Source organism: Myiozetetes cayanensis, unplaced genomic scaffold (genome assembly GCF_022539395.1).
Source record: "Myiozetetes cayanensis isolate MyiCay16 unplaced genomic scaffold, myiCay2020 scf12, whole genome shotgun sequence".
Classification (NCBI taxonomy): Eukaryota; Metazoa; Chordata; class Aves; order Passeriformes; family Tyrannidae; genus Myiozetetes; species Myiozetetes cayanensis.
The window spans coordinates 29,831,274-29,975,105 of NW_026086826.1; the positions used below are offsets into that span (position 1 = coordinate 29,831,274).

A 143,832-nucleotide genomic window follows, 5' to 3' on the forward strand; every position below is an offset into this window, starting at 1 on the left:
CTGACTCCAGGTGGAGGTGGAACCATGGAGAAGCCCCAAGCATCGCAGAACGGTCCCACACTGTGCAGACATCAGACACCCCTCCCACCAGGGGCCTCATCACAGTGGGGTTCCCCTAGAGCTCCTCATTTGCCCCCACCCATTCTGGGAGCCAGCTGTGTTTGTGTCATCCCTGAGATCCAGGTCTATCCTCTCCCACCAGGATCCCCCCAGCTCGTGGCTGCCTCCTTTGGCACTTCTATTCCCAACATTTCCCGACAAAACCTGGAGACCAGGAGTCTTCCAGCTCGGCCTCTGCCGCCAAATTTCTGCTTGAGCCGAGTCTGTGGGGCTTCAATGGCCACATAAGGAATTCCTGTTCCTGCTGCATCCCATCTTGTGGGTTGTGGTTTGTCCAAAGGTTACGGGCTCCCCTTCCTTTCCCTGTGCCAGGGCCTGCCCTTGGCACGCGAGGCAGTGTGGTGTTTGTGTTGCCATGGGGAATTCCTGACAGCCTCTCCTCTTCACCTCTCGTGAGAAGGGCTGGTGGATGCAACTTAATGGGATGAGTCACATCCCTACCCAAACCTGTCCCAGAGAGTGATGGGGAGGGATTTACAGCTTCAGGAAACATCGACACGGCTTTGAGAGAGCAGAGCAAACACAAGTCACGTAAATAAAAGTGCTTCTTTCACTTGGCAGTTCATGAATTGCAGGAGTCTCTGTAACACAGAGAAAGGAAAAGTTTTCACTTTTTAAATTCTATTTTCAGGGGTAAATATAAAACCCAACAGTCATAACCCAGTTTACAGTCCAAGTGTCCAAGAAGACACCTGGGAGATGCTGTGCAACTATTATCTTTCCACCCCAAATGGGACCCAAACAAAAGGAGGGGGTGGGGGAGGATTATCCTTTTTTGGTTGCTAAACAAGGAGAATGAACAGGAAGCTGTGGAAAAACTGAGTTTTACGGCACATTGTATCTAAGTTCTTCGTGCTTACCTTTTGAGACTAAGTAAGAAAGTTCTGGAGACATTATTAAATTCACAATCCTCCTGGGACAGGAACTGTTCCTGATCAATGACAACTGACAAATTCAGTAACTGAGCAAGAAAAATGACAAACATTGCAAGCCCTTCCACAAACTGCTCTCTCCTATTGCCTTGGAATGGTATCACCCTCTGAAATCCCAGCAACAAAATAAATCAGCATCCACAGAGAAGCAGGAACTGACTGGTTAAGTTTCATCCCACAGATAAAACATGCCCAGGGGAATGAGGAAGAGCACTGGCTGTGGAACCATTCCCTGCCAGTCTCCAAACCCACCTTTTACTGCCTCCTAGGGAACCTACCCCTTGGCTGGAAAAAAATACTGCAAGAACAGGCCAGATGAACCAGGGACTGGAGGGAGGGAAATGAGAAATGAGGGACTAACTTTCTAGGCCAAGGGAAAACTCTGTGTGTTTGGTTTCACACCATGTGTCAGAAGAGGTTTTTTCCTGCATTATTCCTCTCCTTTCACATTATTTTTAATATAAAGTATGGCAAAGGCTGTAAGCCTCAGTATTCTGCTCTGCTGAAGAACAAAATAAGAACACTTTTCTAAGTTTCTGCCCATGCAGAGATGCCTTTTTCCATTTGAAATTTATGGATGCAGATTTAACAGAGGCTTTTTTTTTTTTTGCAGACTGCAGCGCAATCACAGCTATGAATTCACAAATGAGCTTCTGGGGAGCCCAAACCACTTCTAATGCCTGAAGAATCACAGGATCCCAGAGTGGTTTGGGTTGGAAGGTGCCTTAAAGCCCACCCAGTGCCACCCCTGCCCTGGGCAGGGACACCTCCCACCAGCCCAGGCTGCTCCAAGCCCTGTCCAACCTGGCCTGGGACACTCCCAGGGATCCAGGGGCAGCCCCAGCTTCTCTGGGCAAACCTCAGAAGCAGGGATTGTAACGATTCCAGCAGGGAAGGGGGGCTCTGGCAGACGGACAAAGGGGGAACCCCCACACCAGCAGCCCAGGAGGTCCCAGCAGTGGCAGGTCAGGAGCTCAGTGCACACAGGGACACCCTCACCCCTCCCCAGCCATCCCAGACCAGCAGTTTGGATGCACCTGCAAACCACAGCAGTACCTGCTCCTGCTCTTCAGAGTCCGGGATCAGCCGCTGGCTCCAAAGGGGCCTGGAGGAACTTCCCTTCTTCCCCTGCCTTTGAAGAAATCCAAGATTAGAGACAGCAAAGACCCACCAGCCTCCACCCCCAGTGTCAGTCTGCCCCCACCACCCAGCTGTCCCACGCCTCTTCACAGTAACAGAGCAAATACAGCAGAAATCACCCGAATAAACTGGCTGAAAACAGCAGGTGGCAAATACAGTTTTATTTGTTGTCGTCAGATAACAGCGTGATAATACAAACTGTATAAAGCATGATAAAACCCCTCCATGAAATAGAGCAGGTAGGTATTATAAAATAAAAAATACAAATATTACATTACCAAAGGGAAATATAACATTAAAAAGAAAATATTACAATAATGTAATGGTACCAGTTCCTTCCTGCGTTCCAAAATTCATGGAAAAATGTTTAAATTACGCAGCACTAGGATAAATTACTTTCATTTTCTCGCTTGATTTTAAATCTGCACCAAGTCAAACAGAAATAAAACCTACTGATCAATGCAGAAAATGTTATTTAATCACAGGACATTGCACGTAGACTTGGAGCAACCTGGCACAGTGGAGGTGGCCCTGCCCACAGCAAGGGGTGGAACAGAATGAGCTTTAAGGTCACCCAACCCAAATCATTGCGGGATTCTGTGATGCAGTGGCTGTTAAAATAAATGCATTTTAATTAAATCCCTTCCCATGGACTCACAGATTTTAGCAACTGAAGTCTTTGGAGATGCCACTGCATTTCCTGTGCGTTTGCAGAGTTACCTCAGTACTTGCTGAGATGGGAGTGAAATAATCTGTGGCTCTGCACCATCTTTCCTTATTTAAAGGACTCAAAAATACTATTTCAAATAACCCTTAAGACATGAACTACTTCACATTCTTACCTGGGCACATTTTATCCATCCCCAGTAAACATTCCCACTGTCCCTGTGCAGAAATGTGATGGTTCAACCATGGCCAAATGCAAAAAAAAAATCGCTGTCAAAAAGCACTGTCAAGTTCTGTATAAACATTTTGGTCAGAAATACACAAAGTAACAATAATTTAACACACAGGTGCCAGTAGCTCAAGGATTCAAGAAATGTAATTTGGAGGATCAAAAGAGAACAAGAAAATGTAGGAGGTCTGGGGTTTTGCTGAGTGGTACAGACATTCTTACAACATGCAAAAGTGGATTTCAATCTTATTTTTTTCTGATCCCATCTTACCTTTCAAGCTATGCTCAGTTTACATCAACCAAGAATCAATTACCCCCCAAAAGAAACCAGTGTTTACGGTTTTATGGGAAAAAAGAAAAGCCACTGAACGCGATGATGTCCAAAAAAACCCCTCACTGCAGAGTTCTTAAAATCAGGATCTCAGCACACTGAAATGTTTTTAGTTTAAAAAAAAAAAAAAAAGGCAGTACAAAACAACACTGAAACTCGGGAAGTTCCCAAGGAAGATGGTCGGGAGTGGGTGATGCCCCGCTGGAGTGGCTGGGGCTGCAGCCTCAGACAGGGGAGCAGGAGCCAGGGCGGGCTCTACGCGTGGTTGTTGTTGAGGTGGCTCTTGTTGAAGAACCTGCGGGCCTCCACACTGCTGAGGGACACGGAGCAGCGCGACGGGTTCTCCTTCCTGTACGCGATGCTGTCCACCACGGCCTCCCTGATCACCTGCACACAGGGACACACCAGTCACCACTGCCCCCAGAAACGGCCCCAAGAAACAGCCCCCAAAAACCGAGCCCCCAAAACGGCCAAAAACTGCACCCCCAAAACGGCCCCCAAAAACGGCCCCCAAAAAACGCCCAAAGCTCCCAAAACGGCTCCCAAAAACGGCCCCCAAAAACGGCCCCCAAAAACGGCCCCCAAAAACGGCCCCAAAAATGGCCCCAACGTCTAAAACGGCCCCTCCAAAAACGGCCCCCAAACGGCCTCCAAACAATGCCCCAAAAAGGCTCCAAAAACAGCCCCCAAAAAGACGACCCCCAAAAACCTGCTCCCAAGAAACTGGCCCCAAGAAACCGCCCCCAAAAATACGCCCCAAAAACGCCCCCAAAAACGGCCCCAAAATGCATCCCCAAAAACAGCATGCCCCCCAAAAAACCGCCCCAAAAAATGCCCTCCAAAAAAACCACCCCCCAAAAAAACTGCCCCTTCTGCTGCTCCCCACTCAGCAAAGGGATGGATGAGTTCAATTAAAAATATTGTTACCTGACTGGATTAAACAATCATTTTAATGTGGTTCATAAAGGTATAGGTCAAGTCACCCAACAGATATTTATTAATAACTGACAGAAAAAGCCCCTTCTGATGGGAACAACTCCTGCTTCCATTTTTAACTCTGCTCCACCATGGAAAATGATGAGTTTTATCAAAAATACTATTACTTGACTGTATAGAACACTGATTTTAATGTGGTTAATAAAGGTATGAGGGAGGCCACCAATGTCAATCACACAACAAATATTTTTTAACTGATAGAAAAAGCCCCTTCTGATGGGAACAACTCCTGCTTCCATTTCTAACTCTGCTCCATCATTGAACAAAGTATTTTTAATAAAACTCATCAATCCCTACTACTTGACAGTATAAAACACTGATTTTAATGTGGTTAATATAGGTCTGAGGGAAGCCACCAATGTCAAAGAAGTCACACAAAAATGTGTGTAAAAAAAAAATCAGTGTAAATACAGCATTTACACTGAGTCCCAGTGAACTTCAGAAGGGTAATCAAAGTATTGAGAAAATCCATACTCAAAGGATATAAAAACAATTATAGAATTATTATTATTAAAGGATAAAGAAAATAATATACAATATTATTACAGAAAATAATACTGAGAATGATTAAATCTTTACTTCTGCTTCCTTTGTCCTGATGTAACAATTTTCTTTACCATATGGATAACCCCCTCCCCATGTCTTTATCTGGGGTGATCATTTACACTTGTCACTCTGCAGATGTTGGGATCACTATGTTGTGTTGCACCTACTACCACTTACAAATAATTATTACTCAGTTAGAAGTATAACTGATGAAGAAACCAGTAATAAATCTTTATCAGCAACTGATAAAGACATTTCCAATGTCCTCTTTTTCCAGTCAGAAAAATCAACATGCTTCAAAACCTGAGTATAAAATCCTAAACATATCCTCTCCACCCTCCCAAAGTCCCTTTTGCTCAGTTACTCTGAATGGCTTGGGATGGTGAAATGGCAAAAACAAGACAAGAACCAAATGAGAAAGTCAGGCAAACACTGAAGCAAAGGCCTGTATGGAACATTTAGGGTTTTGCTCCCATCACCCACTCCCCCACTGAACAACCCTTAAACCCTCCCAACGTACATCGATGTTGTTGAGGGTGTTGAACTCCATCAGGTCGTGGAGCCTCTTGAAAGCCTCGTTGGGATATTGGAAGTTGAAGGTAGAGAAAGGTGTATTTGGATCATCAAAAATGTCAAAGTCTGCAAAGTCCTTCTCTTCCTGTGTTTCCCTGGGAATACCTGCACAGAACAAACACAAAAGCACCACCCAAATGTTAGGTCTGATCATTTACCACCTTCCTGAGGGAATTCAGAAGAGCCATTCCCAAGGACTGCAGACACACTTGGGAGTTATTTGAGAGCCAAAGTGCACAACCACATTCCAAAGGAACAGGGATTCACCTGGAGCTTTGTACTTCCTGAAGTTGATGTTGGCCAAGACAAAGTGGATTATGGTGGGACAGTCCTTCTCTGAAGAGGTGTCCTTGGGTTTGAACACGTAGCACTCCTTCAGGCCCTCTCTGTCGAACACATTGGGGTCTATTTTGGGGAAGGGCAGCTTGTTCATTCGAGCCCATTTCTCAGCCAGCAGAATCTCCTGAAAAGACACAAAGGTTGAGGTGCATGAAAGCATCCACTGAAAAGTGAGGAGGTTTGGAGAAGAGACACGGAGCAAACTGGTTGGCAGAAGCAATTAATTAACTATTCAGGGCCCAGGAAGGACGTGGAGCTGTTGGGGCAAATCCAGAGGAGGCACCAAGATCATTAGAGGGATGAAGCATCTCTGCAGTGAGGAAAGGCTGAGAGAATTGGAATTGTTCAGCCTGGAGAAAAGAAGGTTTAGGGTGACCTAACTGTGGTCCTGCAGTGCCTGAAGGGGCTACCAAAAAAATGACTGTTTACAAGGGATGGAGGGACAGGACAAGGGGGAAAGGCTTCAAGCTGCCAGAGGGTAGGGATAGGTGGGATCTTAGGAAGGAATTGTTGGCTGTCAGGGTGGGCAGGCCCTGGCACAGGGTGCCCAGAGAAGCTGTGGCTGCCCCTGGATCCCTGGAAGTGTCCCAGGCCCGGTTGGACGGGGCTTGGAGCAACCTGGGCTGGTGGAAGGTGAGAAAGTGAGATGATCTTTAAGATCCCTTCCAACCCCAACCATTCCATGATTCTGTGACATGAAGGACTAATCAAACCAATCTCTGATTGATGACCCAGAGTGGCAAACTGAGCACCTCCTTCAGCCTCTCAGCTCCCGCCACCAGCGCTGATTTATGGCAGGGAAAGAGCTGGTCTGTCCCACAAATCTTGCAGTGACTTTACAGAGGAAAGACCATCCCTAAGTTGACCTGCAAACAGAGTGTCAGCACTATGGAAACCAAGGAGAGGTCACAAACACCAGGCCAGGCACTGCTGTGCTCAGAGTCACATCCCAGCCCAGAGCGGTGTTTGAAAGCACCCCGAGTGAAGGGAGCTGGAAAACAGGCTTTTTGCTTCCTCATGACAACTCAGTAAACAAAATAATTTGTAAATAATGACTCAAAAGCATGCAATGAGGGCGTGTGAGAGGGAGGAGAGGGAAGGTCAACAACTTTAATCTTGGTTCTCAATGGAACAGGACCCTTCTGCAGGCGACTGCTGTAGATACGCAGGAGATGAAAAGATAGTGGGTGTAAAAGGATAAACCAAGAGTGGAGTCACCGAGCTCAGCTGGCTGATTTCCCCAGCAAAGTACAATGTTAGTGCTACCATGGAGACAGGCCCACTGCTGGAGTGCCATTTACCCTGTGCAGTGCAAGCAGAGCCAGTGGGACACACATGAACCATGAACACAAAGCCTCTGCCTCTGGACTGCACCTCTTCCTCTGTGCCTCAGGAGCAACACACCTTCCCTTCAACAGCGGCTTCAGGAAAACAAAGGCACCATTTATTTTTCCCCACCGTTTTTTTTCTCTTGTGTCACGGGATTTTTTTTGCCTTTTTAAAACTACAGTTTAGAGAAAACCCCTCAGGATGCCGCTTGACTTCCAACCAATCTCTCTCCACGTTCCCCAAAGCGACACAAGAAATTGCAGCTGATGAAGACAGTGCTCAGTGTGGAGGGTAAGAGGAACAGGGCTGACCATACACAGCCTTTTGCACTGGGCCCACACGTGGAATGTTAAAAAAGGGAGGAAAAAAGATACTTCAGAGAGGATGGCAGTGCTGTGTCAGCAAGTTTAGCTGATGGGGAAAACATTCATGACAAAAAAGGAAATATATTCTTATGCAAATAGAGTATTAAAGGAAGAAACACTCTGGGATTCAGTGAATTAAGGAAGAAAACAAAGGATCTCAGCACTAGGAAGAGTCTTCTCAGTGCTCTGTTTTTCCCAGTAGCCCCAAGAGACCCAGAGATTACAGAAATCACCCCTTTTTATTCTCCTGAAACTGGTTTGTCTTTGCATTTAACAACACTGATCTCGAGCTCATTTTGCTACCACTGTTATTTTCTAACATCCTCAGTGTTAAGACGCAGGAACAAAATAATCTGTTCTCATTGAAATTTGTCTGTAAAACAAAAGGACATCAGTTGTTTTTCAAACAGAAATGTTTTCCTGGTTTCCTTAAAAATTCTTTTTAAAATCCTCTTGGAAATAAATATTGCCTCTTTTTTGAGAATCACAGAATCGCTGAGCTTGGAAAAGACCTCCAAAATCATTAATCCAACCTTCAACCGAATCCCACTGAGCCCACTAAACCCTATCTCGAAGCGAGCACCTCACTGCAGTCTCTGAAGTGCTGTTTTTTGTGTTATCAGTTGCCAAAGTGATCCCATGGTAAGCCTTTGGGACGAGATGGAGCTCTGGGGATGCACAGGTTGCACAGACACAGCTGTGCTTTCCACACCTCCTACATAAAACAACCGTGCCATTTAATCCCTGTTTCTCTGTTGCTGTTTTCCTCTGGCCTGAATGGATTTAGGAATCCTACTTAAACCAGTGCTGGGACGATCCCAGGGAGATGTAAATGGACAGCCAGCCCTGCTTCCAAAAGGTTATTTATTTAGCAACCCCAGAGTGAGTAGGATGATGCATTTCTGCAGGATGATGACACGAGACCATTCATTTACATCACAGCACCCAGAGAGCAGCTGGACAGAGTTAGAGCACCAGTGCCCTGCTAATTGACTTCATTGTTTAATACTGACAGAAAATAAAAACCCTGCAATCAGTAGGAAAGCAAAATTTCCATAAAAACAACTCCTTCAGCTGAATTTCCTTCCTTTGAAATAGCCTTCCTCGTGTTAGTTGTGCCCTGTTAAGTCATGTAAACAGGAACTGAGGTAAGGCCAATATTCTGCTGGACGTGGAAAGGATTATTCCAGTGTTGTAGATACAGCAGCCCCTTCTGGGACCACGAAATGTGGGAACAACGTGACTGGAAAACTACAACAGCCAGCTTGAGCTCCTGGCCCCAGAGGAGGGGATGGCCTGTCTTACTCACCTTGAAAGGAGGGCTGGAATCGCTTGGCCTTGCCGAGAAATCAAAAGAGATGATGAGATCGACGCCTCTCTGAGGCCTCAGGATGAGGGGGTATGGCAGGTTAAACGTCAGCCCACTGTCCACAATGTGAATCTTCTTGCTCTTCACATCCAGGGGCTCGTAGATCCTCTCAAACTCATCAGGATCTGCACAGGAAAACAACAACAACAAAAAAAACCCAAACAGGACATATGAGTTAAGAACTCAGGTTCTGATGGGCTTTCCAGTGTCTCCCCAAGGACTGGGGATTGCAAAGGATTTAAAGTGCACAGGACATCCCAGCTGAACACACCATGAAGTCAAGTGTAACTTCAGCTCTTAAGAAGAGGAGAAGGAGGTGGGAGAGAAGGGGCTGGAAGGGCCCTGTCCCAGTGCACACAGAAGGGGCTCGAGGCAACACTGAAGGGGACAAGTGGCCAGGTTTGAGCCCAGCCTTCCCACCTTCACCCCATCAGCTCAAACACAAAGGAAAGGGTTCATGGGATGTTAACAGACAAATTCCAAATGCCCATCTGCCCAAGAGGATGGTCCCAGACTCTTTTCGGTGGTGAGAGATAGGATGAGCAACAATGGCCAGAAACTAAAACACAGCAAGGAAGAACTTCTTTCCACAGAGGGTGGCAGAGCGTGGAACAACTGCCCAGGGAGGGCCTGGAGTCCTCCTGCCTGGAGACATCCCAAACCCACCTGGATGCATTGTGTCACCTGCTCCAGGTGACCCTGCCTTGGAGGGGAGGAGGGCTGGGTGGGTGATCCCTTCCAACCCTAATAATTCTGTGATCCCCTCAGTGTCCTATAACCCCTGCCCAAACTCTGCCCCCAGGTTTCCTCTCCCAGTCCCTCATCCTCCCCAGCTCTTCCCCTGAGAAGCCTTGATGTGGACCTGCCTGGGTGTGATGCCCGTCCACAACCTGCTCCTGTCCATTCAACTGGGACTATCCAGCCTTGCTTTCCAACTGCACCCAACATGATGACCTCACAACTCACTACTCCACCAGGAACAAAAACAAACAGTGACCCATGTCCAGAATTGCCTGTGAGCCATCCCTGCCAGTGCTGTCCCAGTGAGGGACAAACCAGACTCCTCTCTGAGCCCAGCCGAGGGCTGAAGGAGATGATGTTCCCCCTGTAACCCCAACATTCCCTGGATGCAGCCCAGGAAAAAACAATCAATTTTTCTGCATGTCTCTTTGCACTTATCCAAGCCTCTGGATGCCACTAAACAATCCCTGCTGGAATTAAAACTATTCCCATGAGGGTCTTTTCTTGCTCTGAGTCTTCAACAGATTTCCAGTGGGTGGTTTTGCTTTTTAGACTGAAAACTAATGCTTATTTCTGTAGAGGGCAGTGTGATCTAAGGAATACTGGATAGGGGAATATAATTATTTCTGGTGTAATTAAAGTTCCCAACACCTGCTTATTTGCAGTAGAAGTAATCTGAAAAAAAAAAGAAGACATTTTAAAGTGAAGAAAATCATCCAAAATAATTCAAACTCTTATTCCTATTATTCGAGGATCCATGAGAAAAATTTACTGCTATGAGCAGCAAAAAAAAAAATCTCAGAATAAATGCTTTCACTTTCTTTTTCCTGTTGTTATTTAGTAGAGGACACTTTTCTAAGAAATGAAGTCCCATTTTCCTGCTATTTGCCTTGATTTCTAAGGGAGAGAACACTTTAAAATCATTGCCTATTGCAAAAGGGCTGTGTTTATAGCCCTATTTTAAAACCAGATATATTTCATAATCATAATTTAGCATAAATCTATGAAAATAAATTAGTATTTATCAAATTCATCATAATTTTAAAAAAATGGTAAAAGTACTCTTAATACATTTCCTTTCAGCACAAGTAGAAGTTCTGATTTCCTCTTCTTGTTTAAAGACAACATTTCAGAAGTAACTAAATCCTTGTTCTCTACAGAATTTCTAAAAATGGTGGAAACATTTTTGCTCATATTTTGCCTTTTTTTACCTTACAAAAATTGGATTTGAAAGTCAACAGTGATCCTTTAAATAAGTAGTGTCATCTGTAACAACGTTTGTGACAGGAGTGCTTCTGCAGACACACCTCCCACCAACAAGACACCGAAGAACAAGGTGGTTCCCTTTGCTTCCAAACTTCATGATTAAAACCAAACTCAACATAATAATTCTGTGTGTGGATGTGGCAGTGGCAGACACGGTTTAGTGGTGAACAGGGGTTTGATGGTTGCACTCCCGTGATCTTAAAGGTCTTTTCCAGCCTTGCCAATCCTGGGATTCTGTGATTTCCCAGCCCAGCATCATCCCTGTCTGCTTCCCAGGCATCAGATACACAAACAGATATTAAGAATTGTTTGGAAACAGAGAGAGAGACCCTGTTCTAGAGACCAAATTTGTCCCAAACAGCAGCTCCAGTGGAAATATGGGAGATGAAAAGGGCATTTGCTTCTGACGTGCATCTGCCATAACAGTTCCCACAAATACTGCAATAAAGAGATCATGGGTTATTTTCCCCCCTGTTGTTATTCACATGGTGTTTTCTCAAGTATTTTGGTGTGTTGTAACATCAAGTAAAGAGAGAATAAACTCTGAGCTCACAATGAAATCATTGGAGGGGTGTAAAGCTTCAAAGTGCATTTGAGATGAAATAAGGAAATGTTCAGATTCTATAAATAGAACCTATGGAAAAGCAAATCCCAGTGTTTTACTTGCAGACAAGCAGCTGGGATTTCTGCTGCAGGCACTGCAGCCCCTAAATTCAATCTCAGGAATTCTGTAACATCAGCTTAGGCCAGCCACAGTTCATCCTCTGGGAAGGTCTGGGACAAGTGGAGACGTAAAGTATTATTTATATCCTTTTTGAGTCACTCATTTCTCCCTTAGAGTGTCTGGTAATAAAAGAAAGTCAGTCCTAAAGCATTACAGACTCCTCTCTGTACTCAAGCTGACAGGTAAACTGCCAGTGGTAGAATAAATATGCAAAGCTTAAATGCATCCAGTGCCTTGGCAATATAAGTATTTTAAATTTACACCAAAGTTTCCTTTCTATCTATTTCTATCCATTTCCTTTCTATCTGCTCCTCTGGGCTCCTCAGCATTTGCAAGGAAAATTCACAGCATTGAAGCGTGGATATACACTTATCACACCACTGAATGATTAAATTTTATATTAACTACTGAAGCTTCAGGGGGGTTTAAACTATTCTTGACTATAATATTGCAACTGCTCGTAGCTGTCAAATTAGTTTATGATTAGGTTTATGAGCGTGGGCTCCAGCTGACACTAAAACAACTGCTGTCATGTGAAACATTTCCCAGACAATTTAACCCAAAGAAGTTTCAGGCACTCCAAAATTAATTGTCTCAGAGGTGTGGGCTCATTTTGTCAAGCCAGAATTTTATTTCCATTGAAATTAAACCCCAGGAAGTTGACAGTTGATTCCGAACATTGTCCACATGTCTTAATTATGCAAAATTCTCATCAACTGTCATTTTTTCCAACCATAAATTTCCTACCCGCTTTCCTGCCTCTTTTACAACTACTATAAATATTAAGACTACGCAGTTGTAAACATCTCTGAGATGATAAAAATATTTAGAGAGTGGAGTCCAGATGGAAATTACTGTGCAGCCACTGGGAGGGATTTGTTACATGAACAAACACACATCAGAGCGCCGCTGCTACTCGAGCTTGTAAATGACAGCTGGTGTTTGCTGCTGCAGAGGGGGCAGTGGGGCAATCTCTGAGCAGAAAAGAAGGGCTGAAGTGATGGCTGCTGTTACCAGGGATGGGTGGGAGAGCTGTGGTGCTGCAGCATGGAAGGAACACCACTGTCAGAGAGCTGTAGCTCCTCGGTTTGATGGAACACAATCATGGAATGGCTTGGGTCAGAAGGGACCTTAAAGATCATCTCATTCCACCCCTTGCTGTGGGTAGGGACACCTCCCACTATCCCAACCTGGCCCTGAACACTTCCAGTGATCACAACAGCATCAGAAGAATACTAGGAAATGAATTGATTCTCACTGAGAAGGTTGCAATGAATACTGTACAGCAAAGCTTCAAAATCCTAATCAAACAGGATTCCTAATTCCTCACAGCTACTGTCCCAAACACCACATAACCCATGGAGTGGGGGAAGACTTCCGACTTCTATGGTAAATTAATATTGTTCTGAAATTCTTCTCTTCCATCTGCGTTCCTGGTTACGCCAACGTGAAACGTGGATGCATCTGCACATCAGTCACACTGAAACGTGAGTGGCTGGTCAGGTGCATCCACACTGGGAAGAACGTGGTGTCAGCAAAGAAGGGACCTACAGGCTGTGCCAGGGCAGGCTCAGGGTGGATCTCAGGGAAAGGTCCTTCCCCCAGAGGGTGGTTGGCACTGCCCAGGCTCCCCAGGGCAGTGGGCACAGCCCCAAGGCTGCCAGAGCTCCAGGAGGGTTTGGACAACGCTCTGAGGGACAGGGGGGTTGTTGGGGTGTCTGTGCAGGGCCAGGGGTTGCACTGGATGGTCCTTGTGGGTCCCTTCCAGCTCAGGGGATTTTATGATTCTACAAGTCCATCAGGAACAAGGAAAGGTTTTACTCTCATCAGTAAGAGACACGGAACAACACAGGACACCCTTTGGGAAAGGTCAAGAGAGTGAGAAAGTGGATGTAATGAAGGGCACCCTACACAGCAGCAGTTTGGTCACCTCTGCCAGCAACTCCTTCCAAACAGAGAGCCACTGTCCCTGGGGACAGGGGAGGGAAGCAGCACACACAAGTCTGGTGTCCTTTGAGCCCCCCAGTCACCTCAGAACTCCTGCTGTTGGTCAGTCCTCACAGGAACGTTCCCCTGCTCCCAGGTACAGGCTTCTATCAACCTCCTGGTGTGCTGGTGCCACCCTGGGCAGTCACCCAGTCTGGCTTTACTCACAACACCCAGCACTGTCCGAGGACTGACCTGCGACAGCCGTGTCGAGCTCGTCCTCCTCCACCGACTCCTGGGTGAGCAGCTCCGCCAGGGGGGACAGGGGGTAGCAGCTGTTGAGGTTCAGCCCCAGCATGAAGTTGTGCACCTTGCCGGCACGGCCCTCCCTGGTGTTGAAGAGGGCACTGTCCCCCACCAGGGCCATCAGCATGCGCTGCACCCAGCTCTCCTGCCCGCTCTCCTGGCCGCTCTCCCGCTGCTCCTGCCTGGCCTCGGCGCTCCCACTGCCTGCAGGGGGCAAGGACAACACCACAGGGGGGTAAACACAACATTTCTGGGGCTGTCAAAGCCAAGGACCCACAGAAACCACGTCACAGCATCATCTCCAAAAGCTGTAGGCTCGGTGAGGGAGCTTCGCTGCAGCAATCCCAGAGGAACCGGGAGAATCCGCCCTCGGCTTTCCATCTGCACTGCAACAGTGGGGATGTGACCCTAAGGAGAACGGACTGGGAATGTCTTGGATGGCCTGTCTGGATGAGGGCAGTGAGGCTTGCTCTGTGCTAGCACTCAGAATGCAACTCTCCCGGGCTCAGGGACAGACAGACAGACTGAGCTGCCAAAATCTATGCTCTGTGTAAACCTGAATTCTGCTGGATGTGCACTGCCAGCCTTCTCCATCCTTTGCTGATAGCTAGAAACCCATTTTTCCTTCAGAAGGCATAAAAGAATGCATGGAAATCCCAAAATAACTAAAATTAAAAATAATTAGCATGGGAATTCTAAAATATCTGAAAATACACTTACAGTAAACTGTAGGCTGCAATTAATATCTGGTTTTAATTAACTGAGGAGCACAATGAAGCAATCAGATGATGTCTGCAGCCAGAGCTCAATGGAGCTGATTTTTTATATTGGCAGGGAGAAAACAAGCATCACAAAGTGCAGAGGTTCAGCATCTGTACAACATTCTATGGAAGTGAGGGGGACTGCCAAGTGTTTGCAATCACAGATTTTTAGGTTGTTCACTATGGCTACAAAACTGTGAGAGAAACGGAGTGCTTGGTGCTGGTTGTAATGATTAAACAGGAAACCCTCAAATAAACACGAAATGTGGTACCACCTACTATTTTACACATGGAACTGAGGTGGTGACATAATTCACTGCCTCATCTTTTCTTCCTGTAGACCCTGAAATCCCAAACAGCTGCATTTCCATCTTTGTATTGCCTGTTAAAATCATAACCAGGGTCTTTTCAGGTGAAAATCACTGTTGGCCCCAAAAACATCATCAGAAAGCACTGTCAGGCTGAGACTGAGCCTCTGACTCAAACCACAGAAATCCCCAGGTGGTTTAGATACTTGAAGATGATTTTCAATAGGATCTTTCCTTCCTACTGCCCAACACTCCCTTTGTGGTCACACCTTTCCTGGGAAGCTGGATTTGGGCACTGTTACAAACCCTGAGCCAAAGCTCCAGGAATTTCCTGTATCAGATGTCATTTCTACAGGTGCCAGAAGACACCTGTGAATGCTGGAACCACAAACTGAACCAACCTCAGGTGAATATTTGATCAAGAAACCCTTGAAAACAATGGGAAGTTTTAGTTTGCTGGGCTGGTGACAATTCCAACACGGCTCTGAGCTCAGCTGCCTGCTGGGAACAGCCCTCCCTGGCTCAGCAAACCACAGTTTGGGGGGTGTGGAATTCCAGAGCTCTGGGAAGCCCCACTGGGGTTCAGGACTGAGGATGCTGAGAGAATCACCTGATGATGAGCTCGAGCAGGAGGCAGGAAGTCAAGCCAAGGACCTCCTGGTCTCCTGTTCCTCATCTCTCTGCTTTGCTGAGCTACACAAAAGCTGCAGGAAAAAAAGGAAATTAGGAATGAAAACCCATCATTTCCTTACCTTTTGGATGCTGTGATTCATCTTCACTGTCTGAGCTGTCATTGCTTACAAGGTGCTTTAGCCTGATATTTTCTGTGAAAAGAAACACAAAATTCCTTTAAACTGCTGGGCTTTAACTCTCAAAGCAGCTCAGAATTTCACAGCAATCTGAGTCACAAAACCAGCCCAGTATTTGTGATAGAAAATACAGCTGAAGAGACTGGATCTGCTGTGGACATTAGAGCAGCAGATTTTGGCTTTAGCCTCCAATTTTGGGGCTGAGAAAACAAAACCTAATCCTAAAGCAGAACCTCTCACCCCCTCTGCACCCCATCTGACACACTTCATCCCAAAAACAAAAATCCCTGACCAGAAATGGAAGCTAACAGAGCCAACAAATGCGCTTTTTGGATATCAAATCATCTCTTTACAGAAACCCTCCAGGAAGATTTGTTGTTTACTCCCCCAGGTGTGATTTACACATCATCCCGTGGGCAGCACCAGCTCTTCTGATGTCCCCTGGAATTCTGGCCTTTGCTTTGGGGGTCCCAAGGTGTCACTGGGACATCTTCAGCTCTGCTCAGACCGAGGTGGAAGCCACATTAATATTTTCACAGCTGATCCCACTTCACAGGATATTTTTAAACTGAGGTGTGAAATGAGTCAGAGATGACAGATAATATTCTCAATACCTTTATATAATATAGACATATATCTTTATATAATATGGACATATCCCTTCATATGTCTCTCAGTATCTTTAAAAAGCAGGAACACACTTTTCCATGACCACATTTATGGCCAGGGATCCTCCACGAGTGGGTGTTAACACCGATAAAGTGCATCACAAATAGGAACCTGGAGGTCTCATTTTCATCCATAAATAAGGATGTTATCAAACAGCTGAATTCCGTCAGTTAGGAGACAGAGACACCCAAGGGACACGTGTGGGCTCTTTGTTGGGTTGGTTTTTTTGTTGTTTGGGGTTTTTTTTAAATCATCTCAATGTCCATTTTCTGTTCTTGCTCTTCAGAAAAATCTGCCTGTGGAGTACAATTTATTTATTGGCCAGGTAATGCTGCCCTCTGGATGGGAAACAAAAGTGTAGAAACCTCTCACCACCAACTACATTCTTGAATAAAACACAAAAAAAGTCCATCTAAACCACGCTAAAATTCTTTCCTTACAGTCATCAGACCATTGGTGTGTTAGGAATGAAACCAAACTCATTAAATCAGATACCAGAAGGTTGTGGGTAGAATGGAACATTAACAATCCAGAGATGATCAAATTTAGGACTATTTTACCAATCCCTTCAACAAGCAGTGCAGTGTCAGGAGACTACATAAGTGACTATCAAGTCCTTGTCAGCTTCTGATCTCCAAAAATCAGCAAAACAACATAAAAAGAGGAGCTGGATTCTGTGAACTTCCTGGGAAGAGCTGGATGTGTAATGCAGGATCACTGAGCAGAAACAAAAGTGAAAGGGAGAAAAGAACCCTCCTTCTCTCCCTCTGCAGCATCTTGCAGGGTCAGCAATTACAGTTAATTAATTAAAGGACTCCCAGCAGTGCCATCCTCCCACAGAGGGAGAGGGCACTGAATCCTGGCAGTAATTGCTTTGCACAGCAGAATTATTTTACTAATCTTACCTAATTCTTCTTCCATGGTGGGACCTTTATTCTGAGAGTTGGAGACACCAAGCACTCTGTTAAATAATATGGAAAATGCACTGCCCCAAACACCTGGAAGAGGGAAATAAATAATGAATGGAGGTCGGTAGAAGGAAAAAACCCACATATTTTAATGATCTATTTAAGCAGCTCTGAACACACCTCTGGTTTTGGAACATGCTCAGATGTCCAAACCAGGAACAAAACAAGAAATGAAGAAACAAGAAATGCCAATCCACGTCTGTGAAATCTTCCCAATTCATCTCTTCCAGCTCACTGAGAACTCTACTTCTTGTCTCACACTTGGTGTGACTGCATTTAAGAGCCCTTGTCCACAAAATTATTTTTATTTTGAAGCCTCTTTCTGTCCCATACTCACCCATGAGGAAATGCAAGGGGTTTTCGTTGTGCTTCTTCACCACTGTGCCCATGAAGAACTTGCTGCCAAACAGATCAGGAGACATGAAGGTGCCATATTTGGCCATTCCAATCTCATAGGGACTGAATTCCACCCAGTCTGCAAAAATCAGAAACAAAACTGGCCTTAGTCAGCAATCTCCACCTGAACAGAAATGAGGAGGAAAACACAGAAATGAATGAAAATTCTGTGCCAGAAAAGAAACTGCAGAGAAATGAGAAGCTGGAAAACCAAGAGGAAGGCTCTGAAGAAGCCAAAATGCTGATTTCAAATGAAGGGCAGTGATGTCCCACCACGGAAGGAATTCTCAGTCCCATTTTCTGCTATCACAAGAAACCTGGTGAAAAAAAAAAAAGAGGCGGTAAAGCCAGAAGCATTAAAAGGAGTGATCATGACTGAGAGAAACACGAGGGCAGCTGGTTTCCATCTCGTGCTTCACCATCATTCCCTGCCACACCGACTGGAACATGGGGCTGAGGTCCAAGCTCCTTTTCCTTCAGTGTGATTCTACCAAAAATGTGAAAGGCAGGGGTAACAGTGGCAGAAAAACGATTATCACAAAGGTTGTGCAATATTCTAGCAGAGGTATTTGGATTCCACCCAAGCCAAAAGCTGATGGTGAAATCTAATATGCAAAGGCAAAGCTGAGAGGCAGCTGGTAAACTTATGAGTTCTAACACTGCCAAAAATATTTTTTAAATCCTTTTTTTTTTTTTTATTGAACAGAGCTCAAAAAAAAAAGTATGGAATAAAATGTTCAAATTCATTTTCTGATCTTGGCAGAAAATTTCAGAAGTGATTTATGTTCTACTGACAATAGGCCATCTTTGAAAATGGATTTTAGCTGACTTGGAAATACTTCCTTTGATACCAGTAGAGTCACTTACATCAGATAATTCATTTAAAAAAGCAAATAACCAACCAAATTTATCCTACATTTTTAGTATTTCACCCATTCACCTGTTTTCCCTTCCCTATTTTTAGCAGTGATTGCCTTGACTGCTCGTGCAAACAACTCAGAAATAATTCTGCAAGAGAAAGGCAAAAGAGACAGCTTTGAAAAGTCCCCCCCACATCATGGAATGCCACCCATCCCTCAGGATATTCCCACTGAGCAGAAGGTGCACACTTGTCCTGAGAAGGAAAGATCTAACACAACTGCAGAGAGTTTTGTTTCACAGGGCAATGCTTATCAATGCTGAGTCAAAACAACATCCTATTTTCCGAATAAACCACCCACAGATCTTCACACAAAGCTGAATGGAGAATTAGAATTCATTTAATCTTTGAGAGCCCACCTTCAGCTTGAAGAGAATTTCTCAAATCCCACATCCTGCTTAGGGAAATAAAGTCCCTGCCTTAAAATTAAAGGGCTTCAGCATCACTTTCTGCCATTCCAGAAGCTCCTTGAGGCAGTGGCCACTAACAGAGACTGGAAGGTCCCTCTGAAACCTGGAATTTATCCCTCCAGGCTTCCCAAATTAATTCTGTAGCCCTTACAGAGCAACACACTCACTCTCAGAGGGTGTAATGACTGTCAGAACAACCCCCCCAAATCCAAGCCAAACATTAAATTCCACTCCCCCTTTAACCCTGGATAGCAGCATCTTCAGGTAACTTTTTAATCATTAAAGAAGCTGTCACAATTAAAATGAAGAGCTGTCTCCAACTAAATTACTCTAATTATGCTCAGTGAAAATGATCAGTGCAGTTCTGGGTAGGCCACACCACGTGGTGTCACAGATGCTCTTGGGGAGGGAAACAGCAGATCTTGGTATCTGATAAAATTAACGCATTTCAACGTGGAAGGTCTTGCCTCCAACACAATCCAGTCAATAAGGAAGTGTAAAATAAATACTTCTGTTCAAAACACCATGAGAACCTGTTCAGTCCTACAAGGAGGAAAAAAGCCTAAAATAGAAACGATAAAATCCAGCACCCTACGGAATGATATAGATGACAGCCCAAAAAAAGCAAACCCCAGACCCACTGCCAGAGGCAACAGCTTTTCTAGACCAAAGTGAGGCCTTCAGGTGCTTCTGGTCTTGCTTAGACAAAGTCATTATTAACTAAAGGTGTTTTTTAAAGCATTGAATAAGCAACGCAGAAAATCAGCAGCTCATCTAAACCTCAAAGGGCTTCTATTTTCCAGCAAAAAGTGGAACAGTTTCTTAAGTAGGAAAGTTAAAGACATTTCCCCACGAAAAATTTAGCCTAATTTACACCTCATTTCCCATTACAACCCAAGTTCTGAGAACAGCTGTTCCAAATAGCTATTTTAGGAAACACAATGACTTTTAAACCTTGGGTAAACCACCTGGTATTTCCCTTCTCAGTCCCATGTAGAACTGTAAATAGACAGACACATCCTGGGTACCATCTTGCACAACTGGAACCCCCCCTCAACTGATGTTTTTAGATGGGATTAAAACCTATGGATCAAACAAGAGCAAAAGCCCCTTTTGCATCACCAACAGCACTTCACACTGGGCAAGGGGTAAAAAAGAGGCAATCTATCTAAATTATTTGTTCCAGTTTAATCACAGAATCATTCAGGTTGGGAAAGACCTCCAGGATCACCAAGTCTAAGTGTTACTTTCACCCTTCCTAGAAAGGGGAATAATCCTGCATGACTGAACACATTTCCCTTTAGGTGTTTGATACTCTAATGGTGAGCAGTTTTCCCTGTTGGAGACATCAGATTCCTTTTCATCCTGTGCTCAGCTCCTTCATGGGCAAGGAATATTTTTTGCAATTGCTAGGAAATCAGTTTTTGAACACAACAAAACCTGGCCACCACTTCCCATTTCTCAGGGCTGTTATGGTGCCAGACTTATTTTCAGGTTGAAAAAAAAAAAAATGGTTACAAAAGGGTCTAAGAATAAAAGTCTCCAAATCCAAGAATGATAGAGAAATGAAAGGTTGTGGACCCAAAATACAGGTTGATTTCTCTCCATCTACAGGAAAAGATGCATCTTAAAAGCAAGAAAAGGCTCAATTCCATGGTGTGCTACCTCATGGGACCTGCTGCTCCCACTGCTTTGGATGCACCTACCACATATAGATGTATATATTTATATACACACACACACATATTTACACATAAACACAGAGATACTCATATATACACACATATATACACACAAATACACGTGTACATATATGTATGTGTGTGTGTGTATATATATATATATATATTTGTATTTTCACCTTATCACTTATCCCTGAGCCACCCTCAGACTCTGCTGCCAGATTCCCAGAAGCCACACACAGTCAGACTCAGAAGTATTTTTTTAAAAAGTGGTGTGTTTTTTTCTGTCATCCACACACTTCTCTCTTCTTGCCACAAGTGACTCAACCCCCAGCTTGGAGCCATACCTGCAAACATCAGCTCTGACACGTCTGGTTTCACGTGGAGACACGTGAAGAGGGGCAGGGCACACTGGGCATTGTTGGTTTTCTCTTTCATGTCGCTCAAAGTGGTGTCCATCCTCTGCAGGAAAGAAAGGGATCAGTTCCAAACAGCTCCTGTAAAGGCCTGCTGATGTTTACATGGGGATATATCAGTATATACATGTAATACATCTAAAAATAGAGCCTATTTATAAATATAATATGATTGCATCCTTTCTCTGAGATTTGAGAAGGAAAATGGACAAACTCGGTTACTTCTAAGAAAACCAGAAGAAGTGGTAAAAGGAAATAACTGGCCTCAATACCTTTGAGCTGCACAATTCAGGAAGGAAGGAGTGGGAGAGGACACAAGAGGAAGATGAAAGGAGGACACGTTACAGAAGCCAAAACAACCTGGCCAAAAAGCAAACAGAAGTGCTGCACAAAGCAAGGTCCTTCCCTCGGCTGTGTTGCCTGTTTTTCAGTATTTTAAGTGTTTAAAGCCTAATAACAATTTATGTCATGAAAGACAAGTGTATAAAACACATCTGTGACTATTTATGCATTTCAGTCTTGCCATCAGATCAAACCCAACTGCTGCTCACCTGACACATCTGAACTTGAAGTTTGTTGTGTCTGATTTAGCCAGGACTGTCCAACCCTAACGGATCCATTCAGGGTTGTTGAATAATAAAAATACAACAGCTTTCCTGTTGTCTCTTTTCTCAGAAAACCACATAAAAATAGATAGAGGTGTGGATCCTTCACCTTGAAATCAGCACTCTGTTAAGCAAATGCTGCTTTTTTTATAGCAAACTGTCCATGAAGAGGTCACACCACAGCACAAATTTTGTTGAAATGGTCTGAGCAGGAATTTTAATGTTGATACACAATGTCAAGAGCTTGCTGTAAGCACCCAGAGGTCGAGTTCATCCCCCAGAGCAAGGAAGGCCTTTTACAAGTGTCTTATCCAGTATCTGCCCAGCTGTAACTTTAACTATTTCTACTGTTCAACACGTTTTGGCAAATGTTACCAAGGTCATTTTAAAAAAGCAGTAACGGTGGTTGCCATGCAATAATTTCCCAGCTCCAACAGCGACAAGAAAAGCCTGGAACTCACATCATGGATAAGTGTTTCCCCTATCAGCATTCCAAAGATGTCCGTGAAGGTGACGGGCTGCCCCGAGCTCTTCTTATTCCACAGGGCCTCGATGTAGCGCTTGACTTTCTGAGGAGTGAGCAGCAGGAGGGGGTTGTGACTCACACAGTGCATCAGCTCCTCATTGATCTCCTTCGGGCCCTTGGCTGGAAAGTCTGGGTGTGAGTACAGAGTTGACATGTACCTGCAATGGAAAATGGGCCCTGGATCAAACCTGCCCCAGGGGCAGCTGCCTGAGAGCCACAGCCAACTCATAAATAACCTGACACAATTCCTGATCAAACCAGGTTAATCTACTCACCATTTACACACTAAATTGTCCTTTCTTTTTTTCCTCCAGGCACAGAAAGCTAAACTGTTTGTTCTACGTGGAAGCAAACAATCCAACATTGGGCAAACATTTCCATACCTGTAGGACGGAAATGCCTAAAGTGTCCCCATTTATCTGTTTGAGGGATAGCAGAAAGCATCACCTTAAGCTGAAGGAGGAGGATCTGGATGCTCCCAGAACAAGCTGAAGCACAGCAAGTACAACCTGTGCACAGAGTTAATTGCCTGGGAGGGTTCAGAAGGGACCTATCTTGATTTTTGTTACTGAGAGACAAGTTTAGTTTACACAAAAACAAACTTTAGCCACACATGCAGGAAACCATGGCTTTCACTTGGCTGGATTAAGCAACACCAAGACTCAAGATAGGCTGTCCTAATCTCCCAGAGGCTGATTTACTATTATTTACCCAGTGACCTGGCTCAGGTACACATCCCACACCGCAGGCACAGCTCAGACACACACACACAGCCTGGCCCTGAGGTCACTGCCCAGCAGTTTATCTGTTCCACAGGTGATGCAAGAACTTGACTCAGGATTCTGGCCCAGGCTCCAGAGCTGAGCATGCACGTCAGCTCCTGGGTGCAGCAGCAGCAGCAGCTTCCATGGGAGCAGGGAAAGGGAATTGCAGGCTGGAGAATCAGCACAAGCTTGAAGAGGGATGGCAGAAACACTCAGGGAGGTCAATGCATTGCTCCAAGGGTAGGCATGCAGCTGAGGGGACAAGCAGAAACCTGCCTCTCCTGCCAGGAAAGGAACTCTCCACCCTTCAGGAAAGAAAAGGAAAGAGCATTAGTCCCAAGTAAGAGGCTGCATGGGAAAAAAAAAAAAAAAAAAGGGAGTGTCAAAGTGTCCATTTATTTATTCATCAAGCAAGGAAAGGCTGAAGAGGTGACATCAGACAGCAAAAGCAAATTTGTTCAAACACAACAGTTTCCAATATCTGTTTCTGAGTGCAGCAGTTCAGATAATCTCTCCTCACACAGATTTGATAGGCTGACATTACATCAGCTTTTCCCAAAGGAGCCCTCAGAGCCAGCAGGCTGAGGTCTGTTCAGGGCATGGAACACAAACCCTTCCCTCCAAACACAGCCCGTGTTCCTCACACTCCACTGCTCTTCATCCAGCCAAATGATGTCTGCTGCTTTCCACAGCTCTGAACATCCAGGCCTCTCAATGGACAGGGATAAACCTGCCCCCAGCACTAGTGATGGCAATCCCAGATTCAGGGATGCCAACCTTTTATGGTCCAATCTGAATGAGAGACTTACTCTAGTTCACAGACACTCCTGGCATTTCAAGACCTCCTGGCATTCTGAGAGCTTCCATCTAGTCTGGAATTGGGGAAGCAAGCTCCAAACAATGGAAAATAACTGACAAAAAAAACCCTCACAAGGAATAGGACTGGTCACTATCTGTTTCAAAGAAGTTAGTTAAGTCTTGAGGTTAGAATGTGTGGAACCAAAATTCAGGTGCTTCCTTAGAGTTAAACCAGGGGATAAACTCATCCCAGGCAGATTCCCTGCTCGCTTATATTTAGCTATTCCAACAAAAGTCTTTTCCTGGAAAAGAGACATTCACATAATCTTACAATTTAGACTGGCAGGACCCTCTAGGTCTCTGCTCCAACCTCCTGCTCAATGCAGAGCCAACTTCAGTCAGCTCAGGTTGCTCAGCCAAGTTCTGCTTTTGGATGAGCATCCCCTGAGTCAGACAGAGAGAGGACGACACCAAACCCAGCCTAGTCAAGCCAGGATGGGTCAACATATTCCAGAGCTTGGACACTCACTGCAAAATGGATTTCCTGATGTTAATCCAATTACTTCTTGTCCTTTCTCTGTGTGTCTCCAGAAAGAGTTTGTCTTCTTTACAGCTCCTCAGGAAGCTGAAGGTAACAGTGAGATCTCTCCCCACACTTCAATGCAGCTGCCCCCCTTCCTCACGAGCTCTAATCCCCCAATTGCCTCCAGTGGTACTCTCATGGAATTAATCCAGGTTTTCAATACCTTTCTTGTACTGGGTGGCCCCAAACTGGATTGAGATGCAGCTCCAGTTTTCAAACTGGCACAGTTAGGATAAAATCCTGTTTTGTGGCATTTGGGACACATCTGACACATATTTTTGCCTTAAAGAAGTTCAAAATTGTCTTAGGATGCAAAATCCTCTACTGCAAACTGGTCCAGTGACATTAAAACCAAATTTTACAGTCAGACAAGAAGAAATCTGCCATTTTTCACTGAATGAAAAAGGTGTGATGTTAAGGAGTTGAAACTGAATTTGTCAGATGGCTTTGGCTGATGAAAAGTGACACACCTTTTAAATATGTTACATCATTTCAGCTCAGAAACGTCCAAACAAATAGTTTCAATGTTTGTAATAGGATGCTTGTAAGAAGTGTAATTTGGGATCTTTTTTTGCAAGAGCCAAGAAGGTAAAAGGTTCACAGCACTGGGCAGGCAGAAGAGAAACCTTCTCACTCCCAGGTGGTTAAGGCAGACAGAATTCTGGGGTTCAAAGCATTCTGCTGCCTGCAGGCCCCTTTCACCCACACTGACATCACTCTGATCTCCTCCTGGGGATGTTATTGCTGTTACTGGGCTGCAGCACTCCCTGAGTCAGACACAAGGACATCATACCTGCCTCATCAGGGCAGCCTGACTGAGGCACCTGGGAAGATCTTCACTCCCATCTGACTAAAAGCCAGTGTAATTTCTAAATTAAACAGCAACAGTAGGAGTGAGACAAAGGCAATCCACAGTGGGATGCTCTGAAGCATGGCAGTCAGGTCCCAGACATTCCCAGTAAACCCACGAGGAAGGGGACTACTGGGTCTGAAATGGAGCAAAAGATCTTTCAGAGAGGCTCTGAAAAGCCCTCCCCATGTTGGATTGATTGAGTCATCAGCTTCAAATCATAAGGGATTTTTTTTTCCCCCACATTTCATCAGGAAAATAAAACAACACACAAAATATACTTTGGGTTTGTTCCAACAGCCTGAATTCCTAATCTTTTGATTATGGAGATGAATGAATCATTTACACAGTCCTACCACATGCAGTACTGAGGGCTGATATAGAAATGGGGGGGTGTATGTGTGGCACCTCTCTCCATCCATTCCTGCTCTCAAAGCTCTTAGGAAGATCCCCTGGATCCTGAGATGTCCTCACCCTCCAAGGCATTCTGGAACACCTCCACACGTCAGAGACTCCCAGAATGGTTTGGGCTGGAAAGGACTTTAAAGACCATCTCATTCCCTCCCCTGCCCTGGGCAGGGACACCTCCCACCAGCCCAGATTGCTCCAACCTGGCCTGGGACACTTCCAGGGATCCAGGGGCAGCCACAGCTTCTCTGGGCACCCTGTGCCTCCTCATCCTCCCAGGGAAGGATTCCTTCCCAACATCCAACCCAAACCTGCTCTCTGTCACTGACTTGCCTCACTCTGCTGCAAGAGAGCTGTGTCTGGATCTCTTTTCCACGCTGACAGTGCATGTTTAAGATTTGCTGTGGATTTTAACACAGAAATAAGTCAACCCTCATGAAAATTCATCCTTGAGCCTCCTGAAGAAACCTTGAAGCAAACCCAAAGACAAAGCCCTTACCAGGTGGATCCAGAGAGCCCAGCAATGTAAGTGGCACAGTCCAAAACTCCTGACTCATAAAGTGCTTTCATGACTCCAGCAAAGCCCACCATGGCACGAAATCCACCTCCTGAGCCCAGGACCGCAATGACCGGGACCTGCAGAGAGGAGAGCACAGAGAATCACCACAGCAGCTCCCACCAACACTGACCAGTGGTAAATAAACATCAGATGCCACCGAATCTCAGAATGTCCTGAGCTGGAAGGGACCCACAAGGATCATCCAGTCCAACCCCTGGCCCTGCACAGACACCCCAACAATTCCCACCTGTCCCTCAGAAGAATTAGAATTTATTTGAAGAAGTCACCACTTGTAGCAAGATTTCTAAGCCAAAACATAGTCAGAATTTCTTTAGAATGTCTGTTCTTCTTATCCATAATCCAAAACACACAAAATATTAAATTTAGTTATTAAATAAACTATCTGGTTTCAAGACCACAGAGATTTTTAAAGCAATTCTAACACCAGCTTTAACCCAGTTCATATCTTTGTGACAGAGCCAAAAGCAGTAGAAGCCACTAATCAGAAACAGAAGAGACAAATATTATTTTGGCTAGGAGGTTAAAAAGACATTTTATAATAAAAACATCAGATATTACTACATAGCATGAAGACAGTCTCAAATTTACCACTACCTTGCAAAAACTACCAGAGAGGTAACAGGAATTTATGTGGATCCTGTACAACTCCTCATCTACCCAAAGAGAGACAAGCAGACATGCTGACAATGTATCTATAGGGGTTTCATTTTCTATATTTCTTTCCTTCTTATTTCCCAGCCCGACTCCAAGGCTGTTCCCTTCCACTGTGCAGTTTCCCCAAGTATCTAAAAAGAAGCAAAATCAAACCAAAATTCACTTGCTACCACTATCACGTGTTTTGGCTTAAGCAAAGGGCCCATCTGGTTCCCAGCTTCCAAAACCCAGAAGAATTTTCCACCCTTCAGTGGTAATAAAGTCAAAACCTCTCGGTGGTTACTAAGCATTAAAGGAATTGCACAGCTGGGCACAAAGGCCCTATCTGATCAAACTGGTAATCTGTCAAAAATCCTCCCTGAAAGGCAATTTAAGGTGCCAATGGATGGGATTAGTTACGAGAAAAGATCCACGTGGTTCCCGAGCCCTGGTCCTTCCTGCAGGCCACGACACTCCCTGGAGACTGACAGCACACTGTCACAAGGATGGGACCGTGAACAACAGCTAAGGAAGCTGAGAGGCTCCCATTCCCCCAGAACTGCTTATTCTTGATGCAGTAACATTACTTGATCACCCTCCCGAGTGTTAGTAAGAGAAACCACAGGTATTCCCTGGCACCAGCACTCATCACGAAGCTCCAGAGATAAATATCTACCCAAAAAATGACAAAGCACAGGTAAGGGGTTTAGGATGTGCCTGTTTTGTTAAGCCAACACCCCGACAGTGGAGCAGCTGCTTTGAACAGAGGAGCAGAGTCAGTAATCACACCTTTAATCATGCACCCCAGGCCCTGAAAGCTCCTCACCACCGCTGCCCACTCGACCTGAGCAGGCACATCCCAGCAGGATGGAGACGGTGGTTTGCAGGTGCAAGCCTGGAAAGGGCATGTGGGAGCACTCCCAGAGCACCCTGCTCAGCCACTCTGCTCGAGGGGGAAGCAGCACAGGGAAAGCCTGAGTGTTCTTCAGGGTGCAGAGGAGCCCGTTATAGAGATGAGAGCGACCCACGGTGAGCGGAGTCACCGACATCCAACTGCAAACACTCCCTGTCAGCAGCATCCACAGGAGATCTGGGCACCACACAGCCCTGCACTGGGGAGGGGGGATGTATCAGGGGGGATGTGGATCAGAGAACCATCACAGAGTTGTTAGGGTAGGAAAAGACCTCAGAGATGATCACGCCCAACTGCCAGCCCAGCTCCACCACCACGGTCACCACTGAACCACGTCCCCAAGTGCCACATCCACACGGGGTTTGGACACCTCCAGGGCTGGGGACTCCATCACCTCCCTGGACAGCCCCTTCCAATGCCTGAACACCCTTTCCAGGGAGCAATTTTCCCTAATATCCAACCTGTCCCTCCCCTGGCACAGCTGGAGGCCGTTCCCTCTCCTCCTGTCCCTGTTCCCTGGGAGCAGAGCCCGACCCCCCGGCTCCCCCCTCCTGTCAGGGATTGCAGAGCCAGAAGGTCCCCCCTGAGCCTCCTTTTCTCCAGGCTGAGCCCCTCCACTACCCCTGGGCTCTGCACAGTAAATAAAACTTTTAAGTGAGGAAAACAAAGAACTGAAGAGAAGCATCTACTGCACACTTAATTGATTTATTTCAGCCCCCTGAATAAAGATGACTTACAGCCTAACTCAAGTGATGAAGGTTCAGAGTCCTTTCCTGCTTTGCAGAGGAAACAGGCAGGTTTGTTAAGGCAGGTTTTTAGCTCCAATCCAGGGCAAGAAATGGTACAATTTGAAATCAAATACACCAATCCTACACGTTGCCCTCAAGGACAAAGGGCAGAGGCAGGGGGACGTAGCTGCAGCCAGAGCACACAGGGCAAAGGACCAAGAAGCCACCTCACAACTGAAGAAGGGAGAAAAGAGAGGATACCAAGGCACCCATACTCCTCCACAGACATGCCCTGAACCCCAAGTCCTCTGCAGAGAACCCATGAAACTGGGGCAGAGGTACTAAATCCATTCCAGCACATCCGTAAATTCAAACCAGAAGGGTTCGTGACTCACATGAAAGTGATGCCATGAGTCAACAGCAGAAAAGGGAATTGAATTCCCAAGTCTTGGAGACAAAAGCCCAGTGCTCTGAGCCCTGGCCACACCACCAGCCTCCATTCTCCATGGCTGTGCCCATTTGTGAACCACCACTAAACACTAAATGTTTGTCAATACACCTGTACTGGTTTGGGATCCAGGGGACGATGTACTGTGTGGACTGGCTGAGCATCAAATCCCAGAATGGTTTGGGTTGGGAGGGACTCTAAAGCCCACCCAGTGCCACCCCTGCCCTGGGCAGGGACACCTCCCACCAGCCCAGGATGCTCCAAACCCCGTCCAACCTGGCCTGGGACACTTCCAGGGATCCAGGGGCAGCCACAGCTTCTCTGGGCACCCTGTGCCAGGGCCTGCCCACCCTCACAGGGCACAATCCCTTCCCAATATCCCATCTGATCCTGCCCTCCCTCAGCTTTATCACTCCAGAGCCTTGCACAGCTCCCCTTCAATCGACAGGCACCTCATCCCAGGTGCCGACTGCTCCATCACCAAACTGGGCAGCAAAATGGCAAAGGATTGGCAAACAACTTATGCTTCGAGAAAAGCAAGCCCTGAAAAAGGCATCTCAATCTTATCTTCCAGTAATGGAGGAGAAAAGCTAAACCATATTAAATCTGGTTTTGGGAATGAGTGATGCAGATGTTTTTATCCAAATGCCCTGGAAACACAGTGCACAAAGTCTGAATGCCTGTGGTGGGAAAAAACTGCCACAGGGCACACAAATGATTATTAAAAAATTGTTCTGCAAATCCAGTGACAGGGAACTGTATGATTTCCTCCAGTGATTCCAGTATTTTTAGAAAACTGCTCAAAGCAAGAAGAATTGTAAAAATAAACTGAGCAACAGCACAGGTACGAGGAATCTCCTCCCTCCCTGTGTCTGCAGAATGTGCCTCAGGATTAAGTCAGGAAATTTGGAACTAATCACTTGCCTATCTAGGGATGTCTAATTAATTCAGAGGTATTAAAGTCGCTCAGCATCCCTGCAAGGCTCACATGGAGCCACTCACTGACGAAGCAACTCGGGTGAACTTTGAATAAGTGGCTTGTTTAAGATTCATCAAGACTCACAGACAGCCAAGACTACTCAATACGTCTCCTGACTTCATGTTAAGGCTCCAAACATCCCACAAATCCTACTGCTATCTCCCATCTGGAGCAATAAAAGTAAAACTACAGTTCAATTCGAACAAAAAGAGGTTTTTTTCATTGCTAGAAGCAGTTAAAAATCCTGACAAGCCAGCTCAGAAATACGGGCTTGGCATTTGACAAACGGGAGGATCCCATCGCCTCAGTCCTTCCTGGGGTTGACAAACCTACAATTACTGCCTGGGAAGATGCAATTTAACCCATAAAACTGCAGGATTTGGGGCAGTGAGGGACACCAAGGGAAGATGAGGACAAAAAGAACACAAAGTCTTGCTTGGCCTTTGCAATAATTCCCGCACATCCCCCTGAGCATCACTCCAGCTCTAACTGGATCCTGGCAGAACATCCACATCCTTTCTGAGAAGGGGACTCTTCTGCTACAGAACAGACCAGTGTCACACTGACAGATAGCTACTCTGGTAAGATCTGGATGTGTTAAGATAAAAATAACTGAAGTGAAAATTAAGAAACCTTGAAAATGTTCTTTCACAGTGCAATTTATCTCGCTACAAATAAAGTATGTCCAATACTTGTTCAATCCTTTCATCTTCCTCAGAAAGCTCACACAAGCACATTTTACAAAGCAAGACAGAGCTGGCAGTTCAAAAGTATAGGACAATAAAACATTTACCACCTGCTCAAAACTTCACAGAAATTTAAATGGAATTCTTCAGTGTTGGTTGCAAGAGACTGTCACATTGTGCTTATATTAAAATGCACAAAAGGAATCAGTGGCAGTGAATTAATCAACCCAAATTAATTCATGGACTCTGTTCATTGCTTGACATGCCCCACATACACACAGTGTTCCCACCACAATTCTGGGAGCAGAGCAAGGAAGAAAGAGGAGAGTGGAGAAGCTGCTACAAAATCAGTGGATCTGTGCCAGGTGTCTCCTCAATTAACTCATGTTATCAATGAAATAAACTTCATAATCCTAATCCAACAAAACAGGCTAAAGGGAAAGAAGAAACAAAGAGAATAAAATAATTTCTAAGCTGATTCTAAAATTAAAACAGCTCATTTCCTGCCTAATCTTTTAACACGAAGGTCATAGAGCACAGGTTGTGTACTGAGCATGCAGGGGCAGAGTCTGCCTTGGGTGGGTGCCCACAGCCATCCCGGGCTCCTGGAGCAGCAGGTATTTCACACACCCTCGAGGCATTCTGCAGATGGCAATCTCCTCTCAGAGCCAACACCTTCCCAAAGCACGGAATTCAAACGGGAAGAGTTAGAGCAGTTTGTTTAAGGTGCCAGTGCAAATGAATCACAGAACCCCAGGATGGTTTGGGTGGGAAGGGACCTTAAAGCTCATCCAGTCCCACCCCCTGACCCTGGGCAGGGACACCTTCCACTAGTCCAGGCTGCTCCAAGCCCCGTCCAACCTGGCCTGGGACACTCCCAGGGATCCAGGGGCAGCCACAGCTTCTCTGGGCACCCTGAGCCAGGGCCTGCCCACCCTCCCAGAGGAACAATTCCTTCCCAATATCCCATCTAAATCTCTTTTTTTTAGTTTAAAACTATTCCCCCTTGTCCTTAAACATTAACTTATAAATTCAGAGCTAAGAAAAAGAAATTACTGTCCAGCCCAAATACTGTATGTTCATGGAAGAAAAAGAGGTTTTCTCACTTCTATGACTTGTCTTCACATCAAACTCTTCCACCTCACACACCTCAGTCACCCCTCTGAAAGGCAAGGACACCATTCCAAAGGTGATGCTCAGCTTGGTGTGAACTCTCCAGACTTACATCACGGGAAGTGGTCAAGTTCTTGCTGTTTTCCTCTCCCAGGAATGATCTGATGCTGTGCATGATGTTCTCTCTCCTCTGCTGCCGGAATTTCTTCTCCTCATCGCACAGGGCCATGCTGAACCGGAGATCTGTGGAAGAGCTGGTTTGCACAGGAGACAGGCTTTAACAAAAGGTGTGATTCCAAAAAGGAATTCCAGGCATCACCCTGGGAAACGGGTGGAAGTAGGCAGAAATTCCTTATTAGATTTAGTAAGATGAACTAAATTATATTATTCATGCAACACGATTGCTCAGCTGTATCCATGGAGCGATGGGTGCAAAGCACAATGGAATACCGTGTCTTTAAAATATGAATTTTACATAGAACCAACTAAAAAACAAATAAATACAGCAAGTGAATTCACCACTCACATACAATTCTAAATCTACAGCACAGATTGTACTGGCAGGCCACAGGAAAAACTCTGCCCTTTTGCCCAGCTTTTCCCCCACACTCTGGTCTCAAACCCTGGTACACAGGGCTGGGTAAGGACCTCAATGCTGCACTTAAATAAAGCTGCAGCTTCAGCTCCCACTTCCCATTTGAGGTATCAAGGCAGGATGAACAGTTTGTCACCCTGTTTGGAGCAGGTAAGTCCTCACTGAGCCTGTGTCACTCCAAGGGTGTGAACCCAGTCACCTCCCAGCAGAGGAGAGAGGATAAACCCCTCCTGGTACCCACCCCACTGAACTTCCCAGCCTCGGAATCGTAAAATCCCAGAACGTCCTGAGCTGGAAGGGACCCACAGGGACCATCCAGTCCAGCCCCTGGCCCTGCACAGACACCCCAACAATCCCACCCTGTGCCCCAGAGGATCATCCCAACCCTCCTGGAGCTCTGGCAGCCTTGGGGCTGTGCCCACTGCCCTGGGGAGCCTGTTCAGTGCCAACCACCCTCTGGGGGAAGAACCTTTCCCTGAGATCCACCCTGAGCCTGCCCTGGCACAGCTCCAGCCATTCCCTGGGGGCTGTCCCTGCTCCCCCCAGAGCAGAGATTGGAGCTGCCCCTCGGGAGGAGCTGCAGACCCTGATTTACCCCTACTTACTGAGCTAATTATTAGTCCTATCAGCTTTACTATTTAAAGCTTAAAATGCTTGCTGTGCCTCCTTTGACACATCAGGTGCCACACAGCATTTGTGCAGTGCTTTATGAAAAACATAAAAACAGTGAAATGGACCCATTTAGGCTCAGATTCGTCCGACTTCTAACAAACATAGGTAAAAAAAAGTCATGGGATTAAGAAAAAGAGGGGAAAAGGCTGCCTAGAAGCAACATTCCATGAAGATACATCTGATCCTCTGACTCCACAGCCTCCATGTGTATCACAACTTGGCCAGACCCTTTAGTTTAACATATTCCAAAGAGTAAATGGAACCAAGCCTCTTCTGCCTATTTAATGCCAGAGATAAGAAACACTCGTAATGTTCAAAGGCTGGGTGGGTTAGGGGTGGTCTCGAGGCCCACCCACATCTGCATCTTTCCCAGTGCAAAACAGTGAGCAGAAATTATCCCTGGGGGATGTTTGTGTTTCTCCAGAGTCATTAGGGAAGAGGTCAGTGCTTACAAGTGCTCGGTGCTGCTATTTATAGTTACTTATAAAAAGTGATTCTTTAAATGCCTTGCTCTCAGAAATTAATGTTTAGGTTTAAAATATATTTTTCTGATTATGCCTCAATGTGATTTTTGATCTTTCACCCGGACAGGTGAAGAAAGAGGGGGGAACACAGCTGGAGAGGGGGAAAAAAAAGGGAAAAATAAAGGTAGGCATCTGCTGAGCCTCATATGTGGTGAAATCCTGGCCCTAAATCTTCACCTTTGCCTTCAGCACCATGTGGTATTAACATTAAAATAATTTTAAAACCAGGTTAGGGGCAGGTGTGGAAGGAGCAGCCATAGATGCTGAAAGTTCATGTGGGATGCAAAGTTCCCACAGAGGGTAAAACAGTGAGGATAAAGCTGAACCTGAGGGCTGTGGGTTTATGAGACAAAAAGCCCTTGAGAAGGAGGGCATTTAACAGAAACCAGGGTGAGAGATTCCCATGGGATGGCCTTGGGCCTGCAAACATTTGGAAGGGTCACACTTATTGGTCCAAATAATGGAGTTTAGCCAGTGACAGAATCACAGTGTGAAAATAAACCTGGTTTAAAATCTCCTCACTTTTACTTAGTATTTCTGTGTTAAAACAAGGAGGTTTTGCCCTCTATCTAACATGTTTTTAAGAAAATCACAGCAGGTACATGTGGGATTCTCAGGGACTTTGATGATCATGGGGTCCCCTCCAACTCTGGATACTCCAGGATTCTCTGAAAAGTCTAATGAACAGATTAAAATGAAAAATACCTTTGCTGCTGATACATTTTCCACTTCTTTTTTTAAACAGGAGATACTCACCATACTTCAAGAGACAATTCCAGAGTCATTTCTGTGACCTAAACAAAAGAGATTTAAATACGGTTACACCACTTGGAGTTAAAAACCACAAACACACCTGGAGCACAATCTATTGCCACCAGACTATTCCTTTAAATCACTTCTTCAAAAGGGAGGATATTTCTGATACACACGAATGAGTTTCTTCCCTATGGATTTCTTTGTTTTAAAGCACAGAATGCAGATTCCCAAACACAGCACTAGCACTGAATACAGTGGAAAATGTTGCTCAGGAGCTGACTTCCATTCATCAGATCCCATTGCCTTGGCTTTCTTCCACTGATAATCCCTGACAGAGCTCTTCATCTTTGGCCTGAAGGGATCTAACCCTCTTCACCCACTTGTGATCCTTTGTTTTGTTCCTGCCACTTGTTTCCCATTCACCGAGCAAACTCCACACTCAGCCTTGCAGTGACACACATTTAGTGTCTAATTCCACTCTCCTCCAGCTCTACATGGATTATCCCCCTTGTTTGGGGCAGGTGATCACCAGGAACAGAGCTACAACCCCCCAGAATGAACATCTGCAGGACACTCCGAGAGCTGCAGGGTCTGGAAGGGCAAAGCTCCCACATCCCAAGGACCTGCCCAAGGGCCAGGAACAACCTCAGATGGGAACTGCAGATCAGCAGGGAGGTGGGAGAATGAAGAGGCAAAGGGATAACAAAGGGAGGACATGAAGGAACAGAGTGAAGAGTCATTCAGGAATCACTTCAAAGGCAGGGTAACAATTACATTATTCCCCCACCTGACATTACTAAGTAAGAAAGCACTTCAGGAACCACACAATGATCCAATGCTTAAAAAATATGTATGAAATAAACCCTTGGAGGGGAACATTCCAGTGGAGAATATCATGCCATTTTCTACACCTTATACAGACTGGTACAGAAACCTCAGGAATACATGTTATGTGTTCATTGTCTCCATCAGGCTCAGCCTGACTTCATGTTCCCTTACTGTTTGCTTATAAATTTCAGAGTGTATTTGGCTTTTTTTTACACTGATGTTTCGCCCTAAAACTCTCTACCAAGCTTTGCTGGACGCTGATGAGAAGTTAAAGCCTGGGTGTAATGTGGGAAGTCCTTGTATTACTGGAATGAGCTTTGTAAATTGTGTTCTCAAAATGTATTCATCAGCTCTCTCTCACCACCTCACCTCATGCCTGCAGAACCAGGGCCTGCACTCAGCCCACACTTTGCAAGTCCAAGAGTTACTGAAGCACTTAGTTAAATAAATGCACAGACACTTCCAAAAATGCAGCAATTTTAAAAAGAAAAAAAAAAAGAAATTCCAACCACCCTAAGGCTAAGCCAAATTAAATGCTAAATCTTCTACATGAAACTCTATGGTTTCCAATAAATGGGCCTTAAACCAGTTATTTGCTGCAAGCACACTTTTAAAGTTATGTCACACAGGAAAAAGCAGAGCAGTCACAAATCAAGACCTCTGATCATGTAATAAACCTCAGCCAAAGAGAAATGCTGACAGCATTTGAAAGGTGTCCCTGCCCACGGCAGTGGGTTGGATTTAAGGTTCCTTCCATCCCAAGCCATTCCATGATTGTAACACAAGCAGAACAAGCTCAATTCCACACAGATTTAACAACCATTTCCAGGAGTTACTGTGCAGGCAGACAATCCCTGTTCAAAGTGATTCCATCTGCTTTGCAGACGTGTTTGAAGGGAACAATCCAGTGACTGCCCCGCTGCGTGTTCACCAGGGCTGTGTTACAACAAGCCACTCACAGAAAGTGAAACATGTAATAATAAAAGAATTCCTGACAGCTTGGTGGAAGCCACAGGCATCAGCAGGAGGGGCAGTGCACTGGCCAGCAAACCCTGAGTAACCTCTTACACCAAGGCCACAAAACTAAACTGCATCAAGTGGGGAAGAAACTGGTTCAGCAAGAGAAAGTTTCAAACCAGGCTTTTAAAGACACACAAAACTGTGGTGGTGTTTTGCTCAATTCTGCTCTCAGCAGGGCTGCAAGAAGATAAATACAGTGCCTTCAGGGTACCAGTGAATGCTTAGAAAGCTTCAGACCTTTCAGCTTCAGAGCAGGGTATGCAGAGAACAACCCTCACCTGAGGCACCTCTGTGTGCCCCCAGATATTCAGCTATTCCCTGACTGAAAGGCTGCCACCCTCACCCCATGATATACCCTAATCCCTTCTGGAATTCACAAAACAGCTGCATGTTAAGAAAAAACATACATGCACAGTACCGAGGGAGACTGATGGGATCAGAAACAGCCCTTGATCTCCCTCCATCCAGGAATGAACATCGGGAGCAGGCCAAGCGTTTTCCTTACACTCCAACAAAAACGCTGTACATCCTGCTCTGCACCACAGTTGAGGTGTTGGAAGAACCTCCCACCCTGTTCAGAGCTGCCCCAACAAAGGGCAAAGACACAAATGTTCTGACTTACATCATTGAAAGTCAACTGGACCTCCTTCTTTTCTCCCAGCTTCAGAGAGGAGATGGGAAACGTGGACGTGCCCAGAGTCTCGTCCATAACGTAGTTGGCATCCATGAGAGTAACCTAGAAAAGACAGCTGGGTATTCAACTGTACCTCAATCAACCCCTTTTTAATTCTGTAAGAGTAAAAAAAAAAAAAGATATGGAAAAGGAATGGGTTTTACCCGCCCCAGTCAATGCCCAGTGCCAACAGACAAGTTCCTTACAACAGGATAAATTCACAGCCAGTGCAGGTGGCACCTCCAGGGTATGCAACTGCAGGAGTACACCAGCATTGTCTACAAAGGGTCTTTTCATCCAAGCATCTTTCTGTCAATACATCTCACCATCTTTCTAAGCAGGCACAATAACTTCACACTCTACACATAAAACACACGATTACTTCAAGTGTGACAGGCCAAAAACCAAGCTTTTCACTGAAGACAGAATCCACACATCCCAGCCTTGGATGCACAGACCAAGATTTTTTAGATAGAATCCATACAGAATATGCCAAGTTGGAAGGGACCCACAAGGATCATTGAATCCAACTCCTACATCCCAGCCTGGTGTGTACAGACCAAGACTTTTATAGCACTGATTTGGCAAAGTGTGCAGCATTCCAAAAAAACACAAAGCTTTTCTCTGTATCCAGCCAGACCTTCAAGTCTCTTCTCCTACTCTCCATGTCAGAGCACATACCCTCCAAAATGTGATAATCTCCAAAGATGTCTGTGGATACCACAGCACACCATGCCATGCTTTTGCTCTAATCCACGTGGATCCAGGTCTAGCAGTCTGGTTTTCTTCCCCAGGGCTGCTTTCCAAGTCCTCAAGTAAGATATTCAGCAAGAATTTCAAATTATCATTTCCACAGTCTCTATTAAATGAGTTTTTCAGACTCACTTGACTTATGTTTTTTTCCACTTTGTGGACTTATATCTTCTAAAATATCATCTCTTTGTGGCTTGGACCGTCTCTTCTGCATTAAACAAACGGAATCAAGATACAATCACTTGGTGCTGCTACATCTGGGTTCAGCCTCCTCTCAGCTAAAAAGAATCTTCTTCATCCTGTGCCACAAGCAACCCTTTGAAACGATGAACTGTATTTTAGGGCAGAACTTTTATTATTTTAATGGCTTTTATCTGCTTCCTGCAGAGCTGTGGTGGAGCCACCGTGCATTCCCTCACATCACCTGTCCCCAGAGCGGTGTGCACGTGTCAGGGCCATTCCCTACGAAGAACAGAGCTAACAAAGGACCAGAGACAACCTGAAATGCTGGCCATGCCCACTTGTAAAATCCTCAGATGTAACACTCATCTCCTGCACACAACCTGCAAAGGTTTGACACACCAAGATTAAGCAGTGGCTTAACCAACAAGCCTGCACATGGAGTGGTCCCCACAACAGCCCTGGGTGGGCTCCAGGCATGGAGGAGACAGCACAGCCACACTTTTGCTTTGTCTCCTCAGGGGGAAGCAAAGAATGGGCAGAGACTTGACTTTAGCCCCACCTATTCCCTGTCTGTAGCAGCTGGATCAGTGTAGGAAGCAGGCAGTAAGTGATGGCTGAGGTGAGGAACAGTAAGCACCATCCCTCAGGAGCAGTCCAAGAGGTGACTCACAGGCATGTCTTAGGATGGCTCTCAAGGCTGCTCCTTGAATAATTCAGCTTACACAACACCATGGCTGAAACAAAAAAAGGTGGAACCTCGAGACAAGAGACGCCACACACGCACAAGCTGCTGTGTTCCACCTTTCCAGGCACTGCTAACCGGGATTTACCTCCAGGACGTTCTCCAGGTTGGGGTCCAGGATGAACTCAAAGGTCTCGTCCCACACGGGGTTGACGTCGTTGTTGAAGTGTTTGGTTCTCTTCCTGCAGTCGGGGGCGGTGGGGATGAACAGCTCCACGTAGGGATCTGGAGTGTCAACTGCAGGGCAGAACACACGCTCAGGGCAGGGCAAACTCCACTTGGGGCTCTAACAGCTGCTGGTACAACCACGTGAAACCACAGATCACCCCCTGCTCCGGGACAGGAAAGTGTGCAGCTCTATAAGTTACATAAATGTAACAGCAGGAATGGCACAAGGGTGTTAATCTCCCAAAAAGAAACAGGAATCTAGGGTTGAGTCAAGTTTATTGGGAATATACAAACATCTGCCAGGCAAGCTTTTAAAAGTTTTTATCTCTTCCTCTCTTTCCAGCCTTTTATTTCTTTGGCTTGTGCCACAGAAGTAAGCGTTCCACAGAGCAATGAAAACAAGCAGTTTGATGCACAGTTTGGGATCCCCTTTCCCCTCTGCTGGTTTGGGAATGATGAGGGCATACAGTCAGTCCCCTGTGCTGCCACACACGGAGAGCTGTGCAGATGGGAAACCACTGCAAGCACCACAGAACCAAGACCTTATTTACACAGGCTATTGGAATAACACTGACTGGAAACAGAGATATGGCAACACAGCTGAGCAGAGTTATTGGGGGAGAGGAGCACACACTGACAGAGCCCATCGGATGTGTCTATTAACAGTCACTCCTGAGAGCAAGGAATGCGCTCCTGGCAGCCCCAAAAATCCACTTCCCAACGAGTTAAAGCTTGTACTTTTTTTCTCTTCAATGAGGGGTTTTTTCCTGTCAAATTAGGCCAAGGCCCACGATGTCCTTCACGGTAGATTTTTCTAAAACACTGCTCAGATTTCAAATCAAATCAACTGTCTTTGGGGGGAAACCCACAACCACACAACCAAAAAAAGGGCTTTTTGAAATCACTCAGGAGGTCTGGAATATGCACCCAGGCAAATTCTATTCAATTTTATTCTAATTAAATTTCTCAAGGAGTTTAATTAGCCAATTGCTGCTGGTCGCACAGACTTGTTCTGCCAAGAGATTGAACTGCCCTACAAAAACTTGGTTTTTTACCAAAATCACAGTGTTGAACAGAGTTCTGGGCAAAACATCCCTCTCCCTTCAGTTTTTCATGTCATTATAGGATCAGCCTTATGTTATAAAAATCCTTTTCTTGTAAATACAATCACCAAATGGTTTCCTCTCCATATTCAAAACCCCCAAACACATGGAAACCTCAAACCTCTGGCACAGAGATGCCATTACTGACTTCCTACCAGGCTAAACCTGAGGCAGAGAACAACTAAACTTAGGAAAGTCAGCCGGGGTAGCTCAGCACTGACAAGCCACCCCCTCACCTCCATGCCTTTATTAGCTTTTAACCCAAGGCAAAGATTTAATCATCTGCCCTTTCATGTTTCAAAGTTCATTTTGAGCTATTTTCAGTAGAGAAAATTAAAATCTATTCTTTTGTAACTTCCTTCTTCAGATGAAGAGAAAATACAATGGAACGCTGCATGCTGTGATTAAGATATTGCTAAAAGCTATATTAATCAAAATCTTAATCCTTATTATTGGATGGGGACCAAAAAGTAGTTCCCAGCAACCTGGCAAGTAACAGAAAAGTTCACTTCATGTATTTCAAAACATTAAAGTTATCAAAGGCAGATTGAACAGTCAGTGTGTGCCCTTTTCCATGGATGCTTTTATTCCTGCTTGGGCATTTGCCAATTGATTTGCCATGGAATGTTAAGAAAACCTTATCTGAAAATGTGAGTAAAAACAGCTTGGTTACTGATGTTATCACAGAATCCCAGGATGGTTTGGGTGGGAAGGGACCATAAAGCTCATCCATTCCCACCCCCTGCCCTGGGCAGGGACACCTCCCACCAGCCCAGGATGCTCCAAGCCCCGTCCAACCTGGCCTGGGACACTCCCAGGGATCCAGGGGCAGCCACAGCTTCTCTGGGCACCCTGTGCCAGGGCCTGCCCACCCTCACAGTCAACAATTCCTTCCCACTATCCCATCTCTCCCTGCCCTCTGGCAGTGGGAAGCCATTCCCCTTGTCCTGTCACTTCAGGTCTTGTCCCAAGTCCCTCTCCAGCCCTCCTGGAGCCTCTTTAGATTCTAGAACACTGTTACCCATAAATTGATTTTAAAAGGAAGCATCTTTATGGTTAATGGGTCAAAAGCTGATGCTTTGTGAGTTTAATCAAGACAAGAGAATTATCTATACCTGAGAATTATCTATATCTGGACTTGATGATCTTAAAGGTCTTTTCCCACCTTAACAATTCTATGTAGAGACAACTCTGTCAGGGAACTGCTTTTTTTTTTTAACAGCTCCAGTACCTGAAATAGAACCCCAGGTTTAAAATCAACAACATGTAAGGATCTGTCTTTGTTCCTCAGGGCACTTCTGAGGAAAATGAGGGGTTTGTACACTCAGCTTTGCTCCAGGTTGATCCTGACACAAGTGCTCTCCCTGTGACTCCTCTGCCACAGCATCCCAATGTTAGATTGAAGGATTTCCAGTGGCCACAAGAGGAGATAATTCCATATCCCTCCTTTCCTGGCACTTTCTGGCTATTTACAGTAATTGCACCTGAATGTCACAGTGCCCCTGGAGAGCTTCAGAGGGAACAGCACAGGGAAGACTGGGACAGGGGAAACCAGAGGGATTTCCCAGGAATAAATCCATCTGAACTGACAATTCGGTATCTAAAACCCCACCTGCACACCCAAAAATGGACCTAAGAGTTCCAGCACTGCTGCCAACCGAGGGTCCTGCAATCAGCAGCTGATTGCTGTACATACCCTAAAGCTCATCAGCAAAACATCCATAATAATGTCAATTTACAGCATCCTCCAGGGGCTGAATGGAGGTTTCCAACAACAAAAGCAGAGTCAGAATGCAAACTGCTATTTCAAACAGCTTAGGAAACGGCTGAGAGGCAGAAAGCAAGGATTCCATGACTTTGCCTTGCTTGATTTATCTCCTGGTTAAGTAATTGCTGTAGGATTCTCCCTTTAAGTTCCACTCTGAATCACCAGGTGAAACACACAGTGGACAGTAATTAGGGTCAAACACTCTCACATTAAAACATGACTAATGGTTTAACAGTCTGTCTATTAAAGAAACCTGTAAAATTTCCTACACTGACTGGAAAGCATTTGATCTTATGCTAATAATTTGATGAGATGACTGTCAGCAGGCCCCTATATTAATATAATTAATATTTCGGATATATAATTTATGTTTCAGTCATTTCAATTATTTCAACAGCATAACAAACATAAAGAAACTGTAGAAAGCCTGTTCAAATATAAAATACCAAAGATGAAGCCAATACCGTCACACATTAAAATTTGTCTCATTTGTCCATCAAAAGCCAAAAGAAAAGCAAAGTTCAAGTACCTCAAAGTCTGTTTTGCTGTAAAAGATTCCACGCCATAAGGACTTGACCCTTTTTCCACATCAGCACACCATAAACACTTGTGATCCCAATGGATATCCAGTAAAACTGCACTAACTAACTTCACTTCATATATGCACCACCACTACAGAAACTTCATCTGGAGCCAGGTTTTCTGGTCCCATGATCTCCAGATACCATTTTAAAGCAATTATGGGAATATTCCAGCAAGCCTATGGCAGAACTTCCTTAAAGAAGTGTGTTTGTTTGGTTGATTGGAGAATTTTGCTTTCTGGTTAACCGTTATTATAATTAATATATGAAAATATGTTTTATATTGGTATGGGTTATTACATATATACCAGTTACCATATACATTATACAACACTAATACAATATACCAATTATGTATAATATTGGGATGTGTATATATATATATATATATACAAAAAATGGTAATAACCTTTAAGTGCAATCCCATTCATAAAACCTCACTAGGTCCCAAATGACTATCTTTGTCTATTTTCCACCTTTTTTTTTGGCTTCCTGCATTACAGTTCCACTTGTTTAGCACAAAAATCACATTGCAGCTGAGCAGCCTGACTGAGGCCAGGCTAATATTGGGAATTGCTGGACGACCTCTCCCTCTTCCAAGGGGGAGGAAGCCGAATAACAACTGAATTGCTATTCAAATAGGGAATTTTGCAGGGCTCACTGGACAAGATGCTTCACAGGGGCTTGAAAATGCGAGTTGGTCTCTCTGCCACGGTCAGGTGAAAACGGAATGAATTTTAAAATCATGTTTCAGCTTCATGTTTCCAGTTTTAAAAAAGGAATTCTTAAAAATGGTACTTATCAGTAACTGTCAATACCAATAATTAGCATTTCCCAAAAACCACATGAACAAATAAATGAGTTATCAGATTTGGCTTAGCCTTGCTCTGTTCCACTCCACAGAAAGGAGAGGCCAACAAAGATCTGAAAAAGATGTCTCCAGTGTTCAGGAGAACACAGGCACCAGTAATTGATAATTAATTCATTTATCAAATGGGAAAGAAGGAGTGGGAAGCCCCAAGATCCCACCCAGGGTCCAGCAGCAGGCCCCCCATTCTCAAGGAGCAGACAGCTGAGAGGCTCCAGAGGAGGTGATGGGTTATTTACTGCCTGTGTCTCAGGTATGACAGGGAATGCCAAGCCTTTGGCTTTGGGGATTTTGCAAAGGGGATGATGCAGGGGGAGATTTCGTGAGCGGAAGGTGACTCCAAGTGAAGCAGCTCTGCCATGAGAAATCCTGGGATTAGGTAACACATCCATTAAAAATTAGTAGTGCCTTTTATTACAGTGCTTTTCAGCTCTGGTATTACTTCAGTGAAGGGCAGAACTGAACTCCCAGCACAGAAAACCCCAAACAAGTCAGCTGAATGCTGCATAGGGTCAAACCACATTTGTACAAGTGCCAAGAGCAGTATTATATTCCTTTCTCTACATTATTTTTATTCTCTTTGCAGACAGATAGCGAGAAGTGACTGAAACACTAATCTTGCAACAGGCCAGAGAAAAATAGCATTTTTCTAGAAGTGTGCCAGAAACTAAGGGGTTTGGGGGTTTTTAATTAATTTAAGTGCCTAGTTCTCAGTGAAACACCTCACTCTATACCACCAGAGACACGTGGGGAGAAGGTGGCCTGGCTCAGCTCCAGCTGTGGGTCCACAGCAATGCCAGACCTGCACAGGGATCATCAGAGGGTTTAGGCATATCATCACATTCCTGCTAAATTACTCCCAAGCCACAAAAAGACTTTTGGTCCAGATTTATGTTAGCTGATGGAGTATAGATTATTCCTAGTCTGGCATGAAGTCTGCTAACACAAATTTACACTGGCAACGTTCTCTGAATCCACACAACAAGTTTACACTGGGTCTGTGTTTGGTATCAGGAGGTTTTAGAGGTTTTGGGTCTCTACCAGCAGCCCTAGAGCTTGACTCACTGTATTGATGAAGTGCAGCCTCAGGGCCTTTGACAGAGAAGAGCTTCTTCCCTTGACTTTTTAATTCAGACAATTACAAGGAACATTTTTGAAACCTGGAGCTGTCCTGACTGGAGCAGAACCCGAGCTAAGAACAGGCTCACTGGGGAACACACAGACCTGTTCCCAGCATGACTGTCCTCCTGCAGCACTGGCTAACCCTACTCAGGGAAAGAATGCTGGGAAGGAAACAAAGCTGGCACTCCGTTGTCTCAGTGATCCCCCTGAGATCTGCAGTGGACACCTCTTGTCAGCGGCATCATTCAGTTTTTACGACCCACATCTTCCATGGATACACATTCCAGTACCAGCCCTGGCTCCCGATCCAGAGGCACCTGCTGTGGTCAGTGGTGGAGCTCAGAGCACCCCAGGACGTGGCAAACAGCAGGGCCAGCACAGGGGCTGTCAGAAGGCTCAAACCTCATGGCTCCTGGCCACCAAACCTGCACGTGCAGCTTGTGGGATGTGCAGGATTGGCCAACTCTGACCTACTTTTCCCAGGCTGTTGGGCTGGAAAAGGGAAGGAGTCTGACTTGTTTTCCTCTTGCAAATCCCTTGCAAAAATCAGAACCCACCCCAGGGCCTTGCAGGAAGAGCCTTATCTGATGACACTTCCCCAGGAATCCTATCTAAGCCAGGGGGCAGGACCAGCCAGCTGTGATCCTGGGAACAGCTGGATGAGTCCTGGATGAGCTGCTGTAACACCAGCTCTAATGCAAGCAGGCAAACCTCCAATGCCTCCCACTGCAGGCCAGGTTTAAAACCCTGCACAACCCACCCAGGCTGCTCTAGACTGCTGTGACTCCAGATTTAACGAGGCCAGGTCCAACCTCCGGAGTGCTGGCTGATGTGGCTGATGGTGAACAGCCACACCAGTGGCTGACACCACACCACTTCAGCCTAGCTGCAATGGAAATGCATCTTTTATTCCAACAGGGAAGACAGCAACTGGGAGAGAAGCTAAACCAGTGTCCCAAGCTATCAGACTTTAAACTTTCTTGAGAAAAGATTTTTCCCCCTCTTTAAAATGGCCCAGAATTACAACTGTTCATTATCAAAGCATCAGAAGTAGTTGAAGCACAGTAAAAGCTGCAAAACCAAAACAGGATTAAGCAAGATTAGCAATCATTAAGAGCAGAGTCATAAAACTGGTTCCCTCTGTAGATGCTTCCATCTGTTTTGAAAGCCATTATCCTGAAATGGATCGTTAAAGATACAAGACAAATTTTACAGTGCTTCCTTTGACCAAATTTTCCACAAGCTCCCTGAAAATCCAGAAGGGGCGAGATGCTGTGGAAAGAAGAACCAGTTTGCAAGCATTTCTCTTCCACAGTATTGCAGTTTGGGATTCTGGCCATTTTTCTGCAAGTCCTTGTGCTGTCCTGGAGGAAAGGAAAGGCTCTGCAGTTTGGGTGGCATCTGAGCAGACTCAAAACTAAACATCTACTATATAGGAACACACTAGAGCAGAGGCCAGATGTTTTCCAACATCTGCTGCAGTTACTCAGCTCCTAAATCTTCCAGCCTGTAAAAGAGGCAGCCAAAGAGCTGAGCACAGTGAACAGAGCAGTCACTACACCAGAATCTAAATCTGTGTAAAGCTGCATCACCTGGATGTTGATGGGATGATATTCTGGACTGAGATAATCCCCTTGACCAGAGACACCAAAAATCAAAGCAGGTTAAATGAGTAAAGAAAATACTTCTACATTAAGGCAACAGTAAATGGGCAGATACCTGAAATAAGAAAGAATTTGAATGAGCTGCTGGAAGGAGGGTCTGCTCTCTGACTTCTTTTGCCCCCTCCCAACCATGCTGGGTGATGAGTTCTTACAGTAAAGCTCATCTATCATCCCCACACGTTCTGCATTCCCAGAATGACAAACTGGTCAAAGCACACTAACTTCCTTCACGTAGGAAAAGCAGCTGGATGGAAAATTTCTGTTATGCAATTATTGCCATTTTGGTTTATTTTGATGTGCTCTGTCAGTGAGTAACAACAGCAGCTACTGCAGCTCAGCTACTCAGATCCTGGGATGACCAAGATGCAGATCTGGTTGCTTGTCTCTGTCAGATCACCTCACAAAAATGTTAACTCCCAGACACAGTGGGAAATCACAGCCAAACAGAGAGGGCTGGAGGCTATCCCAGCTCCAGCTTTCTCTGCTGCTCCACCACCCAGATCAGCCAAGGCACTAAAAATAAGTCTTGAATCAGCAGAGCTGCCTGTGTGACCTGTTCACTCATGGAAACACACTGCCTGTGGAAGCTACAGTGTAGTGGGCACCTGTGACCTGGGTTTAAGGAGGACACAACCATTTACACTCCCCATTAACAAAGAGCTCAATAAATCTTGAATAACACGCTTAAAATATTGCCAGGGCTCAAAGAGATAGAACTCAGGGCTCCATGCCCATCTACACCAGCTAAAACTCCTTAAGCAGGGGCAGAGTTCAGAGCCTTAAAATGAAAATATCACACAAGGTCCTTCAGCATATTTAATAAACTTAGACTGACCCAGATTTTTCAGAGCAAGTCCTGTAAAAACTGATATGGCAAAAAAAACAGCAAAACATTACACAAAATCTCTCATGTTCCCCCAGGCCTCCATCACCACCACAATGTAAAATTAACTCTCTTGACCCCAGAACAACAACAGCAGGAAAAATCAGGGGCAATCCACCAGAAGAGCCAACAGCTTAGTAGGGTCCATAATGGGACAGTGTCCATGAAGGGTATTCAGGTATCCACCCCAACCACGTCACAGCCACCCTTCCTGGTAGTGATTCCTGTCCTTGAGACAAGTTCAGAAATTCCTTCCACAAGTTCAAGGTTTGGCAAATCAAATTAAAATATATATAGATATAGATATATTCACAGCTTCAAGCATCTCTCCTCAGTAATTATCACGATCACTGATCTGATCAAAGAGCTCCCAGGTTCCAACACACCAAGCTTTGTATACACACAGGAAACAAAAGCACTGTTCGCTTTCCCAAAATAAAAACAGACACAGTGATCTGTTTCTCACACTCTGGGGGATTTGCCAGGACTCCAAGAACCAGCCCCAGGAACTTGGAAGCTCCCTCAGAGATGCCCCAGGCTACAGAGCTCTGGGAGCTGCCTCAGACAGGAAACCAAGCAGGTTTCTGTGGCCCTTAGTTCTGACAAGTTTTGTCAAAATAAAATGTTCTTCCTGAGCAGCTTTTTGGTTTGGGTGATTTGCAAAGATAAGAGGGTGAGTTTTTGGAAAAAAAAAAAGTTACATTGATGGATTGCACTTGGAATTTATTCTACAGGAATATGGTGGACAAAAATGCCATGGTATTCTGGCTTTCTTCACCCTTTCTCCACTCCCTTTAATATCATATCATATCATATCATATCATGGGGTCCCCTCTTCAACCTCCTTTATTCCCTTCCCATGTTCCCCACACTGTCTCACAAAAGAGACTGAGAACTTGTGTTTTCCATCTTCTCACACACACAAACCTGCAGGCTCCTTGTTCCACCCTTCCAGCACTTCTCCTGAGCTTTTTTGTATAAAGATTATATAAATATAAATATACACATCCCACTGCATCTTCTCTGCGTGTTCTATCCTTTGCCCCACAGGAGATGTTTAATAGATGCCCAGTTCCCTCTTTTTCCCTTCACCAGGGCTCCCCTCTCTCCCCTCATACTCAGAGCTCTTGGACATTCCCTTTCCAAGTGTCCTCCCCCCAGTTTTACTGTCAACAGTAAACTTTCATCCTGCAAACTCACTGTTAACCCACTGAAGCAAAGCTGAGTGTCAGAGCAGGAATTGGAAAGCCCAACCCCAGCCCTGGGCTATGCCAGGCTCTGCCCAGGGAAAGGCAGGGATGACCTGGCAGCAGGGCAGTTGGACCTGAGGAAGTGGGAATATTCTTTCTGCAGATTCAGCCAATATTCTCTCCCTCTTCCCCCCCTTTAGAGCAGAGCAGAGTTTTCATGGGCCGTTCTTCCTGGTGGTTTCCTGTTCAGCTGCACAGCCCAGCAGCCTCACAGAAAGAGGAAGAAGTGCTGGTGTCATGTATCTCCCCACCACAAGATCTGCTGACCCATTCTGGGTTGGTTTTTATTTTTTTCTCCTTACTGCACTGACTCAGCAGAGCTCTGGGGCTCCTCTCCTTTGACGTGTTCCCACCGGCAAACCACAGCCTTCTGAGGCAGCAGCAACTGCCAGCTCCACTGGACTCACACAGCCAGCCAAAAAGCTAATTGTAGGTGTTGCTTGTTGTAGGCAAATGGTTTACAAGTCACTCAGCTCTCCTGGATCAGTGGAAAGAAGGAGCGGCAACTCTGCTGTCTGAGTGAGAGTGAGCGATGACACGGGGACACTGCCCTGGCTCTTTAACCAGACAGACAAAAAACCACCCCCAGCCCAGGAACAACCACTTAACACTCGGCAAGCTGGATGTGTCATCACCTCCCCCTGCCTACGGCAACGGGCTGGGGGGAGAAAGGGAAAATAGAAAGAGAAATACTCACGCATGTCACCAATGGCTCCCTTGGTGACATTTGTGGCTTTCCTTACTGTCACAGTGAATATGTGTGAGTACTGGTGCTCCACCTGCAAGTCAGAGAGTTAAGAGGTGATTAAGCTCCAGAACAACAACAAACAACAAAAAAAAAACCATCTATGAAACAGGTCTCATTTTGTCCAAGAACAGAGAGAGGGGAATCACCCAGGCAAAACGTAAGGGAAGCTCATACTGGATAGAGCATCTCAAAGCTGAGCTGCGCCCTGCAGCTTTCCTGGGAGGTCAGACCTTGCACTGGGGCTGCTGGATTTTCCTGCAGCCACACCTACTCATCTCAATGAACAACACTCCTCCTCTCCACACAACCCGCTCCGAGGCATTTAGTCAGTCGGGGGCAGCTGGATACGGCAAGGAAAAAATAAAAAGGGGTTATTTTACAGATCGTCTGTGTAATTACCTTCCCCTGGTACGAAGAACAGGAGGCACTGCTTCCAGTGTGTGTTGTGGAGCAGATAAAAGCATACTGCCCGTGCAGGGGACAGAGTGAGCCATGCCTGGAGTGTACCTTTTAGCACACATCAGTATTCGGTGTGAAAGCATCCCCAGGACAATGTAAGGAAGGTGAAAACCCAGCTGCTAAAACATTCCCCAGCAAGTTTCATGCGGTTTCTGGGGGTTCCTGTTTCCTGCAAAGCCCGAGCACACAGCAGGAGCAGGTCCCTCCTGAACAAACCAGGGAAGTAGGAAAAGATGTGAAGTTAAGAAACAAAAAGTAAAAAAATTTAATTAAAAAAAAAAGGTCACCAACTCACATCTGCTGTTGCTTTATCTACATAGCAGTAAGTTTGAGCAGCTCTGAGAATGAGCAGTGCACACTGCAGGGCAGACAAGAACAACAGCACCTTTCCAGGGCCAGAGCACAGAGATGGTGGGTCTGTCTGATGTGCTGAAGGCAGGAGCAGGTCTCCCACAGTTCCCTCTCAGCCCTTACACCCACACTGCTGTCCTAAAAGCCCGTCTTTGGGACACTCAGGCTGTCTGGCTGCCCACAGTGCCCAGACACTGACTCACACCCTGCTACAACACCCCTCAGGTTTGCACTTCCAGCACTGAAACAGGGATATTTTCCACCTTTCCCTCACCCCCTATTAACTTTGTGATGTACATGGCACATCAGTCACTGGGACCAAAACAACTAGCCAAGTATCAAAGGTCTTACAACATGTTCCAACCAGAGGGAAAAGGGAGAAAGACCAGAATCAGGAAATTCACTGGAATTTATTTAAAACCATAAACAATCCCCCTGGTATGGGACATGCTTTTCAGGCTGTGCCCGGTGCTTTCTTGCTATGTTTTCATCCGGACACTTTGTTTTTTTCAAAACTGGTTGTTCCAGCCCAGCCTCCTTATTTCTCATCTACAACTCACCCACAGAGTCTAGAACCAAACTGGACCCCTCTAACACAAATTAAAAAAATAGTATCTTATAGGTATCTTACATATCATTTCCTCAAAATAAACTGAAAAAGCCAAAGCCAACCAGAGATGCCAAAAGTGGCTTGTGAGTGTTTAATAGTGGAGTCAGGATACATTAAAAAGCAACTGAATCGATACCAACACCAATCCCTCCACAGTCCTGAGGTCTGTGAAAGCACAGCCACATTCCCAGGGCAAAGCATCCAGGAAAGACTGCCCACAGTGATGCCAAGGGATGGGTCCACTGCATCACTGCCTGACCCAGACACTGCAGGTTGCAGCTTCCTCTGGCTGCAATCACCCCGTGTTGTGACAGCTGGAGGCTCCATCCATGACTGCGTGCCCAGCACAGCTCAGCTCCAGGATTCCTCCCCTGCCAGCTGCAGGGCTTGTCTGGATCAAGGAACAAGGCAGCAGGCAGGGGGAACCGTGGCAGTGCCAGCTATTACCCTACAAGTGGTGCACTGAAACCGTCATTGGTTCAGTGGTTCACCCACCACAGGAAAAGTGGAATTCAGCTGTGCCTGATCCTCCCAGTGGAATCTTTGCTCACCTCGGAAGCACCAAACCCAAAAGAAAGGGTTTAGGTGTGGGAACCCACAGCTGGAGGAACCAACAGCTACTGAACAGCCTGGGCTGTGCTGGCACGAAGACGTGCCCAGGATTCCACAGCATCCATCACCTTCTGCAGCTTCCCAGAGTGCATGGATGAACGGGAAGGAGGATGTGAATTCTCTGTGAATAAATGTCTGCCTCTGCCACAGGGCAAAAAAAAATCCCAGAGTTTTCCATGCCAGCAGGGTAAATGGGGATTTCAGTGGCTATCTGGGGAGAGCTGGTTCTGTGTGAACACAGTTATGTGAAGTTCTGTCATTCATCCTGCTCCAAGAATTTTTACAAGCTGTGAATCTCCCAAAGCTAACAGCTCTCGCTGTCCCCTGTTTTCAGTTTGCTGCTTAAAAACACCCAGAGCTGCTTTATCAGCGTGGGCCACCTTCACACACACGTCAGGTTGATGGAGGGTTGGTTTCACAACCCGGCACTGGCCTCGGTTTGTTCACAGACTGATGTATTTCCTTTGCCACATACAACCCTGTAATTAAAAGAAAACAGCCCAAAGTACAAACACACCACCCTTCTCCTTTCTCCCCAGCTCTTAAGAAAGGGCTTGTCCTCACTGGAGACCACAAATCAGAGATCACCAAGCATTTAGCAACGAGGAGGAGGAGGAGGAGGATGGAGTTCTAATTAAGTGGCAGGATGGGACATGGGTGTGCTGCATTCAGCCCTCAGCTGATACATGAAATCCAGGTGCAATTCTGGTCCTCGGTGGAAAATGAGGAGCCTACACGACACTCCCTGACAAAAGGCACTCTGAAAAGTCATTTTCTTGCATCTCCCAGTCCTACTCATGAAATTTATATGCCTAAGTAAAATGCCAACCAGCAAGCCACCACTTACCAATGCATTCTCATTCCAGCAGGACAGAGATCGTCACTATTTCTATTACACATCAATAACTGTTTTGCTAAACAGTTATACTGCTTTTTTATTGACTGAAACAGCAACCCCCACCATTCCAGCTGTTGTACCGCCAGGAAAGCTGAGCCCCGTTAAAGATCTGGGATCCTCTGAAAGGAATGCAAGTACACAGAGGCCTGGCAAAACTGGAAAACATTCTCTCCTTTCCCCATTCCTCACACTGAGGATTATAAAGAGTTATTAATATTTGGCCATAACCACACACTTGGAAGAAATTTGTAGCTCCTAAAATAAACCATCTCCCTCTTTTTAAAAAGAAAACAACACAGGAAGCTCCAAAGTCCAGATCTCTTCTTACACCAAAATAAACGTTTTTCACGCAACTTAAGTGCAATGGGAAATAAAGACAATTTTCCACTTAGGATCCAGTTTCTAAGGGGATTAAAAGGACTAAATGTCCACGTTTCAGAAGCATTTTTTGCTTAGGTTTTGGAGTGAGTTCTGAAGACGTCAGATGCCCCCCTGGAAACATCACAAGAAATGTATTGACTCTGAATACCCCTACAAATCCAGCCCTTGCTGCTTTAGATGACTAAGCTGCATTTTCTCAAGTGACTTATGTTCACCTTAAATCTTGATAAAAATCTGTACATTGCCAACTCCTCAAGTACTTCTGAAAAACAGAGGATGGTAAATAAATCACTTAAACGTTGCAACACTGAGTGGAGCAACATCTGCATTCCTTTAAAAATCGACAACAGGTTACAAATTTCAAAAGCTCACACTTAATTCTAGTGGAAGGTGTCCCTGCCCGTGGCAGGGGTTGGAATGAGATGGGCTTTAAGGTCCCTTCCAACCCAAACCATCCTGGGATTCGATGAATTTAAAAATCTCAAAGCTATCAGCCACAGTGGCCTCGCCTTACAGGTGCCTGTCATCTCACTTCCTCTTTGCCCACGAATTTAGAGAAGAAAGGAGAGAAAAGTTTTCAACCTGCCCTCCCTGAGCACGGGGTTTGTAAATTATGGGACTCCTGTGGACAGTATTATTCACTCTACTGGTTCAGTACTGGTTTTCGCCCAGCTGGGCACTGACCAGGCTCCCCAGGGCAGTGGGCACGGCCCCAAGGCTGCCAGAGCTGCAGGGGGGTTGGGATGATCCTCTCAAGGCACATGGTGTGACTCTTGGGGATGAGCCTGAGCAGGGCCAGGAGTTGGACCTGGTGATCCCTGTGGGTCCCTTCCAACTGAGCACGTTCTGGGATTCCAAGTATCCTGCCCAGTCACGATTCAGCATCTCCTGCTCTCACCCACCTTTCCATCCCTCCTAACTCCTCCCCCTGCCTCCTCTGTTCCTCCCTCACCTTTGCTTGCTTTCCTCCCAGTAAAATTTCCCTAATTATCTGCTCTCCTCCCTTTAACATATTTCACATCTTTCACATATTTGTGAGCACACAAACACCATCCCCTTCCCAACAACCTCACACCAAAGTCTCCCGTAACACGGGCGGGTTTGTACCTACAAACTTTCCGGACTTGCCACCGAGGAGGAATTTACACGGATCCAGTATCACATCTGTGTATTCCAGAATGCTGAGTCACAGAACACAGCTCCATCAGGACACACTGCCTTGCACACCAAGCCCAATCAGGAAGCTCTGGCACGGGCAGATTGCATAAGTATTTAACAGTTTTACTTCCTCAATGTTAAAGGACACTTGAGCTCACAGCTGGGCTGGACAAATGAAAATATTTGCCTGGTTACTTAAGGAATAGATTTGCAGAGTCCGTGCTCTCCTTTCACGGGGTATTTCAATCCAGGCAAACATTTGTGCACACACAGACACGATTTTACCTCGAAGCCATTTTCCCCATTGTTATGATATTTATCATTGCAACCAGAGATGTATTACGTATCCTAGGGCTCTAAACCTAAAGCATTTTTGGCACAGTCGGTTCTGTCTGCACCTGCAGCGGTGTTTTATTCCTCAGAGTCTTTCACAAAATGTGGAAAGAGAGATAAATAAAAAGATCAGAAAACACACAGGTCAGCAAAAGGACTTTTAGGAAAAATACTTTTGAGTCTTTAAATGCCAAATGTCCTTAAAATCCGAGATTTTTGCATTGATATGAGCCTGCTGCCTTCCAAATTCCAGTAAAAACCTCCATGGAATTTCAATTTTCGAATTAAGAAACCTCAAAAGATTTCCATTCACTTTTCAAGCAATTTACCAGACCAGCTCTTGCATTAGCAGCGTTTACTACAATACATGCTGGTATCAAAAGATCTTTTACGGGAATGATTCAATGAACTCTAAACCGAGCGCCTCGGAGACCTCTCCCATGAAGGGACAGCTCATTCCAGGCATTCCATCCAGGAGAGGGCACTGATGGCGAGAGGAGAGAAGTCAGAGAATTGTTATAACGCAGTTAAACACAGACACCAGCTCGCAGTCGGCCCTTCAGCTGAGTGTGGAGGAGCGAAGGCGAGGAGGATGTGAGTGCGTGGGGCACAAACCACAGCGCTGATAAGAGAGCGCTTCGAGGAAGCACGGGGTGTATTTTTAGCCCTGTTTCAGCAGCACAGCCCTCTGACAAGCGTGGCTATCTGTGGGTTACACCCCACGGTTCCCGGGGGGGATCCCGTTCCCAGAAGCCGGTGATGGGAACACGCCCCGGAGCTCAGCCTGGCCAGGAATTGCCCTTTCGGTGTTTACTTTGGGAAGGCACTTCCAGCAGAGCTACCTGTGGACATCCCAGTGCTCAGGGAGCCACTGCCTCGCCCACAGAGGGCAGTTCTGCTCCCATTTCCCTTCCCCTTCTCTTGTCCCTACCTCTCCACTGCACAGGTTGTGTTTCCTTGGCTCCACCTTCCCCCCCAGGCCAGCTCTGACAGCACAGAACAGATTTTCCAATCATTCCATGAAATCCCAGAATGGGCTGGGTTGGAAGGGACCTTAAAGTTCATCCATTCCCACCCTCTGCCCTGGGCAGGGACACCTTCCACCAGCCCAGGTTGCTCCAAGCCCCGTCCAGCCTGGCCTGGGACACTTCCAGGGATGCAGGGGCAGCCACAGCTTCTCTGGGCACTCTGTGCCAGGGCCTGCCCACCCTCCCAGCCAGGAATCCCTTACTAGTAGGGTTTTTTTGACCTTTTTTTTTTGTATTGAACTGTTTTTTCTGCCAATTCCTCAAGGTCAGTTGTCTCCCCAGTGACATGGGTTTGATAGCTGGGACAAGGGATGCAGCAGGAGCACTGGGATAAAGCAGGAAGGAGGGAGCAGGAGCTTTCAGCAGCAGTTGCTGTTGATAGCACAGACCATTTCACTCACACCTGGATGTATTCTGAAGATTGTCTTTGAACCAACACCATTGACATACACTAGTTTAAGATCTAAATACCCAAAATAGTCACTTATCCCTCTATCCATACTAATGAAAAGGGAAAGAGTCAGTCAGTAAATAAAATTGTACCAAAAAAAAATTGTACCGTGAGGGATAAAGTTACACACCATTTCTTTAAGGAATTAGTGACAATTGCAATGCCATGTGCTTATTTAGAGTAACCTCCAGTAGGACACATTATACAAGACAGGATATAAAACAGAAGGCAGTATACACAGAAGATTCAGAGCTACTTACCACAATGTGCTGGTAAGGATCTATGACAGACATTTCTGCTGAATTTTTACTCAAGACAACTGTCAAATATCTGTTTCAATTCCACACAGGAGAGGCTTTCCCGTTTTTCAGAGCAAAGTTCAGTGCGAAAGATCCTTTCACTATTAAATAAAAAAAAAAAAATTAAAATTCATCTGTTCCTTTTAAACTGTATTTTGTAACAGAGGAGATCAGTTCCTCTGCTTTAGGAAAGTTCCCAGTAGTCATTTGTTTACCAAGCAATTAATTTCAATAAACTGTGGAGATACAGATATTTACTTGCCTGAGCTGAAGAAGTTTCTCGTGCTTATTTCCTCTGCCTCAGGGTAAGAGTGGCAATCAAATATCTTGAATTCCAGTCATCCCAGTATTCTACAGATAAACAAAAGAAAAGAGGAATTACATTTATCCCTTAAATACATTCTAATAGATGTGCTTCCATGCATCACCATCCCAGTTAAAACCAGGACGGAGAACTCTAACGGAGCAGCAACAGTGCCCTCTGTAAACCCAGAGAGGGAATTCCAGCTGGAGCTCTGTGTCACCTCCAGGCCACCCCAGATCTCTGGAGATGCTCAAGGGGCTGTGACAGGCAAACTGTGAATCAGCTGGAAGGATTTAAACAGACTCTTCACAGGCCACTGCCTTCTGAACACTTAGTGAAGGCCAGGGGCCACCAGAGACCTTCAACTTCAGAACTGTTTCCAGCCATCAAAGGGAAATGCAGAAAGCAGTAACCTCCCTTAGTGTATCTCTAAAATCCATGGGAATGCTGGACAGGATCAGTTCTCAGATCCAGCAGGACCACCATCAGACCTGAACCACCACAGAAACTTCAGGGGGAAAAGAAGCGAAGCACCATGTGGGGCTTGGGCTTAAGGAAATGATTCCCAATCCTCAGTTCTGAAACGGCAGGATAAGCCCTAAAGAATGATGATTGATATCACTCCCAAACCCCTGGCTCTTGAGCAATTATGTGCAGGCATTACAATAACAATCTAGTTCTGTTATGAGCACCAGAACATTACAATATCCCTTCATTAATCACGGAATTATCAAGGTTGGGAAAGCCCTCCGAGATCATCGAGTCCAACCATGGATCCAGCACAGCCAGGTCCACCACTAACCCACCACACCTACACGTTTTTTGAACACTTCCAAGGACAATGACTCCACCACTTTCCTGGGAAGCCTGGGCCAGTGCCTGACCACCCTTTCCTGGCAGCCCTAACAATAGTCTGAGGCCAGAAATCACCCTGGGCTTATTTATTTGTTTTTACCTAAGGAAGTCTGAATAAGAAAGACTTCAGCACTGGAGTAAATGTGCCCAGCCATATCAGTTTTGGAGGAACTGCTGCAAACTTCAGAGGCAATCCAGAAAAGGGAACAGCAAGTGCTGTCCAATCACTGTCATGAACAGGAATTTTTAAAGTCATAAACCAGAAAATAGACACAGAAAAAACCCACAACTACCAACAAGCACCACAATCAATTTGAGAGGATACACAAAACCAAGCCGAGGATACTGCTCTGTCCATGGGATTAAGAAAACAGGTTAAGCCCGGATGGAGTTGTTTGCCTTGCATCCTAAAGGCAGAGTTGCAGCTCCCCAGATGATCACTGAACTGGCTTAGGCATGAGATCATCCTCCCCGCTCCTACAACCCCCTGCCTCATTCATTTCAACATCTGCAGGAAGCACGTCTGGGATGCTGCAAACAACAGCCTCTTTGACTGCAGGGCCGTGCCGAATCCCCGAGCGCCATCTGCCCCCGTGCTGGATGAGACAAGGATGCTGCAGACAGACAAAAATGCGGTGGCGTCACCACCAACGGCATCCCGAGCGCTTCAGCACACGCTGCGAGGGAAGGACGCACCAACAGAGCTCTGAGCAGGGACAGGAGGGCCAGGGAGCCTTGATGTGATGGACAAACCCAGTATCCTGGTTTTCCACACGGCACATCCCACCCCAGCTCCTGCCGGTGCTACTCCAAGCGGGAGCTCTTGCTTTGCTGCCCTCAGTCCTCCAGGATGCACCAAACGCAGGCAGGTACCCAAAACCAGGCACCCAGGGCCACTTCAGACATGGGAGTGCACCTGGCACAGGGACACGGATCCAGGCCCTTCCAGGAGCCAACATCTGAGGAAGCAGCAGATATTTATGTTGAAGTGACTCAAATACTTACTTAAGTACTTTCCATTGGACTTCATTCCTATCAGAGTTACCTGACCCTGACATAATTACACCACACCCTCTGCAAGCTCACACTACATTAGCCATGGAGTTCAGCTTAATAGATTCTACATCTAAAAATCTTACTGTGGCAGAGGAGCCAAATACAGCACTATCAGAAAGTCCCTGTTACACCCACCAAGAGCCATGAATAAAGTCATGAAGAATGGTTACTTCAAACACCTGCAGTAAATAGAGCTGTGATCCCAAAACTGTCTCAACACTGCCCATATACACTGTCCATCCCACAAAGCCTAATGGAAGAGTCTTCATACCATCAAAAAATATCCTGAGTTGGGAGGAACCCACAGGGACCATCCAGTGCAACCCCTGGCCCTGCACAGACACCCCAACAATCCCACCCTGTGCCCCAGAGGATCATCCCAACCCTCCTGGAGCTCTGGCAGCCTTGGGGCTGTGCCCACTGCCCTGGGGAGCCTGGGCAGTGCCAACCACCCTCTGGGGGAAGAACCTTTCCCTGAGATCCAACCTGAGCCTGCCCTGGCACAGCTCCAGCCATTCCCTGGGTGCTGTCCCTGGTCCCCACAGGGCAGGGATTGGAGCTGCAGATCCCAGTGAGCTCTGCCCTCAGCCTGCTCTGCTCCTGCAGATCTTCTGCTGATTTTAAGGGCTGCACCACAAGCACACACAAAGACCTGCACTCGAGCTGGAGCTGGTGAGTCCAGCCCTTGACAGATGCAGGGGAAGCCTCTGAGCACATGTGCAAGGACACTGGTATTACCAACACACTGTTTTGTTTCTCTGCTATCTGGTGGTATCACGTTATCTGTGACTGTGCTGCTCCCAGGGCTGACAGCATTCCTTCCTAAAGGAAAAGCACCTCACAGGCTGTGCTGGGCAGCAACACCAACACCACCACAAATCCTCTGTGGGCAGGGCTTGGAGCAACCTGGGCTGCTGGAAGGTGTCCCTGCCCACAGCAGGGGTAGAACTGGATGAGCTTTAGGGCTCCTTCCCACTCAAACCATTCTGGGATTCCTGTTGTTTTATTGACAAGGGTCCAAGTTTACAAATTACCACAGCAAACAGCCTCTTGAACAGGCCACAGTTTAGCCTGGTCATGCAATACAGAGACAGCTCCCCCTAAGTGCTTGAATCTCACTCTCATCCAAAAGTGAACTCTACTTTCATCAGCCCAAGAGTGTTTAATTCTTCGGCACAGTTTCAGACACCACAAGTACCAAGCCATCAGTGGATTACTAGTTAAATCTTTTGGAGTCTTTTGGGATCTCAGCTCACTTTCACTTGTGGTGACAGACTGAAAAGGAGAAGGGATTATTGTCTGAGGAGACCGACAACAGCAGAGCAACTGCACAGAAAGAAGTTGCACACACACACACACACAAAGATCATTGAAGGAACATTTTCGTTCTCAGTGCTGACCCAATGAATTCCCACAGACAGTTCAGTTTTACAGGATATGTCAAGGCAAAGGACAGGAAGAACCATGAGGTTTTCCCAATTCATGCTGAGCATGAGCCTGCTCCAGAGTCAGTGTGACCGAGCAGGAAAGCTCTGAAAGTGAGTAAAGCACGGCTCAGTATAAATCTCATCACCACAATACGTCCTCACAACTGTAAGAAAAATCATTAAAAGGAGGTTGTTTATATCAACCTGGCCAATTCCTCTTAAAAAAAAATCAAATACATGGACAATTTGAAAAATAGTAAGTGAATAAGTATGACTCACCAGCACAGTCACTAACGTCCAATCTATTATGATAAGAGTAAGGGGTACAGAATAAGCTAAGTAATGACTCAGGCTTTTTGTATGAATGTCAGCAGCCATTTATATCAAATCAGATTGCAGCATTTTATTTGGTTAGATTGATCCTGTGATTGTATAGCAGAAACAACAAATAATCTGTTTCCACATGACTTTTCCCTCGCATCCTGGAAAATCACTGTAATGCTATTTCTTCATTCAGGGCTTCCCACACGAGAAGGAAGGATTACCTCTGACTCCCTGCAGGCACCCATCACCTCATTTTCACCACAGAGGGGAAAGGATGTGCTTTGCTCATGGGCCATGTGGATCCATGGGTTGAGGCCAGTGGTGTGAGGGACAAGGCCAAGGGGTGCCCTTGGGTCACAACAACCCATGGAACTCCCCAGGATGGGGCAGAGGGGCTGGGAATGCCCAGTGGGAAGTGCTCTGGGCTGGGGGACAAGGGGGGGCTCCATCTCAGAGCTCTTGTCCAACCCCAGTGACTCTATGGGTGCTCTCCCCATGCCTTGCTAAGAACCACGGGTGGAAGGAAGGATTCTGAGAAGAGCAAGAGAGCTCAACAACCTTTGTGCCCCATTTTTGGAGGGTGCCGTGGGGTGAAGCTCAGCAAGGAAGTTGAAATGAGCATAAATAGCCAGACAGGAGATTTTAAGATTGGGAAACCACATCTGACTTCCTGCCACGGAGGATGTGATAGACGAAAAGATAGTGAAACTTTTTTTGAAGATGACCTGTCAGCCTGTAGGCAATTACTGACAGTACAGGTGACCCAGCACCCACGGAAGGGGAGCCCTAGAAATAACCCAGCTGAAACGCTGGAAAACTTGCAGCAGTCACCACCAAGGTGAAATTAAATCTTATCTAGTGCTCCAGGCAACTTTAGAGGCCAAAAGTGAGGAAGACACAAGTGGCAAGGCAATGGGGCCAGTTCTCTGTTGCAGTCCATGTTACAGAAAGCTCCTGGAATGGGAGGCAAGGATCGGTGAGCCAGGGGCATCACTGCCGCAGTCAACTTTGCTAGGCTGGATTCAGCCCAAGCAGAAAAAAACCCCAACCCTTATCTTCCTTCCTGCAAGGAATGGCCTCACCCTGAGGGGTGTTCAAGAGGCTGGGAGCGTTTCAGCCTGAACACCGACACCTGGGCCACGCTGGCCATGGAAGTTCCCATTTCCCCGAGGATCACCAACCACAGGTCTGGGGAAGAGGCAACTGATTCAGGGCACGATGGTTTATGTGACAATTATCCTGCTTACGCAAAGGACACTTCACCAGAAACACTCACTGCAACAGCCTACCAGAGATTACAAGAAAAACCTATGTCATCATGTGTGAATCCACCACATGGCAAACTCACAAAAGCGTTGGAAAGTGGAACTGAGCAAACTCAAAGCAAGGAATTCATTTATTCCAAGAATTAAAGAGTTCCTTGACTTAATAAGGCTAAATAACTGGTCTCCAACATCATATTTGACTTCAATTGATGTTGCTTTAGAAATAAAAAACAGTCCTGAATGGGAAAAAAAAAAAAAAGTTCAGCTAAGAGATGCCAAGAATATTCTTGAAAATTGGCAATGATGACTGTCTTCTTCTCTGGAAATCAGAGGCAAAAGGTAGAGTTTAGATGGCAGAGTCTCAAAATCAGTCACAAAACCTCAAGCAGCTGATGAGTGGGCCAGGCTCTCCACAGCTAATATGGGAATCAGCCAGCTTGCTTGCCCAGCAAGAAGGCCAAAAAACAAAGGACAACATGAAAAATCTGATAAAATTTCCATGAAAAAGAAGAGTTATTGGGATACAGATCCTGTAAAAACAATTATAGTGTACTACTCAAGTCCACATATTCTTTATGTCATTCCAAGAGCCTCTCTGCAGGTGATTTGTTATATGCACAGTGCCACCAGGGAAAGCAGATGGGAAAATGCCCAGTATTTCTGTACATTAGGATTCTGGAATTTAGTTATGCCACAAATAAACTTTTAATCACAGAATCCCAGAATGGTTTGGGTTGGAAGGGACCTTAAAGCCCATCCAGTGTCACCCCCTGCCCTGGGCAGGGACACCTTCCACCAGCCCAGGTTGCTCCAAACCCCGTCCAGCCTGGCCTGGGACACTCCCAGGGTTGTTTGAGAGTTATTTAAGGGCAGTCTTACTTTTGGAGGCCCAGCTTAAGACAGCAGAGAACAAAACCTCACCCTTCAAGATCCTGGGTGCCCCAGGCTCTCCAAAATGGAAAAACTCCAAGAATGCAAACACTTAGGCAATAATTTCTAAAATAAAACGATACACATCTCAGCTACAACACCTGACTGCACAGAGCTGTTTGTTGAATATATTCCTTTAAAACACAGGTGAAGGGAAGGAAAACACCTCCCCCCCACCTTGTTTTACATTCTCTCCTGGACCTTTGGTAAAACTTTCCACTCTGGGGTGTGCTGGTCAGGAACTGCTGCCTGCCAGAACCTCAGGAATCCCCCTCAAAAAGCCTCCTTGGTACTGTGGAAAGAACTGTTGGCTGAATGTTTTAGAGCACCAGATTGAGCCTCCAAAAGCCTCCCTCACTTGGCCTTAGTTGCAGCAAGGAGCTCAGCCAAATACTAAATAATTCTAGGCCAACGCCTTTTAAAGATTTTATTACAATCAGGAGAGTTCTGTTCTTACATATCTTTAACTTTTCCACACCTTCATTCCTTCTTCTGCTTCTCTGCTGTAAAACAGGGATGGGTTTAAAGGAGCAACTTCAGAGGAAATATTAGAATAAGCTTTTATTTAAGTATTATGGCACCAAGGTTGTGGGTTTGATCCCCATATGGGCCATTCACTTAAAGGATCATCACTCAGTGACCCTTGTGGGTCCCTTCCAACTCAGGCTATTCTGTGATTCTGTGTATTTATGTTTTTGGGGGGAAGAAACAATCATACAAAGCTGCCTGATGTGCTCGGGCTTCAACAGCAGGTGACAATTCCTCTGCATTACAGTGATGCAGTGGTTTCACACAGGAACCAGCCACAAAAACAGCTAAAAACACAAAGAGCTGCTAAAATTAACAGCTGGCTTCTAGTCAGGTGGGGCACGTCCACAAGGAAATTGAGCTGAAAGTGAGGCAAATGTTTCCTTTCAGTATCTTCTTTGATTCCTTTTTCAATTGGTCTCACATTTTTCAGGCTCTGCTGCCGCTCCAGCCCTAACACCAGGGCACTGTGGGGCTGCAGGAAGGGCTGCACACACGAGGAGTTTCATCATCTCCCACTCATCGTGACTCAACAAACACTACAAACTTTCACGTCCTCAGCTCCAAATACGAGCTCTGCTCGCCGTCTGCAGCGAAGGGACAACTGTGCAGCACTTCCTCTGCTCCCCACGGCCAGGACACCGAGCTGTGACTCAAGGAAATTAAGCCTGGACCTTCGAGTAAAAGCAGTCGTGAGCAAACCCCTGGCACTGACATTTTGCAGTTTCTTTGAACGCCGTCAGTAAAATTTATACGGAAATATTTTATGGCTACTGCCAAGCTGGAGTCTAAGTAACAGAAATATACGTTTTACCCACAAGGACACAGACAGAGGCAAATACAGACATGCCTGAGACATATTTTTGAGGGGAGAGATTAACTGACACACACTGTGAACGATTTTGCATACACGAATAACTTTATAACCAACTGATTTAATAATCCACTGCCCAACACATGTCCTTGAGAAGTTGGACACGTTTGTAGCAGAAAGTACATCCATGCCAGTGGCCTTTGTGCTGTACCCAAGCCCCAGGCAGAGCAGACAGGCTGCAGCAAAGCCCAGCTGGCCCCACACGGGCTCCCTTCCTCTTTCTGTGCCAGGGCTCTCACAACTTCCCTGCAGCTCTGCCATCCCTGCCCAGACAACAAGTTCCTCCTCCTGTTCTTTCCTTGGGGCTTGACTTCTCTGTCCCAGCACTTCAGCTGAGGTCAGAGGAACACCTGCAGTAACTCCAAGCTGTGGCACCGGCTCTGGTCATCAGCTCTGCTCATCTACCAAGAAACCTTTGAATTGGGTGGCACTTCATTTTTAAACAGCTGCCTTAAGTGCTACCAACCCAGCCACTATGAACTGATCCACAGCATTGCCAACTGGAAACAGGTTAAAACTGACAATAACATTTTCATACAGTTATTGGAAAATTTTCCATTTATCATAAGAAATAAAAAATAATCTTTTCTCCCCTGCTATCTGATTGTACCAGTACCAAGAGATTAATTACATCCATGGTCACAGAGCTGACAAAAAAGCAGCAGCCTCTGGGTACCCAAACCTTCAGGAATGTGATACAATCTCAGTCATTAAGGAGCTTCAAGAGATGATCTCAGAAGTAAAAGGACAGCAATCAAAGTCATGAAGAAACTCCAGATTTACACAGTCCCCTGTTAAAAGAGCTTTGCAAAATAAGAGATAAAAAGGGGACTTTCTTGAAGATCAGTTGAGAAAACTTAGGTGACCTATGACCACTGTAACCATGACCTGACCTCTGACCAAACTGTCAGAGTTTGGTAAGTTCTTCTAATTCAACTCTTTCTTAAGACACCAAGGGTTTGCTGTCTCTCCTGTCAACTCAAACTCTCTCTCAGCCTATTAAAACACCCGCTGATGTGCCAGCTCTGTGGTGAAAGGGAAATGACTGACACATTACAGGGCAGAGATTACACAGGGGAGGTGCTCAAGCACTTTTTAACAACAAATGTCAACTTATCACAAAACACAGAGTTGTCATAAGGGAATTACACCGGTTTTAACAAAGGGGAAATTAAATCAAAGCAACCACTATGTGACCAGCATAGGCCCTCTCATTTAATATCATAAAACCCTGGAATGGGTTGGGTTGGAAGGGATCTTAAAGCTCATCCATTCCCACCCCTGCCCTGGGCAGAGACACCTCCCACCAGCCCAGGCTGCTCCAAGCCCCGTCCAACCTGGCCTGGGACACTCCCAGGGATCCAGGGGCAGCCACAGCTTCCCTGGGCACCCTGTGCCAGGGCCTGCCCACCCTCACAGGGAACAATTCCTTCCCAATATCCCATCTAATTCTCTCTGTATCAAAAACACCCTTATAAAAAATTAGTTGGATTAAGGAGGAAAAGGACTCAAACAACAGCACCAGAAGAACAGTTGGGTTTGTATTTTGTCAAAAATGCCTAGGTCAAGAGATGACCATTGTTGCAGATGTACATTTAAGCACACATCCATATCTATGAAATTAAAGAACAGAAGTGTCTCAAGAGTGCATTTTCTTTTACAAATCCCCATTCTAGTCCATTTTTAAAAGGCAGAAGACAAGAGGAACAAGCAGAAAGTTTCTCATCACTTACATCCCCCAGGTCTACAATCACCTTCTCCCCAAAATGTAGTTTTATGTTTTTCCTACAAGGCCAGGCAGCAGCTGCTGATTTTGCATGGAGCTCTGGTTTTGCATGGGGAGTCCAAAGGCCCAGTTTTGGGGATGGAACATGCAAAGTGATGTCCAGGCCACAGCCAGAGCTGCTCCACGTTCAGCACAATGATCCACAGGTCCTGTTTGTTTTCCTGCTGAAAATCCTGAGATCATAAACAGGTTTTGGGATGGGCCAGAATGAAATCTCTATTTGGGGGCATTCATTTTTAGCATCCATTTGACAATGCAGCAAGTTAAATGCAGTTCTAGGAGTTAAACCCTATTTATAATCTCTACCCTTGAGACACAGGGGTGGTAACAGGGAGAAGGGGGAAATAAACAAACAAAAAAATAATTCCATGCTTCAATAGAAAGATCTGGCCTTGTGGTTTAATAGTCTGGCCAATGCCATGGAGCAGACAGGATGAGACAGCCTGTACACGTGCACCCAGTTATTATTCCAGATCTCCATCTACCACAACATCCCACCTGTCAGTCTTGTCTCTTGTGCATGTTTTATAAAATGCATTTCCTGGGGGGCTGGGACTACCCAGTTATCACAAGAAATACACACTTCTACAGATCTTAAAGTGTGATCTCTGTGTGTGCAGAAATAAATATACAGCCTTCTAATCCTGGTGAATATAAAAGGATAATTCATTGTAGACATGTACATTCCAACAGATCTTAGCTAAGGATATGAGCACTGATAACACCAGTAGGAAAAGTTTTACTGATTTACGTTGACATCATTCTAAGGAAAATATCAGATGAATATCAAAGGTGAGTCAGTTCAATGGCTTTACTATCAGATAATCACAAAAAAAACCCCACAGATGTGACTGAGACTAATCACATGTAAGTTCTAAACTTGTGTATGTGGAAGCTTTTGACCCTGTACTTTCTGTCTCCTCCCTAAATATCCATATTTAAGGAAGCTGAGAGGATGAGAAGACACGGATTTTTGTTTGCAGGCTACTTTATATGTTGAAAAATATGCTTGAAAAATAAGACACAAATAGTGCTGGATCCTTCTCTCCAGGCTCTAGGATGCACTGTTATCAGAGCTACCACTCATGTGGAGGGAGATTAAACATCACAATTCACGAATTTAAACTAATTTAATTGTAAACAGAGCTGTGCAGCCTGGCCAGCAGCACAGAGTGTGCTCAGAGACACACCACAGGCAGGATCCACCTCACTAACTCTGACACCACCCTCACAAGAGTCTGCACCTTGCACACAGCAAGGGGCACTCCCAGCGTGCTGTTTCTGGGGTCTGGTGGGTTATCTGTGTAAAATCACGTTGATTTTATCATGGAGGCACCTGTCTTCCCTCCAGGGAACGCTCACTCACACACTGACTCCTGCTCTGGGTGTGCTGCCCGCCCAGATGCCCAAATCATCCATCACCACACGGAACTCCCAGCACGCAGCAAATGTGTGAGCTGAGGTGGAAAGTGTCCTGTCAGCAACCTGCCTTCTGGGAAAGGGAAACACACCGGGAGTAAAGCTGCAGTGCCCGTGCTGCCTGGCACAGCTGCCAGCTGAGACAGCACCAACACAGCTTTAGGGTGAACACAGCCTATAATGGGCATTAGAGGAAGTGAATAAAACCTGTACATCTGTCAATACAGGTCTGAGATGTCCCCATGCCAACGCTGAGGGCTTATTTTATACAGACACTGTGTCATTCTACAGTGTCACAGAATTCCAGAGTGGGTTGGGTTGGAAGGGACCTCAAAGCCCATCTCAGCCCCTGCCACGGGCAGGGACACCTTCCACTAGCCCAGGTTGCTCCAAGCCCTGTCCAACCTGGCCTGGGACACTTCCACAATATGCTCACACTGGAGAACTAACTGATACTTCCAAGCCCACAAAATCTCACTTTCAGTATTGCCACAGTGTTTTTCATTTTTAAAAATCAGGCTTAAGTGTTCACTAGTTCCCTTTACCTTCCCCACAGTCTGTTTAAAAAATAAAAGATAAAAAAAAAAACCTGGGGGCTTCTTGGTGCTTTGTTTGCTCCTTTTTTGGGGATCACTTTCCCCTGTCCCAGAGACCACCTCCTGTCCCTGCCCAGGGGCTGAGTAACTCTGCTCCAGACGTTGACACACAGGCTACTGGAAATTGGTACAGGCAGGAAATTTGGATCATCTGAGGTAAACAGTAAATGAAAACCCTCAGGAAAGTCTGAATACCAGGCTGGTGAGGGGCTGCCTTTTTTTTTTTAAAGAAAGAATTCTTTTGAAAGTATTCTGTTACTACATCACGTTATTATAACCTAGGGCAGTGATGAGATAATTTCCATTACCAAGGCAGGTTCTGGGATTTGTTTTCCAGACTACTGAGAAAGACAGTTATATCACTGAGGCACAGCAAACACAGACATGAGAGTTCATCACCTCACAGGAAGATCCTGCTGCCCCCATCCATGAAATCAAAAAGAAATCCTTCCACAAATTAGGCAGAGTTTCTGTTTAGAAAGAGATATATGAAACAAAAACAGACCGGCTGTAACCTCAAAAGTGTGCCATGAGTGCCTTTAACTTTAGGAAAGGACTTGGTTTTGTTGCTTAAATCTTCTCCAGACTGTAAGGCATCGATGTTTTTGACATGTACTTGCCCATTAATGTCAAACAATTAGTCAAGAATTCAGTTTTGCTCCACAGAGGTCACTCCCCTTCCGTGGATACTGCCCTGAAGGGTACAGGGGCTTTGATCCACAGCAGTAGCTTGTATCAGGTGAAGAGTAAAATGTTTTGGTTTGAAATTTGAATTTCATCTCCCATCTCTCAACTCCATGCATTAACCATAGGCCATACCATACTCTGACAGGCTTTTATCTCTTGAGCCAGAAAGTTTCCATGGAAAACCCAGCATTTTCTCACATTCTGTAGTTCTTTTTCATACATGGAACCTGTAGGTACAAGCAGGAGACCCCTCCTTCTCTGGCTGCTATGTGAGCCTGTCCCCAGTATTTTCCAGTCCAAGCCATTGAATCAACTTAATTCCATTTGAATTCACAGTCACCAAGTCTCCAGAGGAGCACCAGTTCCACTGCCAGTGCTGTCCCCTTCCAACTCCTGCTCCAGTTCCACTGCCAGTGCTGTCCTCTTCCAACCTACGTGGAAGTCAGTGAAGTTGCCACATCCCTGAACGTTGCACATCAATTAAGGCACTCAAACAGAGCCATTCCTGTTACTCCTGAAGCAATGTGCACCTGGCAGTGCATTCAGTCCCTTGCCATTGCCAGGAACACATGGCAAGGGAGAGCAGAGTTTATCCAAAACACCACTGAGGTTGCTCAATGGCTCTGCAAGAACACCTCCGAGGGAAACACTCAAGGCTCACCCCATTCTCGTTATTTTTTACCCTTTGTATGATGAAAAGCCATGAACTGAAGGGAAAAGCTAAGGCAAAACCAGGTTGGCTGAAATATTTCCCATTCTAGCTGCTTCAGGCCAGCTGGCAAAAGTAACCTATGCAAAGTGGCATGAAAATCATGCTCCTGATAACTACATTCAGTGAAACACACTCAAGTTATAATGAAACCTTAGTGACGCAGTAGCATTAGATAAGTTTCCTTTTTTACTTTTTTTTTTTTTTTTTTTGGCTTTTTGTCTAATTCTTCTAAGAAAAACAAGTCATAAACAGCACTCAGTGTCAAGAGTCAAACTGGTGTTTTTCCAGTGCAGACGGGCTGGCCATGCAGGAGGAGATTAAATTATGTGATCCAAGCATAAATCACTATTTGCATTTTCCTTTTGTTATGGGTGCCTGCCATAACAGAACAAGAGAGTCAGAGAGGTGGGCAGGGATAACGTGGAGATTTGAAGAGACAAGAGTGGCAGAGTGACAGAAAGAAAATAAAATACACACATTAGTTTTAAGTTCATGGTTTCTCTCTGGAATTCTTAGCAGGCTGAACAACCCTTAGTAACCACAAAGCAGCTGATCCCATGCATCAATGGTTTCATGCATATCTGACCCTACTGAGATGCACAGGAGCGTCTTTCTGCAGGAACGCCCACTGCAGACACGAGTCCTACCCACACCATCGCTCCTCCCTCGGGATGGGAGCTGTAACCAGGAGTCTGCCAGGAGCCTCCACCTGGGCAGGTTCACACTCAGCAGTTCAGGTGGCCCAAGGGATTCTTTCCAAAGGAAAGCAAAGCCCTGCACAGCTCCACAGGGGTCTCCCAGCCCCAGCAGCTCCAGCAGCTCCACTCACACCAGCTCAACCCAGTGTCAGCCCCAGGGAAGGGACAAAACCAGTGCCAACCCCCGAGCTACCGGGGGAGCACCAGCACAGGACCTGGCCCTACCACGGAGGCAGCAGCTCCTCCAGGTGACACAGCAGGACTGGGGAGAGGTCGGACAGGACTCTACCTGTGATGGCCCGTTTGGTGCCAAACACACACGGGTAACCCCATGAAAGCCAGTGTCCCAGGCCAGGCTGGACGGGGCTTGGAGCAACCCTGGCTAGTGGAAGGTGTCCCTGCCCGTGGCAGGGGGTGGAACGAGGTGGACCATTACGGTCCCTCCCAAACCAAACCACTCTGGGACTCCGGTCCGCGACCAGACACCGGTAACTACAGACACGCACCGAACTCACAGCCAGGGGCTCTTACAGGCGCTCTCCTGCCACCAGACCCAAAGCAAAGCCACCGCCGCAGACGCTTTGCGAAACTCTGCCTGCCCAGCCCCGCTTCCCCCCGGGCTGTCCCCGCGGCTGCCTCTCCCCAGCGCCGGCCGGGGGAGCGCGCTGTGCCCGCACCGGGACCGGCTGGGGCACAGGAGCACTGGGACCGGCCGGGACATGCACGGGAGCGCTGTGCCCGCACCGAGCCCGGCCGGGGCACAGGAGCGCTGTGACCCCCGCACCGGGACCGGCCGGGGCACAGGAGCACCGAGCCGGACGGGGCACAGGAGCGCCGTGCCCGCACCGAGCCCCCCGGGGCACAGGAGCGCTATGACCCCCGCACCGCGCCCACCTCCGCCGGGCACCTCGCCCCGGCACGCACCGAGCACCGCACCCCGCGGGGCTCCGCTCCGCTCCCCCGGCCCCGCTCCCCGCCCGGCCCCGCTGCCGCCCCGCGCTTACGGCTGCCGGTCGGGCGGGCTCGGTGCGGGCTCCGCGCTGGGCTCGTCCCGCTGCCCGTGCCGCTCCCGGTCCCGCTCCCGGTCCCGCTGCCCGCGGGGGCTCCGCGCTCCGGTCGGGACGTGCCGCGCAGCCACCGCCTCTTAAGGAGGCTCGAGGTGCCGGCAGCGCCGGAGGGGACAGCGGCCAGGGGTGACAGCCGTGGGGCGGCAGCGCTGGGGCTGAGCGGGGCAGCTGCGGCGCTGCCGGGACAGCGGCCGAGCGGCGGCCAGGCCGGTCCCCAGCGGAGCGGGGGCAGCCCGGGGGGGCGGGCGGCCTTAAGGGCGCTGCCGTGAGGTGATGGGGCGGGCGGCAGAAAGTAATAATAAAGTAAATGGAGCTCGTGTTAAAATCGCGCTCGTTTAAAACATCCGCGCCGCGGCGGATCCCCGGTGGGATTTTGCCCGCCGCGAGGTGTTGGGTTCGGCAGGTGCGACCGCAAAACACGCGTGGGCTGTAAATACCTAATTAACAACATCTGCGTGTCATCCACGGCACTGTCACTCACAAATTCTTCCTTTTGACAGGATGAATGTTAAAACAGTGGCATCTGTTTCAGTAGAAGACAGTAAAATAAATAATAAATGTGTGGTCACATTCAGATCTCTAAAAAGCACCCACAAAACTTAGCAGGGCAAATAAGTGCAGGGACAGTGCCTCGACCACATTTTGGCTGGTCTCTCCAGAGGAGGAAGGAGAATGGGGGATTAAGGGCTGGTCTGGATTGGCTTTGATTGCAACGCTGTCATTTTTATTAATTCTATCACTTTTGCCCTTTGAGATGCTCTAAGATGACCTTAAACTTCCCTTCCACTTCTGTTCTGCTTTGAAGGAATTAACATTCCAGTATTTTGAAATATACATAAGAATATTTATAAATATAAAAAGTATATAAACACACCGAAGAGCATTTATAAATATTATTTGCTGCATTGTTTGCTGCTCAAGGGGCAGTGGCCCTAAGCTGAAGGAGGGCAGAGTCAGATGGGGCATTGGGAAGAGAACCTTCCCTGTGAGGGTGGGCAGGCCCTGGCACAGGGTGCCCAGAGAAGCTGTGGCTGCCCCTGGATCCCTGGAAGTGTCCCAGGCCAGGTTGGACAGGGCTTTTAGTGCCTAAACTGGAGCTCACTTCTTCGACAGCTGTGGTCATAAAAAAGCAAAGATGAAGGGGGGAGAGGGAAAGGCTTCAGTGACGCGACTGGAACCTCCTCAAAGTGCAGAAAACCAAAGGATTCTCCTCCACAAGTGAAGGGCACGTAAGGACTGCTCATATTCTTAATGTCTGGTAAAGCGGCAGCCACAATTAGAGGACAGCAAGCCAGAAGCCTCATTTTCTCCATCATCCTGCCGCTCCCCTGCTGTGCTGCACTGCAGGAGCTGAGCCACTCTGGCCACCCCTTTTGCCCTCGTGGTCTGTCTCATCTCGCAAGGGAAAAAAAGGCAGGGTAGGAAAGTGTGTGCCCCAAGTGCTGTCACAGAGAAGGGCGAGTTTGTGTTTAGAGAGCAAACCAAGGGCTGCCAGCTCAGAAGGCACTTGTTTGATGTGGACACCCACATCCTCGCCGTGCCTATTTGGGGGAACATGACCCAGGAGAGTGCAGCAAGCCCATGACAGTGCCGTTGTTCGGGGCCTTTTGTCTTCCACGTCAACCGCCGTCTGAAGATCACCTCATCTCTGGGTAGGAGAGGACTCTAAAATGTGTCAGAAGAGCTCACTGTTGGTCTTGAGACCTGTAGAAATGGCAAAAGGCGTGAATAAAATTGCTCTTACCGAGTTAGTTCCCTTCTCCCCTTTGACTGGCAAGGCTGAGGGTCTGACCACCTTGTCTGTGCTCTAAATCCCCCCAGTACACTTATTTTTAAGTGCCCAGGACACTGGCTGAGCACAGGCAGAGTTTCCAGAGCTGCCTGTGTCTCAGATGTGACTGTAAGCACCCACAGCTCCATTGCAGGTGTGATCCATATTCCTGGAGCTCTTGTTGCTCCACTGTCTCCCTGGCACGGCCCTGCTCCAGCCACAAACTCCTGTGGAGCCACGTGCTGCTCACAGCCCTGATCAGCTGCCCCTGAACTCTGCCAAGGAAGGGTCATCTGCAAGCCCAGGGTTTATCTCCAGCTCTCTTTCTTGGCATTTTAAAGTTATCCAAAGCACGATTCCCAGTGTTGTATTTCCTGTGGTTTTACAGATAGCAAATGCTGGCACAAACACAGCCCCCAGCAAACAGGGGAACTCCAGTATTTCCAGCAAAACTCCCAGAGTTACTTCTGATAAGCAAAACTCTGATTTTTCGCTCTGTCCAAGGAAACAACTCAGACAATTTTACGTTATGACTGTTCCTGTTATTTCATATCATTGGTTTTGGTCTTAGTCCTACTTCTTCATGAAAATTACGGGTGGTGTTTCACGATTTATTTATTTTTTCCCATGACAAAGGAAGTTTAGCAGCTGCCTCCCCCCACCTCTCATTCTTCCCCACGCACTCTGCAGGTCCTTACTCACCCTGCTGTGCCTGTGGAAGGTTTTGTGGGGTCCTCATCAACTAATCTTGGAATGGGTAAAGAAATCTTTCCACTGTCTTTTATGTGAAGTTTGTTTTTCTAATTTCAGACGATTTCGACCCACTAACAACTATCTTGTGCAAGCTCACAAAGACCTCCTCTGAAGCAGAATTGTAAGGGAAGCCACGACAAATTCCAGAGGCCCTTTTGATGTGCCCTCGAGGGCATCAGAGCTCAGGCTCAACTTTAGGCAAACCAGGGAAAAGTGAGAGTGGGAATATCAGCACAAACAAGCCACTGAGTCAACCCAAAGGGGTGTTTCGTCAGATGCTCAACACAAACCCACTATTTTCTTCCAGACACTTCATGATGTATCAGAAGAGGACCACTCTTTGATCAGGCTTACAAACCCAAGGTGTTCCACGGAGGGCTCCACATTCCTGAGGCATTGCTCAGATATTTGCTCTTGTCAAGGTAAAATAGCTCTCTTTCTGTGGTGAAAATCATTCAATCTGTTACCTGTAACACCACGGGGGAGAGGACAGTGTAAATCTTACTATTAAGATTTCTCCTAGTGAAAAATAGCCATTTGCATATCCATTGCCTCACCTGAAATGGTGTAGCTGGGGCCCTGCCTGAAGCTGCCTCTTCAGGCTGCTGCCTCCTGCCATTGACACCTGGCACAATAAATGCACCCCCAATTTCCAGTCTATTCCTCTAAGACAATTTAACAGACATATATGTCACAGAAAAGTGACATTTCCTCTAAGCCCACTTTGCCTCTGCCCTTCCTCCCCCACACCCACATGCAAACATTTCCCCTACCACTTAAAAAATAATTAATAACTCTGGAGGACTTTCCACTGGGAAGGAGAAAAATTTGCAGTCAAAGGGACTTCTGAAGGGAGTTCTCTATCAGATGTCTGATTCCTTGGTATCCCTTCCCTTTTTTCCCCCCCTCCTGCCACCCACAGGGTGGTTGTCTGGGGTTGTGGCCGAGTCACCCATGGAAATTATGGAAACAAACACGCAGGGCTAAAATAACAGCAGGTTTCAGACACAGTCCTGCCATCCTGAAATATCTCCTGAGAGCCTGAAGTGCAGCACGTTGGGGAAACCTTCACATCAAGGAAGAAGTCAGTGTCTGTAATTGCCTGCTATTGTATCTCCAGTGTCTGGCCCCATAAAATGACAGGATGACAGGATATCTGCCTGCAAGGGACTTCAGGACGTTCCTCCCCAACCTCCAGCTCAAAGCAGAGGCAGCTCTGGGGTCAGACCGTGCTGCCCAGGGCTTGATCCAGTGGGAACTTGGAAAGCTCCGAGGACAGAGGTGCCCCTGGAACAGGTGCAGTCCAGACTCATGGAAATGCTGCCTGCTTCAAAAACAACACTCAGCTGTTTCTTTAGAAACAAGTTCCTGCCCTGGACAGGACAGAGCAAATTGACCACTTGCTGTGTGTCCTCTGTAGAGATCTCACCCACAGGTTCCTCACAAGGAAGCAGAAAGGAACCCACAGGTTGTACGAAAGCCACTTTTCGGGAGGTAAAATATTTTGGTTAAACAGCTGAGGGTGGTGTTTGGACAACCTTGTTTGCCCTTTTGAGAATAATGGCACCATAACCATTCCCACACTGTTATTACCGTTACGGGTCACAGGTTTTATGCAGAGTTCATGCAGGTTCTTCAAAGGCAACGCTGCACCTAAAGGGTAACCTGCACATTTCCTCTCCTAAATGAGGCCATTGCTCTACTAATGCCTTCTTTTTTTTCCACAATAACCATTATTCCTCTGCTTCTCTCTCTCTTAACTAAAATCAGTCCGATTTGGCTTTGCTTTGCTTTGCTGTGACCACAAGAAGAGACTCAACACCCACATCAGAAATTAAAATGGGAACCCAGGAGTGTGAAAAAAAAATCCAGGTGTGACAGACCAGAGTGAGGAAGCTCTTGAGAAATGTGTTTCCTGAGGGTTGCATCTTCTGCTTTCAAATCTTTGGGTTATTTTGTCTGTGTTTTTCCCATGTCCATAAACACAGTTAGACATAAAACCCCTGCACCAGTGACATGAGACACTGCACTGGGCAGAGAGTGTGGGTTCATTTTTAGTATGTCCTCATATTCAGTAAAGTTCCCAGATATTATCAAAGAGTCCTTGACTACCAGGAAACCTTCTTCCCTAATGCCCTAAATCCACTATATTATTATGACAATACCAAAGCTCATAAAAACATTCCCTAACCACAGAGAAACACTCTGAAAAACAATCAACTCTAATAGGACATTTTATTAAACAAAGATAGTTATGGACCCTCAGTCTTTTTCCATCACAGGCAAATAAAGGTATTTTTGTGTGCTGAGGCTGAATCTGAATTTTGAAAATACTTGTAGAAGAGCAGAACTACAAGGTACAAATGCAATCTGGTACCAAGCAAAAAGAGCTCTTATACAGAACCATCTCTCAGCCTGCAGTTTTTAAACTTGGGAAGAATTGAGCCCAGATTTGCAGAACTGAATAATTCTTTTACATTTGCAGAATGAGGAAATTATATCTTTTTCTGGCTTTGTTTTTGTTTGGCACTGTGAGGAGTAGCTCAGCTGGAAGTTCAACATGTCTGAAATGTTTGCCTTAATGTACAAATAAAAACAAGACAATCAGGAGCCAGCTCTTTCTCAGGGATTGTCCAGACCTACACAGCTCTCCCAAGGAGCTATGAAATTCTTTCTTTACCTTACAAACAGTCAAAGGTGAGAGCAAACCTGGAGGTTTCTCACTGAAAGCTGAATTTTTGAATTGCTGCTCCTTATCAGACCGATCCTGGCAGTTAATTAGATGCAGTTATGAATCCTTCCATGATTTATTTCTCAAGTGGAGGATTCTAATGATTAAGGACATCTGCTCCCAGAAATGGCTGGAACACATGAAGAGGAAGCAAAAATCACCCACATCACCCCACCCAGCAGCAAAACCATCCCCACTCTCCCCAACGTAACAAGCTGACAGACAACTCTGCACGTAGAAATTCAGAAACAGAAGTAAAACCTGGAGATAACCAAAACCACCTACATGGAGATCATCAACGGCTGATGAATACATGATGCATTCAAAAGTAGGTTTTTACAGTTCTGCTGGCAAACCTGGGCAGCCCAGCAAGAAAAAAATGTGCACTTGGTGCCTCAGAACATGACTGTCTCAATTAGCCTTTTTGCATCCTGCTGAGTGGCAGAAATACTCTGGGTAGTTTTCCTGTACCTCCCTCACTCTGTTCTGCAGCTCCACAACAGCTTCCTTGCCTGGAAAAGAACAGGCTGCAACCCCCAATTTCAGTACATACAGCCCAAACATACCAGAAAATAGTGTTGCAACTTCTGAAACACCCTGGAGCTTCGTGAAGCTCTGTCAGAGGAGGTTTGGGATGGATCTCAGGGAAAGGTTCTTCCCCCAGAGGGTGGTTGGCACTGCCCAGGCTGCCCAGGGCAGTGGGCACAGCCCCAAGGCTGCCAGAGCTCCAGGAGGGTTTGGACAACGCTCTGAGGGACGGGGGGGATTGTTGGGGTGTCTGTGCAGGGCCAGGAGTTGCACTGGATGGTCCTTGTGGGTCCCTTCCAGCTCAGGACATTCTATGACCACATGATTCATGTTTAATCTACTCACCCTTTGCAAGTATCACTATCTACTGGAAAAGAATACACAGTAATTTTCCAAATAAAACAAATCTTATACAGGAATTAGTAGAGGATGTTATTATTTGATAGAGCATAATCCCTTTTATTAATGACTAAATGGGTGCAACAGCTTAGTCCTCAATGATTATGCTTCTTTACATTCCTGGATATTCCCAAAATAAATTCCCTGAAGGGACTTCACTCCATATTTACCACGAGTACAAAAGGGCTAACTCCACTGAAGTTGCCAAGTAAAACAGCTGAAGAAAGAATACAGATTAAGCTATAAACTGTATTTCTGTTGGTCCATGCCATTGGAATGTTCCAGTATGACACACGAGCCCATTCCTGGAGACAGTCCCGTGCCAGGACACTTCCAGGAGCAGGCAAGGGAATGAAACCCAGGAGAAAAGCAGCACCCAAATGATTTTGGTAATTCCATAAAGACTCTGGTGAAGAATGACCGTGCTAACAGGGAACTCAAGCAAGTGGATTGTTGGAAATGGATAGAGAAAATAAGGAGAACCAAGTTCTTGTGCTGGAGACACTTCAGGAGTTTATCTTTGTTCCACCTTTTCTTTGGGACAATTCTGCCCTGTGAAACAGCCCTGACTGCTGCAGGGGCCTCACCTACAGCTGCATCTGCACTTCTGGGTTTGCACACCCCACCCCTTCTCCCTTTGTTGTCCTTACCTTTTTTCCCAAACTCCAGCAGCAACACAAACCATCCCAGCCCTCAGCAGGGGCTGCCAATCCCCAGAGCTCAGCAGGCAGCAGCAGCAAACCAGCCCTGACACAAGTTCAGCACAGTTTACATCAGCATTCCCTCTAATTTGATGCCAAGCACCCAGAGCTTCTTCCAGCACTGTGCTTATCAGAATAAACCCTTGTTTCCTTGCTGGCTGCCTCTTCCCTTTCCACGTGGCAGGGTGGCATCTACTCCAATGAATGTAAAAATCTTCCCTGCTGCATCTTCCCTGATCAAACATCTCTCCCTATGCCCCCAGATGAAGCTTCCTGGGGGGAAAAATTGTGCAAAAGCTCTATAAAATTTTGCCACAAATAACCCCATACACTTCTGTATAGACTTGTCACTGCATTTTTATTCTGTTGTGCTGGTGGAATTGAACACCACATAAAAATACAGACAGGATTAGGAACTTCTATCTCAGTCCAGTTTTAAATCAGCAGAACTAGGAGGTGGTGGAAGCTTCTCTAATCAGGACATCACTGCTGAAGTCCCACTGATGTCAAGGAAATGCAAGTGTATGCTTTATTTTAACTGTATGTTTGAAGACTACTCTGGAATGGGTCATAGATGGTCACCTTCTCTATTTGTTCAGGATCCTAAGGGATCATTTCCATCAGGGAAATTAACTCCCGTGTTCACACATTCATTTTTCCAAGACAAAATCCTTTCTGCATTCTGGATACGTAAACCATTCTAAGCCCAACCAGGAGAAAAGTCTAAAGCACGAGTACATGACAACAACAAACTGCTTTTTGTATAATAAACTGTTGAAAACAAACCATTACTGTGCTTAATGATTAATTTGCTACGTCTTAGGTTTTCAGCTTTGCCCAAGGCTGCAGGCTGCTCTTCCAGGCCATTACTTGTTACAAACATCCAATTTCCTTTGAATTTATCATAACACTGCAGAAGGGTAAAGGTCACCAAACGAATCCTGCTGCCAGAAGCCTTTTCCACCCATGCTCCACCTTTCCAGTTTGCTTCTCAAGCCTTCTGATTCCTGTTGGCCCATTAGGGATATAACACATCACTGAGGGATCGATGTGGAATGTTATCATTTATGAAATAATACAATCATAGAATCCCAGGATGCTTTGGAGTTGGAAGGGACCTTAAAGCCCATCCAGTGCCACCCCTGCCCTGGGCAGGGACACCTCCCACCAGCCCAGGTTGCTCCAAGCCCCGTCCAGCCTGGCCTTGGACACTCCCAGGGATCCAGGGGCAGCCACAGCTTCCCTGGGCACCCTGTGCCAGGGCCTGCCCACCCTCACAGGGCAGGATTTCTTCCCCATATCCCAACTAAATTTATCCTATTTTAGCTTAAAGCCATTTCCCCCTTGTCCTGTCCCTCCATTTCCTCATCCCCAGTCCCTCTCCAGCTCTCCTGGAGCCCCTTTGGGCACTGGAAGGGGCTCTCAGGTCTCCCTGGAGCCTCCTCTTCTCCAGGCTGGACAGGCAGTGACTGCCCAGTCCGTTGGTGTCACTGCAGGTGATGGGCATTTCTTGCTCTGACTGCCCAGGGTGGGCATGTGCCCCCTCCCCTGCCCCCAGGCCACCCCAGAGCTCAGGCTCTGCACCCCAGAGCTCTCTGCTCCAGCCCCTGGACAGAGGGCAATTGCAGTGTGTGCTGCTCACCTAAATCCCGCTGTCATTGGGATGGAATGCATGTCCTAAGCAGCACTGACTGAATTCCCAGTGGCTGAGACAAAACATCCAAATCAGCTGCACTTGGAGAGGCTCTACCAGAGGAAACCTGCACTGCTCAGCAGGATGGTTGCCTTCCAGCAGTCATTCCCAGTGCAGTAATGGGAGGACTGGCCAAGTATTGCTGGGAAGAGGAGAGAACAGGACAGTTCTTTTTTCCCCTCCCTGCTGCCTCTTGTTTGTGCCTGCTTTGTTTCTTTCTCCCAGGCTTCTTGCCACCTCCCCTTCTTCATGTGCTGCTCAGCACCCTCTGATGTTTCCACCGCTTCCCAGGGAGAGAATGGGATGATCTACAAGACATTCTTGTCCAAGGATCCCTCCCTTGCATCCAGAGGAATATTTCCTCCATTAGCTTGCCTGCTATTTTTAAAGACACCTGAAACTCTTCTGCTGTGTGGCCATAGATGGTGAGCTGTCACTCAGCCAAGTTAGGCTGTGTATTTACCTGCTTTCTACCCTCTCATTACCTCAGCCTTCCAGGCACTTACCTCTTCTATTTCTGGGTCTGAACTCCTTCCAGCTCTTCTCTGCTCAGGAGGGAATGCCAGATGTAGGTGGAATTGCACTAAAACCCACCATATCCCTCTCTGGTGTGGGATGGGACCAACCTCCAAGTCTTACTGGGTTAATTTACTAATAAGTGGGTGGTTCCCTCAGTGAGGAAAGCATTAGCACTGAGTATCCCTTGTTTAATGTTCACCAGCCCATTATCAGTCTGCTGGAAATTTCAAGGAGTTTGGCACTTGAGATGGCAGAATTTTTATTCCTTTTCACAATGTTGCAGTCACACTTTGTTTTATAAGAACCTGTCATCCCTTCAGTCAGCAGTTCTGTAAAACTCCCTTGAGAAGGGATGGTTGAATTTTGGAGGGGCAGATTCCTACTCCTGGGAATAAAGTGGCACTTTTACTCCAAGCTTGAACAAAACAGCACCTGAAGTTTTGGAAGTTTCATTCACTTTTGAAGTCTTGAAAACAAATCTTGTATCAAGACCCTTTCTTTCTAAGGTTTTTTTATTCTTCAGTGTAAAAGGTCCAGATATTTTACTGTTTTCCTGGACCAGGAATTCCACCTGCCATTGTTAATTTTACCTTTTTTTGAGCAGAACAAGCCCCTGGTGCAAATGGGATCCACGGAGGGTGTTAAATCAGAGCTTTCACCCTGATTCTCTGGGCTGTCAAACAGGCAGAAGAACAACAGCAGGTCAAAAGCCATCGACTAGGCATGCCCAGCATTTACTGAGCGCAGTGTCTGAGCTGCAGGCACTGTCCCAGGGGCACGGGAGTCACCTGGTGTCTCACCCTAAGCCCAGCTCTCAGGAGGTGAGGTTTGTGACACCCTCAGCGAGCAGAGCAGTTCTTGGACCTGGAGAAGGCAAACAACCCTGTGACACAGCTCCCACCCCACCTCACGTCGTATGGACAGAAGGAGGAGGAGTGTGTGGTGTGTCCTCAGGCAGGGAGAGTTGTGGCACAGAATGTGTGGGGATTGTTTCAGGATGCTCGTCAATTCAAATCTGTGATAATCCAATTTGCCTAATGGCCCTTTATTGAGTAACTAAACAAACCATTTGTTTCTGTTAGTTTGGTTACCTGCTTGTTAATTATTACCTTTTATTCCTGAAGGCCTGGCCGTGGCACTCGGTGCTCTGGGCTGGGTGACAAGGCGGGGATGGGGCACAGGGTGGGCTTGGAGGTCTTTCCCAACCTAAATGATTTGGAATTCTAAAACCTCTCTAGGAAGCCACACTTGTAATCTATCACAGATGCATAGAAGGGGCAGGGGGTGAGTCCCTACACCGGGCTGGACTGAAATAATTTCAGCTCTTGTCCAAACAAAGCCCTTTGTGTATACTCAGGAAAAACCACTGTGATGGGTTTTAAACAAAAATGATGCAAATGTAGAATACATTGTTTGCCACAAGCTTCAAATATACCCTTCCAGACCTGGATATGAACATGGATAAATATTCTTAAAGACACGTTCTCTAGCAGTGCTCCTGTCTGACCTCAGCTGGGATTAGAGCACTCCATCCCAAAACCAGGACTGATTCCACATACTGGTAATTTCAAAAGATGTTAAACGTGGCTATGTGAAAGTCAAAGCAAGAGAAAAAGGTTCACCTTAAGACAAGGACAGGGTTATGCCAGGTGGAAAAGCCAGTCTTAATCCACAGGAGGTGAAAACTTCATTAATATTTTGGTTAAGCATCAGAGGAAAAAAGAACAGCTTAGAAAGAGGAAAATTAAAATTACCCTCCTAATGAAGTTGGAATCAGAACACCTGGGAAGGGGAAGTTTTGAAATGTTCACCTGGATGAAATGCAAACAGCCTTAGGGTATGAAATAAAACACATTACCCCAATCAACGCTATTTTTGATGACTGAAAGCCTAAAGTCATACAGGGATTTCTTCATAGGAACTGGTTCCACGTTGCAGTTAGGTAAGTGTTACCCAGCAGTGTAAGGACCCTTTGGATCTTATTCACTCCTGTTCACCATGAAGATTTAACTGTCCAAATTCTGATGCTGTGCATAAGTTCTTTATTTCACACTGATCTGGCACTGCCTTGTGCTCAGGAGGACTTGCAGGTAATTGGCAGCCATGAACATATTCCACCCTGAGGATAAGACCTGCAGAGTGTCCAAATCATTGCAGTGTAAATCTCCATGGAGCTGCAGAGACTTGTTTTTGGGAGCAGGTAACACATCACCTGATATTAAAATATTTTATGCACAGTGGATGCAGCGCACAGAGAAAGGATGTTACCTGAATTACCTGGTGATTCCTGCTGTGCTTTGCATTTCTGGGGGAGTTTTCTTCCCTGCTAAGCTTTGCTCATGGTGGGACAAGAATATGTGACTCCTTACAGCCCTGCCTTTACCCATTAGTGCTGAACAGCAGGGACAGGGAGCCTTGGGCAAGAGGCAAATCATTCTTACCAGTCAACTATAACAAAAATGTTCTACACGCAATTATTTCCCCTCTTTCCTACCCCCTGGAAAATCCATAAACATTTAAAATCCCCAGGAGCTGAGTTACAACACCCAGGAACTGCTGTGGGGGAGCTCCCCGTGTTTCATGGGTATGGCCAGGAGCTCCAGCCGTTTCAGCTGAGTTCAGGGAATGGAAGTTCACGAGGTCTCATTTGCCACATCCCCATTTCCATTCCCAGCTGCACAAGGGCCTGACCCAGGATCATCCCAGCTCCCTGAATCCAGGAGAGAGGGCAGAGGGGTTGTGTCTGTGGGCAGAGGAGCTGTTTGCACGGCAGCTCTGGCCACGAAAATCCAGTCAGGAGGAAAGGCAGGGCTGCACAGCATCAGGTGCTTTCTCCCCAGGAAGAGCTGGAACTCTCCTGGAGCTGCAGGCACAGAAGGAAAAGCTCCCTGGGACAGCAGGGAGTGGCAATTCCCTCCGGCCCCACCGCCAGCCGCTGACCGGGGCACCACAGGGCTGTGAGAGCCTTCGTGATGGGCTGCAACGTCACACAAGGGAACTGCTGGTGGCTCAGAGAAGCACCAGCCCAGAATTAGCTGCCCAGACAGAGCTCCAGTGGTGACACAAACCCTGCTATTTCCAGCCAGGCCTGGCCTCCCTCCAGCGCAGGGTGCTGACTGGCCCCGGGTTGCTGCCAACTCTCTCCAAAACAATCCCAGGAAAAATGCCATCCCAAATGAAACCCCAAAATAACACTCACTGCCAGGACATGCTGCAAAGCCCTCATTTACTTAATGAACTGCCTGTAAGGGGAACACGGTGAGGCACAGAGTGGCACCAGCACAGAATTTCCACAGCTGGCGGAAACAAGTGAACGAGACACGCTGAAATGTTTTCAGTTGGGTTTGGGTGATTTATCTGCTCTTCACTGAGGGTCAGGATGAGAAACAGAGCCAAAAATACTTTGGAGGCTGCCTCTGGATAAGCAGAGAAATAGTGGAAGAGAGTCATGTCAATGTGAACCCAAACATACAGCTGTTCCACAAAGGAACACCATCGACACTGCTGATGCAGGATGAATTACGAGGACAGGAATAAGAACCATAAAATCATACACATTGCTTGTACAAACAGTAATTCAGCCCAACAGGAGCTAGTCCTTAACCTGTGTGCTGACAATGGAGCAAACACTCTTTTTTGAGAGCACATGCCCTCAGGAATTATGGTTGGACTTGATGACCTTCAAGGTCTTTTCCAGCTGAAATGATTCTGTGATTCTGTGATTCTATTGCCCAGTTTTTCTCTTTGGAAAGGCTGTTCCTGCAGGCACATGGTCTCTGCAGGGGTGCAGCTGGCTGGGTTCTGGTTCCCTCACACACACAAATGGGAGTGATAAGTGGAGGACGTTCCTGACACGGGATGAAAGCACTAGCACAGCTCCAGCACCAAGAGGAAACAGCACATGCTTTCCCTGGCAGATCCTAAGCCAGCTGGGCTGTGGGGTCTGATCTCTTACAGCCACTGCAGAGTTTGTATCTCCTTAATTATTTTCTATTTTTATATTTATCATGATACATCTTCCCTCACTGAAAATCATAAGGAAAAGAAATCAAAACCAGTGAGGCTTTATCTCCTGATGAGTATCTCCACGGCACAGTTTCCCTTGGAGGCTGGATTTTAAAGCCCAGCAAACCAGCCAGGTTTTTATGCCATTACATAATTGACTGTCTCAAAAAGCAGAAATGCATTTGAACAATTTCTAGATGATGTGCCTTTGCTTAGAGTCATATGTCTTGACAAGACGTAACATGATGTGATGTCTCCTTCCCAATCATCTAATTTCACTTTGAAGAAAGTGGGACTTTCTCCAGATTCTCTCTCCTGAGATGTTCATTGTCTTGGCAAAATCTTTCTGGATTAAACTGTGTTCTGATTAAGCAGATCAGCTCACAGTGTTTCTTAAAGTGCCTTCAATTCCCACTGGTAACTACAAATGATTTGAGTTTCTAGAGGTCTGTTAAGGAAAAGGATCATGGGACAAGTTTTAATCGACTCTCTGTGTCCTTTTCCCTCACCAGTAACCAGCTCATCTGATATCACTTCACTCCTTTTATTTCTTAATTTCTTCCTGCTTTTTTTAATGGTAAGAGTATGTTGGAAGTGAGGCAAGGTGGCAAGCCATTCCAAAAGCATTGGAAAACACTGCTGATTTCGTTGTGGAAATGGAGATGACTACAAAGGAGACTTAGGAGTTTGGGTATCCTGCGCTGGGCACGACCTGCTCCAGGAACCTCCCCGCCCTGGTGGAGCTGTAATTTGTGCAGGCTCTGTCCATCCCCAGGGGATCTGTGTCATGGAACATTTTCCTTTGGCTGACACCAGATGACTCCTCCAGCCTCCCTGCTGGGAAGAGGTGGAGAGGGTATTTTAATACACTTCTAATCCCCAGCGAAGGATGGACCTTGGTGGCCCCTTCTCTGGGGCCCTGAGGGAAGGTCACAGCACTCAACTGCACAGTGGAGCTTCCCCCTCCTCAGAGTGTTCCAAGCAGGCAAAAAATGCCCCTTGCAGGGCCTGGAGGGGCTCCAGGAGAGCTGGAGAGGGGCTTTGGACAAGGGAATGGAGGGACAGGACACAGGGAATGGCTGCCCACTGCCAGAGGGCAGGGATAGGTGGGATGTTGGGAAGAGTTCCTCCCTGTGAGCGTGGGGAGGTCCTGTGGATCAAAGCCCCATCCCTGGAAGTGTCCCAGGCCAGGTTGGACTGGGCTGGTGGAAGGTGTCCCTGCCCAGGGCAGGGAGTGGAATGAGATGAGCTTTAAGGTCCCTTCCAACCCAAACCATTCTGTGATTCTATGGAGCTCTGGATTCTCAGAAACTCTACAAAACCCTGCAAAGCAGAGGTCACTGGATGAACAGTTGTAAATTGGTCTGGTAAATGCTCTTGTCGAAAGAAAAAAAAATCTTATTTGCAGGAAATAATGTTTACTTCCTGTAAACCAAACAAGAAAGGGAATCAATGAATAAAACTAAATAAACCTCAGTACCCGAGGATGTGTTTTATGTAAGAAAGCAATTTTCTACTCAGTAAAACCTACTTCAGTTTCCTTCATCCGCTTTAATGTCCTCAAAGCGATGGGGAAACACAAACAATGGCATTTGCAGCTTTGAGCTGCACAACAGAAGAGCGTGAGGCTGGATGACAGATTTCACTGAAAGTTGAGCAGGAAGTCGTTAAAAGAAAATTCCAGCCTCTCTGCAGCATGGAATGCAATATTTAGAAACGTCTGCAAGGAGGGATTTTCTGTGGAGGCTCCCCACAGAAATAGTATTTTGATATGCAAGCCTTTCTATAAATGGCATAGCAGGAGCAATTACCCTCCTATGAGTTACAGGCAGTGACAAAAAGCAGATAAAATGTCAGCTGACGCTTCTTTATGTAAGGCAGTTACAAAATCTCCTGACGTATTTTGGAGCTGTGATCAAATGTCTACATGGGAAATACAAAGCATATGGAGAGCTGTGTGTGGGGAAAAAACCAGGGGCTGTGCTAAAACATCCCAGAATCACAACAAGTTCAGGGTTTAGGTTTGGTAACAATTGCCAATAACAATTGCCAATAAAGGAAATTTGTTTTCCTTCATTCGAGAAACGACAAAAACTCTTTTCCATTCTAATAGGTGCAGTTTAAATTGGGGGAAAAATACGCCCAGAGATGAGTGCATCCAAAAAAAGGTCTCTAAAAATTATTAGAAATTTAAAAAAAAATCCACAGATTTTCTCCAGAGCGTGGGTGCCAAAAGCTTATGTTTATAGAAGAGCTTATGTTTATGGCCTTTTCCTTCAAATTCACCACAAAAAGGATTTAAAAGTCTTGTGACCTAAAAAAAAAAAAAAAAAAAAAAAAAGGGACAGATCATAGCTAGGATGAAATTCTCAGTCAGCCTCTGCCTCAAACTACCATATGGGATGAAATGCTGTGCTTCATCCTCCTTTCATCCACACTCCTCGGAAAAAGCTCGTCCTAGAGAGCTTCGAGCTGGGTTTAAGTCATTTAGGGCTTGTTTGTCAGCAAGACTGGTCAGGCAAGACTGAATTTGTGACTACCAAGAGTGCAAATGAGGAAAAGAATAAACTTGTCTAATACATTTCGTCTGAAAAACAAAACACAGCTCTGGAAACCATTTCTGCAGGGGCTTCATCCACCCACTCCCACTGAAAACTCCATGAATTCAGCATCCAGTCACCTCCCAGGGACACAGCTCAGCCTTGGTTTGGGTCACTTAAACTGAGCAAAAGGACGCAATTCTTGTGTTCTTTTGCTCTCTGGTTTGGTATCAAATTGGTGTTTACCACGTACCAGCAGTGTGCAGATGCCCTGCAGTCCTGATATCACACAGGGATCCGGCAAACAGACCTGCCTGGCAGGAACCCGCTCACCACACAGAGCTCTGCAGGTGTCTCATTGCACATCTCCCCTCAACAGGCACATCTCAGGTAAAGTCACTCTCTCCCCTTTAGTTTCACTCACAGAATCACACACTGGGTGGGGTTGGACGGCACCTTGAAGCTCATCTCGTTTCCACCCCCTGCCCTGGGCAGGGACACCTTGGACCTGCCCCGTCCAACCTGGCCTGGGACACTCCCGGTATCCAGGGGCAGCCACAGCTTCTCTGGGCACCCTGTGCCAGGGCCTGCCCACCCTCCCAGCCAGCAATTCCCTTCCCAAGAGCTAATCTAAATCTACCCTCCTTCAGCTTAAAGCCATTCCCCCTTATCCCATGACTCCATGCCCTGGTAAATGGTTTCTCCCCATCTTCCTTGTAGGCTCCCTTGGGGTACTGGATTGGTACCCAAGCCTTGCTCATAACTGAATCTGTCAAGAATGTCAGAGGATTAAAACAAGAGCTCGGAGACTTCATTAAAAACAGAAGCATGGAAAGGGTTTGTTGAACTGGGTTTTCCCTGTAAAAATACAATGTTTCATATTGGAAAGCATTCCTCGAAACTCTTACTGGCTTGCCAATGAAACACAAGCAGTGGATTTGTGTGTCTTTTTCAGCAGCTGGAGTGCAAAAGGAAGCTTCTCTGAAAAGGGGGGGAAAAATGGGGTTCAAACTTGCTCAGGTCTTGCCTAAGTCAGCCACAGCTTTTTATGCCATCTGCCTATTTTTTTTACACTTGTTGTTGTTGTTGTTGGGGTTTTTTGTTTGTTGGTTTGGTTTGGGTTTTTTGTTTTGTTTTGTTTTATAATTCCAGGAGCAAAAAAACTCAAAACAAACAGCCCAGCTCAAGCTGATTTGGATAACAAGGTACACTCCCATTTTCATATGCAGTGATCAGTGCCCACGGTTACCCCACGGACCTGAGCTCCCACCTCACCCTCCTGCTCCCTGTGTCCCTGGACCAGGTGAGTGCAGGCAGCCCCAGCCTGTGCACGAGCATTCCTTACCCCTGTCCATGGTAGTTTTCCTAGTCCAGCTCCCAGCTCTCCCACCCTCTGAATTCCTATGAATTTTTGCCTGGAACAGACTTCTTTAGTTTTCCAGGCAATTCCAAAATTACAGTGGTCTGGAAACTCCATAAACGAGGCACCTTTTTTGCTGTGATATTCCTGGAAGAATAAGTGAACCTCCCTGGGTTTAAAACTGGAAAATGAGTATTTTTGTTTCCAGCCCAATCCAGGGGTGCCAATGAAAGCAGGACCCCACTGAGCACAGCATTCCAGGAGGACATGGAATGAAGGGACAGAAGTGCAGCCCAGCTGCCTGATCAGACAAACCAGTGGGTGACCACAAGAAAGATCAAAGCACTGCATAACCAAACACTTCTGTTAACACAGTCCTGATCAGCAGAAGGCAGAAACAGGAGCTTCAAGACATCGACTTCCTCCAAAGGTCCTTCTATTTTTCCAGAACATTTTGGGACATCCAGAATTGCTCTGGTATCTGCGTACCCATCAGCCTTGGAGTGTGTTTGCTCCGGGTGCAGCGTGTCGAAATGATGATGGCAAACTTCAGACTGAGCTCCTTTTGCAGTGAGAGAGCAGGGAAAAAGCACAGACCGAAGAAACAGAACTGGGTCACCTGCCAGGAAACCGCTGCAGCATAAAACAGGACGAGATCGCCACGGTCACAAAGGAGGGGGAAACACTTGAAAGGTACTGAAGAGGCTGGAGGATAAATTCAGTGCTTGTAAACCTGGGCTTTCATGCCTCGGTGCAGAGTGGAGCAGCACCAGTGCTGGGGGGCAACATTTTCCCTGCTGCCACTCGCTGTGCCCTTCTCTTGGCGGCATTCCTGGAGCATGTCAATGCTTTCATTGGGTTCTTTGTCCTGAACCCTTGCCCTAGAAGAGGTGTGAATTTACGTAGCCTTTCACATGCAGTTAAACCTAAAATAGAAACAGGAAAGGCTTCGGGGAATCGTTTCCTCCAGAAACGTCAGCGAATGCAAAAGTGCTGAGGGTGACAGAGGTTCTGTGTTCCACAGGATGCTCTCACCTGCACCGAAGGGGACCTCGAGGGACAGAAACAAAAATACTCGTTTTTTGCAAAGGAGATTTACATGCTAGAAACCAAAAGAGCACTTAGTTGATGCATCCAATCTCCACCTGGTGGTGAACCTGCCACAGCAAATCATTTTACTTTTTAAGAAAAAAAATCCCGTTGCAACATGTAAGTTCTTTAGCAGGTACAATCCCAAAGCAACAAGTGGGGAAGGGTAGCCTTCAGAAAAACAGCACTATCCTATCTCCCTGATTTTCCATCACCTTGGAAAGCTGAAGAACCACCTGAGGCAAAATCAGACTGAAAAGAGCTCGTGGCACTGTGTGCAGAGTCAGGTGGAAGGTGGACTGTGCTGGCTGATTTTCCAGCTGCAGAAAATGCTGCTTCCCTAGGAGAAATGTCCTCTCTGAAGGAGAGGCTGAAGTTCTACCCCGTTTCTTGGCTTACACATTGGTTAATTACAATTATCAATTACAATAATCAGGTATCTATACCTCCAAGGTCCTCCAAATGCTAGCACAGTTACCTTTGTCCTGTCATTTTAGGGGTAATTCTTTGGCTGCACACAAGGGGTTCAGTTTTCCCCTTCAGGTTGCTGGTTCTCCATTCTAAGAACATTTTCTGGATTTACATTTCCCTATGCACCTTGTTAAAATGTAATATCTCACTTACCTAGTGTCTTCAGTACAGTTTTATTGTCCAACAGCATCAAGAAAAGCTCTGTGAAATGGAATAAAATCAGTGTAAGATGGACATACAAAATGTACAAAGCCAGACCCTTGATCTGTGTACCATGCCCTGCACCCTGACCCACTGGGCATCCCCACAGTGCCATCATTAATCCATTTGGCTTGGGACACCTCGGAATGCAGGGACAAAACATGCCCCTTTCAAGCTTGGTAAGACTGAGCAAGACATGGGCAGAGCCACAACCACAGGATCAGGCTGCCAAGAGCCATCCTCTGCTTCAGGTGTGTCACCATGGCCAGTGGTTCATGCATGCAAATACATAAATATATCAATAAATAACATGGGCCTTTTCCTATGCCATAAGGATAATGTGATCACAGCCTTTAGCCCAACATTCCCTAAAACAAGCAGGATGTGCCACTGCTGATGTCCACAAATTATTCCCTTGACCACAATAAAATCCTTCAGGATCAAAAATAAGATTGTGTTTAAACTGGCCCCAATATGCTTTCTGTCAAGTCACCACGTTGCAATTTAAACACCAGCAGCATCGAACCTCACAAGGTATCTTAATTAAAGGAGTAATGGGGGAGTTTTTTGTGTTTAATGCTGACCTCGAGGGCGAAAGTGTGAGCGATGGGAGGATGGCAGCCCTCAGCTCCACACTGCAGAGAGTTGCACAACTGCATGACATCCTCCCGGTTTCATAATTTTACACACGCAACAGAGATTAAAAATAGTAGTAGAGGTTACTAATTAATAACAAATTATTATGACCAAAAGATAAAGCATCCCCAAGTGGCAAAAGCTCTGCAGCACTCGAGGGAAATGAGGAAAAATTTGTTTATTGGATAACTCTATGGAGTCGAAGAGGGGGGGTGTTTTAAAGGAAAAGCGCTGCAGAAAATCACTGGTTGCTTCAAAAATGCCAAATAACGGGATTTGGTCTCGTCAGAAACAGAAATATATAGAAGTAAAACTAAATGCCTTCAGTATTCATACGGTTCTTTGCAGCAAGAGTGCTCAGCCCTGGGACCGCCTGCTTAATGAGCAAATTAAAATTAAATCATTAAAAAGCTGAACTCCGCATTCCCAAGAGCTTGACGGGGAGAGGGGAAAGGGGGCAAAATCAGTGGCATTGTGCTGGCACCCGTTTAGTCTCTGCAGTCACAGTGTCCAAGCACTTTTCCAGTTTTAAAGCATCCCTTGGAAAACGGGCAGTTTGGGGGCTCTGAAAAACGGCGGGGGCGGGTGTCTGAAAAAGGGGAGCAGTCTTAGAAAGGGGGATCTGAAACATGGGAGGGTGAAAAGGGGGGGACTGAAACACGGGGGGGCTGAAATATGGGGGCTGAAACACTGGGAGCTGAAATCTGGGGAGCTGAAACTTGGAGGGTTGAAACATGGGGGGGGTGAAAAATGGGGGGCTGAAATACAGGGGTCTGAAATCTGGGGAGCTGAAACTTGGGGGGGGGGGCTGAGAAAGGGGAGTGTGAACACTGGGGAGCGGGCTCGGGGGGCTGTGAGCACTGAGTGTGCACTGAGTGTGAACACTGGGATGCCGGCTCGGAGAGCTGCGGGCGCTGAGATGTGAGAGCAGTGGGGTGCGGGCTCGGGGGGCTGTGGGCACTGAGATGTGAGAGCAGTGGGGAGCGGGCTCGGGGGGCTGTGGGCACTGAGATGTGAGAGCAGTGGGGAGCAGACTTGGGGCTGGGGCACTGAGATGTGAGAGCAGTGGGGTGCAGGCTCGGGGGCTGCGGGCACCGAGATGTGAGAGCAGTGGGGTGCGGGCTCGGGGGGCTGCGGGCACTGAGATGTGAGAGCAGTGGGGTGCGGGTCTGGGGGACCGCGGGCACTGAGATGTGAGAGCAGTGGGGTGCGGGTCTCGGGGGACCGCGGGCACTGTGAAGAGCGGGGTGCGGGGTCCGGGAGCTGCGGGCACAGAGATGTGAGAGCAGTGGGGTGCGGGTCTGGGGGACCGCGGGCACTGTGAAGAGCGGGGTGCGGGGTCCGGGAGCTGCGGGCACCGAGGAGCGGCAGCCGCCCGGTCCGCCCGCCCGCCCTGCCCCGAGGGCCGTCCCGCCGCCCCCGCGCTGTCTCACGGCGGCCGCGGTGAGTCAGAGCCGCGGCTCGGCATAAATAGAGCGCGGCGTACCTGGGGCCGGCACTGCATCGCGGAGCTGCCGAGCCCAGCCGAGCACAGCCCGCACACGAGCCCCGCACACGGCCATGCTGCTGCTGCCCTGCGCCCTCCTGGCCCTGCTGGCCGCCGGCCGCGCCGGTGAGTCCCGCCGGCATCGCCCCTCTCCGCCTCGCCGCCGCGCTGTGGATTAATTTACCGCTTTTTCTTTCCGTGTTTTAGTTTGCTCTCCTGTCTGATCTATGGGTGGCGGCCCCCATGTTGGGCTGTGAGGGGTAATCCCGCTTTCGGGGGGGGTTTTATCGCTGTCAGCAAGCAGGGACGAATTCCTGCTCTTTTAAAAGCTGTCCCCTGGGTAGCCCGAAGGCTGCTGTGGATGGATGCTCCCCCTGCTGCCTCCCTGATCAGCGCTCAACTCCAGGGCGCTCTCCTTGCGTGTGCAGAGCCCGGGAATCCCGGCGTGGCCGCGTGGGATGCTCATGGAGCTCTGGTTCCCTTGCAGCCAACCCTTGCTGCTCCAACCCCTGCCAGAACAGAGGGGTCTGCATGACCGCCGGGCCCGATCGCTACCAGTGCGACTGCACGAGGACGGGCTTCTACGGGGAGAACTGCGCCACGCGTGAGTACCCTAAATCTCCCTTCAGGGGAACTGAATTGGTGACCCGGTCCCCGCACTGCAGATTGTTCTCAGTTGCCGGTTTGTAATAACCTTTCCATTGTCGCCCGCAGCGGAATTCTTCACGTGGATCAAGCTAACACTGAAACCATCACCAAACACTGTCCACTACATCCTCACGCACTTCCAGGGAGTCTGGAATATCATCAACAACATTCCCTTCCTGCGGGATGCTATTATGAGATACGTGCTAACGTGTAAGTATGAATTCTCTCTTCCAGTCTTCTTAACGCTGGCAGAAGTTATTCCTGGGACTCCAGGATATTGCTCTGCACTAGTCTGTATATTTTATAAACATTTTATTTTATATATACATACATATATAAAATATATTTTTGTATATTTTATTTTATAAACAGCCTGAAGTGCTCTAGGGTTAAAACATCACCCAAAACTTCAGATCTCTGTATGATGCAGACCTGTATGAAACAGGCTAAAGTGCAGATTGCTCTAATTTCTGCTAGAATCCAGGATTTTACCAGCATAAACTTTGCTCCAAATTGCTCATGTTAATAGTGGGATCCAGCTGATAAACCAGGACCCAGTCCTGTTACTCAGTAACTGTAATCCTGTTTAACATCAGTGCCTGATACCTGTGGAATTTACAACCGCTGCCAAATAGATGGAAAAGATCTGGCTTTGTGATTTACTTTCTGAGACTAAAAGGTACAGTTGAAAATAATCAAATACTTCTTTGTCTTTCAGCAAGGTCACACTTGATTGACAGCCCTCCAACTTACAATACTGATTATAGTTATAAAAGCTGGGAAGCTTATTCCAACCTTTCCTACTACACAAGATCCCTTCCACCTGTAGGGCTTGACTGTCCAACACCGATGGGTGTTAAAGGTAAGGAACAAACCAGATGCATAACGTTCACTTTTAGTATTTTCTGAGAGGATAAGTAGAAATTCCTGTGGGACTTCCTTGTCTGTAACTTTTTTTCAGGGTAGGGGACTTTAAGAATAGCCGCGTTTTGGATACATTATGTGAAGACCTAAAAGATAATTCTTCTGCTTCTCATTACTGAGTTACAGGCTAAAAGCAGGGAACTTAAAAGTTTCTGATGAAATCAACAAACTGAGCATAGAAAAGCAGATATTCCCCTTATTTCTATGCTGCTGTCCTTCAGTATTACATTGCAAGTCTGAAGCCTTTTTGTTAGGAACAAAACTAAGTATGACATAAACAGTTGTCTTGAATATCTCACTTTCTGTCCCTCACAGGCAAGAAGGAGCTCCCAGACTCGAAGCTGATCGTGGAGAAGTTTTTACTAAGGAGAAAGTTCATTCCTGACCCACAAGGCACAAATGTGATGTTCACATTCTTTGCCCAGCACTTCACTCACCAGTTCTTCAAGACGGACCACAAGAAGGGACCCGGCTTCACCAAGGGCCTCGGCCACGGGGTACGGTCACAGCTCTGTAGCCAGCACAGCTCCTGGTGCTCAGGAGCCACTGAGCAGCTGCAGTGGCATCCTGCAGGTTGCCAGGGCACACAACACACACACACACACACGCACACACACATGTGCCACAAACCCGTGGGATTGTCCCTCCTGGAACTGCTCCTTAGGCCAGATCCCAGCACTCCATAGCATCTCTTCCCGGGTCAGAACCACATGCTTTGTGCAAGTGGTTCTGTTTAAAATATCTGCCCAGTGATCTCCATGACTCTCAGTACTCCCAACAATCTGTTTTCACCTATAGCTAGTGAGTATCCAAAACTTCCCAAAGCTGTATCCAGCCCTGAAGGCATCTCGTGGACTGCTAATAGGCTTAAGTTTAAGAAGAACTTCAGAACCAGACTTGGATTTGGGATCTTCACCTAAAAAACAGGCAGCCTTTAGACGAAGTTCTTCCCTATAAGTGTAATTTGTATATCTGCACCAAAGCTGTAAACTGTGCGTGTATATACAGAGGGCTGTCTGCATAATAGAAAGTTGCTGACACTTTTAAACAGAGTCCTTTTAAATTGCCAATTTCACAACCCCCTCTTATGCCCAGATGGCTCCAGTTGCCAGGAAATAATTTGGCTTCATCTTAAACATCAGTGCTTGATACTTATAAGGTAGCAGCAATATAATTAAAAGGTAAACATCTAGGGGGTGAGCTCCTATTGGCATCCGTAGAAGTGGGACCTATCCTAAAATAGCAAAAAATGCAGGTTGGCTTCATGTTCCAAATGCTTTTGTTTTATAGGTTGACTTGAACCACATTTATGGAGAGACTCTGGAGAGGCAACTTAAACTGAGACTCCGAAAGGATGGAAAGCTAAAATACCAGGTATGTCTTACCTCAAAATTCCTGCCTTTTTACTGGATGACATCTTTCCTAAATTAGCTCTCTGCATGGTTGATCTAAAGTGTGAGACTGAAGTCAGTGCTAAACAGCGTAACTCCCCAGCGTCACAGCTCACACCCCGTGTTTTATTCTCCCTCCCTCCCTGGCAGATGATCGATGGAGAAATGTACCCCCCCACAGTGAAGGACACGCAGGCAGAGATGCTGTACCCGCCCCACGTGCCCGAGCAGCTGCGGTTCTCGGTGGGGCAGGAGGTGTTCGGGCTGGTGCCGGGCCTGATGATGTACGCCACGATCTGGCTGCGGGAGCACAACCGCGTCTGTGACGTCCTCAAGCGCGAGCACCCCGAGTGGGACGACGAGCAGCTCTTCCAGACCACCAGGCTCATATTGATCGGTGAGTGCCACCTCACCTACGTGCAGCTCAACCCTCTCCCTGGGATGCAGTAAGAGGGAAGCTGCTGCATCAACTGGGGTGTGAGTGGCGCCTTCCCGGCCTGTCAGCGGGGCCGTGTTGAGGTTCAGCTTCCCCCAGCTCTGCTGAAGACAGAACTGAAGAAAACTGGCCTAAGGGATACTCCATTCCCTTATCTAAGGGAAGCAGAACTGAAAGCAGTGAAAAGGCAGTAAAGGAAGGTTCCTTTCTCAGAGAAAGCATGTGAGGCTACATGACCTCAGGCTCTCAGGTCTGGGTTTTTCCCCCTAAGGTTGAATCAGTTCAGGTATGCTTTAAAGGAAAGGCTGTGATTAAATCTGAAGTTCAGGAGGTTAGGTAAAACATAACTCCACATTCTTCTCCTGTCTAATTGTCTGCTCAGTGGTATTTCATCCTGTGTGAGAGGTGATGTACTCCTTGCCCAAACTGAAACTGTAAACCAAGACAATTGTACTATGTGGCTCAGAAGCTGAGATTTGCTTTCAGACATCAACTTTCTTCATTATCCCCTCCCTCTGTCCTAGAGAGTATTGTATGACTGAACACAGTGTAGATACTGCTGAGTGCTGTTCTGGGGGGAGTACAAGGGACTGTATCTTGGGTGCAAGATATAGAAAGCACTTCACTAGCACAGCCAAAAACTCCTGGAATTTTAAGTACTGTTACACCCCTTGGTCAGATAAAATATATGAATTGCTTTCTAGGAGAGATTATAGAATGCTGGAGTGTTTGTAGTCCTGATCAATGTAGTGTTTTTTAGAACAATTCAGAAAGGGTATTATTTTCTCCACCGCCTAAATTTTCTCAGGGAACCAGTGCCAATATTCTGTGCTGTGTCTTTGTCCCACAGGAGAGACAATCAAGATTGTCATTGAGGACTACGTGCAGCACTTGAGTGGGTACCACTTCAAGCTCAAGTTTGACCCCGAGCTGCTGTTCAACCAGCGGTTCCAGTACCAGAACCGGATCGCGGCCGAATTCAACACCCTGTACCACTGGCACCCGCTGCTGCCCGACACCTTCCAGATCCACGACCAGGAGTACACCTTCCAGCAGTTCCTCTACAACAACTCCATCATGCTGGAGCACGGCCTTTCCCACATGGTGAAATCCTTCTCCAAGCAAAGTGCTGGCAGGGTAGGTACTTCATCAACAGAGGCGTAAGCTGGGGGTGGGACAAGGGAGTAGGATAAAGCTGTTTAAAACTAATCACAGACTGTAAGGGCACAGCTTCCTCATGACTCTTATCAGAAGATCTTACTGCTTTTCATCTTGATTAACCAGGTTGCTGGTGGGAAGAACGTTCCTGCTGCAGTACAGAAAGTGGCCAAGGCTTCAATTGACCAAAGCAGGCAAATGAGATACCAGTCCTTGAACGAGTACAGGAAACGCTTCATGCTGAAACCATTCAGATCCTTTGAAGAGCTCACAGGTAACAGTTCTCATCCTTCTGAGCAAACGAGGGCCACTTCCTTAAAAGAGTCCTGCAGTGTTGTTACTGGACTTGAGCGGGATATTCTAGTGAGGAAAGCGGGATTTTTCCGCTAATGGTTTTCACTCGTTACAGGAGAAAAGGAAATGGCAGCTGAGCTGGAGGAGCTGTATGGAGACATCGATGCCATGGAGCTGTACCCAGGCCTTCTGGTGGAAAAGCCACGCCCAGGTGCCATCTTTGGAGAGACCATGGTGGAGATGGGAGCCCCGTTCTCCCTGAAGGGACTGATGGGCAACGCCATCTGCTCCCCCGAGTACTGGAAGCCCAGCACCTTCGGCGGCAAAGTGGGCTTTGACATCATCAACACGGCCTCCCTGCAGAAGCTCATCTGCGACAACGTCAAGGGCTGTCCTTTCACTGCCTTCCACATCCTCAACCCTGAACCCACAGAGGCGACCATTAACGTTAGTACCTCAAAAACAGCCATGGAGGATATCAACCCCACACTCCTGCTGAAAGAGCGCTCTGCTGAGTTGTAGAAACCCACCTATTTATTTATTTAACTGTGTTATTTATTCTATTTATGGCTTAGTATTTAAAAACTAGGAAAAAACAAACAAACAAACTTGAGCATCTTCATTGTGGGGGTTGCCTTAGGTTCCTTACTCAGGTAAGGCTTCCATTTTACAAAAAGGGATTTTCTGTGTATGAGCTGGACAGTGGTGAATCCCTTGTTTAAAATCTTCTGTAACAGAACTATGTATTCCAAAGTGGACAAAGGTTCCAACTCTTTGGTTTTTTTACTGTTGTTTTAATACTTGATGAAGCGGGGTGGTGGTGGTTCTGTCTCTTTGCCTGGTGGTTTTCATAGGTAACACTGCAAAAGCAAGTTTTTGTCTCAGCAGCTTAAACTTGAAAGCAGCTGTTGACCTAAAAGAGCAAGAAAAATCTGACTCAATGAAAACTGCCAGAGGGGATTACGAATTCAGTATGAGAACTCAAAGATTATTGAAAAAGTGCATATACTTGAGACTCACTCATTTATGTAAGGTCAGAAAATGCATTGCATTTGTTGTTGATACTACCTCTCCTTCACTGCTGATAAGGCACTTTGTATCATAATTTATATGTTTCCTATGTGTAAATCCACTTCTGGATTTACATGAAAGTAACTATTTGTAAACATTTTTAAATTATTTAATTATTTAAAGAAAACAGAACTTTTCTTGGCTTCTACTTCTTTCTGAAGCACGTGTCACAAAAGTATTAGTTGTGTAAGGGGTGAGAATGGGGTACTGAGCTCAGCAATAACTGACTCTCAGGCTGCAATGCGAGGCTGCTTGTGTTGGGATACAGATGTTTTTATTGTCTAACTTTGGGGAGCTCTTAAACTTAGCCCAGGGTACTGGTATTCCTTTCATAGCTGTAGTTCTCTGGCTTGCTTGATGCTTTGGTGTCTGTCCCTCCAAGGACAGCAGGACAGTGGAGCTGTACTTAGGCTGTGGCTCTGGTCTAGCTTTGTGTTCCCAAAATGGGGATTGCTGGGGAGCAGTGGAAGCTGAGCAGTTGTGCAAACACACAGGAAGCAGAATGCAGAGTAGATTTAGCAGCACTTCAGGGCACAGAGCCTTGGAGGTGCTCCTGTCTGTGTACACAAGCTGTACATGCACTTTGTAGGTCTGCTTACTGGGGGGAGGAGGGATAATGTTTTATTTATAACTTATAAACAGAGGCATTTTAAGTAATTGGCTTGAGCTTCGTTAGAACTGGCTAGCACAAAAACTCGTGGACATATTTGTCCTGATCCAGCACTAAAATATCTTGTCTCATCTGGGCACATTAGTTACACAGGATCTTGTACCAGCACTTCAGACTTTGCATGTAAGGGTATCTTTTTTTAATTTCTAGAGAGGAAATGTAGAAGATGATCTTCCCATAAAAACAGCTGGGGAACTGTAGGGGAAAAAGAAAATGTCACTTCAGACTGGAATAGAGCAGCAACCTGGTACTCTGTGCCCCTGCCCAAAATTCCTTGACTACTTGTGGAAAAGGACTTGAGTTTTCTATTTCATCTGAATCTCTCACGCACTTGTAGAGGCTTGTGCACTGTAAGAACTCTGGCAATAGTGTAGTTTGTCTGTGACTCCTGTTTCCATTGCTTGGTGTAGAGGCAGTGCTGACCCTGGGCTGTGCAGGTTGCCATGAACAGCTGAACCCAGATCTCCCACAGCCATCGATGCCAGGGGCTGACTGGGGCTGGGCTTTGCTGTGGATGCTTTGGGAGCAAGAAGGGCATTGGTTTTCCTTCTTCTGTTTGAAGCACGAAGAAGGAAAAACCTTCAATCACCTTGTACCCAAACGTGGTCCGTGCTGCGTTTGCCAAAGAGTGAAAACTGCTTGGACTCCTCTCAATGAGATCCATCTTTGGAACACCCTCCAGAGCTTAACTGAGGAAAAGTGTTGGGCTTACAAAGGGAGGCAAGTCTGGACACATCTGGTTGTTTTGGGGGAGGCAAAGAGGAAGTCCTCACACCGTGTCACCTGAGTTAGAAGCTGCTTCAGCAAGGAATCCTGTTCACTCTGCATTTTGTACTCTGCAGCCACATTTCAACTCTTCCTGCCTGTGATGGGACCCAACCTGCTGGGTTTGGCTGGGTTCAACTTGCTCATGATAAATGTGTATGTTTGAGATTATTTATTGAAAATTCTGTGAATTGTTTTTCACTTTATTTTTGTAGGACAACAATGTTGCTAAAATGCAATTGTTTATATAAATAAATTGAAAACATTACTTTTATGGGCTCCTCTGCTTGTGATTTCCTTCAGCACTATGTAGTATGAAACAATTCTTTGGTTGGTTTGCCACTCAAGATTAAATGGAGGATTACATGGCATTACTAACAGCATTAAATTCTCTCAAGACATGCCTATCATCCAAATACAGCAATTTTTTTCCCTTTGGTCACCAGTGAAAAGGTATTTCACTGTGCCACCCCTGGAGAATCCATCTCCTCTTATCCCCAGAGGAGATGCTAAAGCTGCTTTACAGGGAAAGTGCAGTGCTGGGGTTGCTCAACACTGCCTTGGTGTGTCTGACCTCACTTCCCCTTTCCCCAGCCAGCACAGGCCAGAGCTGTTTCCCTTCGTGCTTGGCAAACTCCACAAGGGAAACTGCTTTGGGATGCCAGTGACCACTGGACCAGAGCAGGGGTCTGATCCACCAGAACAGGGACAGGAGCTGGTGCAATGTGACCCTCTCCTACACTGACCACCTTTGAGGCCACTCAAATTGTCACCTCTGGTAAGAAATGTGGGAAAGGAGACACCCCAGGGGATCCTGCATCTTGTACTGCCTCAGTCACTCACCCCCCACCACTCAGTGTCACCTCAGGCCCCTTCTGTGCTCAGTCCCCACTGTCACCCCCTCTCCCCTGTCTCTGGTGCTGCCCCATCCCAGAATTGGTGCCCTGTCCTCTCACAGCCTCTGCCCTTCAGCCAGAGCCACCTTCCTTCCAGCCACCCAAAATCCTTTCTGGTCCAAAGCTCCTCCCTGTGTCCCACAGGTCAGCATTTCTGACAGCCCTCCATCCCTGGAGTATGACAGTTCTGCCTCTGCTCTGGAGCTCCTTCCATCTCCACCACTGTGCACTTCCTTTGTATTCCGGTTGTACCCAGGCTCCCAAACACCCCCAGCAATATTCCTCAGCCTAAAATTCAGTCCTCCTCACTTCACTGACCAACTTCAGCCCCAAAAATGCAACGTCCCGAGGACCCTTCCAAAAGCATCCCTCCAGTCCCTCCCCTGGCTGCAAGCACAGGCTGGGGGTGAACAGAGACAGGTACAGACCACGGATGGGCAATGCGGGGCTTTCCTTTTCCTTTAGCAGCCTGTCAGCTCATTCTCTCTGCCAGCTAATTAATGTCTGGCATGTCCCTGCTGCGAGGGGGAGCTGAGCAAGGGGGTGAGCAAAGACAAGGCTGGTCACTTCAGCAGGAAGATGACGGGCTCGGCCACGGCCGCCCGGGTGCTCCCAGGGGAGCCCCACAGCGAGGAGGCAGCAGCAAGGTCACCCACGGGGAAGGTGGTGAGTGGTTTTGGGTGCCCTAATTAGGGAAGGGCCAGTGTGGATGGATTCACACATGGTGGATGAGATAGTTTGATCACGGAGGAGCTCCTCCTTCCCTCTGAGCAGGGGCATGTCCCGATGATACAGGAGACAAGAATGTTCCCCAGAGGAAAAAAAACCTGCCCTGCAAAATACCTGCTCTCCAGCCCGGGCTGAGGGAGCTGCTTCACCCAAAGCAGTGTGGTGAGGGAGGGAAACCCATCCAGGCACACGAGGGCTCCGTGCTTTGGGAGCAGGTCACCAGCAGCATCAGCTCCACCAGGGCTGTCCCACACGTCACCTGCTCCTTTCCACTGCGTAAGAATTGCAGGTGTGAGTCGCAGCCCTGCGGGCACCTGGCCACCTTTGGCTCTCCACACTCACTGACCTGTGCTGACCTTTAGCTGCAGAACAGTGCTCCCGAGGCAGCTGCTTTGCCTGCGTTTTGGGAGACGTTTCTATCACAGGCAGCTTCTGCACTGCCAAAAATGCTTCAATTTTCAGCACCCATCCAGAAAAGTCAATAGGTAGTTTGACCAAGCTGTAGGAAGGGTAGGAAGGAGAGAGGGAATGGATACATCACTTGTTCCCTGCCTGTTCACAGCTACTGGAAAAGCTTATTGCAAATATGTGCTGTTTCCTTCAGAAGACCAGGAAGGAAAATACCTAAATGTTATAAGAATATATATATATATGTGACAGAAAGGAGTAGGCTGTAGTTCTATATGCTAAATATGGAAAAGGAGGTGAAGGGAGAAATCCTAATACACTCTAAATATGGAAAAGGAGATGAAGGGGCAGATCCCAACCCCTTTGCTAAAAGGCATGAAATGCAGAGTATAACAAAGAAATATCATAAGGAAAAAACTTTCCTTGGGAAGAGCTGAGTGCTCCTCTTCCTTTAATTTGGAGTTTCAGTTTGGAAATAACATTATACTGATATATAGATATACGGGATTGCTTTCTAATAGTAATTTCTTTTTCCTTTGATGCCTCTTTTTTTTTTTTAATTAGTACAAAATCTCCAGTGACTACTGCACTCACTTACTCTGTAAGTTCAGACATGTTCATTAGTATTGGGAAGAGATTGATCACATCCAAAAAAACCCCAGCTACTGCCTTCCTCATCTGCCATTGAGAAGCCAGACAAACAAGAAAGTAGATGTCAAGAAAGTGAGAAGGGCAAAGGAAGCACAAGAAATTCACTAGTTTTCTTTTCTGGGATTTTCCTGTCTGAAAATCCTGAACCTGAACAGAAAATCTCGGCGTTGACTTCCAGACACACTGAAGTTCAGAAAGCAGAGTCAGGAGGTGGCCTGGGCAAGCTGGGAGCTGAGCACCTTGGGGAGAGCTGGTGAGATCTCACAGTTTGCTGCTGGGAGAGGGCAGGGTCAAAGCTTGACTCCTGCTGGTTGCTTGTCCTGGTCCCTGCCCTCAGTTCTGGGCAGGCCGAGCTGTTTCGTGCAGCGGGTGTTCCCCACTGGAGAGAGAGCAAAGCACGGGAACCCCAAATCTGGGGAAAGAAGGAGGAGGGCAAATAATGTTCAAAGCATCTCTTTTCAAACCAACCCTCTGCATGCCCACTGAGGATCTGGGGGTCAATGCCCCATCCCTGGAAGTGTCCAAGGCCAGCTTGGACGGGGCTTGGAGTGACCTGGTGGAAGTGTCCCTGCCTGTGGCAGGGGGTGGCACTGGATGGGCTTTAAGGTCCCTTCCACCCCAAACCAGTCTGTGATTCTGTGATTCTGTCTAGCCCAAGGCAAGGCATGTTTACAGAAAGTTGGAAATACATTGCAGCTTCTAACCAACTTTTTTTCCCTGTTCAATTACTGGTACTTACCTGAAAGGCACTGGGAAAACACGAAGTGTCACACAACTGGGAGCATCCTGCTTGCAAGTGTCTCAGATCTTTAATCAACAGAATCATTAAGGCTGGAAAATACCTCCAAAATCAGAGTAGTCCAGGCTTCCAGGCTTCTGTCTTGGGATAACCCCCAAAATACTCACAAAGCAATGGGGGACTTCATTCTTGCTGTGTCTTTTATTTTTCCCAGTAACCAGGTGTAGCTCATTACTGCAGGCTTACACCCTAACCCTAACCCTGTCCCAACCTGCCCTGCTGACAGGAAACTTTAACACCCATTCATTTTGCCCAAAAGCTCTGCATTTGTGATTGACTTTTTCTGTGGGAGCACATGGAACATTTTAAACTCACACACACACAGCCCAAGATGGGCCCAGCAGTGAGAGCAGTGCCCATCACTCCGAGCCCCGTGCAGGTTGCCAGGCATGTTCCCCTCACCTTCCTATCCCTAAACCATGCAGATCTTACCCAAAGAAAATGCTTTCACAGGCATTCATCAGAGAAGCACTGCAAGCCACACAGGCTTTGGCTCCTAAGGATATTCCTGAATGTGTTCTGGTGGGTCTTCAGAGGCAGGAGGTGAAACCAAGACCCCAGAAAGCATCACGGCTTTGGGGTAAAAACCCAACTCTGTGAGCCTGCAAAAGAATCTTTCAGTGTGATTTTAAGCACCAAAAATCATCAGTGAGCCACGACAGAGCAACAATACACAGCTAAAAGCCACGATGCCAACTCCAGCTACGCTCTCCAGCACCTTCCAAACCTTGCCCTGAGAACTGACACGACCTGACGGCCCTGCAGTTGTGGCTTTGCAGCCTGTTGCCTAGACAATCTTAATTATTCCTACCTAACAAATAATGGCAGAGTTGCTAAGGAGCAGTTGTAGGTACTAATTAAAACAAATCTGCGTTGAGCTGGCTGGGATGTGAAAGAGGAGTCCTTACCTAAGGCAGGGATGTGTGACGAGGTGAGCCGACCTCAGCCCGCAGCAGGTGAGCCAGAGGAGGAGAGGCCATTCCAAGGGAATCAGGGCTGGGATTCTTATAGCACAGAGAATTTCAGTGAAAGCAAGGTGGGGGAGAAAAAAGCATTTCTAAATTAGAAATGGACTGGACTTTTGAGTGTCCAATGAATTGGTAGAATTTCTGCCAAATTCAGGATGTACTGCTGGCACTGGAACAATGACCCACCTTCCTTTGACTGTTTGCTGGGTGAAGTGTGTCAGTGTTTGTCATCAGAACTGGCCCAGTGTGGATGGCAAGGACAAGATTTCCCAATCTGATCATTAAATGGATCAATTAAAATATATAAAATTATCCCAAAAGCAAGCTGTCATTCCTGTATAGTCACCTGGGATGTTCTCGATAATCTTCACTCCATATCAGGTGTGGGTTTCATTCAATTATAGGAGCTCTCCTGTGCGTAGGTGGAGATGGAAACTTTGGTTCAGTGTTTTATCCATGGGTTTTCTCCATGTGTTCTTCCTCACCCTAAAGAAAGAAGAAGGATATTTGCCTCATTTTGAGGGAAATTTGAGGAGCACATGAGCACCCTCCATGAAGGCCAAATTAATGTGTGCCCTTAGTATAGAACAAGCATTGGAACATTTAAGGAGAGATGAGACTCTGAAAAGCACTCTGCTTGAGCAGAGCTTGGGGGGTTGGTTTCTACACCTCTTGGTCACTTCCCAAAACATCTCTGGAGATCTTCTGTCTGTGAGTGAAGCCCACACCTCCCCAGAGGGCCAGCAAGGGCTCTGGACCCCTTAGGAATTAGGGACCAAATGGGTGAGGCTTTCCAGTTAAAATATCACTTTAAATAGAAAAAAAACAAGGGCAGGCAATGGTTTACAGCGAGCCAAGATCAATAGTGTTTCACAGCCTGATTTGAAATGCAACAGCAAAAATAAAACCATGTCTTCTATGAGGCTTTGTGAATAGAGAATTAAAATCCCCAGGGGGTCTGATTTTGTAGGAAGTTGATTTCCTCTTTGAAGTCACTTCCTCAGTCACCCTGTGTTGTAAATATTTCTCACATCTCCCTTTAGACCTTCTTTGCAAACAAGTGAACATTTACCAACATCTTCTTAAATATTTGTTTATTCAATAGTCAGGTGTCCAGCGACTTCAGCTGCCACATCCAGCGTGGCACTGGTGAAGCTGCACATGATTTAAATAACGCTGGGCTACTGCAAACATGATTTGCAAGGTGGATGTCCTTTCCTAGGCACAAGGAGCTATTTTAGCAGTACTTCCCACTCTCCATCTTCGGTGGGATACGGTGGCAAGGCAAGTACAAAGCCCTTCCCCTGTGCAATTTGTTAAAGAACTGAAAAATCTGCAGGTGTCACTCAACATAAACCAGCCCCTTGGGGTGCTTAGTGCAAATGATACACATTGGAAAAGTCATCTTCAACTGTGTATCAGATTTAGAACTGATTCTAGAAAAATAAAGGGCTTATTTACATCTCCTGACGCTGCAAAAATGGACAGGGAAGCTCCCCCGAAAAGGTTCCCGTGAGATTTCTGTCACTTCTGGTTTCACCCAGATACTACAAGACCAGACTGCAGCACGGAATTTTTAAGGGTTTTTTGTTTCTTCCTTTACAGACCAGGAAGCAGGAGGCAGACTGAGGGACTATTGGCTCCAGCAATTTCATAACAGTTTTTCTGAGAACAAATTAGGTCGGGAGGAGGATGTGCAACTCCTCATCACATTAAATCTGTTTGCTTGTTCTCAGTACCTACAAAGTTTACTGGAGGAACTGGAAGTCATGTAAATCAGCCTGAGTGACTAATAAAATTTTTATTTGCTTGCCTCTAGCTCCATTTTCATGGGCAGATCCTTCCTGTACAGAGTAAGTTCCACTGCTCATGATTCAGCACATCAATGGGGAGGCAGCACGGGAGGTTATGAATAAGATTCTTTATCATTAAATAAAAGCCATAAAAGCACCCACTTGAAGAAAGCTTTGACAGAGCAATTCATCATCAGATTTTAGGCTAGTCTAGATTTGCTTGACTTGCACAAAGCCAGCCCCACCTTCCAGTTCACAGCCACACTCAGTTCTCCTCAAATCAAGTTCTCCTTACTCCATTGTTGATGTTTAATTACAAGGAATGCAATGATTGCACACTTTCAGTTCCCTAATAAACCCCTTCCTCCTTTCCCTCCTGCCCATCCTGCTCCTCGTGACCCTTAGGGCACAGACTCGAGGGCACAGACTCAAAGAAGTGAATTTACTTCACTGAATTTACTTTTAAAAGGAGTTTCATAAAAGCCAACTTTTCTGCAAATTTTGCTTTTCAGTTTAACTGAGCTGCTTTGGACCAAAATAAAATCTATCCAAAAGCTTTGAAATGTGAAAATTTGGATTTTTCAGCCCACTTTCTTTTTCCAGACAATTTTAAAATAAATTATAACGGGGGAACACAATAGGAAAAATCCATGGAAGGGCAGGGCTGAGGTTCCCTTGGCTCGGTGTAGCATTTAAATAAGAAATGTGGAATTTTACTCTCAAACTCTGTTTTTCTTTCTCTTTTTTTTTTTTTTAATATTTTACAATCTAATTATAAAGTCCCTAGCCAAACTCTTAATCTGCCCATCAGCATGGTCCTCAATCAAAGAGTTATAGAATCATGGAGTGATTTGGGTCAGAAGGGACCTTAAAGATCGTGGTGTTCCAACCCTCTGCACCGTTTGCTGATGCAGTGATGGAGCTGCTCCTTTCGGACATCGTGGGCCATGGCCAGAGCTGCAGGAACTCATCTGTAACCTTTTCAAGCTGGGACCTGGACTTTTCCTGATCTCCCACAAAAGCATCTTTAAGGGCAAGTTTATTTTGCTTCATGAAATTACGCACACGGAGTGGACTCATGGTGAGTAAGGGGTGGACGTGAGGAGCCACGGCCAGTCACAACTGGAGGACACATGAGTTTGTTTTCACCTCTTTTGTATCCTGGGAAGCAAGGAAATGTCTCAGCTTCAGCCCGTGGAAATTTTTGGACAGATCTGTCTTTTGTTGGAATGTAATACTTCCATGGAAACAAGCCAAGTTCAACTAAACTGCCCTTGGGAAGAATTCCTCAGGTCTAGCAAGGAAATGTCTCGATGAAAACACAGCTGGGACCTTCACCTTCCCTTCCATTTGACAGATAGAGGGGAGGTTTAACCTCTCTGGAGACTCTTGGACAAGTGCTTGGGGTAAGCTGTTAAAATGCCTCAATCCTCCAGGTAAGTACATTAGCTTGCAATAAACTCCCTGTTGCACAGTCATTCTTTCCCCATCAATTCCTTCCTTTCATTTAAAAAATACCCACAACTCTTAAGTTACCACCATAAAACAGGAGGATTTTTGTAGGATGACAGTTCTTTTTCCTGCCTACCTCTGGTCCAAGAAAATGTTTTGGCACTTCACAGTCGGGCTCCTACTTCTCAGAAAGGAATTTGTCTGCAAAAGCAGCTTTCCTGGAAGAGCAAAATATAGAGCTCAGCATGAGCACCAAGTCTGGATCAGAAAGGTAATGAGACAATATAATTATAGAGGAGAGGCAAGGATGAACTGCTTGTCCCTTGCTGAAACGCTTCAGAGAGTCTCTGGTGGTTGATGAACCTCTTGCAATCTCTCCACCCCCGAAACTGTAACACATTTAGTTGCTATCCAGGTCCAGAAGACAGCAGGCAAGTAGCCAAAGGTGGCATTTATTCTTCTGCTGACCAGACTGGCTTTTCTCATGCCAATATTTACATCTGGAGCCTTTCCTTCCTGCAGGGAGTCAGCCCATCCTGTAGGTCCTCAAGACCCACCTTGGCTGTCCCTGGATGATGTTACTTCAACCATCACAGGGAAAAAAAAAGAGATGTTTAAAATGGTATGTATGAGTTGTTTGAGGTATAAAAGCCTAAAGAAAGGCTAAAGATGTTTAATGTTCCCCTCAAGGGAACTGGGACAAGGAGAAAGCTTTTAAAATTCCCCCTCTGTGCAGAGGAGAGCCATTCCCAAGCACAAAACGTCACGCTGCAGCCCAGCAAAAGCGCCTCTGGGAAGCAAAACACTCATTTGAATTGGCTAAAGTGGGGAAGGAACACCTGTTTGTTTGTTCTGGGCTCTCCTGCTGGCCTGCCCTACGCAGGTGTGTGACGACAGAGCCACCAACCCAGCCCTGCTCGCCCCAGCCCTTTCAGCCACCCTCTCGGGGAGGATCCGAGGCACGGTGGTGCCACGGTCCGTGGGGTTCCCACCACGGAGCTGGGGGTGCTGGGAGCAGTGTGGTGTTCCAACACCTGTGGGAGGGTCACTTCAGAGCACCTGCAAAGTGCAAGGACACCCCTGAGCCCTCTCATCCCCCTCTCAAAGGACACCCACAAAGGGCACCAGGTTAAGGATGTCACACGTGGGCACCAGGGAAGATGGGGAGAACCAGAAATAAGAGACCTGCTGCTGCCTGACATCAGTGGGGCTGAGCTCAGGTGTCATTGCAGCAGGACTGACAGTCTGTGGGTTTAAATGAGATGCTCTGGGGTTTGACTGCTGCTCCAGGAGCCTGGGGGAGGGAGGCACCTCCTGGATGCGGGGGGAAGAGCTCCCTGCTCCCTCCTGCCATTTCCCTGCGTCTCCTCCTTCCCCTCTCCTCCAGCAGAGCTCTCTGCAGGCACAGAGACCTGGAGAAGTTTCTGTGAAGTCTGTGCAGAGCAGGCACAAGTCTGCATTGACCAGCACTGACCCCTTGGCTCAGTGCCTTTTGAAGACTGCAACAAGTTCCCCTGATGGTGCATCAAGACATCACCACAGGGTGCTGGAGAAATGCATCTTCTAAAGGTGTGGATGTTTTGGAAGAAAGACCCGGGAAGGGGTGATGCTTTGTACATCTCAGTCTGCCAGCAGACACGTTCTGATAGACACTGCTGCATGGAGAAGCCATCTGGAGTGCTTAAGGCCTTGTCTGCCCTGGGCCATTGGGCAGACCTTGCAAGGACCTGGGCTAATGTCTGTACTTCCACCTGTGCTTATGGCTCAGTAAACTCACTTATGCACAGACTCCTTCCACATTTAGGTCCCCCGTGCCTTGTTGTGTGTTAATGGGTAACTCCTGGGAGTTTCCACCTGCCCACAGTGGTAAATGCTTCCGCAACTGCAGCAGGAGCCTTCCCTTAACGCCCCCAAACATCAGCCCCGTGTCGTCAGCGCTCCATTAATTACTGCTATTGACGTTTGTGGTGCCCAGAGGCCTCTGTGGGGGGAGCAGCTTTTGTGGTCCAGAAATAAAACCCAATTACACAGCCCCTCCTGTGAAGGGCTTCCTTTCCAGAAAGACACAAGTCAGCAGAGAAACAGAGCCAGCTGGTGGATTTCCTTGTGTGGGAACAGAACCATCCCCGGGAGGCAGAGTGGAGGGGCAGTGATGGGATAACGGGGGGAAGAGCAGAAAGGGAGTGAAGAAGAGAGCACAGGAAGAGGAGAAAATAATGAGATGGTGAGAGCAAAGGAAGGGCAGAAATGGAAGAAAGGAAAGGGTGTCTGGGAAGGGAAGAAATCATGCAGAGTCCCAGCTGTGCAGGACATCAGGCCTGTCTGGGGGCAGATATGACGTGACCCTCCAGCTGCATCAGGGGTGGCCCCGCGGGTAAATGGGATCCCCCAGCGCTGCTGAACCGCCTCCTCCACCGCCTCTGCCTCCAGATCTGCCCTGCCCTGCCTTCTGCTGGCTCTCCTTCCCCTGCCAGGGAAGAGCCCTTTGTCCTGATAGCTCTACCAAAGGCATTTCTGCCCAGGTGTTGGCTGAGCTCTGACCGGGAGAGTTGGACCAGTGGGACCATGAGGAAACAATTTAGGAGAGCCTCTCTCAAGAGAGGGACAAACCCCACCCTAGATTATATGAACTAAATGGGTTTTTGAATCCTGGAGGGGCCTGCACTGCCCCACAGAGCAGTTTCCTCCTGGAGAGCTGAGTGCATGGGACTCACTCTGCTCCAAGCCCGCTGAGGCTGCCAGAGGACTCCAAGCCAACTTATTGTTGAACAGATGTGTTTGTGTCACAGATTACCCAAATCTCCTTCAGATAAAAACCACGAGGGGCCCCGAGCATTGCAGACACTCTCCTATGAGCACAACAGATTTTCCAGCTGCAGATTACATCTGGAAGGGCCCTGCATCCCGCTGGGGACCGGGACCTCCCCATGTCCATCAGCAGGAGCTGGCACAGCAGCTGAGGGAGCAGCTAGAAGGGAGATGGGAGAAAACCCACGGGTTTGGAGCAGCTGTGCTCCAAGACAGGACACAAGAGGACACTGAGGGTTAGAAAGAGGTTTGTGGAGGTTGGTAGGAGATGTTTTTTACCTTCTGGGTAGAAGAAGCTGAAAATGTTACATGTGAGTTCGCAGAAGTACATGGAAAAATTAATTACGGGTTGCTGGTGGGAAACCACGCCAAGCTGGGGGAAAATTGCTTGTGCTGCTCTTCCTCAGGCACCACCATGGCAGATGGGAATGTGCTGGAAGGTCTGCAATAGCTTGTCCATCCTTAAGTGGCACTGATCAGCTGCGAGTCTCTACCGGTTGTTAAGAGGCCACATCCCCTGAGCTAAAGAGTTTGTGTTGGGATGCTCTGTGCTGCTGGCTGCTGACCTCCCCCAGACAGTCAGGGCCAGCAGGACTCCTTCTGACAAATCCCAGGAATTTTTTCCCCCTAAGGAAGGAGGCAAACCCACGGTCCACCTTCTGTCTGATCCTCCTCTGGCTGCTCTGCAAGTACAACTGAGCTGTGACTCAGAGAACCAAAAGGAACCTTTTCTCCCCAGTGTAGTCAGTGGACAGGGCTGTGCACCTACAGAGGATGATTCAGAGCATCTTGGATGGCTAAAGCCCTTTGATTTGTGGAAAATCTTCCTAAATTGTCTGAAATCTTAAAGATTCCTATGGCTGCCTAAATCATCTATGACTTACACTAAAGCAGAGGAGGGAGAAATGTGGACTGGAGCACTTGGTAGTGAAAATAAGATGAAAACATCATGATTCCTCCTTACATTACATTGAATTACATCAAAGCTGGACTTCAGTGAGCCTTTTGAGTCCCTTCCAAAGGGATATTCTGTGATTATCTGCTTCTACATAATGTGGAATTGCAACTTTCCTGGCTTTTAGAGGGATTTGAATGTCTAGAATAACAAAAAAAAAAAAAAGATAAAAATTATGAAGTCAGAAACTGTTTCTGTCCTCTCAGGCATTAATGCTGTCATTCAAGCAGCGAGAAACTACCCAGAGTGAAACATTTTACAGGGAGAATAAAAAAGAGTGTAATCACATCATTTCAAGCCAGAAGAACCGAGAGAATCCTAATGAAGTGAAATCACTCTGGTTTGCAGCCAAAAGACTGCAGAGTGAGGATCAGGAGGGCTTTGGGAAGGGCTTGCAGTTGTATCACGGTGCTTGAGAAGCTTTTCACAACCGTGTCCCTCTGCCTGGCTCCTGAGCCCTGGCGCAACCCCACGCTTGTTCCAGCCTTTGGGAGCAGCAGGAATGACTTCTTTGTTTTAATTCTTGGCCCCTGACATCATCTGGAGATGGCTGGTAAAGAAGTGTGACTTCCTGCAGAATGCAGCGACCCAGACTGATGGGTTTTCCATTTGCTCTGCCGGGTGAGACGTGAGGCTGGTGCGGCACCCGCAGCCCTGGCTGGGACTGAAACGGGAGATTCTCCTCCAATTCAAGAAAAAGAAAGCCTTGAGTGACCTGCACTCATGGCAGCTGCCTGCCTTCCTGTAATCTGTCTTACTTTCACCCAGTGCCACCCCCACATGAAATACTCCTCCCTGAGTGAGAAGCAGAGCAGTGCTGTACATCATAAAGGGTTTGCACACATCATAAACTATGCCAGAAGTCAGACAAGCACTCCAAGACTTCTAACAATGACCCCTGGAAGGTCTTTGAAGGCTGTAGTGTAGCAGATTACATCTAGAACTTAGTGACATGGCACATGTGAATGTAACCCACTGCTCCTGCCCCGTTTGGTTTCCATGCTTTGCGTTTATCAATAGTCTGAACTAAAAGCCACTTGAACCTCACAACTGGTTTATCTGCCTGCTGTGAATCACCAGTCCCCAGCCTCTCTCTTTTACCAGAAATGGACACCAGGTCTGGCCAGCAGATAGCTTAGGTGTGTGTAAGCAAGCTTAGCAGGATGAGGCAAGTCTGGATCTAAAGTCTGAAACCCATTCAAATATTGCTGCTCTCATTCCTGTTGGGAAACCCGATTTCATTGGCATTAGTGTGGTGTCTGTGTGGTCATCCCACACACTGAAATAACTGGAATAATCTATAACTGCTTCTCCATAAGCTTAAGTCTGTAAATCAAATACCAAGGACTGGCTCTGAAACTGATGACAGAGGGGAAAAAATTCCTTTGGTAGATCATCAGGAGAAGCCATTGGAGACCTGAAGTATTTACTTCCAGACACAGGCTGTGTCTGTGCAGTTCTCCAGGTGAGTTGTCTACATGAGCACTGCCTACATGAACAAATGCTCTGAGGACAGGACAACCCTTCAGAGCAAAGTTTTGGCAGCAGAATTTCCCTTCATAAGCAATTTTGCCTTGTGTGCCTGACAGAAAAACACTGAGCAGCAAACCTCAGGCTGTCAGCTGAGGAGACCAGCACTGGCTGCTGATCAATCTGCAGAGGCTGACTAAAGATCTGTGTGGAAGACACACCGTGGACAAAGTAATACCAGCACCTGAGATACTTGGATATATTAATTAAATTATCTTGTATTATGTCATATCTAGTATATTATAGCATTATATATTGCTTGGAAGAGAGCTGGTGGGAGAACAGGCTCACAGGAAAGCTCAAGCTGGATGGGATCTCAGGAGCTCTCTGCTCCAACCTCCAGCTCAAAGCAGGTCAGCCCTGGCTTCAGCCCAGCTTGGCCAGAGCTTCATCCGTGACACAGATGTGACCAGCTGGCATCTGGAAGGTGACCAGCACTGGAGCAGTCACTGCCTCTCACTGCCCAGCCTGGGACCTGTTCAAATTACCTGATGCAACTTCAAAACAAAAGGATGACGTTTCCCACACGACCTGCAAAGCTGCACGATGGTTTGCCTTGGTACAATGGCAAAGCCTGAAGCATAAATGGATGTGATAATTAGTGAGATTAAGAAGGGCCATTCATTGATTATAAAAATAAGTCAGTATGGTCACCCTTGTGCTGTGGAGGCCACAGGAGTTACAGTAAATCATCAGCCCTGGGCTGGGGACACGAGGAAAATCCTGCAAATAAGAATTGCTGCCATAAAGAACCACCAGATCTGCAGCATCAGCTATTCTGATCTCCTAAAAGCTGCTTTCAAGGCAGAGAAGTAAGAGCTGACACCATCTCCACACCAGAGCTGACACCATCTCCACACCAGTGCTGTGCAGGGGTTTATTCTGGAAGGACATTTGTCTACTTCTTTGCAAACAGCCCCTCCCTGGGTGCCCAGAGCACACTCCAAGGAAATTCCATGTTTTGCCACCGAGCTGTTACAGAACCCACATTAGCTCACACTTGAGCTCACCCAGAACTTTCACAAACACATATTTTTAATGTGTTCACATTGCTCGTGGTGACAGACTGTGAACTGTGCAATAACCTGCCCAGGGAAATTTCAGAATTATTCTCACCTGAGTCATCTCCATCGAGGGCACGGAATCGAGAAAAGCTTTGAAACCAATCACAGCTTCTGAGCTGGAAAAATGACCAACACCCTCCACACACAGCACCCTTGTCACAGCAGCACAGGAGGAGGATCTTTCACATCACTTGCTGTTGTTTCTCTGTTGTTGTCACAGGACCACACAATTGACTCAGTCCTGGTGTAGGGCCAAGAGAAAAGATTGTCACATATGACACAACTGGCAGGGAATTTCAACATTTTCAGCTTGTTTTTGTCTTGGGTTTGTTGCAATTCAAAGAAAAAGAGGTTTTCAGGATTTCCCCTAGAGTAGAAATTCTGTAAAAAGTGCTTTCAGAAACACCAGCATCAGGAATAATAAGAAATAGTAGTGGCTGGGATCAGTGGAAAGATGGGTTTCATCTTCCTGTGGCTCTGCTCATGTAGCAGTGATGCAACTCTACACTCTCTCATAACAAGGCTTGCTTCCCAACATCCCATCTGACCCTGCCCTCTGGCACAGGGAGCCATTCCCTGTGCCCTGGCACCTCATGCCCTTGTCAAAAGTCAAGATTTAGGGAGCTGTTCTAGCATTGATCAAGACACTGTATATTTTTACACTCAATTTGACATTACACAGGATCTGTATCTCACAGATCTCCTCATTAGAATATATATCGAATTTTCAGAGCTCCTGAGCCATCCCCTGATAGCCCTAACATGTAGTGATGGGTGAATGGAAATGTCCTATTCCCAATATTTACATGGCTAACTGTGCACATGGGAATAAGTTCAGTTCTCTGGATCTGAGAGGCAAACAAATACATGCCTAGAAGTATCTGAAAACACATGAATCATCAGTCCAAGCACCACACACTCAAAACCTCTAGGAACCAAACTCAAATATTTACAGGAACTCCCTCCCCCCGAGAGGGAAGGTAACAAGACACAGAAAATCCTTTAATCCTTTAATCTGTGGGATGCTCAGACACATCCTTCTTGCCCATACCTTCCTTCCATACAGTGGAAATTAAACTATCACAGATCAAGCAGTAGAATAAGACTGTTTACTTTGAAAAGGAACTCTGCAAAGCCAGGAGCTAATATCTCCTGTTCTCCAAAGGTTTTGGTGTTTACTGAGTGACTCACAGAGTAAGCATGTAAACATTAATCCATTATACCATGCATGCAAATAATGACTCTTTTTTCTCTAATTTGCCATTAAACACAGCATGTAAAGGTCACCTTGGCCCTAAAAAAAAAATGTCCAGGGATCTGCCCAGGCCTGTAAAATATCAACAGCATCATGTACTCATACCAGAGTTAAACTCTACCTTCTAGAATAAACACTTTTGATTTTATTTTTTTTTCACGTGTAAGCAAAGGTTCTGAGGCCTCTTCACTTCTCTAAACATTCATGGCAGCTCTAAACGCTCTCTCCTGGCAACTCATGGCTCAGTAGCACCACTTACAAGCAGACTCTCCCCCTAATATCATCATCTTGATTGTTTGGCAGGGTTAAGAGCCAGGTAAGGAGCTGTTGTGCTGTGCACAACATCTTAATCTTAGCTGTCCAATTTTAAATACCTGGTTCAAGTGACTTAGTTGATTTTAAAAAAGGATTCAAACAGCAGAAACTTCACCAGCTCTTTCACAATTTGCTTAAGCAATGACAGCACTGAAAAAAAGTTGCAGTCAGAAGAATGAATTTTACTTTAATTTCATTGCCTTCAGCCATTGCGTGGGTCTTTTGCAAGGCATTTCACTCTGCAACGCTTCCTGTTACAGTAGCAAGTGTAAATCACCCCAGTTTTGTTTATAATGTGCATAAAAAACGTTTTTCTTACATAAAAATTCCACAACCGGAGGTGAAAACAGGTGGATTTCATTTTATTCCTTGTCCAGTCACTGGTGACAGTAAAACCACTGGCCATAAAAAAGATTAAATGAAATTGCTTTGGCCATCCATGGTCTTAGGGAATCTGTTTTCTTTTACATCCTGCCTGGGGCAAGGGCAAAAAAATTATTAAATTCAAGTGGTTTTTCCTGTAATATTTTAACAGGGACAACGGGCACAATGCAGTGCAGTTATGGCCTCTGGATGTGCAGCCTCCCTAAAACAACCTGCCCCTGTGCAGGGTCTGGAACACAAAAGCAGGGCAGAAGGAGGAGAAGTTCAGCCCCCAGGTGCTGTTGCCTGGCCCAGAGAGGACAGCCCATATCTCAGAGCAGATCCTGACACGCTCCCCACCTCTCCAGTCACGGGGGCACTCACCAGGACGTGGCTCTGGGATTATTTTGGGGGAGTTTCTTCATGTTCAGACACACCACAGCACATTTTAGTGCATGGTTTGGGTTTGTCAGGATCTGCTCACTCTGCTTCAGAGACGAGCTGAGGAACAACAACAGGGGGGCTGTGGCATCTCCACCCACAGAGGTTCTCAAGACCCAGCTGGTTCCAACCCTGAGGGACCCGGTGTGACCCCAGAGCTGACCTGCCCCGAGCAGGAGGCTGGACAGGAACCTCCTGAGGTCACGGCCAGCCCGGTCACCCCGTGACCCCACTCGGTGCCAAGAGCAGCCAGCAAACACAGCGTGCCCCAGATCCGTGACACAGCTCACTTCCTGCACTCATGCAGAGACATTTCACTGCAGGACACACGCTCTGGATCCATGAGATCTAGGGGGATCATCAGGCTGAGTGCGTGGACGGCTTCCTGCCGCTTACACAAGCGCTGACGCGGCGCTGAGTTACGCACCATCGATCCTTTCATCCCCAGGAGTGAAACATCACTTTCCGTGGATTCACAGCCCTTTTCCCAGGGCCAAACGCAGTCACTGCTTGCATGTGTGACGTTATGCTGCAACACCCGCTGCTGGTCACGCAGTTATTAATGTTGTGTTAATTGTGCACCCGTTTTTGGTGAAACTGAGAACAAAAATAGCTGTGCAAAGGTCAGGTCCTGTTTTGCAGCAGGTGACAGCTCTGATCCAGCCACTGACACCCACTGCCATTGTTACTACTAGCCTGGTACAGGAATGGGATCTGGGAAACCTTCAGAGATCATGGAGAAAAAGAAATACTGAATTTGCAGCCCAGAGTATTCCCCTGGTCTCTGAGGGTAGAAAGAGCAGCCCCATGCTGGCCACTGCAAAAGGTTCATCAACCCTGACAGGGCAACACCACATGTGAGCAGCCCTTGGTGCTCAGGCACTGGCACAGCTGCCCAGGGCAGTGGGGGAGTCACCATCCCTGCAGGGATTCAAAGCCCTGTAGGTGTGGGGATATGGGTTAAGGGTGGCCTTGCCAGTGCTGGGTTAACGTTGGATCTGATGGTCTGAGAGGCTTTTCCAACTTTAACAATTCTATGAAACCTGTGCAAGGTCATTTGCTTTGGCTGAGGGCAGCTGCACTTCACTGTTCTGATTTTATGGTCTGCTGTGTTTTACAGCTCAGGAGTCTCCTGATCTCCCCAGTCCCACGATAATTTCAAGGCTGCTCTGCTCCTTTGGCCTCATGATTTGATGACAGACACTGGCTTTGCAATAGATAACTCCACGGACAGAAAGATAAATGTTCTGGTACAGTGCTTGAGGAATCAAGATTTTCTGCATGCCCTGCTGCTCACTGGCTCGTGCACACAGATCCCTGACAGCAGCACCAGAGGGAAGGAGTTGCAGTGTCTGGATTCCTGCAGCCATGTGGAAAGTGTGGGTATGTTCGTGATTCACCACAGAAGCCAGCAGCACAGGCATTTTTGGAGCAAAAAACCTGGAGAAATCTGTCCCAAAGGGTGACATTTCTGGGTGTCTGAGACAGCAGGTGGGCTCCAACATGTGTTGGACAAGAGGCAGTGTCTGCTCCACCTCAGCTGCACTGGTCCCTTCACGTGTGGTGGTGATGGTCAGCCCTCCTTGGGGCTGTGCTTTGAGGACAAAGAGCAAAACAGCACCAAAATACAAGCAAGTTTTGCCAGGACAGCTCCCAGCTCTGCTGAGAGGAGCGTGAGCTGAGGGCAGTGTTTGTTCTCGCTGGGCTCCATCACCACTGCAGACACGTCCTGTGGCCACGCTACACCCACAAGTGTCACTGATCCAGAAACTCTTGCATCATCTGCCTTTGCCAGGAAAAGCTCCCTGGATCAAGATCATGGGCTCCAAACACACAGAGCAGCAGAACTTGCTGAACTTTGGTTCCAGCCCCAGCGAGGCTCACGAGCCCTCCTATCAGCCCACATGGGGTTGTTATCAAGCTCAAGTTACTCAAGAGAACAAGCTATTCAATGAACCTGCTTTGCATCACACCCCTCACCCTGCCCTTCCTCTCAGCTCCTTCCTGTGAAGTGCCAGGAGTGTTCTCCTGCAGATGGACACGCTGTTCTGGACCCAGCAGCTGCACTTCTTTTGCTTTTCAGTGGTTTTGATAAGATACAAAGAGGAGTTTCCTAACCCCCAAATCTCTCCCTTGCCATGATTCAGTAAGGTCAGTGGGTAAGTTTGTTCCTAGAGGCAAGGCACGAGGCATGAAAGGCTCTCCTTCCCTAATATCTGCATTTCAATCAAATTATTCATATCATTAAAGTCAAACTGGCACAGCAAGTTCCACGTACCAGTAAAAGTGCAATAAACTATTTCCCCTGATTCTGTCCTTTACCAGAGCAGACAGTGAAGAGAAAGGCAAGTGATTTGGACCTTTTGAGCCTCTTTTGCACCTCTGTGTTTGCTGATGCTTGACAAGTACATTAATACTTGACCAAGGCTGTGCCACTTCAATTTTCCTAATACCTTATATGGAAAGAATCAGTGGTTTTATTAGGAAAATCTTTGCTGTTTCTTAAGGCAAGTTGGGATTAAATATACCCCACTGTGAATCTGGGTAGAAAAGAGCCAACCAGCCCTCTGAAAGGAAATCACTGAATAACTGACAGTGTTTAAAGACCCCCAGCCTTCCCCACATGTCATATCCCAGTCTGTCATTACACAGAGGTAACAGATTCTCTCCATTCACCAGGTTCTGGGAAGCAACAGCAAATACTTGACTATTTCCAGTCTCTGAGACTGCAGGATAGACAGGGAAAGCTTCCCAAAATCAACTGGCTGATGCAGATTTTAGCAGGATTTTAGGAGAATGGAAGCTCCATTCGTCATCTCTGCTCTCACCAAGTGGGAGACAAGGGCAACATTTGTAGGACTTTGGGGAAACATAAACAGTTCCTGGACAGACTGGCTGCGTGCAGGCAGTGACTGCAGAAAAGGGGAACCCCTAAATTTCCTTGAGAGGGTTTTCTTAGCCAGCCCAGGGGCTGGTGCAGGATGCCAGAACCTCGTGCGTGCTGCCGGTGACGATCCCGCTGCTGTGCCAGTGCTGCTCCAGGCTGCACACTCACACAGGGCCAGCTGGGCCTGCCAAGCCTTGCTGATCCCAGCAAGCAGAGGAAACAGCTCATTGACCCTTTAACCCCCTGTGGGGGGATCAGGGGGTGGGGAAGGAAGCTCTCAGGCCTTGCTGGGCAGGGAGCAGCATGTGGGGCAGGGGGTGAAGGCTGGGCATGGCAGCAGCACAGGCACCAACACCCACCAGCATCCACCAGCACCCACCAACAGCCACCAGCACCCACCAGCACCCACCAACACCCACCAACACCCACCAATGCCCACCAACACCCACCAACGCCCACCAACACCCACCAGCACCCACCAACACCCACCAACACCCACCAACACCCACCAGCACCCACCAACACCCACCAGCACCCATCAACATCCACCAACGCCCACCAACAGCCACCAGCACCCACCAGAACCCACAAACACCCACCAACACCCACCAGCATCCACCAACACCCACCAACACCCACCAACACCCACCAACGCCCACCAACACCCACCAATACCCACCAACGCCCACCAACACCCACCAGTACCCACCAGCATCCACCAACACCCACCAGCATCCACCAACACCCACCAACACCCACCAGGCCCTGAGAGGAGACTGAGGGCACAGCTCACTGGGGTCTGCAGCTCCAATCTCTGCATCTGGGGGGACCAGGGACAGCACCCAGGGAATGGCTGAAGCTGTGCCAGGGCAGGCTCAGGTTGGATCTCAGGGAAAGGTTCTTCCCCCAGAGGGTGGTTGGCACTGAACAGGCTCCCCAGGGCAGTGGGCACAGCCCCAAGGCTGCCAGAGCTCCAGGAGGGTTGGGATGATCCTCTGGGGCACAGGGTGGGATTGTTGGGGTGTCTGTGCAGGGCCAGGTGTGGACTGGATGGTCCCCGTGGGTCCCTCCCAGCTCAGGACATTCAGTGGGTCTATGATCCCAGGCTGTCATATCATCTATGCTATTGACATGCTCTGAAGGAACACCCTTAAGTGAAAACAAGGCCTCTAAGGGGTCGTCCTGGATGGATCCTGGCTGAAAAAGCCATGGACCAACATGGTGCATTGGAAGACCCACCTGGAGAGGCTGGTTATGGCACTGATCCCCAGGTCAGCCTCCTGAAACCCCTTAAAATTGAAATCATCACATTTTTCCTCGAAAAGTGAACACCAAGACACTGTAAAAGGGTATTTGATGTGTGAGACTTTCCCAAAAAGCTCCTTTCCCCTTGGATCTGGAGCTCACCAAGGTAAAGCACGTCCAAAGGAGGAGGGGAAGGTGCTGGTTGGAAACCTCTGGCTCTGCTGTTTGTCACCCAGGCAGTCAGCACACAGACCAGCCACAGCCAGCTCAGCCATTGCACCGAGACCCCAGATGCACTCTGGAAATGTGCCACGGTTGGGAATCGTCTCCCAAAAGCTGAAGTGGTGTTTTCCGTAAGTCAATCAGCACGGAGCCTCTTGCAGAGGCTCAGATGAAAAGGCACAAGAAGAGATGTGCTGACCCCCTTTCTCTCCCACTGGGAACGGGGAACTCCAACCAGTGCTTGCTCATCTCCTTGTACGGGCACCACAGGGGCAGTCCTTGCTGGGAACAGGGAGTTCCACCTCCTCTAACCCCAGTTTACAGGCATTTTTCGTGGGAGAAACGTTCTCGTGCGTGACTGACGCCACAGAACTCCATAGAAGATATTGATGTTGTAATCCTCGAGTTTAACCCCCAGATCCTGGAAGTTTGCTGTAAATGCAGTGCTGGGGGAGAAGATACACCTTAGCTGACACTTTGCCAGGGAGAAGGGGAAAACCACTACTGGCAAGTGGAGGATGACTGCTGGGAACTGCTGCAGTTCATGCCAATTTTTCCAGTAAGAGGAAGGGTCTTTATTCACTGAGAACTGAAACAAAAACACACTGAGCTCTAAAACAAAAGTATACACTTTGTAGATCCAGGGAGAAAGTGTCCGGTATTGGCCTAGTTCTCAATCCCAAGACAAGGCTTTTCAATTAGGCTCCCTTCAAATGGGGACCAAAGCCATAGGGAAAACACCAGTATATGCAGTAAAGTTATTTGCAGACTCAAACTGCTTGGGGTGGAATTTACGGTCAGTAACTTCTCACAATGAGATGGAGAACCTGAAGTCCCAGAGTGTTGGTTTTGGGGTAAAATGCTCAGGTGCAGCAGTCACACCCACCCCAAGCTTGTGATTTACCCTGCACCCTCCATTCTCCAGTGACCTGGACACCTTGCAGGTATTGACATCTCCCAGCCACGCTGGAATAAATCACAATATATATCAGGGAGCACGACCCAATTTCCCAACAGCTGGTCTAGAAGGGCAACCAGAGCAATGAAACCCTGCAGACCTCTCTAATTACGTGATTTGATTCACAAACCCCACGCGCAGCGTGTGCCGAAGGAAAAACCCCAGCGCTTCTGAGACATCCATCCATCATCCACCTGCTAATCCCAGCAGGATTGCTGGGCTGCCCCAGCTGCTCCTCCTCGCTCCTGCATTGCTCATGCTGGATTTAAGCAGTGACTCAAAAGGTAGGCAATGGCTTCTTCCACGCTGCAGATGCACGTGGGGAGAGGTCAGAGGATCCCACACCCCAGTGTGGGGAGGGTTGTTTAGGGAGGCTGGCTCAGCCTGGCAAAGCTCAGCACCCCAAGGTCATTTGGGTGGGGAAAGCACGGAAAAGGCTCGTGGGAGATGAAACACCACTCACACCTACACAGGCACTGACTGAAGGTCACAAACCTTCACGGTCCAAATTCACACAGAGCTTCCTGCAGCAAAATTGCAGGGCTCCGAACTCCCTGCTCCTGGAAAGCCAGCGATGGGAACAAGACCACACAATTCTTTTCAACCACCTACACTGGTTTCTTCTGAGAACTGGGCACCCTGACTGGTCAGACTGGAAAGCAGGATGGTTCCCAGTCATTGGCATGACAGCTCTCCCAAAACCACAGGCTCTGGTCGCTGGGATTCCCAGAGGCTCCCTCTCCCAAGGCCAGGTAACCAGGCAGGTTTACACCAAAACCCCGGCTGCTTTAGCCATGAGTCCCTCAGAAGTGACATCTCCTCCTGAATTCTTGTGGCTGTGGGGAGCTTAACACCGTGCCTCCCTTCTCCAGCACGAATTTCCTTGGCTGAGATGCATCATGGATTTCTTCCTTCTTTCTCCAACAGGAGTCTTCCAAATTTTTCAAGTTCTTCCTCAAAATTTTGAAAGTGAACATCCCATTTCTGAAGATACCCTGATATTCCATATTTATATGCCATGGAAAAGGGTTTGTTTCCAGAACTGCCTGGTGCTGAAGGAGAGCCTGGTCAGTGCTGTATCTGGCTGGAAGAGACCTTATTCTTCTCTCCCTGGGATTTTAGGGTGCTCTGGAAACAGGTAATTATAAAATTAGGGACAAATTATTTCAGGTGTCTCAGTCAGCTTCAGAGTGCTCATAAAAGTGCAGCAGGGAGGAGAATTGCAGGTTATACAATTGGTGCTTTGGGGTGACCCAGGAATAGCAGTGACTTACCAGGACGAGGGTGATGCAAAAAAAGGTCAAATCCATCGAGAAATCATCCATTACCTTTCATAGTTTTAGGATTGGCCTGTTACAAAATGGAAAGTGGGGTTTTTTTCCTAATGAAACCACCATTTTCTACCATATTGCCGGTATTTTCTGTTTCCTGAGGGTGATTTTGCCAATGAAACTAAGGGGTAAAATGAGGGAGGACAAAGCAGCAGGACAGATGCTGGAACAACCATAAGCAACACACGAAATTTTCAATTATTTTGCCTACTTGGAAAGGTATTTAAAAAAAAAATCCACAATCCCACCTTAAATATTTCAAGCTATAACTCAGATAAATAAATCAACTTCCTCTCCCAGAAAACTCTGAGGTCAAGCTATCACTTGCCATTTTAGGGTTCCCTGATGACCCTAAGCTTTACACATAAGAATTCGGGGAGAAAAAACAAAAGGTTATCGAAATATGCAGCACCCAGAAGAAGGAAACTATTTTTCAGTGCTCATCAAATGAAGCACCTTAATAACATACACAGAAAAGGAAAGCTGGGAACTGAAATTGCACTTCACTCTTTCAAAGTGATGCCCTTGGAGTTTCTGTTTTGCTGAGCTGGTACTGAAGGTACAAGTTCTGGAGTTTGCTTTATTTGTGTGTTTGGGGTTAATTTTGAAGCAAGCACTTAAATATAACTGTGAACCAAAACAGCTCGGTACGAAATGAGCTGATTTGGGCAGGTCCAGAAATAGATTTGAATTTTTTTTTCTGTAGCAACCAGGAGGGAGGAACACAACCCACTCAACCCTGCTTGAAAAAAGCACACAAGCAAAGGGGAAAAAAGCAAAAAGCTTCCAACTTTTGAAGCTTTTTTATTGCAAGAAGCTTCACCCAGCTGCCCCAACATGGTCTAGATCAGGGCTGTAGAAACAAGCTTGGACGGGTTCAGAACTGGGGTCTAAGTACACAAACCCTACAAACCCCACAATTCCTATATGAATACAGGCTGTAACAATCTTAAAAAGTTCAGGTTTACCCATCTGTTGGTGATTGCAGGGCTTTGCTTCCCAACAACCAGGGGTTTGAGGGTAGATGAGACAGTCCATCTGTCTCTGCCAGCCGGTGGGGCTGCAGAAGGACCTTCCCTCACTCCCACAGCCCCACCACAGGGACAGCAGCTGAGACTTCCTATTGCTCCCCAAAAAGCCTCATCCCATTTTGACTCCCAGCCCGTGGCTGCAGACTCCCCTTCTGCAAGTCACACAGCCAGAGGTGTGCAGCCACGAGCTGGGAGTGCAGAGCCACGGGATGGGACACAGCCGATGGCACAAGGTGCATCCAGGATTTCCCCAGCTCCCCACAGCTCCCCACAGCTCCCCACAGCTCCCCACAGCTCCCCACAGCTTCCCACAGCTCCCCACATCTCCCCACAGCTCCCCACAGCTCCCCACAGCTTTCCACAGCTCCCCACAGCTTCCCACAGCTCCCCACAGCTCCCCACAGCTTCTCACAGCTCCCCACAGCTCCTCACAGCTCCCCACAGCTCCCCACAGCTCCCCACAGCTCCCCACAGGAGCATCCTCCCGAACTGGCACAGGGACACTCTCTGCTGGCCACAACCAGCACGAAGAGGGGGCAGAGCAGCAAGAAATAACTAATTAGCAATTAATTCATTATTAATAATAACTAATCCACTTAGCTATCTGCACTAGAAACCACTACACACACAACAGCTTGGCTTTGCTGTGTGCAGCACAGCAGCATTTCCTTCTGACAGACAGAAAGTTAATTAAAAAGCCATTTAAAGGGTAGGGAGCAGAGACAGCTAATTCAACCCACCACAAAGTCACCTTTCAGCCCACAAAAGAGGAAGGGCTCCAGCAGTGAGAAGCTGAGCTTTACCATGCCTGACTGCAGTGTTTCAGCCCACATGGAAAATGAGAGAAGTCTGCATTCCTGTTTCCCAGCTGCATTCCCTAGATGACAGATATCCAGTGTGCACTTTCCCTGCTGTCCCTGTCCACTCTCTTCCCTCAGATTCCCACAGAACCATCCCAAACCTGCTGCTCTGCTCCGTGTCCCCTGACCAGAGAGCCCAAAAGCAGCACAACCTTTCCACCAGCCTGGAATCAAAAGCACTGAGCCCCTCTCCAGGAGGAGCCCCTCAGACAGTGAGGTGGATTTCTGTGTGGACAAAGAAGTGAAGTTCAAGCCCTGGGGCAAAACAGATACCTTTGTTTCCATGAACCAAACTTAGTTATTCCAGACTTGCCTTAAGCTGTGAGGAAAGTGGAGTTCTGTGACCACAGCTCTGAGGGGCTTTGCAGAGCACTGACAGCAGCTCCTGGCAGCTGAGGTGGCTGCAGTGCTCAGTGAGCACTCAAAGATACCCAAACACGGGAGAAATGCATTTAGCAATGAGTCTGGATGGGATTCAGCTCACCCAAGCCTTTCAGTGCAGAAGTGAAACAGTTTGGTCCTGCAGGCTCCATCCCTGGTCCAGAGGGAAGAGAGGGATGTGCTCAGAGGGTGAGTCATTCCACTCGCAGACAGATGTTCAAGATGTGTGGTATGGGCCTCGTTTAGACAAGACTTTCTTTCAGATGGTTAAATTTAGACTGAATTAACTCTCTCCAACCATTATCTCACCCCAAACCTGTGAAATCTTGCCCCTCTTAACACCAAGACCGCAGGAGATGTGCTCATATGCACATGTTGGCGTTTCATCATCACTGAATAGGCAGTTCAAAATGCAGTGTTGATTCCATTCGTGCCACAGGCTGCTTCCCAGTGCTGAATTAGTCATCCTGAGGCAAAAAACAAATTCCCCTTTTCTACACCAGCGTGCACCAGGCTGAGGTTGATTTCCAGCAGTATTGACTGTCATAATGACTCCAGATTAAGATCTTGAAGAAGCACACAATATGCTCAGTTCTGCAATTGTGACACATGTTAAAATCACTAAAATCTGTGACCTGGGTCACCCAGGACCCACCATCACTCTTCTCTGGGGGTCACCCAGGACCCACCCACTCTTCTCTAAAAAAGCTGCTGGAGGAGCAGGTCCTTTTCAACACCAAGGGCTCAGCATTCTCCTCATTATCTCAGTAATCAAAATATCATTTATTGAACCCAACTGTGTCATGAAAATGGTTCATTTCAGTGAACTGCCCTCAAAGCCAACCCAGCACAGGGAGCCTCGTGGCTTTGAGGCTCCATGACCAAGCACACAGCTCACCCTCTTCCAAATGAAAAGGAAGAGGAGCAGCCTGGGGGGAGAGGGAAGTTGTATTATTTCTAGCCTGCATGTGATAATGCCTTTTTCAGAGTTTCCATGGAAAAGAATGGCTGAGTTTTACCCTAATCTAATGGACACTTGGATGTGCTAGTGCTGCTCCAGCCTAGCCAGGCACTCCTGCAGCCACTGCTTGAGGGGGTGTGAGGTATCACTTTACTTCATCATAAAATCGAGCTTCTTTAGAGTAAATGATTTAATTTAAAAGCACTGAGAAGACACCAGAGCTTGTTGTTTATTTTACCCACTGCCTGCTTTATAGGAGGCCTCCCTGGAGATGAAAGCAAGTCTCCACTGGGAAGGAGGGACAGAGAAGTTCTTTCTTCAAGTTCCTTTGGGAGCTGCTGCCAAGTGTCATGGTTATGGTAAGAAATGCTGCTGAGGAGAGCAGGGGGTGTTGAGCAGAGGCACAAAAGGAGGGTGGCTCTTTCCCCACTAAGAGCTGATTGTTGTCAGTGAGGGTGTGAACTGCAGTGCCACACACAGAAAACCAGAATTAAAACCCTTTTCGACATGGCTTACACCTACCCCTTCCCCTCCAGGCTATCCAGCAGTACCTGTGGATTGGAGGACAGCCCTGCCACGAGGAAGCAGTGTCCCCCACCAGCTGAAAGCTGAGTGCAGGTCAGGACACCCAGCACAGGGAAGCAGAGCCGTGTGTGGGATCCGGGAGGGATCACACTGGGCACCCAAGGGAGAGCACTTGGCGGCTCCCACCCATCCCCAGGGTGTGGCTGGGGTAAATGCACACCACCACACCAACACCGAATCCATTTCAGTAGCTGCTTGTCTCTATTTAGCTCCTCAGCCCTGAAAAGGCTGCTGACTCAGGAGCTCAGTATGTGCCAGCCAAAACCTGGCCGGTGGCGGTGGCTGCGAGCTCTCATCTGGGCACGTAGGAGAATCTGGCTGGGGAATTGTTTCAGTGAACAGACAGCAAAATCATACTCTAGTTTTGCTCAGAATAATTAAGTAAATGAGTTAATTGTATCAAATTAGTTACCTGTGCGTGAATCATTAAAATCCACGTTGGGAACATCGGTTCAGCTGCGAGCTGTATTGTGTTTCACGTCCTTTCATTGCCTCCCTCTCTGGGGGGAGAAAGGAAAATTAAGTATGGTACACACAGCCAAAAAAAAGAAATTATCTATGGCCAGAAAACCTCAGTTCTGGCAGTTTTGGAGGGAAGTCAGCTGAGGAAAGCTTGTCTTGGGTCAGCTCTGACAATAAGAATAAGCAGTCACAGGAAGGTGCTGTGCGTTAGTCTGACTTTCCCAGCTCTGCTGTTTGCTCAAATTACAACTCTGGCAAATCCAAAGCACACTCATGTCAATGCTTCCATCTGTACCTCCTCAAAGCCATTTTTTTCCTTCTCCCTTTCCCTCCATTTTTCCACAGCCTCAAGCTCCAAGAGACTTGCTCTTTTTTTCTTTTTTTTTCTGACTTTCCCACACCTCTTTCCTTTGTAATTTTTTTTCCCCTTAAAAGAACGCATGAAGCCTAAAAGCCAGGCTTTCTAGGATGAGTCTGTGAGAGCTCAGCCTCTCTGCAGAGGGCTGGATGCCTCCAGCTGAAGAGAAAATTTCTCCTATGTAGTTCTTCCCACTGCTGAGCACTGGAGGATTCCAGTGGAGGATCAATTAAATGCACCCCCCTCCCCAAATTCACATGCCATGGCAGAGCTTCCCAGGGTCTCTTGTAGTTTAATTAATAAAAATTTACAGTCAGGTGACCATAGTGAGGAAAAACAGGGCAAAAGGGGCAACAGCTTTCTCTCAGGTAAATGTCCCCTTAAGCAAACAGTTTTCTGCTAAGCTGGAGATGAGCACAGAGATGACTGTGAAAAAGTGAATTTCCTGAACAATGCAAAAGCCTCCCTTGCCTAAGTTCTGAGAAGTGAAATCCCAGCTTAACAAGATTACAGCCTAGAAACCTCAGGTGGAAGCGTGGAAAAGGAAAACAACAACCCTTTCTAACCAAAACCTGAATAAACAACAAATGGTGCAATCAAAAACTTTCGGAAGAAAACAAACCAAAGTCCCAGGGGGAGAAGAGGGGAGAGGCTGAAGGCAGGACTGTCCTGGCACCTCCAGAGGAACATACACTATAAAAAAGGGATTTTGCATTAGCCTAATGAAAATGCTGGAAGTCAAGTTGCAGAGTCACTGCCCATCCTGTTACACCTTTGGCATCTCTCATCCCACGCCGGCTCTGCTCTGCTGGGATCACCCATTTCAGGGAAAATACAATGTTTTTCTCTTTCCAATTCAGAATAACAAAGAGACCCAGTATTTACAGGCATTAGGAGGGCTGATGTGTTCTATGTGTTAATATTTTACTATTTTTACCTCAGTGATGCATCCTGAGCAGTGTGTGATGTGCCAGATCAGCTGAAGAGACAAAGAGGAACTCTCCAGGCAGCAAAGATGCTCCAGTCCTCCCTTTGCAAAACCTGCTTAGGTGAAAAAGGAGAGTATTAAAATATATATGATCATAATAATGAGAAAAACAAACTTTAACTGCTGTCACCAACACGTCACACAGAAAACAAAACATATGACCATGGAGAATGAATAAATTGAACTCCACCATGAGAGTTATCTGAAACTTCTTTTTCCTTTGCAAAGAATTTCCACAGGGGAAAAACTGCACAAAAGTTGCAATTTTGTGGGAAAAAACAATGTAAAATTTAATCAAGGGAGTTTTTTACCAAACCCATTGTTTCAGGAATGGCTTCTTGGCTGGGTTTCAGGGTGGGACCGTTGGGTTTCCAGGTGGAACCTCCAAAGGTCTGAGGTGGAACGTGCTGGTAGGTTCAGCCTGGGATGCTTTGCCATGGCTGCCCAGTGCCCTTCCTGTGAGTGCCCATGGCATGGCCAGCACTGGGCATGGCTGGTGGGACCAGGATGGTGGCACCAGGAAAGCTCTGGATTCCCCCATCCCAGGGCTCTTCCTTCCCCCCTGGCCTGGCTCCCTCGGCTCCCCACGTCCCTGCCGGGACACGAGCCCTGCCAGCAAGCTGTGGGAGGGCAGGGCTAGGACCAGAGGCTCCAGTTAAACTCCAGAGCTCTGTGCCACCACTCCCCAGGCACCTCTGACTTGGACACTGCTGCAGGTCCTCCGGTTGGAGCCGGAGATTTCTGACAGCGCCTCGGGGGGGATGAGGTTGGGTGGCAGAGGGATGAGGTTGGGTGGCAGAGGGATGAGGTTGGGTGGCAGAGAGCCCTGCTGACGTGCACAGCCCTCCAGCAAACCCCCCTCATCATCAGCTGCCAAGGCTGTGCAGTCACCTCGGCACTGCAGGGGGGGTGTTTTATTTATTTATATTATTATTTTCATTTTTTTCCAAAGGGAGGGTGTGAGTGTGTCGGGAAACCAGGGGGTTGCAAGCACAGAGCCAGGGAGGACAGGGAACCCAGTTTAGCCCAGACCATGCCCCAAAACAGTTTGCAGAGACGTGTGAGGCCACTCACACTTGTACCTGAGCTCCTTATATTTACATTGAGGTTCTTTGTGGCTCTGGTTTTGTTGCACGTCCTGGACCAGACGGGCAGGTGGGTGCAGCCCTTTGGATGGGCAGCACAGGGAAAATGCCAGACTCTGGAGGATATAAATAGATGTCTGAGCTGGGTTTTGGTGCTTCTGAAGCTTGTCTGGAACACTGGCAGTGGGAAAAAGGCATCTGTGGTCACATTTTGCTCTTTTCTGGGCAGGGATGGCAGAGGAGCGAAACTGCCTCATAAAAACCAGCACATGGATCAGTTCTTTCCTTTTTCTTCCACGTATCAAAGAAGTTTTATTGCCCTATTTCTAGTGCCTCTCTGAGCCTACACTGTTCTTCCTGGGCAACCTGAACCAACCAGGAAATCTTGTTCAGAAATCCCCCATCCCCTGAGGGGTCTCAGCGTTGTTTCCCATGTTCAGGTGGACAAACATCGTCCCACCCAGGTGCTTCTCAGCCACCCCCCTCCACAGCCCCAGCAACAAGAAGCCCGTGAAAAAGCAAATAAGGCCATCAGGAAAGACGTTTTGTTTTCAAATCATGTTTTGGGTGAAGTTTACAATTTAAATCCCTCAAGTTTCTCCCTCTTTGATGTGATACTCCGCTGAAATTTGGTAATGGTTACTGTGCAATCGTTTGTTCAGGAGATACAAATCACATGCAAAGGAGGTGATTTTAATAACACAAAGGAAACAGAGGCAGACACGTAAGAGAAGGAAAAAGTCCATCTCAGTAGTTATTTTTTAGATTGTGGTGTTCCAATACCAGCCCAAGCCCCTGGTGGCCCCAGGGGGTGGGGGCACCCGGACAACCCAACACAAGGAACAAAGACTCCAGTGCGAATCCTGCACCTCTGCAGCCACTTGTGCACACACCCTGTGGTCAGCACACCGTCATCCCACCAGGACACTGCCCTCCCTGTTATCCCTGTGGCCACACCACACTATTTGGAAAGGGGGGAATTTGCTGGACAGACAGACAGACGTGCCCCTGCAATGGATGCACGGAGGTTTCTCCACATGGGGCAATGGCACTTCCCTCAAACCACAGGCTGGAGTCTGAGGGGACAGCTGGGAAAATGTTTTGTCATCTCCAGCTCTGCCCCAGGCAGGGAATAGCCCACATTACAGAATACAAAGTGGGTAATGAAAAAAAACCCTCCCTTTTTCTCATTCTTAGCAGGGAGACCGTGTTTTCCAGGCAGCCCATTGCCCCTGGCACTCGAGGCTCAGGCTGCAGAAGTCCCGTGATGGTTTATCTCGTCCCACCCATCTGGTGTGGATGGTCAGGGTGCCTGCAGGACACAGAAATCCCGGAGGACCCGGGCAAGCAGACAAAGCAGCTGCTGCCATGCATTAACCAGTCTAGAGACCTGAAAAGACCTGTGATGTGGTCACAAGTTCTCTACTTTATATTTTTTTTGTTAACTCCTCTGTGGGGCCGCGCTCCAAGCAGCACAAACTGATCGCAGAAGGCAGAAGCTTCAGGATGCCAAAAGGCTGGTTTCCTAGAAATCAGGTCAGGGAGTACCTCTCTTTTTATATGGTGGATACAGAAGAGAATGTTTTAGAGGAAAAAAATGCCTCAACCAGCCTCAAAAAGCTTTGGACAGAGAATGTGGGAAGGTGCATTTTCCCACGGACACCACCCCTTCTGGCTGTGGTGTTCTACCTGACCCCTCTTCTCCCTCCTCGTCCACACTTCAGCGACCATCATCTCCCCCTCATCCTCTGTCTCCTTCTCCCAGGGGACACAGCAGCCTTTGAAGAGTCTCATCCCCCCCTGCAGCCTGCACACACCCCCCTCAGATCAGCAAAACTAGCCTGGAGCAGACAAGGAAGGTTCAGAAATCACTGTTTCTGTAGGATTCATCAAGAATCTGTAGCAAAAGAGGGAACTTGCTGCCCCCACAACCCAATTGTGCATTGTTCCTCCTGTGCCTATGGAACAGATTCCTGGGACAGCTCCAGGTGCATGCTGGAGGTCCCCCTGGGCAAGGGACATGGGTGAAAGGAGACCCATGTGCCTCACAGACATATGTGGAAGGTCAGTGTGTCTCAGACTCAGCTGACTGCTCCCTACACCACTGCTGGTGTTCCCAAATCAACAGGAAAGCACACAGGAGCACTTTCTATCTGGAGACACAAGGAGCTGTTCTCTGCTTTCCCTGCTTGCTCAGAAATGTCTCTTGGCTTCTTGCCCACCTTTTTGCCCTATCTCTTTATGCTCTCTGTTTCTCTGTGCAATGAGGAGGGGTGAGAAGCTTCTTGATTTCACTGCCCCTGAACAGCTAAGAATGGAATATTTCTGCTCCTGGGAGGAGCAGGAACCTGCTGGGTCCCACACGACCGAGCGTGACGGTGGCAGCATCTGGAATCCATTTCCTCGGAAGGCAGGGAGCCTTTCCCTTGCAGCTTCCCAGCATTTTGACTGTTAAACACGAGAATGCCACTCTTGAGTCACGCTGGAGGCAAAACAATCTCTTACACAAAGGAAGAAAGTCCAAAGGGAAAGCTAGCCTGAGGAGAGAGCAAACTTCATCCTTATGCAACTCATCTTGCCAAACTCCTGAAAGAAAACCTGAAAAACTGCAGCTAGAGCAGCAGATGCAGAATGATCCTATTTCCTGTTGATTTACTCTCTCCAGCCTCACAAGGGCTGGTTACCCACCTAAGGAATGTCTGTGGCTGGATCCCATCCCCGGCACACGCTGCACGGTGCACAGGGCTCGGTCACACCCAGCCAGGAACACCGTCATTGTGGCACCATTCCAACACCCTTCTCTCCTCTCCTCACAGGAAATTACCTCCATGGCTTTTTTTTAGGTCCAGGTGGGGTATATTTCTTGCACACATCTCAGCAAGCCACAGAGCAAACTCCCTTACGTGGAGTGCGAGGAGGGAAAGGCTCTTTGGAAGCCCTTGGATCCACATCCACAGCGTGTTTCCTGCAGGAATACAACAGGTGCCCGCAGGCACCACTCCCTGAGTGCCAGGGCACAGCCAGCACCCCACACAGACTGCCACAAACGCTCCACAGGCACACCCTGAGTGGTCTCCTCTCAGCACAGCATCTGTGAGAAGGGAGACCCTGTCCCACTGCAAAGTGCCTGGGAGCACCTTGCCTGTCGGGGATGGAGCCTCTCCCTGCCTCTGCTGAGCCTCCAGCAGCACCTGCAGCCTCTAATTTGGGAAAGGAAGAAGCCAGTCTGGCACAGCCCCCTGGAAATGCAGCCCACGGGTGTTGTGCCAGAGCTGGTGTTTACAGTTCCCCTCAGTGAGGGTCACAGAGTTCTCCCCAGCACTGCACAGCATGGGATGTGCATCCACAGGGACGCCAGGACCCACAGAGTGTTCCCTAAAGGTCTGCATTTCCTCCCTCTCGCCTTAGGAGAAGCCCTCTAGACCTCCTGGGATGTCCCCTACAACCCAGCCACTCCACTGAACCCTCAGCTCACAGCAAAGCCCCTGTGATGGGATGGCTTCCAAAGCCTACACGAGGAGGAATTTTCCAGCACCACCTGAAGAGGAAAACAGCTTTCCCTGCTATTTCAGCACCTGTACAACCACAGCTACAAACACACTGACTGCAGGGGACATGCATGGCCTCACCAGCTAGCTGGGAGAAAATTATGCTTCATATGAGAATATTGAAATTTAAAATTCAAAAATGAATAACAATTACCTTGAAGGGGTGAAAATGGCACCAGTACTTAGCTAGAACATCTCAAAATTTCAGTTTGGAAACTGCAATCATTTGCCTTTCACTATGGCTACATAAAAATAGGAATATGTGGAGATACTTCTCCATGAGGTTTTCATCACTGTGTAAAATGTTCATCATCATCATCTTCACTTTTCTCCTGTAGTAAGTTAAGACACTGAGTTGTTCCCGTTTTGCCTCCAGCCAGCTGCTTGTGTCAGTGAAGGCAAAAGGAGCACGGGAGGTTAAATAGATATTGAGATTAAATACCCAACCTGAACTTGCTGCTGATTATCCCACTTGTTTAGGCATTTGTGGTGGAAAAAGGGATGAGGGAGGGGACCTGCTTTCTGCTTTCCTTGGTGGGTTACCAGAGCTATTCCTCAGCAACTGGGAATGGCAGAAAATAGAAATACATCCGCCCCTCTGGTTTCTCTTCTGCCTTTTGAAGTTCCTTTCCTCGGGGTGAACATTCAAGTCCACGGGAAGTTCACTTTTTATCTCAGTGTGTTGACCTCAGGGCAGGACACGTGGCAGGGAGGGGGGAAAAAATCTGTGAATCTTGGAGAAATAAAAAAATCTATTCTATATTAGTAAAAAGAAAACCTACTGTATATCAGTTAGTATTTATGGTTATTGCTCCTAGCACCAGCTGGCTGCTAGGTGTTCTCATGTCAGGCTATTCTAAGCTGTTCCAAAATGTTTCAATAATTAAGCATTCTGTGGAGCAAGAATTTGTACCTTTTATAACAAGAATTTATAATTCCTGTGTTCCATGTAAGAACTGTAACCAAAGGACCCCTCACTCAGCTTTTCTTTCATCCTTCTTTAATCCCCCACCACAGGCAGAGCCACATGAAAAGCAGAAATGACCCAAAATCTACAGCACCTGTTTAGAACACAGATATTTGACATTCCATGCCTACATAACAAGGAAAGCTCCAAAAATGCTTGTGGCATCCCTAGATGGGAGATTCCTTCAAGTGTTGCTTGTTTGGTTTCTTTGTTTTGTTTTTGTTTTTTTCTCTCCAGGTGAAACAGAAACTGTAATGACTCAAAAAGAAACTTTTGGAAAAAGTTCTTTTTGGAACCTTTTTGGATGGAAAGCCTCTTTGACAATTGTAAACTCGAAGTTTCTCATTAGCCAAAAATCTACTCCTTTTTTATCAAGGTGAAAAAGAGGGAACAGAAGCACAAGAGGTGTTTTAAGATTTTCCCAAAGGTAACAAAACAGAGGAGTTAAAACAACCGCAAAGAAGCCCATTCAAATATATTTGTCCCGTGAAAGGTCTTACATTGTATTCATCCTCCAAACATCCCCCTGGAAGCAGCATCTGCCCTTGACTTCCTGCTTTAATTCCTATCCAATCTCCAGGTGGAACCTGTGCTTTGCAAAACGACCTGGCCGAGATTTCATCTTCCTCTGCACAATTATTTCTGTTTCATGAGGGGAAAAAAAAAACCCTCATAAATTTGTTATAATTGGGGCTGGCTCGAGCCACAGGTGAATTAAGAAATGAAGGAATGTTTCTATTAATGCTGCTTTTGTGTCTGTCTCCTGGAATGAACCACGAGCAACTAAAAATAACCTTTGGGGCAGCATCACCTCTGGAGCGGAAACAGCTTCAGCTTTTTGCTCAGCACACAAAATTCCTCTGCTCTGCCCCCCTTCTGTTCATAGGCCAGGAGCCAACTGAAAACAGGTTTGTAATTGAAACCCTTGGAATTCATGCAGCCAAGCTATTTATTAATATTAATATTAATATTAATTTCACTGTGGAGTTGGCACAAGGACACCACTGTTCAAGCTTTATCACTGCACCTTTCAACCCTTCTTTTTACATTCACCTCTTCCAACCATTTCCAAATTTATAAGCTAAGAGGAATTGTTTTATTGGTGGAGAATTAAGGTGCCACACAAATATTTTGTCTTAAAGAGTCTAAATATTTTCTTCCTTCTGAAGGGTTTCTTTCTTTTCCTTTTCCATTCCCTGTCTGTGTGGCAATCACACAATTTCTTATTCAGTTCATTATTTTTTTTTTCTTGGAATTCTTCTACAAGCAACAGCCTCTTCCAATAGAGATTTTATTTTAGTTTTCCTTTTTAAGAGATTTCCAAACAATTTGGACTCAATACACAAATATATTGTTAAAAAAGCAGAACCTGTTTCCAGCTGCAAACATTAACTAGAAATACACAGCAGGAATGTAACCCTGCACAAAGGAGAAGAAAAAAATCATAAAATATAAAACTTTTCATATCAGGTGAAAACTGAGTTGAAAGGAGGTTAAGGCTGACACTCCAAAAGCTATCACTTCATGCGAGAGATGCTCCTCCAGAAGTAAGGAAATAAAATAAAGAAATATAAACTAACCAAACAAATAAATAAACTCATTACAGAGAAATTTAAAGTTCATTTTAGCACAAAGTTCACAAGTGATAAGGTATAAAAAAAGATCTGATGTGCTCAGAAATGACACTTCTGTCTGTGTTGGAGGCTCAGACCCCTCAGTGTCAAACCCCACAGACAGGGACAAAGGATTTTTCCCCATTTGCCCCCCTTTCAGAGTCCTTCCAAGGACCCTTCTGGGTGGCTTTGGTGTTCAGACTTCCCCTTCCTGGGAACCAGACACGAGGAAGGGAAGCTCTCTGAGAATTTTCCAGACCACAGAGCACAGTTGTTGGTTTGTGAAGAATCATGGCTAGAAATCCATCAATTAAAATATGTTTTTAAACTGAAGTCAGGGCAAGGATTGCCATGAATTGAACAGGAAATTGGAATGGTACCTTCACTACTCCACAAAAAAAATAAAAATTGGCCTGAGATCAGGAACTGAATTTCACGAAGGAGTCTGAGTTGAACAGAGGAAAACGGGCTCTGCTCTGAACGTGGGGCAGACTGAACAAACTCTGAAATGCTGTAATTTTGATCACAACATTCTCTCTCACTTCAAGAAAATGAAGTTTTCTCCTCCCTGAGCAGAATCAGCATGAGCAGCACTTGGTCAGGATTACCCTCCTCTGATGAGTAAGGTCAGTGTGAGTCCATCCAAAACCCTTAAGCAATCAAAGGAGAAATATAAAACAAAAATCAAGGGATAATATGAATTTGTGCTGAGTGATGAGCACAGTTCACCCCGAGTGCGTGGATGAACACTCACAACGGGGATTCACATGCACTCAGCCCGGGGGATCCTGCCATGGCAAACCTGCCAGATGGCTGATTCAAGAGGAAAGATTTTAAATTAGGAGAGTAAAGTATCATTGTCTCCTCTCTCTGAGGGAAACAGCGAAATGAAGAACTTGTTTCAGCAGATTGTGTCAGGAACTGCCCTATTGAATCACACCAGCAGCCCTTTAGACACTTTCAGAACAAGGATTGTTAAAGGAGGTTGATTCTTCATTTCTTCAGCTCAGGGTTTCCAATCCCAGCCTCACAGTGAAGCCACTGATAAGTGCCCAGCCTTCAAGCACATACTTCCACCAAAATCCCCTCTCTTTCAGTGCAGCTGACAGGAAATGTGCTTCCAAACAAGCAAATCTGAAAGGCTGGCCTGGCAAACCCCCAAGGTGTTATTGGTGCCCTTACACAGGCATTCTGCAGGGATGGCACAAGCACATTTTAAAAATTCCCATCTTCATGTTAAAAATGTTCTGCAGTTTAAGACAACCACAGGTCTGCAGGGTGCACAGGGACAATATCCCTCTGGAATTTCGTCAGGAGATTATCAAAACAAAGAGGAAGTTATCAAAACAAATAGAAATGCTTCTCACATCTTTACTTTGTCTGGAAACACCACGGAGACGTTGTCTCCGTGGTGTTTCCAGACAAAGTAAAGATGCTCGAGGCGGCCTCAGCAGCAGCTGCTTCTGGCCTGTGAGGTCTTTACAGGGGCTGGAAGGAAGGAAGGGACTCCTGGAGCAACAACAGATGGAATATAGAGCAGCAGGACCCATTTTAAGTTATGTTGCCAGGAAACTGAGACAGGATTAAACATATCTGGATTGGGACAGCAGTGGGGTCCTGCTCAGAACTGGTATCTACAGGGCCTCAGACCATAAGGACGTGGCAGATTTGCTGGTCTACTTGAGGAACCTGCCAGAAAAAAGGGTCTCAAATACCTAAAATACCACCCCAAACAGCAGCAGAGCAACATGGATTGAGGACAGTGGCTCTCTAACACCTGATGTGATATTAAGTACCTGTACTAAGAGAGACAGGGCGGGCGGGCAGGCGGCCACGCGTTCGGCGTGCTCCTGCAACTGGGTGGTGGGTGGTGAGGGACCCGCTCCTGCTCTCGCGGCTCGTCATGGCCCTGCATGCGTGGGAAAGGCTGCAGCACCGATCTGTGCAGTCGACCTCCTGGTGAAGCCGTCGGGAGCTGTGCTTCGACGTCGGAACGGCGGAGCGGTTGGCAGATGGCCGGCGGCCATGCGGGGCCGGGCCGCGGGACCGGGCCGCGCCGGGTCGGACCGGGCGGGTGCAGGGAGGGGGCCGGACGGTCCCGGGGGTTCCCCAGACCGTCGGGGGGGGGCGGGTAGATGGTCCCGTTCAGCGCGGGGGGGAAATCCCCTGGTCGAGCCGTGCCGGGTCAGGCTGGGCAGGAGCAGGGGGGAGGGTGGACGGACCTGGAGCTTCCCCGGGCCAACATGGGGGGCCGGCGGGGCGGCCTCATTTGGGGGCCGCGGACGGGCAGTGGAAAGGGGAGCTTGCAGTGGCACGCTGGGGGCTGAGGTTTGGGGTGGGTAGTGGGTTTATTCTGGAGGCTGGGGGTTTTGGCTGGGCAGGGGATGTGGAGGGTGCCCTAACCTAGGGTGTATGCGGGCACTTCTTACACGTGTGCCTGCCATTGCCTGGGGGTATGCCGGAATCGCCGGGTGTTGTCGCAGTGGGAGTTGGGATATGATGGGTTCGGCTTGCTGGTGGCTTCTAGTGTCTTCTGCCCAGGAATGTGGTGTGCTTTTATTATTGTTGTTGTTGTTCTGTGGGTTTTTGTGCTGGTGCTTGTTGTTGGTTTTGTTTTTGTTCTTTGTTTGGTTTTGTTTTATTTGTGTGGTTGTTTTGGGTTTGTTATGGGGTTTTTGTTTGTTTGTTTTGGTTTTTGTTTGTTTCTTTTTGTGGGGGGTTTTGTTTGTTTTGGTTTTTGTGGTTTTTGTTTGTTTGGGTTTTTTGTTTGTTTGTGGGTTTTTGTTTGTTTGTGGGTTTTTGTTGTTGTGGTGTTTTTTTTTTTTTTTTTTTTTTTTTTTTTTTTTTTTTTTTTTTTTTTTTCCCCCCTTTCCCTTCTTCTTCTCCTAGTGTCTCGAGGGGTGCTCAGGGCAAGGAAGTGTCCCTGGGTTAAACTGTAGGAAGCTATGAAGGAAAAGTTGGGAGAGCAGGGCTTGACCAAACTATTTCAGTATGCCCTTATGAGGTTGCGAGCTGTGCTGGCGGTGGCATATGCCTCCGGTAGGGTCTCCCATGCCAGACAGGTCAAAACTGAAAGGTCAGATGTGTCCGTGGGCAGGATGAGCTCACTAGCCTTCCGGCAGTCATCCTAGGAGAAGGACAACTCTAATTTCAAACCCGGGCAGATGGAGCTCGTTTAGCCCTGTAAGGCCATCCATCCAAGAGAAGGATACTCTAATCAAACCTACGCCCTGAGGACCTCACTGTCACCGTCCAAGCTTGCTAGGCCCTGGCAGATGAACCTCAGGAGTAAAGGGTGGGATCAGTTCTGCGCAAGCTGAGCCTCACCTAAAAAATCCACTGCGCAGGCTCTAGGGTTATACCCACACTTGTAAAGTCCTGCAGCGACAGGTGAGGGACAAAACGGCAGGTGATAAGGTGCACTGGAAGCTGCAGTCCTAACCCTGCATGCAGGCGGTTCAGGACATTGGTCGCCTGAGTCTGACCCTGGAGATGACAGACTCACTCGGCAGCATCCTGAATGACCAAGCAGCCTTTTCCAAGGAGAGCACTGCTTGCTCCACACGGAGAGGGGCCTAGAAAAGGTGGCCTAACCAAAGCTCATCTCCATCCTTCACCTGGTTGGCTAGCCGCGGCCAACAGGCACCTTCTGATGCGGTCAAATAAAGATTAAGAGCAAAAGGCACACACCTGCCTCCAAAGGTGTACTCAAATTATCACTCGCATGCTGGAACATCAGAACCATGCTCGATACTGCAAACAGTGGCCGTCCTGAGCGTCGCTCCGCTCTAATTGCCCATGAACTGTCACGACTTAACATCGACATCGCTGCTCTCAGTGAAGTTCGTCTTCATGAGGAAGGCAGCCTTAGAGAACATGGTGCCGGTTATACACTCTACTGGTCAGGTAAACCCAGTTCTGAAAGGCATCTCTCAGGAGTTGGCTTCATGATTAAAAACTCTATTGCCTCTAAACTCGAAAATCTGCCAACTGGTCATTCTGATCGTATCATCTCCCTACGCCTCCCACTACACAACAAGCAACATGCTGTTCTCTTTAGTATATATGCCCCAACCCTCCAAGCTGACCCTGCTGAAAAAGATAAATTCTACAACGACCTACGCCACCTTATCCAAAAGGTTCCTGCAGATGATAAGATCATTATCCTTGGTGATTTCAACGCCAGAGTAGGAAAGAACTCTGAAGCCTGGAAAGGAGTACTAGGCAAGCATGGTGTTGGGAACTGCAATGATAATGGTCGCCTTCTGCTAGAGTTTTGTGCTGAGCAGCAGCTTACCATCACCAACACTATCTTTCAGCAGAAAGATAGTCTGAAGACAACCTGGATGCATCCCAGGTCCAAGCACTGGCACCTCATTGATTATATCCTGGTCAGACAGAGAGATATCCGCGATGTTCGTCACACCCGCGTGATGCCTAGTGCAGAATGTCAAACGGATCATCGTCTCGTGCGCTGTAAACTTAACCTCCACCTTAAATTCAAACCTAAAAAGGGCAGCATTCCTAGAAGGAGACTTCAAGTTAACAGTCTTCAATCAGCTACAGTGAGGGACAGATTCCAGGCAAATCTTCAATCCAGGCTCAAAGTTCATTCCACAGACTCCTCTCCCGAAGCACTTTGGCAACTTATTAAAAGTAGCATTCTGCAGTCCTCTGAAGAATCCTTAGGGTTCTCCTTCAAGAAAAACAAGGACTGGTTTGATGAAAACAATCTTGAGATCCAGGAATTGTTGAGGAAGAAGAGAACTGCTCACCAAGCCCACCTTGCTCAGCCATCTTGTCATATAAGAAAAGCAGCCTTTCGACTCGCATGCAGCAAGCTGCAACAGAAACTTCGTGACATCCAGAACAAGTGGTGGACCAATCTAGCGGAAAAAATCCAATTATGCGCAGATACAGGTGACTACAGGGGATTCTATGAGGCTCTGAAAACAGCCTACGGTCCTACACGCCAGGTTCAAAGCCCATTACTCAGTGCAGATGGCCAAATGCTTCTCACAGATAAAGTTTCCATCTTGAATCGATGGTCTGAACACTTTCAGACCCTCTTCAGTACTAACCGTGTAGTTCAAGACTCAGCATTGCAGTTCATCTCACAACAACCCGTGAAAACTGAACTGGATACCGCCCCCACCATGGGAGAAACTCTTAAAGCAATACAGCAGGTGAAAATTGGCAAGGCAGCTGGGGTTGACGGAATCCCACCTGAAATCTGGAAGTACGGTGGCCAAGCACTCTGTGCTAAGTTTCATGAATTTGTGGTGCGCTGCTGGGAACGAGGTGAACTACCTTCAGACCTTCGTGACGCTGTCATCGTCACCTTGTACAAGAGGAAAGGAGATAAATCAGACTGCTCAAATTACCGAGGTATTACTCTGCTCTCCATTGCTGGTAAAATCCTTGCAAGAATTCTGTTGAACAGATTAATACCCACCATAGCAGAAGATCTTCTACCTGAAAGCCAGTGTGGTTTCCGAGCCAACAGAGGTACCACAGACATGGTATTTGTTCTCAGACAACTGCAAGAGAAGTGCAGGGAACAGAACAAAGGACTCTATGTTACCTTTGTTGATCTCACCAAGGCTTTCGACACTGTGAGCAGAAAAGGTCTGTGGCAGATTTTGGAACGTTTAGGATGTCCTCCCAAGTTCCTCAAAATGATCATCTTGCTTCATGAGGACCAGCGCGGCCAAGTGAGACATGGTGACGCACTTTCTGAGCCGTTTCCAATAGCCAATGGTGTGAAGCAAGGCTGCGTCCTTGCACCAACTTTATTCACAGTCTTCTTCAGCATGATGCTCCAAAGGGCCACGGCAGACCTCGATGATGAAAACGGTGTCTACATTCGATATCGTACGGACGGGAGCCTGTTCAACCTAAGGCGACTGAAGGCCCACACTAAGACCTTAAATTGTCTTATCCGTGAGCTGCTTTACGCTGATGATGCCGCCCTTGTTGCTCACACAGAAGTAGCTCTGCAGCGTCTAACATCCTGCTTTGCAGAGGCTGCTGAGCTGTTTGGACTGGAAGTCAGCTTGAAGAAGACAGAAGTTTTATACCAGCCTGCACCTCAGGAAGTCTCCCATCATCCCCATATCACCATTGGTGAAACAGAACTCAAATCAGTCCAGCAGTTTAGCTACCTGGGTAGCATCATCTCCTCAGACGGTAAGATTGATGCAGAAATAGACAACAGGTTAGCAAAGGCATACAGAGCTTTCGGTAAACTCCATAAAAGAGTGTGGCAAAACAAACACCTGAAGAAAAGTACCAAGATCAGTGTTTACAGAGCTGTTGTACTGTCTACTCTTTTGTATGGGTCCGAATCATGGGTCATTTACCGGCACCACTTGCGTCTCTTAGAACGCTTCCATCAGCGCTGCCTCCGCACAATTCTAAACATCCACTGGACTGACTATGTGACCAACACGTCTGTCCTTGAACAGGCAGCAATCACGAGCATTGAGGCCATGCTGCTGAGAACACAGCTGCGCTGGGCAGGGCACGTCTCCAGGATGCAGGACTACCGCCTCCCTAAGATCGTACTCTATGGGGAACTTGCCACTGGCTGCCGCAAGAGAGGAGCCCCGAAGAGGAGGTTCAAGGACTCCCTGAAACAATCCCTCATCCTTGGCCATATTGATCATCACCATTGGTCTACCCTGGCCTCCAATCGGGAGGCCTGGAGACACACCATCTATAACGCTGCTGCTGCTTTTGAGAACACACGCAGGATCACTCTCGAGGAGAAAAGACAACGCAGAAAGAATCGCGTCTTGTCTGTATCACCTGGGGAGTCTTTCTGCTGTGCCTTCTGCAACCGGACTTGTCTATCTCGCATTGGCCTTTTTAGCCATCAGCGCGCTTGTAGCAAGCGTGGGTAGAGCCCTTTCAAATCTTCGTTCGCGAAGCCTAGCCATGATGACTAAGAGAGACATTAAAATAAATACTTGGGGCAGCAAGTTTTCAGCCAGAGCAGCACAAATGCACTTTGCAACCTTTCCTCACTGAAAGATATAAATGGAGTTACTTGGTCTCGTGCTAAAACGGGATTTGCTGCAGTTCAGGGAAACAATTCGGGTATAAATCCTTCTAACTTACAGAGGGAGAGGAGCACTGAATTCATCAAACTGCCATATTCATGTCTTCTGCATTCCCCCTCTTTGAAGCTCTTCTAATTCGAGTTTCAGATTCAAACAGCTGCAATTATGGGACAATTCAATCACAGGGTAAGTAAAAGTCAAAGCAAACCACCCCAGCGTGGTTTGGCAGGGCGTGTTCCGCTTTAAGCGAGGATTAAAATGGGAAGGATTGTTCAAAATCAACTAAACTTATGCAAGCAGTTACTGCAAATTCCTAGAATATTGGATTATTTCTCTTTGTTGCTCTTCAGCTGCAACAGGTTAGTCAGAACAGGAATTTTCCTTTTCACTGGTGTAGTTCAAAGCTTCCACACAGACACCTAAAAAAACTCCTCAGAGCCACCAAAGCTGTGTCAGGATTTTCAGGACAATTAAAACTTAACTTGTCATAGTGGCTGAAGAGCTGGGAACCCATCTTAAGACCATCAAGAAGGCTTTTTTACTCGTTGTCTTGTGTGAAGTCAAGTAGAGATCAGAAGAATTTCAAGGCATGAGGTCTGATGCAGGCTGAAATTATAAGGAGAAACAGATTCATCTTCATCTTCCTGCCACAACAGCAAGCAGCCCTCTGGCTGATGTTTCAGACAATTCAACCCAGAGTCCCAAATTCCTTAGAGTCTGAGACATACCATGGGAAAGAGGGATTAAATCCAGGACCATTCAACCAGGTCAGGGATTTCCAGGTCCACTGGGCTCAGAAACGCTTCCCACTGGATTACTGGCCTTGGGCAAAGCATGAGGGGGACAACACGGTCTGGAAAGCCCATGCACAGCTTTATATCTATCATTCAATATGTTTTAATGTTTAGCATAATAATTCTTGTTGCTTTAATAATATATAAGTGTCTCTTAAGAATAATCGCAAAAGAAGGACAACACACTCGGCAAGTTATGATGGCGCTGACTCGTAAAGAAGTCCTTCTTCCGGATGGTGATTCTCCTCCCACAGAATCATAAGCGACTACAGAAAGATTTGAGCATCCTTGCAATTGAAGATTGAAGAATGCTCAAAAGGGGGGAGTTGTTGCAGTGTGGAGCATAGGCCTGAAAAGACCCCTGCCAGAAACAAGTCAGGGCATGTCAGAGCTAAGTTAGGTCTGCTTAGACATTAAGGCTGTGCTGACCTAAAAGAAACTATAAGTCAAGTAGAACCGAGACAAGAAAAATTTGCAACTAGAGATAGGATGTAATCTGGTGGTGGGATTTAATTATACGATGTTTACAGTTAGGTAAATGGATTAATACTTGAATATAATCAAAGTGATATGCAAGTTTATGTTTAACTGCTATGTCTCCTGTGAAATGTAAAACCAATCATGTAACCTTGCTTGGAAAATAGTATAAAAGATGCGTTCAAAATGTGGGTCTTTGGGTACCTGTCTTGGGACAGGAGTCCACAGGAACCCCGGGCCCTGAATAAAGCACCGCATAAACTGACACTCTGTGAGTTTGTGTTTGGATTACGGGCAGCACCACCACCAGCCTCCCTACATGCAGGACAGCAGGATATTTGAATATTCACACATCACCCATGTACTGGTACCAGGGCAAACTGACAGCTCATGTCATCTGGGGATCTTTCTGCAGAAAATGCAACACTGGGAGCTAAAAGGGGGTTATTGCTACACCCATGTCGTGTTTTCTAAATCAGCCACCCCAGCAGCAATGAAGAATTCCCACTGCCTTTGGTTTCAGACATGTTACCTTTGCCTTTGCTAAAGGGTGGTCAAAGGGTAGTTTTGGCAGTGAATTATTCCTTTGAAAGCATTCTGTTAAATTAGGGTGAGTTTTTTCAAGTCTCTTGCTGAAGGTGCTCCTGTAAGTGAGGCTGAGCCTGGGTTTCAGGGGAGGAACACGGTGTTGGAGAGAACAGAAGCCCCTGCATTATATCTGTCATGCTGCTGGTGACAGCTGTGATCACTGGTGGACCCTGCTCAGCCTGCCTTGGCTATGAACAACCACCACTCAAAAAGAAAGAAAGAAAAAAGTCCAAAATCAAAAGAAATAAATCCCTTAAATGTTATTGATAACTTCAGTTTTATTATTGCACTGAGCTGTGCTCAAGGTTAGACCTGGAAGTCCTCAAGGACCTCAATCAGACATTAGGCTTTAGGTTGCAAAAGCCAGAAGGGCCACAGGACACAACTAGGAAGCAACTACGTCCCTGTGGGACCCAGAGGACAAGGACTTGGAACAGTAGAACATCTCCTGAGGCAGTCAAGTGACCATGAAAATGTTAACATCAGTTGCATTAACATTTTGTAGGAGATCTCCCCCTGCCTCTCGCTCAGTTGCCCTTCTGCCATCATGTATTTAGAAATATTTTCGTAATAACATCACTTGCCAGGTAATTTATAAAGGCAAATGAGCAACAGCAAAACATTTACTAGAAGTGTTGCTGAGCAGGGAACAAATTACCTGCTGTGCCCCAGAAAGACAAACAAGCTGGCCTGAGTGGTCCATACATAAACACTAATGATCTCATGAACTCAATCTATTTTATTCATCACTACTGAAGTAAAGGCCACACTTCTGCTCTCTTCTGCCCCTGGAAACACTGCTCCTCTGAAATTAATGAACTCAAAGCTACGCTCTTAAATCCTATTAATGGTCCCCACCTGGCTTGCTCACACTAAACCCTTGTGAAAATCTGGAGAGACA

The 143,832-nt window shown here is 47.0% G+C and overlaps 2 protein-coding genes across 4 annotated transcripts; one reads left to right on the plus strand and one right to left on the minus strand.

Annotated features, from left to right (window-relative positions):
* Positions 1-2,345: 2,345 nt before the first annotated feature.
* PLA2G4A (phospholipase A2 group IVA) lies at positions 2,346-69,877 on the minus strand. 2 transcript variants are annotated; one of them, XM_050307250.1, is made up of 19 exons: positions 69,797-69,877; positions 55,594-55,682; positions 55,293-55,432; positions 48,701-48,782; positions 38,685-38,833; positions 36,868-36,981; positions 34,398-34,435; positions 31,963-32,104; positions 26,270-26,406; positions 22,303-22,525; positions 21,168-21,282; positions 17,751-17,888; positions 17,351-17,443; positions 15,720-15,791; positions 13,848-14,102; positions 8,876-9,060; positions 5,801-5,996; positions 5,481-5,638; positions 2,346-3,805 (listed from the first exon to the last, which is right to left on the minus strand). In XM_050307250.1, the coding sequence occupies exons 3-19, from the start codon at positions 55,323-55,325 to the stop codon at positions 3,674-3,676; spliced, it is 2,262 nt and encodes a 753-aa protein (XP_050163207.1). In that variant the 5' UTR covers positions 55,326-55,432; positions 55,594-55,682; positions 69,797-69,877; the 3' UTR covers positions 2,346-3,673. The 2 variants fall into 2 exon arrangements, with proteins under 2 accessions (XP_050163207.1, XP_050163208.1); XM_050307251.1 differs by lacking the exons at positions 55,293-55,432; positions 55,594-55,682; positions 69,797-69,877 and adding an exon at positions 53,170-53,215.
* A 20,919-nt stretch (positions 69,878-90,796) lies between these two features.
* Positions 90,797-98,348, plus strand: PTGS2 (prostaglandin-endoperoxide synthase 2). Of its 2 annotated transcripts, XM_050307253.1 has the most exons (11): positions 90,797-90,868; positions 91,230-91,346; positions 91,457-91,600; positions 92,109-92,252; positions 92,630-92,811; positions 93,605-93,688; positions 93,856-94,102; positions 94,992-95,278; positions 95,426-95,573; positions 95,709-96,040; positions 97,485-98,348. In XM_050307253.1, exons 1-11 carry the CDS (start codon positions 90,817-90,819, stop codon positions 97,533-97,535), a joined length of 1,788 nt encoding a protein of 595 aa, XP_050163210.1. In that variant the 5' UTR covers positions 90,797-90,816; the 3' UTR covers positions 97,536-98,348. The 2 variants fall into 2 exon arrangements, with proteins under 2 accessions (XP_050163210.1, XP_050163209.1); XM_050307252.1 differs by having other exon boundaries at positions 95,709-98,348.
* Positions 98,349-143,832: the final 45,484 nt, after the last annotated feature.

What these genes read in the sequence shown, in the direction of transcription:
- PLA2G4A (XM_050307250.1), bottom strand. Translation starts at nt 55,325, where the DNA reads ATGTCTGTCATAGATCCTTACCAGCACATTGTG. An exon ending in ACTTGACCACTTCCCGTGAT is followed by an intron (nt 26,407 to 31,962) that starts GTAAGTCTGGAG and finishes TCCTCTCTGCAG; the next exon opens with GTCCCGGTCATTGCGGTCCT. An exon ending in CCCCTTGCATTTCCTCATGG is followed by an intron (nt 17,444 to 17,750) that starts GTGAGTATGGGA and finishes TCCCTCTTCCAG; the next exon opens with GTGTTTGGGGCAGTGCATTT.
- PTGS2 (XM_050307252.1), top strand. Translation starts at nt 90,817, where the DNA reads ATGCTGCTGCTGCCCTGCGCCCTCCTGGCCCTGCTGGCCGCCGGCCGC. An exon ending in CCAAGGGCCTCGGCCACGGG is followed by an intron (nt 92,812 to 93,604) that starts GTACGGTCACAG and finishes TTTGTTTTATAG; the next exon opens with GTTGACTTGAACCACATTTA. An exon ending in CACCAGGCTCATATTGATCG is followed by an intron (nt 94,103 to 94,991) that starts GTGAGTGCCACC and finishes TTTGTCCCACAG; the next exon opens with GAGAGACAATCAAGATTGTC.